Below are 144179 nucleotides of genomic sequence, written 5' to 3'. Positions count from 1 at the left end.
AAGAATCTGGTCTAAAATAATCATGGGTTAAGAAGAAAATGCCATAAAAATTAGAATTTATATAGGAAACCATGCAGTTATTTCATAATCATCTATGTGCAGGAGCAAATATAGTCCCAACTTTTGTAACTGGGCTACAGAGAGAACATGTACAGCACTTGGTAATACTTGGTAATAGGGGAGGTCTCCTATCAGGTAAAACCACACTGGCTCATGTAATATGGATTTCTTACTTCATCTCCTCTGACAGAGACAGAACCCTAGAATCTTGGTTGTATCAGTAAAATAATTCTGACATTTTTATGCATTATTAGATGCAATCAAAAATAGAAGATGGTTTATTTTTTGTCTCCTGATTTCCTAATTTCTTTTGGAATTCTGGTGAAAAATTAGCATCAGACAATAAAGCCTATATATTACAAAATATTGGACTTGATGACATTAGATATTTAACTTTTATGGGCTTATAGATTAATGAGTGCATAGATTTTTATTCCTCTGCTTCCAAGCAATAAGAGGTCAAATACTTTTACCAAATCAGTCTACACTGAATATGTAAAAAATAAGTATAAACTTATATGAGTTTAACCTTAGTGTTTATCTTATCCCTAAATATTTTTGTATAAATTCACATGAACATTTTGGCATACCACAGTTATAATGATTTACTGATTTCAGTGTCCTTCACTTCTGTTGTTTCATAATTTTATTAGTGTTAAACATTCAAAACTTCAAAAATACCAGATATATTTGTGAGTCTAAGTATGAGTTGTTGCAAGAGCAAATCAAAGGGATTGCTCTTATGTTAACTCAATGTACAATGTGAGAAAACAGATCAAATCAAGGACATAGGGTCTGATTCTAGTCTTACAAATTAGTTTATCAGCTGAAATCAGCATTATTGATGTAGTTCATTTCTATGTCTCTTCTGCAGATGACAGTGTTCTGTCTACAGTGAAAATTAAAGTTTCAAATGCATAATGTTTGTTCAGCTTTTCCACTCCCACTTTTTTAAAAGCTGGCTATAAAATTTGGGTAGACACGGCTTTCATTGTTGACTGAATAATATATATATATATTTTAAAAATCACTTGATTGAAGAGGTTTTTCAAGAGCATGTTTCCTTTTTTCCCTGTCAGAAATTATTGCCTGCCAAACTTTACCTGGCTGATAGTCACAGAAGTCTATAATAGTAGTTTGATCTCTAACGCATGACGCTTTACTCTGGTAGTATGCTTTAGCCCTACCTTCAGTGTCAGTCCTGATGATGAGTTTGCCACTGCATTTACAAGATTCTATCTGTAGAACTGCTACACTTTGACTCAGCTTTCAGGCTTTTCCCCGATTTTGAATGAGGGAAACTCAGATATTTATAATTTCCTTGTTCTTTTTCATGCCTAATACCTTTGTCTGTGGAATTCTCCTGTGATTTTTTTAAATTTTTTTTAATTTTTATTTTTTTGCAGAAGGTTAGAAAGAAATAATTCCCGTGGGTCTTTAATCCTATTTCTTGCTGCTATAGAGAATAGAGCATTTTTTATGTGCCTTTCAAGTGAATGGTTTACAGAAGGGAGAGCATAGATAGGTAGGTAACTCATTCATACGATTGATCAGGCTGTTCCATAGAGGGGAAAAAAAGACGACAATTATACTAATATATCCAAACATTACTTTATTGTATTTTTTATTTTGTTTAACCTCTATAAATTATTTATGTATCCTCTGGATCCAGAAAAACAAGGAAACAAACAAATAAACAAAAATCTTCAAATGCATACTTATATAAAATCTTTATCTCTTTGTCTGGAGAAAAAAAAAAAAAACACTCCCAAGAAGAAATGATAAATTCACTTTGTTTACCTGCAAATTCTCCACATACAAACATATGTAAATCTTTTTTTTTCCATCCGCAATTTTATGTCACTACATAAAGCTGGCATAATAAATAGAGTAGCATATTCATAAATGCTTGAATTACCTAGGCACCTTCCTGAAACTGCTTTATGCGGATCTACAGTAAAAATAGTGGTGTCATAAACCCTGTGAAAAAAAAAATCCACTGATTGTTAAACTCATTGTTTGAAAAAAATGCTCTCTTTTCTAACCTAATTGGAATCCTGGTGAACCACTGGAACCTTAAAGGCACAAACATTCAGCAGTAAATTTCAGCTGAATCTTTTAAAAAAATTTCTGCTTCTGTAGCAGGGTATTCCCAATCAGGTACTCATTTATTTAAAAAATAAAAATAAAAAAAAAATGGTGGAACTGGAAGGCTATTTTTCTCTCTTCTCTGTATTTAAAGCCTTCCGATAATATTTCTGTTTTGCCACTACTTAAATTTTATTGCATACATGGCGTCTGCTGGCAAGTTGCATTGAAACTGCGAGACACCAGAAGGGAAGCAGACCTTCTTTAGTGTCTGAAACCTAGCTCCAAATGCCTGTGCAAACATCCCATTGTACACACAGAGTCCCTGGTGAGAAACCCAGCACCAAGAGAGAGTCCTTCCCTCTGCAAGGTTTTGTGGGGAAATTTATGAGCCTGTCATTCTATCAGTTGAAAGGGTTTCCGTTTTTGGCCTAATGCTGTGAGTTTAATATCTGAAGTTTTGGAAGGGAAGTGATTTGTTTCATTTTGCTTAGGCCTTTATGTGGCTGAATAATATTTCAGTAATCCCCAGTATCCATAGTTACAGTACTTTCCCACTGACACAGCAACACTTCCTGATAAAATTTCCCCATAACTCAGCCAGCAAGTTTGTCTTAACTCCAGCTTCTGTTTCTCCAGTTAAAGCTAATTACACTTATACAAAACTGGGCTTTCCACTTCCTCTTTTTCTTGGGGTGCCCCTTTGCCAAGAAGATCTATATCTGCCAGGAAAAAAAAAATCCTGAAAGTTGGTGCCAATTAACAAAACAAATATGTTGTAACTTAATGAGTAACCAGCAGGCCAAACCTGGTCTTACTCAACAGAAAGGTGGTGTAGGAGTAAATTAAGGGCACCACTTATCCACTGGCAGAATGGGAGGGCATATTGTTTTACCAGGGAATGCATTCTGCTTTGTTTTACTGAGTAAGACCATGCACTTTCTCCCCTTCAGACCCTGTCCACAGTGCCTAATTAATTCACATCAATTTTGAAAGAATACATGATTATCTGTCCTAAGGCTAAGCAGTAGCATATTGAGTCACACACTAGAAGGCCTGGTTTGGGCACTGGCTCAGGATGGCAGGAGCCATGCCAACATAAGAAACTAAATTGGTTGCAGGGCAGGGGGTGGGGGGCTTGCCAACTAACTGCCTTGTCTCGTGGCACCATCTGCCAATTTGTAGACTGATGTTGGCATCAGATCTGAAAGAGCCACTTATCCACTTGTACAGCTACAGGCCACAAGAGTGAAAGGAGAAATGTTTAAAAATAAGGAGGAAGTTGACAAAAAAAGCACATCTCGTCTAGCACAATGCCTGTCAGGTTGTGGTCTACAATACTTTATCATCAGATAAGAGTCTTTCTTCAGAAATAAAGAAATGAATTTACGATTATCATATCTTTATTTCTCTGATTGCAATGAACTTATTGTTAAAACTCCCAGATCTAACAGATGTAAAGAGTTACCTATTTTGTACATATAATGGCACATACAATACTAAAATCCCTTAACTCTTCTACTGTGTGAGGTAGTTTCCAAAATCTAAAATGAATTCTTAGTGATACAATCTACTTCGTGTCTTTGGAAATAGTCAGATAAGTATAAATGCATTTTTAAAAGTTGCAAATTAATTTCAGAGCTACCTCAGATTTAACCTGGATAAGAACTGGACAGCTCATGAAGGACGTTGTATTCTTTGAAACCATTCCTTCTTTTATGGTATATATCAGTTCAGCATTATGTCAACAGGGTCCTATTAGCCTGCACATGACAAGAAATCCTTCATCTTTTCTCATCTAGATAGAAAATTGAACCGAAGATACTTAGATGTCTATTTATGTACAATAATCCATATCACAGGTTTAACTGAACCCTATGGTAGTGAGAGAACCATACATACTGACTTTAAATATAGGAGAATCTACTATTAAGCAGAAGAGGTACTCACAAAGTTTAGATGGTCCATTTATTTACAGGCATGGTTCTGATCGAGATTTCATCTACAAAGCTTTTAATAAATTTTGTTCTAGAAATCTTAGATACCATTTTTCCCTTTGTAGCCCATGTGGAAAAAAGTCAACAAAAGAGGGGAAACCACTAGAGTGAAAAGAGAGATGGTAGGAGTCCAGAACAATGTAACATCAGAGAAAACTTATTTGCTTGCAAATGTTTAGTGCAAAAGGTCAATATAAGTCCTGTTCAACTTTTTTGGAACACTGTGCAAGATGTATTCGTTCACATAAATGTAGTAGCTTGAGACTATATTTAAGGGCCACCTCTCTAATACTTTTCCCTGAAAAATAAATAAATAAATAACAACAACAACAAAGCAATTATGAAATCTAACCTGAAAGAGATGGAACATATTGCTTCCCCTTTCCTGAAAAAATACCATAGTTTTACATAATTATATTTCTTAGCTTTGATTACTAAAATGTCCTGGTGACTGTTGCACTCTCAGTAGGTAAGCTCCACTTCTCCCTTCCAGCGTGCACTTGCAGGACTGCTTAAGTAGCAGCTCCAGTCACATGAGGATCCCTCCAAGAAACAGGAAGACATCCTTTGTGTAGAGACAGTGTGTGTGTTCTGCACCAGTCCATGATGGGAAGCTATACATCTCATATTTCTAGTTGACACCTTACTCATAAATTGGCCCCTAGAGGCTCTTGGTAACTGTCTTAAATTAAAGCAGCCTAGAGCAAAGTGCCTGAGGCTGCTTCAGTTTCCACCCTAACTGATCTGATGCTAGGAGGGTCCTAACACTACAGAAAAACAAAACCACCTTTGTACAATTGCCACCCCGCAGTGAGTACTGAAATGAGCACTCAAAACTCAGTGAAGAATTTTGGAAAATAGATAAGACATAAGCATCCAGAGTGATGTTTATAGTCCATTTTGTGGTGGCATTATTTATGTATTTGTTTTATGATTGCTACATGATAATATAACTTGTAAAGCACAGAAACAGGTAAATACTTTGGACACTTGAGGTTCTACCGTCTGCACAGTTCACTTGTATTGTATTCTGTGTATGTTCTATCATGAGCAGATGTCAAGTATATTATTTATTAATTAGTAACATTTTTTTCTATGCTTTATGCTCTATTTTATCTGCACACATTTACTCTGCTGGTTAGAGCTTGTAGGCATCTGTAGGGTCCTGTAGGAGAACTGACATATTCTTCCCAGGGTGTTACATTAGACCTATTAAATTATTTTTAAAAGACGTTCAAAAATGGTATAGATCATGGTGGAAAAAAGACTGCAGTGTCTTTAATATTAAATGATATGGATTAATATTTAATGAAGTAAAAGATACATCTTGGTTTATGTTTCTACATACAAGAAAATGGGTGATGTTAATATGTACTGAGTTACCTAGAAAAAAGTCAAAGTGGTAAAAAGTACAACAGTACAGTGTGGTGAAATATTGTAACTTGTATCTATCAAGTACAGGAGACTTTGTTGCTAAATCTAGTAGAAAAAATAGATTATTTTATTATTAATAATAATAATAATAATAATTTTCAGATTTACACAAAAGGCTGAAGAACACAAAGAAACATCTCTGCATTTGGTTAGAAGTATCCGTCACTGAGGTGACAGGACCAAAACAATAATGCAATGTAGACCATTTATTTTAGAGAACATGAGAAAGTTATGTAGGTGAAAATTCTTACAATTAAGAGATAGGGAAGTTCTGTTATGTGATTATTTTGTTGAACAGTGTTCAGCAGGAAAATCTTATTGTCAAGATTTTTATCTCAACATTCAAAACACATGAAGCTAAAATCAGAAGAACAAATGGAAAGTCAGGTGGAAAACAGAAATGTGAAAACAAACAGGTTAGGGAATAATGAAAGTGAACGTGAACCAAGAAGACCAGAAGAAACTTAGTGTAAGCAGTTGCACCCTTCACACAGCTCTTTTGCATCTACCAATTGCAGCACATATGGTCCTTTAGCAGAGGGTCTCGGAACAGCGGGTTAGTTTACATACCATATGTATGCAATTGGTAGGCACAACGGGGTTGCGTTAAGGTTATTGCATCTGCCCTAATTCGGAATTCCCTTGTATTTTTAGGTTTATGTCGGACAGTAATGTTATTTTAACAGCTTTTGTGTTAAATTTCACATGTTTTTTTAAACAACATTATAGCTTCCTTTATTTTCTTTTTATTAATTTTGACTTTGTAATAAGGTCTCTGGAGACTTAAAATTGAAACACATTGTAGAATGATTGCTGTTAGAAGTTCCATACTCCCATGAATGATTATCAGCTAAACCCCGTGCTGTCTGGCTCGTGTATCTATTTAATCAAACCATTAGTATTTTGCATCTCCTGTATTTTCAGGATTTTCACACATTCCACAGATGTGTGCGATCTGTGGAATAATTACAGAAAAACTCTTGGAAATACTTTTTTTTTTTTTTTCTTCCCTCTGACTCTCTGTCAGAAATGGTTTGTCTATGAGAGTTCAGTAATATGAAAACATACAATTTTTATTGGACAGTGTGGTCACTGAGTACACCTACTTTGTGAATGGATACTTAAACCCTAACAGTCAATCTGGATAAGATATAAACCTTGCAAACAGGTTTGATATTTTACAATAACATCAAAAACTCCACCAGTACTATTACCTAAATTATTAATGACAAATGTTCTTATGCTATACTTAGGAAAAGGTACTTAAGAGATATGGACAACAGTAAAATGTATTTTTATGAAACATTCATAACATTGTGAAGGAATTTGCACTATTATTAATATTTTGTAATTCATGTAAGGGAAATTCAATGATCTGGAAAGAAGAGTAATGGTCTCCAAGGTATATACAAATTTTCTGCTAACACTATGTCTGTTGCTTCAGTTAATTTTGTTTTTATCTGCAGTATGTTATACACCACCACACACAGGAGACAGAGTGCACTAATATGAGGGCTGTAAGGTGAAGTATACTTCAGACAATAACTTGTAGCAGTTACTGGAACAGTTTAAGCATTGGTTTACCTCTAACTTCCTTGTGCCGGGATTAATAGTGTCTGGCAATTGCATCAATACAGTGAAAGCAACAGGAGAAAGCAAAAACATTCTCATAACATATTTCAAACATAGCTGAAACTCTTTTGTAAATGTCTTTTATGGTAGACAAACAGTGGAAAATTATTATCCTTACAATGAAAAGCTGTGGTTACTTCACCTTCCTTCCAAAGAGAGTGAATTCCTGCAAAGTTTGATGCAGACCAGTAGTTCAGTTTAGTTTTTAAAAGAGAAAAGAAAGAAACAATCAGTCAGTGAAATTCCATAACTTGTGATGACAGGCTAGAATGCTACTGGAGTCAGGAAAAGTGCAGGTGAAAAATACTATTGAGGACACACAACAGCAGACGTAAAAAGCAATGGAACTTTGCTGCTAATCAGGTCATCTGTTCTTCTGATATTGCGGTCTATGCAAAGGTCCCTTTCCTACAAAGCATACTTTCTCACATTCGTACGTAGAGGAAAGCAGGTAGAAGTTTGATTACTTAAATTATAGCTACACTTAACAGTGCATATAAGCATCACCTACAGATCTAGATATTTTATATTAATCCAGACATTACATAAATTTACATCAAAGGCAAAATGCAATTATCTAGGATGTAAGTTGTAATTTTCTGTAAAATCTGACAACAAAAGCCTACGTACGAGTGAGCTTTCTCTCTCTTACATAGGGTGAGAAAGCATTCCTAAGTGTGGGGAGAAAAAAATAAATCTCATAAAATCCACGAGGAGTATATTTTAAGGTTAAATGGAAGTATCTTTAGTGTGGAGAAGCAAAAAAATTCAAAAATTTTGACAACTTTATAGCTCAAAGACTTACACAGTAGTTCTGTAGAATACTGGATACACCAATGTTTAAACATACATCTGAAAGGCAACAAGTTTTGCGTATGATTTCATTCATCAGAAACAGCTCCTAAATTTACTAGCAGGAAAGGACTAAGTCAATTTGATTTTGTCTGTTAAAAGCATTTAAATTTGGAACTGCTCTGGAACAGATGATATTTCATATGGTAAAATGAACAATGAAGACTAAGGGAATAAGTGTTTTGAAACCTATTAGGCAGTAAACTTAAAACATGTTAATCTCATAAAATTGAGTTGGCTCTTCAAGTCCCTACCAAATACTGCATCTCTGAGATGTACTCTCCCTACATACCAGTCACTTGGTAACTTGTGAAATTCTACCTCATTTATTACCCACTTTGATCTACTGCAAAAGTCTTGAGATCTTCAACATATTAAAACAGGTTTGATCATTAGAGTAGAGGCTTTGAGACCTATTGCTACAAGAAATTAGTCCTGAATAGTGGAATAATAGACAGAAAAATCAAATAACTGGTGCCACGGTTTTGAAACAAGGCCTAGATCCTCTTGGAACTGCCATAGTATGGATAAGTCCTTGCCATGGCTGTCCCTTAGCATTATGTACTTAAGTGCATTGTAACCACAGAAGGTTACACAGGTAACAGCCATATATTGCAAAGAGAGGAACCTGAATGCATTCCTTTTAATTCAAAACTGATGTTCCTTACTCCAGAACTTTTTATCATCACAATTAGGAAGATTCTGTAGTTATAAATCACAGAATGGCTGTTGGAAGGCACCTCTGAAGATCATTTAGTTCAACCCCCTGCCAAGCAGGACCACCTAGAGCACATTGCGCAGGATGGCACCCAGACAGGTTTTTGAATATATCCAGAGAAGAAGACACACAAACTTTACAACCTGTTCCAGTGCTCTGTTACCCTCATGGTCATGAAGTTTTTCCTCATATTTAGATGGAACTTCCTGTGTTTCAGTCTGCGCCTGTTGCTTCTTATCCTGTCACCGGCCACTGCCATAAAGAATCTGGCCCCATCATTGTGATAATCTCCAAAGTCAAGAACATTCTGTTCTTATTGCTGCTTCTGATGAAGCTAAGTAGTTGCCAGGCGTAAGTCTTCAATATTATAAGTATTCAAAACTATTCTTTATTACCAAATTCATTGAAAAATTGTGATGTTCCTTCCAGATTACAAATTCTGTCTTATTTTACTTTATTTTACTTTATTTTATTTTATTTTATTTTATTTTATTTTATTTTATTTTATTTTATTTTATTTTATTTTATTTTATTTTATTTAAGTCTTCCTTTGTGCTACCCAAAGAAAGGAACACATTGATCCGGAATACTTTCATGCTAAGGAAATTTCATGATAGATTATTGATCTAGAAATTCTTTTCTTTAGAATCCTTTTATGATTTCTCCAGTATTTTATTTTTTTATTTTTTAAATGGCTTAGTCAGTCTCTTCAGAATTTGAGCAAGAAGTTGCTAAACTTTCTTGCAAATATGTTCTGAATATGTTCTGAGCTACAGAACACTGTAGATAACTGAAATAGTTTTCTTAAGCCATTAGTTTTTGTAGCATGGTCTAAAATTACTTCATGAAGTCTTTCAAATTAACTACTTTCAATATTTTTTAACCATCTCTTTGTGCAACTGTTTTTTAATTCTTCATAATTAACAAGATCTTTTTAGCCAGAGTGTAAAGGACACTCAGTGAGAAGTGTTTTCATTTACTCAAGATTAATTTTGCTAGCAATGTTTTTTCCTCCCTGCATTTGGAATATATACCAAGGTAAAAGTTTTTGCACAAGACCCTTCATATTAAGTAATATTAAATCACCAATTTGGTGGGCAAAGCAGAACAGAGGGCTTCTGTCTGCTACTGCAAATAAGCAGAGGTGAGAATCCCTGGTGGATGAGCTGGGAGAGGGGCCATGGGATTCATTTTTATTCACTCCAGTAATATTTTACAGGCTAGAAAATTTAGCTGGGCTAGGTCTGCACTCAAACATTTGGGTTCAAGTGGGAGTGAGTTGAGTTTGCCCCTCCACTTCGGCATGATGCCTTGCCACATGATCACTGGAGTGATTTTCAGCCAAGTCCTCATCCAGAGAAAGAATTCTGCTCAATCAAGAAAGTTCAGCATGTGCCTAAACTGAGCTGAACATAATGTGAGCTTAAATTCTTTCCTGATAAGGGGTCCCGATGGGAATTTGCAAGACAAAACTGGATAGTGGCAGCAGTTGTGAACAGTAAAATGAATACCCCAGGAGAGATGCAGACATATCTTTGGAGCTCATATTTTCTGTGCTAGAATATAGACATAGTCATCTATTTATTTTTTTTAAGATCTATTAAAACAATGTAAAACTGTTTCACTTAAAATGAGATCTTACACTCTAGATAAAAGATATCAGTGTCACACTGCCAAGCATTACCAGCCACTGCCAAGCATTAACAGCTTTCAGAAACCTGTGTTCACAGAGATGGCCCATGTTGGTTACTCCCTGGATACTGTAGTAAAAAGATCTGACCTGATTGCTTATCAAGTTTTACTTGCTCTTCATTGACCAATGGAGTGTATGTCAAAACTTCTCCACTCCTGAAGTGAACTCAAAGATAAACAATTTTTTGTTTGTGGATGCAATGACAACCACAACGTGGTACTGGCTTATCACCAAAGTGCCCAGGCACTATGGCATGATATCGTAATAATGATATTATTACAAAAAAGCTACATGACCAAAGGTCAGTCCTAGAAGAGGTACTACGTGGCTGCTAAGCTGCCATCACATTGCATGGTCTGGCAATAGGTTTATGGCTCCTGGATTTATCTCAAAGAAATCCTAAGCTGAAATTTCATGCAGTACAAAATATTCTACAGCTGCTGCATACATTGGACTTAGATACATTGTGCAACACAATACAACAATACAGTTAAAATACAGTTTAATCTATGTGTTCCATATATTTTACCTGCATTTTGTAGGTATGATGCATCCTGAATCAGTCTGCCAAATAGTTAGATATCTTAGACTATAAGACTAAGCACAGTGTGAATAGGCAAAAATTTATGGGAGGGAATAAAGGTCCTATAGTTACCTTGAAAAGCTTATACCTGTAACTGTACCCATGATAGGGGTAAAAGAGTTACACTTTCCTGGTGTGAACCATTGGGCAATGTCACATATTTCTTACAGCAACTGCAGATCTAACTGTCCACAATGCCTGCACATGTGTAAAACTCACAAAGAAACAAAGGTATATCTTTTGCTTTCTCAGGTATCTGTTATTGAAGAATGTCATTTATTAATTTCCCAAATAATTTGTTATCTTTCAGATTTGTTTTTTAAAATAGCCCATTTTAACTCACAGCTCTTACTTACATTTTAAGATTTACATTTTAAGTTCCTACTTTGGAGCTCTTTTTTTTTATTATTTTTATTTTTATTATTTTCCTGTTTAGAATTTTTGTCTTACTTCCCAGCACACATTTAGCTTTTGGCAGATTGAAAGGTGTCTCTGTCAGAAAACATCATCTGAGGGAACACAAGATACTTCACAGCACAAAAAAAAAAGGTGTGGTGGTGTGGTGGAGGAGAAGAAAAAACATCAGAAGCATTGCAAAAATACCTTATTGTTTTGTGTTCTACAGCTTTAAAACTTTTCAGCAGCTTTGAGCCATTAAAAAGTGTAACTTGCTGACAAATCTTTACATGGAATGTCAGCTTTGTGTGATTTGAAACAGCTGAGATAATAACTCCCAAAAGAGATTATAGTACTGAAAGTAATATAAGCATGTGTGTAGCAGTGCCTCTGTATTAAGGATATATTGGTGGAATAGCTAACCTTTTATTCTTATATACAAATGTAATTTGTATCTTTTTTCTACTCTTTTGCTTCCTGGAAAAGTTTGGAGAAAAACAGTTCCTTCTTAAGAGTTTTTTTGCTCCTACTATTTTTTTCCTTACCTGAATTGAAAATGTTGCTTTGGCACTGTCATCTCTTCTATTTTGACCCGGCTGCTATTGTAAAATGTGGTTTTAGTAAACAAAGATATTGTTTTCAAGGTAATGTGCTTTACTATAAAGAAAACAAGACAAATAAAAAGGTGGAATAGAAGTAGTGCTATGTTTTCTGAGAATGTTTTTTAAAGTTTGCCATGAGGTGTCAGCAGCTCTTTAATTTTCAGAAGCTTTTTCTGACATTGGGATCTCATAGCAGTTTACACAGCAACTTTCTCTTACTCTTTCAATAGGGTTGGAATATTTTCAGAAAATAAAGATTTCTATTTAAAAACTCCCTAGATGTTTCTATACAACTAACACAGATGAATTTGTCCATTTTTTACAAATACATCTATGCATTCAAATGAGACATTAAATAAATGCAAAATAAATGACTAATATTATACTTCTAACTTTATCTTAGTTTACCTTATATCTAGCATGTGCAATATATCTCTTAAGTTCACTGGTGTATCATTTCTGTGAAAATGTAAATGCCATAATATTATGAAACTCGGATAATCATCAAAGGTTGCTTGGAAATAAAATGCTTTAAAATTTTAGAAAACTTTGTGAGTTTTAAGGTTAGTATGTTAGATTTCTGTGCTAATACTGTATCATCAGATTTCCCCAGGTGGCAATGTGTATTAAGAAATGGATGCCTATGTCTGGAAATGCTGTTCCTGCCTGTTTTATTTTCCCAAGTTAATTTTTTTGATGAATACAATTTTAGTCTCAGGTTTAAGAATATCTTCACGAGTAAAGAAGAAATGGAGAAAGACCATGACAACTGTGTTTATTAATATAGTAGAATCTGGGGAAAGCTAAAACTCTAACCAGCCTTAAGAGATTGAATCAAAGCCTATATTCAGGTGAATGAGTTACCACTACCTAACACTGTATCATCACTGTATCTTGAATATATTGAAGTGGATGTTTACCCAGACTCTGGCTCTGGTAATCTGGTCTTGAAAACTACTATTCCAAAATGAAATTTTATTGCAGAATTGAATACATTTCTGCAACAAAACACTGCAAAATCATTGGAAAAGTAATAAAAATAACTATAATAATAAAAAATAATAATAAATCCTGCCATTTTGTTTTCAGATGTTAGGGCTTATCCTTTCTGCTAAACTGAGAGTGTCTCAGCAATAGACCTCGCACTGGTACTATTCCATTGATCTAGATGAAAAGTGAAAATGCTCTATAAGCTTGAACTCTTAACATTTAAGATAATCATTATAGGAGCAGTGACTCTTCATGGTAGTCTGGACCTGCACTCACACCTGGAGATTTCACTGTAAAGACTACAGAGAAACTAGTAGGGGTTAGCCTGACCACCAAGTTTTTATTCTGAATGACATCTGATGGGAGTCAAGACATGGAATGTGGACAGAAAATACTGAAGTATTTTTAATCATTTTTATTTATCTTGAACACATGAGACAAAGGAAGGTGTGAGAAGGATATGGCCTGAGCTGGCTATTTGGTATTACCATCTAACATGTGTGGAAAGTAATTTAAGATCAATAGGTCATGCTTCACTTTGAAGTTCAGATAGTGCCACATCTTTTTGAAGACATAATTCTGCAAAGTGCTGAGCACCCTGGCTGCAAGCCAGGAAAACACATAAACACATGTTTAACTCTAATCATAGGACTAGGCCCCTTGTGTTGAAGTTGACATGTGCTGAAGTGCTAGTCTGGATCAGTGCCAAAAGGTTCAGCATCCTTCAGGATTGATTCCTCAGCCAATAAACTAAAGGCTACAGCTTAACAGTAAGCCTTGGATTCTGTTTACATTTCCTGCTTGCATTTTAAAAATAAAACAGTGGTTGTTAAACACAAATAATCCTTGTTTCTTTGAGAAAATTGACATAGATGGAAGCACAAAAGTGCATTTTAATAGGCAATGAACAGGATACTCAGTTCATTTGGCTGCATACAAATTCCTAGTATCCCAAATAATTTTTAATGATCAGAATATTCAGGATATTTTAATGACACCAAATATTCAGGATCTGTTTATGTGGCAAACAGAATTCATGTCTTCTGGAAGTGCCTTCTGCAGTGGCTTCAAGTGGCAGCACTCTGTGCTGGGCTAGAAGGTCTTGGGCTGAAGTTCCACAACAGGACTTCAGCTCATTCTCACTGCTAAATGGGGGATGTTGCCATTCTAAATCAGCCAATTAGTTATCACAGCTTTCTTCTGATTTTGGCAGTGCATCAGGTAAAGCTAATGCAATTTTCCAAAAGTTGTGCTTTCTAATGGGCTAAAACTCATGTCTGCATAAAAAGAGTTTTGCATGGCTGTAAATACAGCTGCTTGTTTTGAGGTGAATAGTTACAAACTATTGAAGATTGTGGTGAAGGTAGAAGAAAATTCTGCAGATAACTGTGTAATATTAATCTCAGCTACAAGACTGGTGTTTTGTCTACAGATTCTCATCTTCCTTTCACCATCAAAAAAATGTTCTGCAAAAGGTTTTCTGAGGCCAGCACTGGGGCAAGGCAAAAATGAACATAGCTAATTGTCCAATTAAATCATAATTAATAAATGAATTGATATATTTACAGATCTTGTTGATTTCTGTATGGAATTTATAGAAGCTTGTCTTAAATTTGCTTTTGGTACTATGATTATAGGAAAACACTTTTTGAAAGGTTTTCTAAATAATTGGAAACTAACTCAAAGAAGATTAAACATAAAATGCAAATGTTATTGAAGCAATTCTTAAAGCTTAACAAATTTACCCAAATTCTCAAATTGTTTTATCTATTTATTTATTCTTTTTTTTTTTTTTTTTCTGGCACTGAATACACTGAAGTGCTAAGAGAAAAGCAATGCTAACTGACAGTAGGAAGTATCTAATTCCATGTAAAAATCTGTTCCTGCAAGATGTCTCTCTGTCAAACTCAATTTTACAAGCACAAAAGGATGACCTAGACCTTAAGACCATTAGGTATGTATCAGACAGAACCACAAGAACTTCCAGATGTTCCCGATCCAACTTTGTATGAACACGAGAATGAAGAGTTATTGCCGAAGTGGTAATACTTTTCTTTCTACTGTTTCCAAACATTATGAAAAGAATGATTGATTATTCTTGAATATTTTTTTCTTTCAAAAAACTTATGGAAGTGCTAGCCAAATACAGTAAAGCCATGTTGACTTTGGTTTGTTGATACTTAGCAAATGATAGCAAAAATAGGAAATACTGTTTTGTGTCTGAGACTTTAAATTCATACAAAAGTTCAGAATTTAGGGAAGCCATCTTTTAGGGTCTCAGTCTTCTTCTGTATAAGGTAAATTTGCTTTTCTAGCTTAATCTATTTCTGAAAGGGATTACAGGACTCTGCTACCCAACCATTTTGGCAGAAAGTGGTTGGAGTTGTAGATTTATAATGACCTTTCCAGGCGCACTTTTTGGACTGTAAATTCTTGACAGTTCCCTTAATATGAATTATTAGCACCTCATAATATTTGGGTGTCTCACTCCCAGGTTCTATTAGAGTAAAAATACTGAACAATAGTTTGTCTCAATTCACCCTAGAGTTCTAGAAAATACATTACCTTGCAGTTAAGTCAGAGGCATATCCTTAAGGAATATGCTAAGAACGGCCAGTACTTTTGTATCTTCTACCCTTTGTCCTATTCCTCCATGGCTGTGCCTGAAAAACACATGCTGTGTGTCCATGCTTGGAACATCTTTGCCGATACCAAGCTTCACTAGTAGAAGCACTTTCGGTGCTGATTTTTTTAATTTTTTTTTATTTATTTTTTAACAGGGAAGGAGAACAGACTGAATCAAAGATGGAATTTGTAAACTGATTCCAATTAACTTGATCTGATTGTGTGAGGGAAGTTATTTTAGAACATTTCCTTTATTTTTCTTAAAAGAGTAGCCCAAAAGGATCTTTTACAGGGATCTTTTTCATATTCTGTTTTTGTTTAGCTATCATCTGCTATCAAAGGTGTTCACACAGACCTGAACTATGAGTTGTGGCACTATGGTAAACTGTCTCCTTTGGAAGATTTTTAGAAGCCCTTCTTTGAAGGTTTGGCCTTTAGCCTATGAAGGTCAAAACACATTTGGTAGCTTATATTATTTGTCACCAGGGAGAGCCTAGGGTAAACCTAGAAGCACATTTCACTTCAGAATCCACATGATTAAAATTAAAATAGTATGTCTGGTATGTATACAGAAAAAAAAAGGGGGGAGAGGGGTGTTCCTTCTGTATCTTCAAGTAGATCCAGCAGGCAATTCATCATATCCAATATATGTGTGTATACGTGTATGCATATGTCTGTATATACAAAGTCTGGGCAAAACATCCATGAGGATAGATAAAATAATTAATATATTAGCCCAAGAGAATTTCTCCTATTTCTGTAAAATTAAACCATTATGCAATTGTCTTTGGACCTTGTGTAGTCAGCTTCATTGGAAAAGATGAATCAGGGATATTTTTTTCCAAGTTACGAAAAGTATGTTTGTCATAGGATATTGTTACAGAACCGGTAATATAATTTAGCACAAGTGTGCCTCAGATGCCCCTTTCATATAGGGTGAGCTTTAACTTTCAAATTTTATATTAAAAAAAAAAAATAGCCCAAAAGGATCATTCTTCATGAACTGGTCTATGACATATCAGACAGAGAAAATATTGCACAATAGTAATTTTTATCATCACTGTCACTTATCTACAAAACTGCTAGGACTGGTCTGAAAATATAACAGTCCTGTAAATCTTTGCATTTCAAAGCAGACAGAAGTTATGTAAACTTAGAACTAGGTTTTAACAGCCCAAGAGAATCTTGAGGTGAAAAAGAGTTGACCCAAATAGTTTGTATTCATTCTCTCCTCTGTCCAGGGAACTACTAAAAGGAAATGTTATGACCAGAGATTTCTTATATTCCATATGTATTATGTAGCTGCTGTGAGATGAAAAAATTCACAGCTCTAGATCAGTTCCACACCTCTACATATTGCAATGTAGAAGAAAGTGAGTAAGGGGGAACAAAATTCTTTTAGATCTGGTCTGTAGTATTTGTCATAAACTTTGCTCTGTTATTAATCTGTTGTGCAGTCTAAGCCAACCCCTCCTCTGTCTTGGTTCTATTTTTCCTTTGTCTTTTCTATACAGAATATAAACTTTTTAGGATTAGATTGACAGGCTACAGTTTGTTAATAGGTGTGCGAATGCTAGCCTTAGGACTTTGGGTGCAAGATAAAAAACATCACACATCACAGCTGCATGCTACAAAGGTACAGATGTGTTTATTTTCCAGAACAACCTTGCACTATCAGCCAGTACACTGGGCCTCTACACCTCAACTCTTTATCAGCTGCTGTACTTGTTGTCATATTATGGGTAAAGCTGTACCTTAAAAAGTAATGTCACATGATGTATTCTAGTTACTTTAATACGATTCTTTGTCCAAGCCCAATCTGGACCTTTACAGATGAATGATTACCAGCATGGATACCAAATAGGAACAATTTTCTCAGTGAGAACTCATGTAGCATCTTTGGAGTCCATTTTGTGCCTGGAATTTTTAGATGCTAATATAACAATTGCTTCTAGAGCAATATTGTCTCAGTGATGTTGAGTCAGTCCTTCTTCTCTTCTCTTCTCTTCTCTTCTCTTCTCTTCTCTTCTCTTCTCTTCTCTTCTCTTCTCTTCTCTTCTCTTCTCTGCTCTGCTCTGCTCTGCTCTGCTCTGCTCTGCTCTGCTCTGCTCTGCTCTGCTCTGCTCTGCTCTCCTCTCCTCTCCTCTCCTCTCCTCTCCTCTCCTCACTCCACTTCTTTCTCTTTATTTTTTCTTAAACGATGTAACAGAGACTCATCCCCCTTCCACTCCCACCCTCCCCTCTCTTCCTTCAAGGAAGGTGAATCACAATTACACCTCCAGGAAAGAGGTCTAGTGTTCACACTTCATCAAAGGAGGATCAAACAGTTTAAACTGTTCTTTTTTAAGTTAATAGTTTCCAGACTATCATTAGGCATTTCATATTTTTAATTGAGAAAAGTCATAGTACTGAAAATAAAAGCCATATCCAAAGATTACAGCTACTCTGGAGAAACAGTATAAAGTTCAAAAGTTTGGCCTTTGGTCAAAAAAAAAAAAGTCGACAACTTTTATTAGAAATTAAAAGCTTCTATAAAATGGAAATATTGGTAGGACATTTTTCTGAGCTTAATATAAGTTTTTGATGTTTCTCTTGTGCTCTAATTGCTCGTGTATGATATAATATTCAGAATGACACTTTTTATGTCAGCATAGCAAAGTTAAATCCAGATTGCCCAATCTGGATTTAACAAAGTGTTATACAGAGTTATAAATGCAAACAATTGTATGATAAATATTCACTGAGAAATGTATTCCTTTTATGTGTTCCTTCCATTTCTCAATGTTGCCAAGGTGACCATACAGAGATAAATCAGCTTAAAAAATAAATAATCATATCCCTGAATATTTCAAATTCAGAAATTCTACTGACTAACATTAGAACTGTCAGATTAGTACAAGTAATCATATTTGAAAGATCCTCCAGATTTTAGTTACATCTTTAAGGTTATAGCCTCACAAGAAGGCAATCCACTGAATTCTGTTTTTCTTCCCATAAATTGCAATGCAATTGCAATAGCTGTTGTAAGAAAGAAATTGTTCAGAAAAAGGAAATTCAAAATAAGGCTCAGAATTAGTGTGATGTCATACTATGATGTAGAACTTTGACCATCAGTCTTAAACTGATAAACTTAAATGTATGATTTTTATAAATGTTCACCTGACCATCAGCAACTGAACTACCTTCAAGAATTGGTTAGAAGTTCTTTGAAATACCTTTCCATTTTCCAAATTTCTGCAGAATGTTTCCTCAAAATACATAAATGAGTTGTGTCACTCCAAGGATGCTTCAGAGCTGAAAGTCTCAAGGTTTTCAAGTTCATCCCTCACTTACTGTACTACAAAAGCTGCAGCAAATACCTTATTTCACTCAATTAAAAGGATGACTTTCAGAGAGCATGTACAACTTCTAGAATTGGAACAGAGCTCTGGCACAAAAGTTATAAAATCATTTCCTAAAAGTATAAGATGCTTCCTAAAATTTTTATCAAAACAAACAAATAAATAAATAAATACATAAACAAACATACTGAAGAATCAGTGTTTTCTTTGTCAGATGCAAAAGGAGATGTTTCTCAAATCACACAACAATCACATGAATTTTAACTTTACGCTCTTTCAAAAATCTGGCTCTGTGACTCAGACCAGTCAGTGACTTGGAAATGGTAAATATTCCATATCTTTAGGCTTCATTCTTTTGGTGCTTTTCCAGCTTTTAAGTAACAATCCTGGTGCTTGGGCAGATTATTCAGAGCCAGATTAGACAAGTTCCTAGAGGAAACCATTTTATGCTTATATTTTAACACCATCATGGAAGGGGACAAGATTCCTATCTTCTCCAGGAAAACCTGATAGCTAATGCATTTACCTAGGAAGCAAAAGAGCAAAGTCCTCCTCAGACAAGACATGTCCTTTTTCCAGCGTTCAGAACAAAGCCTTATCAAGAATTTTGCATGCACACTGGGACTCAGCTACTCCCTCCTGTTCTTCTGCCCACCTCTGCTTTGCTGGACTGGATTCTGCACTCTTGGAAGGGATTACCATGACTGTTACCTTGTGTACCTGTGGCAGATTGTCATGCCAAAGAGAATGCAGGGTTAAAAAACTTGTGGGAAGCTAACTCTTCCTCAGCTTCTGGGAAAGAGGAATGGAGTATTTACTGTCTTGCTTTACAGTGGGACTAAATGCAGGAGTGTTTGTATGGGCACAGTCTCACATTCATGATACTTTTCTCCTTTGGGAATATCTTATGCTTACCATGAATTGGAAGAGCATTTCACATAAGGGAATAAAAAGAGATTTTGCACTTTTTTCCTGTAAGTGTACCTACATGTATATTTTGTTATCAGATTAGGGAAGCTCTTAAAATGAAATACTTTTTTTTTTTTTTTTCCCTACAAAATCAATTTTTCTCCATTTTACTAAGATAATAGGAAAGAAAACCTAGATTTTGAAGGGCAGGGTGAGAAAAACAGAGAACATGTCCATGGCAAGATGAAACAATATTGAAGAGATAATAAGAGAGGAAATGCAGAAAGGTAGAAAAAACAACAAGGTGCAAGGAAATATTGTTGAATAGATAAGATCACAAACTCAGGAACACAGCTACAGGCATCAATTTCCATTACAGGAAAGGACAAATGGTGAGATCACCTCAAATAGTAGATGGAGAAACATCCATTAATCACACACAGAGTCTAGTTCTCAGGTGGTGACATCTTTAAGTGCTACTAAACTGTTCTTAGCCAGAAAGAGATTAAACAGGTCAGATGTATTCTAGCAACTCAAAAATATACAAAGAAACAATATATGCAACAGTTTTTTTCCTCAAAACAAGGACTGTAAAATTCTTGCAATTTTTTAGGTAAATGGGTACTAGCCTGTAGATGGTCAGCATTGGAAAAATGCCACTGTATACCCCCCTAGTGCAGTTTAGAAGTGACCAAACTTTGTTTCAGCAGCCAAAATAGATTTCTAAGGCATGAGGTAATCATCTCACATATTGGATGTGACTTTCATCCACCCCAGTGACTGGATCAGTGCTGCCAGAAGCAGTTTGTAATGTGATGGAAGGCTGCTCTGAGGAATGATGGAGGGGAGGGTAAGAAGGGTGGAAAGGAATAGCCAGCTACAGCATAACAAATATTTTATAGCAAGAATTCACACTGAGAAGCCGCTGAAATAGCGTTCATTGAATGTCAGTGATTGAAATACTATTCTTATTGTACACACAAGCACCGATTCAGATAGGGCATAAGCAGGTGCAGCTTCATTGAAGTCAATAGTGCAGCACCCACTGGGCCTGAATTTAGCTCACAGTAGGACTTGCTGTGAAGTGTATTACACTAATGATAACTATGGCAACATACTGTTTTCTGCATGACCTAGATGCATTTGCCCCACATAGATGTTTTCACACCAAGATAGCGTTGTTTCTAAGTTTCTTACCAGGAAGTAGATGAAATTGAGAGAGACATTTTTAGGCTGTAGATGATGCCATTCTTTTTTTAACCCATTTGTTGAAGGATTGTACAGGGCTCACCTTTGTGATTTGTAGGCCTGCAAGGATTTTGGAAATAGGCTTCCTAAAGCTAGGTCCATATCTGAAGTTAACTTCTGAAGGCCTTCTGAAGTTAACTGCTATTTTCTATTCAGTCATTTTAATTCACCATACACAGTTCATAAAGACAGGTGGGGTTTTTTGTTTGTTTGTTTTTAGCAACTCTTACTCCATGGTGCTCAATTACTGACAACTAAATTACTCACTATTTCCTCAATAGAAGATATACAAGGAAACACCTCTTTCAAGCTTAAGAAAGATTTCCTCTGATAGGAACACTTTGGTATAACATTCTGGTTATCAAGTTAGACCATGCACTTACAGACTTGCTATCTCTATAAAGAAAAGTGCCATCTGTTTTTTAGTGTTTCACCTGGATGTAAGAGCATGCAAACTTCTTTATTTTTGTAAAGAATTATCAAGAACTATTTGTATTTCAGGGGAACTCAGATTTCAAAGGGTTGTAAATTTCTGTGCAAGCTTTACGAGGCTTCATCACTTGTTTAGTTTTTGTTTGTTTGTTTGTTTTAAGCTACATGATAAAGTTATTTGATGCATGTTGACTTTCCTATAAGCCTGCTTCTCTCCACCTTCTACAAAATAAGTTGTTCCATTATGCTTTCATATTTTCTCTCTATTCTTGTGATTAGAAAAATTGGATATTTAAAGTGTTTGTTTCCTAAAAGTGCAAATATACTATCAAAGTATTTATTGAGTATATCATGCTTGTCAAGGTAGTCCAGTTCCAAACTATGAAATAACGTTTTGAAATAATTTTATGAAAATCTTCTATTACCTACAGCATTAGAAAAAGCTGTGCATAGAGGAACTAATTCTGATTAAGTAAGTGTGAAAATAATTATATGAGAAGCAAATAACCTCAACAATGAAAATGACATCCCAAAGAATATGTTTTTTTTTTTTTTTAAATTCTGGTTAATTAAGCAATCTTTTGATTAGAATTGATTTAGACTACAACCAGGTTACAGAGTGGATTGAATCCATTGGATTTCTATTCCTCACTTCCTTGAATTCAGACTGTGGAGTTGGTGAATCCATTTGGATTTACTGGATCCTTGTTAATTCTTCTGTGTGTATTTTTAAATCACCTAAATAATGTCCACCTCTCCACAGAGCATGATTCAGAATTATAGGAGGAATCTACAATGAAAATCGTTTCAGGCACTGAATAGAAATAAGGGCCTCAAAGAAGGGCCTCACAGCTAAAAAGTGTTTTGAGGTGGATAGAAGGCAGGCTGAATGGCCAGGCCCACAGAATTGTGATCAGTGGATCAAAGTCTACTCTGTAGACCAGCAGCTAGCAATGTACCCCAGGAGTCAATATTGGGTCCAGTTCTGTTTAACATCTTTATTAATGATCTGGTTAATGGGGCATAGTGTGCCCTCAGCAAGTTCACAGAGGACATAAAGAGGGAAGAGCAGCTCATAAGTCAGAAGATCCTGCTCCATTCAGAGGGACATTAATAAGATAAAGAAATGGGCTGACAGGAATCTCATCAAGTTCAACAAGTGCAAAGTCCTGTACCTGAAGAGGAACAACCTCATGTACTAGTACATGCTGGGGGCCACCCACCTGGAATGCCTGGTTGTCCTGATGGATCTGTACCCTGAGCTGCATTAGCTCCCATCAGACTAAGTGAAGTGATCATTCCCCTCTACTAGGAACTGGCGAAGCTGCACGGGGTACTGTGCCCAGTTCCTGGCTCCTTAGTACAAGAGAGACATGGACATACTGGAAAGTGTCTAGTGCAAAGCCATTAAGATGATCAAAGGACTGGAGCATTTCTCCTATGAAGAAAGGCTGAGAAAGCTGGGACTGTTCAGCCTGGAGACGAGATGGCACAGGGGAATGTTACTAATATACATAAATTCTTTAAGGAATGGTGCTGAGAAGGTGGATCAAGGCTATTTTTCAGCAATGGCGAGTGCTAGGACAAGCGGTAGTAGGCACAAACTGAAACAAAAGACATTTAGATTAAAATTTGGGAAGCACTTTATTGTGACAGTGAATGAGCACTGGCACAGGTTGCCCAGAAAGGTTGCAGAGACTCCCTCCTTCAAGATATTCAAAAGTCTTCTGGACATGGTCATGGGCAACCTGCTCTAGGTGACCCTGCTTGAGCATGGGCATTGGACCAGATCACCTCTGGAGATCTTTGCCAATCTCAACTGTTCTGTGATTCTGTGAAAAGGGTGATATAAACTCTTACACTCAGTTCCAGTGCACAGCTAGTGCAATATAAAATGGGATCCATGATGGACCTAATTAAGAAGGCTACCTGTAGCGTATCCAATAGTTAAGGTGCAAAATGACATTTTCCTTACCTGCAGAATGAATTACCACAGCTAACAAGGGACCAGGCATTAGCTGAGCTGCACTATTTTCTGTGAAAATTATTAGCCTACAGCTGACCTAGCTAAGCTTAAGTCATCTTTCAATTTTATATTAGTATTTCTGAAAATTACATGGCCGAGAAAAGGTATGAACTGGTAGTATCCAATGCAGTGCTCTGATTACCTCCACACTTAAAGCCAAAATTAATTTCAATGTTTGAATGGCACTTTTGGTTCGAAACAAAAATCAATATTTAGGAATTTCCTGAAAAAAATGAAAATCTAGAAGTAAGACCAAAGCAAAATTTACCTGAAATTTTCCAAACAACTTTCAGACTTGAAATACTGAAAACTACACAGAAAGTTGTAGTAGAATAAGAGTTACAAAGCCATGGGTAAGGGACTGAATGTTCCAGGGCAAAAGATCACTGATGCAGTAGGATCTCACATCATGAGCAGTCATAGAAGAATTAAATAAGGGCAAAGAATATTTCCTTATGGTGCTGTAAACAAACTGGCCAATTGCTGCAGGCATTGAAGCATACCAGCTTCCTGGTATGACATGACTAAACTGAAAACCACAGTGAGAGCTACTCTCCTTACATTGCCTTGGTGTTCCTAGTGTAGTTGATTTGTTTCGTAGTGTTGGCAGTAGCAAGAATAAAAACGCTTATCTCAAACAGAGTACTTTTTTTTTTTTTTTTTTTTTTTTTCCCCTTTGGGTTTATTGCATTTTGTGTGCTTTTTTTTTCCTCTCACCATGTCAGGAAAAACTATTATGAGAGAGATAGATTTCTCTAATGAGCCTACAGGTAATGCAAAATTCATATGCCTCCACCTACAGCTGGGCAAAGCCTGATATGGTGCACAGATAAGAGAGAAGATTTTTCCCTGTTTTTTGGGGGAAGATCCCTGGTTACTACTGGACACCATGACCCACTTTTTCATTTTGAGGAAGAAGCGGATAGTTTCCATGGGAGAAGCTCAAGCATCAGATTTGCTCCTTGGAGCATTAATAAAAGGACTCAGTTAGCTTCATCTCATTATTTTACTATGAGTATTGACTTTGGCCTAGAGTCATGTATAGATAAAATGGTGCAAGGGCTTGTCCTAAGTGATTACTCAGAATTACAAATCATTTCACGTGTAACTGAACACTGCAGCCTAACTGGCACTCTTCCCCTTGCTTTTCCCATCTTCGGCCCTCCAGCATCCCCCACTCCCCCCTCCCCTGCCCCAATAACAGAATGAATCCAGCTTTGGTTAAATGGGCAATTTATCTTATTCACTGAATGCTGAATTTTAATTCACCGGCATGAGGAGGACATACATGTCTATCACACAAAGTTACACCAACAAAGATTTCAGTAAAATAGTTAATGGGTAGCCTGGTAACAGTGAGACAACAAGCAGCATGTAACTGTGTGTATGCCTTTTTTTAACAAAGTAAACTTTAATAGACAGGATTGGTTTTTGGTGTTATCAATTGGCTGATCACATCTGATCATGTAAAAGGTTATCCATTAAATGTGTGTGTTTTAAAAAGGAACGAGCAAGAAAGTGAGAAAGATAAATTTTAGTAGCGCTGGGATTCTAAAAGCCCATTATTTTTAAGAGTGCAGAGAGGATCAATAAAATAAAGAGACACATAAAAGCACAAGATACTCTTGGTACATCCAAATAAAATAAAATGGAAAGTGTAACATTCAATTCTTGGAGTACAAGGTGGGAGATAAAAGTCTGCTAGGGATATACCAGGTTTCCAGAGTGCATCTTCTATATGGTATTGCAGCAATTTCCCCCTGAGAAAGACCCCAGCATTTTGTCTAAGGTTTATTTCATATCTAGACTTTGTGAAGGAAGAAGAATCTTGAACTTTGAATAAGTACTGATGAGCAAGGATTTTATTTAATACATGTTCCTGCTTAGTCGCAAGCAAATTTGCATAAGGTCACAAAGCAGATTTTTCTCTCAGTTTAGTACAGCTCTAAACAGAATAAAAATGCTTTCTGACAGCCACATGTTATACAAAGTAATCAAAGGCCTGAAATTACTTGCTCACAAATTACCTGCTCACAAATTGAAGCCAGAGTTTGGTAATAAAAGAATCTTCATATTTTTTTATTTACTTATTATGTTAAGATGCTTTATGAAAATATATCTTTTATCTAACATATTTGATTGTTTATTTCCTATAATGATTATTTCTACATTAAAATATATTAAAATACCAAAAATGCATATGATTTGAGCAAAGCAGACCCTGTTTAATTTGTAAATATGATATCAATATCTCAACTGAATATACCATAATTTTACACTGGATTTCTGAAGAACTACCAGAATGTCCCAAATATAGTAAAAACCTTAAGGAATGTCAATGAAGCTCAAGTTAGAGTCTAATGTATTAATTGTAAATATTAACAATGTATAATGGATTTATAAAAATAATAATTGATTTGCTGAAGTGTATGTATTTCTTGGAACTGAAGTATCATATCATTTTTCCTCTTTGGCTGCATTTTGTACTTGAATGTTTGGGCTCTTCTAATGCACTTAGCTCTTTACACAGGAAGTAATTGTAATTTATTTTCAAAATTTGATCTGATGGGTGCTAATAAAATTTGACACTTCTAGCAGTTAGGAAAATAACTTAATAGAAATAATTCAAAATGTAGCTTTTCTGTATGAAGCATCAACATTTATTCAGCTCCCTTAACTGTGTTTAATCCTTTTGTGTGATCAGTTCTGTTGCTTGTGCCATGACTGAATATATAAGTCCCTGGAACCTCCTGAAAGACTTGCCTACCCTATCCTTTATGGAAATAATCTTAAGAGCTTTCTTGACAGAGCATGTCATGGAATACATCTGATTATTATAACTAGCTGAAGGTCCATTATGCAGTACTATATACTCAATAACCATTTGCCAATTGTTGTTACTCCACCTGTCAAATCATATTTCAGCAAACTACTAATTGTCTGTGAGATTTTGGTGGTGGTGTTCAAATGTTACCACTTCCTCAGTGACATCTGAAGGATTACAATTCCTAATTTGCAATATTAGCATAAAAAATAATCTATTTTCAACTAAATAAAGACACAGAGGAAAAGGTTAGGAGTAATTCCTGAATACTTATGGTCCTGATCTACAGCTTTCACAGCCATACTGCTGAGAAGTGTGGCTGTGCAGAGTAAAATGTTGTGAATGAAATGTACAAAGTCAGTTATCTTCTACTTTTTCAGTAAAGAATTCACATTGCAAGTCAAATGTGCTGGTTGGACATGACTGAAGAATTTAATAAACTCAGCAAGATTTTCCTGTGAATATTTTGATAGAACAAAAAATGTTAACTCTGTGCTTTGAAAAATGTTCATGTACACAATAGCTGCAGCTGAATTTTATATCAGGGTGTGCTTTTATATATTAAATCACCCAGGCTACTCTATTTTGGAAACACAAGCCTTAAATGTCCAAAGACTCAACAGCATCAAGGCTTGTTCAGGCTAGTAGAGTGATAACTGATTCATACCTCCAGTTCCCCAATATATTCCTTCAGAATGAGGATGTTCTCTCTTAAGGAGCAATACAACCTATAATCAATGAGATACTTAAGCAATTCATATAACTTAAGCAACTGAATGGTTGCTAGTTTAAGTAGATCATACAATGGACTTCATGATCCTTCTTGCCTATAAAACTGGCGAAGAGAAAAGGAGAGAAGAGGAGAGAAGACCACCAGAACACAATATCTGTAATGTCTAATCATTTATTTGGTAAACCTTTGGATATTTATAATTCTGTAATAGAAAAATATTCAAGGAAGAGTTGTATTTTTTTTCCAGCTTAAAATTGACAGATATAGTTTATTTATTTCAGGACCTGATATTTTAGAATAAAAGAGAATTTTATTTTTCCACATTTCAATAATGCTAATAAAATGAAGCACTGGAAAAAAGGCAGGAAGCAGGGAAAATAAGAAAATGTTTCAGAGAAGAGTATATTTAAAATGGAGTAAGGTTACACCAACCTGTGTATGAAACATAGAAAATTCCCAAAGGAAGTTTGTTTGTGCACCCTGTGCACAGGTGTCATGACAAAATTTATTCACATATGCTTGTCTTAGTGCACCTGAATTAGGGCAAAAGCTGTCGGGATACATCCAGTGAAAATAAGCTCATATCTGGAAAGACGACAACATCTGAAACAAAGTTGTGTTTTACCATTTCTATTAAACATTGTAGTAGAAGGCAGATTCTGACAAGTGGTGTTTTAGCATCTCTTAATGAAGGAGATCTGACACACTAACCATAGGCTGGCCCAGCCTGGCAGGAAGCAGTTGCACAGGGAGAATAGAAAATATGCTCTAAAGCATCCTTCAGAGCTTGCCAGCTGTTAAGCCCATTGAAAACAAGGTGTTCTGCTGGTAAAAGGCTTCTCTATCAAATCTCATTAATAAAATCTTATCTTTGTGTCCACTGTTTGAACTCAACGTGCTATACTCTGGTCTTTCCCTTTTAATACAAAAGACTGGAGAACAGTGGATGAGCTGGCCTCCACTGCTGTAAGAGGATGCATGTTGCAGTGACTTCTGCCTTCAGGGACTACACTGGGGAAAGACCTGGAAGAGACAAAAGTAAATGCTATTCATGCAACTCTATATGCACAGAGTTTTCAGGAAAGGAACTCTTTAAGCAGAACTGCAGCTTACTTTTGTCCTGTTTGGTGTCATAGTGTATCACTATCTCCAGAGTACTGCTCAGGGGTGCCGTCTCCTACCACTTCTCTGCTCTTTGCAAGCAACATTAGCCAAATGTAGGTAATTTTCATCTAAACCACTTTATGAGTAAATGTTATACTTCTGGGTCCTAATGTCCAGTGCCATGCTGAACCTAGTCATATATCAGTAGGTAAATAGACCTGCTTAGTTCTCCATGTTTCTCCATGTTTCTTTCATTTTCATAGCAAAAACAATTTAAAAGGTCATGGTGGAAGAGAAGCAAAAAAAAGCGCAGAAGTAAACTTCTAGCTGTGATTATGTTATTATTGCTACCAGCTACAGGAAAACAAAACAACAACAACAACAAAGAAAAACAAAAACATTATCTGCTAAAAGCTTAAATGAATAATGACTCTTAAAAGCTCCATTATATTTTCATGCATTTCTTTACTTTTCAGTGAATGGAACAAAATGGTAAGACCATGTAGGTGTAGTTAATTCTACTCCTGTAAGGGAGTTGTTGACTCCACTTAAATTATTCATTAAATGTAGAGGAAAGAAAGAGTAAACAAAATTGGTATGCTACTTGCTTTTAGCTTTGATAACCCCTCACATCTAATTACGATTAAAAGATTTCTCCATGTCTGTTGTCAAAATTGAAATAATGGATAATTTCTACTTCCTCTCTGGCCCTTTCAAGTATTTTGTGAAACTACAATAGGGTGATGAAGTTATGTCTCTGTCTGGGTGACTTTCCTGCAAATGAAGATGGATGGAGTTTTTCCATTTTAATTAGTAAGACCAGCTGCTCTCTAAAAGGGAGAGTGGGTTGGATTTTTGCAGGCCTTCCAAGCTAATGTATCATCAAAGTTTTAGTGATTGATTAAATAACTCACTGGACTAAGTTTCTCCAGAAAAGACATCATAGCAGTTTAATAGACATTATACAAATTAAAAAAGTTTTCTAGCCATTCATATATATTCGTACATATAAAAATAGAATGCAGCAAAAATATTTATTTTTGACCAGTTCTGAACATTTTTTAATGTTCTAATTGATCATCATATTAGCTTGTCTGATTCTTTCAGTAAAGAGATGATTTATTTAATTTAAAAGATACTTACACCATTGAAAGTGTGGTTGTTGTTCTTGCTATTCCTGTTCCATGACATCACTTTTTACTGATCATCAGATGGGTGATTTTGGTGGCTTTTGCTTTCAGTAATTTTCTCAAACACCTTGCTTTGTTTGGAGAGATACTGCTCTGTTTAACAGCAAGGTAAGGTTGCTACAAACACAAAACAGCTGACCCTTATCTTAAAAGAGCCTTTCTGAATCTTGATAGGTATCTACCTATCTATAGATCTCCATTAATTAAATGATATCTAGTTACATCTGAAATTTCTATGTTATGCCAGTACTAGACTGGCAAAATCTTTTAAACTGCTGTTTTCTAGAGGGTTCTCCTGTTTTGGTAAATATACAGAAAGTAGTTCTGTGCTCTATTTTAAAACTTAATGTTTTCTTGACTTATATCATAACCTCATAATTGAAAGTGTATAATGATTCTTAGAAATGGGTGGTCCATTCCTGTTAGATACCCAATGTGCAGGTGTCATAAATGGACATTTTATAGATGGATAATGTACTGTAGTCATAACTCTTTATTGCTGATGGTTATTGCACTAGATCATGACCCTTGGATATTGAGAGTCAGTTTTTAATATCACAACCATTTACAAAGGTTAATGGACTAGGTTTTGCAGTTTTTGACCTTTTGATGTTGAGGGTTAAGAGGTTATATTTGTGCACTAAACAGCTAGAAAATATCTGTTTATTTATCTTAGCTATAATAGACATCGCTACTGCTTCTAATCAAGAAGCCGAGAGCAATGTGACTTGCCAGAATTAAAGTTACTGGAGCTGCATCTTCTGAGGTACACTTAGTATGAGATTTTCAATTATTATGAATGAGAAAATCAAAGTTGATTAACATTCAACATCTCTTTTATTTCATTTACATGAAAGCAGTTGAAATTGAATTATGTTATTCAGAAAATATTTGAATACAATGCTACTCAGTATGGAATTATTTTGAGGATCATGATCAAGTTTATGGTTGGTTAGGTTACCTATGAAAGGCTTGCTCATGTAACATATACTAATCTAAAATAGCCACAGAAGGCTAATCAAAAAGGTAAGTATTCTAGTGTAAGTGTGTGAAATTTTCTGCTTCAGAAGCCATTTTGCCTATGCTATACAATGTCTGCAACATGAGGCAGCTATTTTAGTGTTTCTCCAACAATAAAACAAACATCAGGTCTGCAGTATCAAGAATAGTATGGACTACAAAGTTTAAAAGTTAGAATTTAACTTTTTTCCTTTTAGAAGTTCAAGTCTGTTTGGTTATTTAGAAAATTAAGGACAATGAGCAATTGAAAGACAAAAATCTCAAAAAGAAAAACAGGAGAGTCCAGTAATTATTCTGAAGCCAATACCTCAAAAGAGGAACTAATGTTAAATTTTGGAAATGTTGAAGGTCCCTGTTCATATTTAAACTAAACATACAAAAGTTGTGATTTAACTGTTTAAGGAGCCCATTTAATTAAATATGTCTAAGAAAAAGGAGAAGGCAGGGAAGCTGTGGCAAAAATAAGTGAGAACACTGAACAGCAAACAGCAAAAACAAAACAAGTTCTCTAAGTTCAAACTAAGCCTTATACTCTGATCAAGGTTTCTAAGCCGTCCTAGTCATCTTTTCATAAGTTAATTCAAAGACCTAGAGACTTGGATATTTCTGACTTTTTTAGTTAACACATCCTTCGCAGATTTCTGATCCCGTTTGTATTTTTTTTTGTTACTGTTTTGTTATTGCTGATTTATTTTTTTTTAATTATTATTAATATTATTTCTTTAAAATTGTTTTGACTACAGGATCACTCAGAAAGGCTCATAAGAAATTTGCCCATCTCTAACCTGTGAGTATCTGTAAAGAGTCTCAACTGCACTGGCATTTTTATCCCTGTTTATCGTTCTTACAGCTTTTATCCTCCCTTCCCCCTTTTCTTTACTGCCTCTTCCTTGCTACCACAGCAGTGTGGGTGGGAGTGCTGCATTTTGTTTGCTGAGCCTGTGAAGCTGAATGATTCCAATATAATCAAACTACACTTTTATAGTGTCACTTTATACCGTGCAGCCCAGGGTGCTGACAGAATAATAAAATTAGCAGCTCAGATAATGATGAGCAAGGCAGGTCAAACAAATAATCTTTTAGACCTGGAATTGAAACTGGAATGGTATCAGAGTTGCAAACAGCCAGAGGCAGTGATGAGAGAGATGATACAGTACTTAACCAAGCCCCAAGCATAGATATTTGGGGAGTGTTTTGGATGCACTGGAGGTGCATGGATGATACTGAGTGCTTCCTGCAGGCCAAGAGAAAGTCAAAGTGAATGGAATACAGCTAAAGTAGTGGTACTGACAAGTACTCAGCATCTGAAAGAATTGGGCTCTAATGCCCAACCTGAATTTTTATTTGTAATCTGTATTGTGTTTTTGAGGTACCTAGGGGCAAGAGTATTTCTACTCTACCTCATCTGTAGTTGATTATCTCATTTTACCTTCAGCTTGACTCCATTTACAATGAAAAAAATGAATCAGTTAACCAAACATTGCTGATGTGATGCTTATGTGGATTTCTTTAAAAGACTTTTTGGAGGTAAAATCCAACAGTGCATTTGCAGCTTGAGATCATGGAAATTTCCCATTTTTCAATCAGATAGTTTACAAATCTCTCACAGCATAAAACAAAACATTTCTTACATGAGGATCTAACCCCAATATATCAAGAATCTGCCCTATAGAAGCATGGGGGTTTCTTTAAGATTTACGGTGGTTAGGTACAGGTGCTTTTTGCTTATCAAATCGGTGACAGTCAGATCGATTAACTATGGTATATAGTACTTAAAGTGATGAAGAAAGACATTGGATGGTCAAATGATTAATGTTAAGCTATCCATTCTGATGTTCAAAATCCTAATTGTGTTTAGCTTTGATCTCCACCATCATTACTACCAATATAATTACAGGATCTCATCTAAATGAAATGGATAAAAAAAAATAATAAGAAAGACAAATCACGGTGTCCAGTTTTTCCTCAGAAAACTCCCTTTTATGCACACATAGAAAACACTTAAATTCATCATTCTTTTGGCTGTGTAAAGTATGCTCTTAAGAGATAATAACACTTCATTGCTTAAAGTTATGCATTTGTATTTCTTTCCATTTTCTATCCTTCCCTTTCTTGTCCATTGCTTACTCTTTTGTTTGTACAATGCTCTTTTATCCCGAGCAATATAACATTTTAGTTCTTGTAATAAATGCCTTCATGTGAGGCAGTTCAGCTAAGAGAATGTTATTAGACTGTGCTCTCAGGCAGTGCACCTTCACACGATCAATACAAATCTGAGGCTCTGTTCATTCCCTCTTTGCTTAAATTCCCTGCAAATGTGCAAGGGAAGCAGCAGAGGGTGTCATCAATCATGGGTTACTCTGACATATGCTGAAACCTGACCAATGCTGAGATGTTTTAATAAGGCATCCATTAAAACCCTCAAATAAATTGCAATTTGAAAACAGAACATAATACCAGCCAAGTTTTCCTCATCCATCTTGTGGCATGTCATGTAATGTAATTGCACTGTTAATTTATCCAAGAACTTTCTCTGTACATGGTTTCATTGGCATTGCCTAATTTCCCCGCAGAGTACTTGTGTGTATTTGCGTGCATGGAGGTGGGCAGATGTATGTGTTGTACATATATGTATATGTATCTGTTTCTGCTTTAGGGGCAAATTAATGGTTCTGTTTAGCATGGCATTAGTGAGAGAAACAATCAAGGATTTGAAATGTTTGACATTTTGTCAATGGCTCCTGAGCTTTCTGAAATTTCCTAACCAGTTTTGCCTGGAGCAGGCCCCCTCCTTTCCCTCCCTTCCCAGCTTGCCATTGGTTTATGCCCCTCAAGAGTGGGATCACTCAGAGCGCCTGTGGATCCCATCAATAAATATTGACAAAAGGGTTGAGGGACCATTTAAGATCACAAAGCAGTGGCAGTCAAAACAAGACAAGGCTGATTTCTGTTCCTGTGCTTAGGAGGCATGCATGAAGTTTTGACAAGGGTAAGGAAAGTGAGAAGGTGTAAATCAATAGGAGAGAAGGAAAAAAATGCTTCTGTAAAATAATGTTAAAGCAATTGCACATTTATTTTTTTTTAACATAACTATGGGTGGGAAGATACAGGCAGCAGCTTATATAAATTTCTTTGTCTCCCATGCATATATCTAAATGATGTTCCTCATGTATAGCCACATCAGTAGTTTCTTCACTTTTATTTATTTTTCTATAATCTTTCATTTCTTTTTGGTGTGGAAAAAAATAAAAAATAATAATAAAAAACATTAAAAAGCATAAACCACATCTGCCATGCGCATCCACTTTAAATCTGATCTTCTATTTTAGTTTTAATGCCAGTTATTATATATTATGATTTTATTTATTTCAAGCAGACAGTTTCCATTTTGGAATCAATAACTGCTATAAATAAATAAATAAGGTTTTTAGATTTTTTTCTGTATGCTTAAATAAAAACTAAACATCACATATTCATAAATAGCTTTTCAAACTAAATAAAACAGGATAATTACATTTAACTTCTACAGTTTGATACCACCTAGGACAATGCACCCCATTTCTAAAGAACTGGTCCTAAAGCCATTTTTTACTTTACTGACTTCAGTAATATTGCAGACATATGTGGACACGTTTTGTCGAGGGATAGAATTAAAGCCCTGTGTTTCTGAAACACTGAGCACCCCAGTTTCTGAATGCCACAGAAACTATAAGGCTAGTACTGATGATAACATCCCAAATGTGCAGTACAAGATTACTGCATACATAATGGATATTCCAGTCATTCTATTGTCAGCATCATAAATCTTTATGGAAGTACCTTAAAAATCGTTGGGAGGGAAAAAAAATAAAAATAAAAATAAAAAGTTTTAATTTCTCAAGCACTTGATTTTGTTTTTGTTTGTTTGTTTGTTTGTTTTGTTTTGTTTTATATTTTTGCACCAGAGTTCAGATATCAAACTGTATCATTTTTAACAAAAGGTGTAGGCAATAGCGGTGTCACAAAGGCTTCTTTCCATGCTGACATTCAAACAACTGAACAATACATGTTATACCCAGAGCATAAATTAATATTGGCTTCAGCCACAATCTCTCCCACAGCCAACATTCAGGAAACTGAGAATATACCTGTAGAAAAATATATGTACCTAGTTTTTCACTTTTTTTTCCATATTATTATTGTAAGCATACATTCAGATTAAGCAAACTAATTTTCAGAAGACTTTTCTCTCATGCAAATGGAAGTTTCATTTCTTTGTTTCTGTTTAATCAACCTGCAGATCAACATTGCAATTAGGTGAAGGATTTGGTAGGGTGCTTGATCAATTATGCAGTAATCATCCTTGAACTACTCCAATTTTGATATCAAAATAATGCAGCTGTAATCATCTTGTAATCACTTATCTCTTTCTACCTTTGATATTTCTATGACTGCAAATATTACAGATAAGACAAATTAATAGAGATCTATTAATAGTGACCTGTTTAGATGTGTATCACCTTTGATATATATAAAATTAATAAAATATTAATACACTGAGAACACTGAATTCAATGCCCTTAGTCTACTTTAAGGAAAATAAACAAATATGAGTCTTAAAATGATATCAAAAAAACATTAAATAGAAATGTGCTTGTTAAATTTAATTAAATGAAGTTTATGTGTCTGTTTCACACACACTAGGCATGATTCTCACATTCCCTAAGGACACTATGCATCACTTTGCTAGTGTAAAGGGAGCATAAATCATATTTACACTTACTTCATGGTTGCTTTATACTGCCAGAGTCATGTAAAACAGTACTAGTGTAAATGGAATTTGAAATAAAAGGAAATGCAACAGAATTCTGTAAGCACAGGTGAAGTACAAAAGCCACACTCATGTATTTTTGGTAATGAAATACAGCCATTATGAAAATCAATGGAAAGACTGTTTAGTTTCTTCCTTAGGAAACACTGGAATATTTAAAGGAAAAGGGCTTGACTGTGGAGTCCACTGTGGCCTGCCCCATTTAACCCTGGGATGTTTTTAAAAGGACTGATTTGTTTTACTTTTTGATTTCCTTTCTCTGAGCTCTTTCTTGAACAGATTTATAATTTGAGCATCTATTGCTGCCTTCAGCAATGTGTTCCATAATTCAGCTACCCTTTGTGTAATTAAATTCTGCCTGAATTGCTTATAGGCTTATATTGCTTGTAAGCTTCCTCCTTAATTTCAGTATGTGATCTCTTGTTTCTGCGTTACTAAAATTGTACTGAATGTACCAGGAATAACGTTGTTTGACTTCTAAAATACCTGTGTCTGAAATCACTCTGAAGCTTAAATAGATAGTCAGAAAAAATCTCTATAAACTTATATTTGAATTGAATATTTGATTCTTTGAATTTTCTAGTGTTCGTGTATTATGGCTGAAATCTATGGGGATAAAATCTGTGACACTATAAACAGTCCATTTAAAATAAGATAAAAATTTCAACCCTGCTTTGGCCATGTTTTCTGTATTTCCATAAATATTCCTTAATCCAAATATGGATGTGCCTGAATGTTTAAAATTCCAATTTGTGCTTTTAAACATTTTTTTTTCCTCATATGCTTTCCTAATGCTCTGATAGTTATGTGTCTCTTAAAGGAACAGACTTTCTCCTCCTCCTTCTCCTCCCCCCTTCACTTTGAAAACAGTCCCAGGAAAATATGCCAGTAAACCAACATGACCCCATACAGTGATATTTTCAAGAAAACCTCAGGAGAAAACCATTTAAATTTCATAGCATAAATCTGAGCTCTTGGCCAGCCTTCCGTTTGCAAGTCGCCTGCACAACTCTCATGCTAATTCTCTACCAAACCTCCAGTTTTATGAAAGCTATATTTTATCTCTTTGGTTATTTGCAGTCACATGAGAGTTGAAAAAGGAATATTAGCACCACTCACATTTTATAGTGGGAGTCACAGTACTTGGTTGACCCCTTTTTCAGGTCCTATTGAATTTTGTATACAAAGGAAATGAAAATGTTTTATATTTAATACAGCAGCATGTAACAAGAGGTTTAGTTATTACACATAGTGCTGCAATTTTCTGCCTTTTGTTTCAGTTCCCTGAACTGAAATTTCAAAGCACAATGTTTATGATTTTTTTTTATCTTGTGAGTTCAGACAGGAACAAGGAATACTACCATACTTCTCTGAGTGACTTCGAAATCAGAGAATACAAGCACTTTTGTGCACCTTTTGTCATTTGGCCCCAAACTTCAGTCAAAATACGTTGTAGATACTTTTTCAGTGCAGTCTTTTTATTGTAGTGGTATTCACAATTAGATAAAATAAGTAGTCTTAAATAGTCCTGCTCCCTGCACCTATCTGTTGTTCTCCACGCACCCTGAGAGGAATCTTAGCTTTGGCTAGTTCTGTGCCCTGAATCTTTTCATCTAATCTGTTGACCTGTATGTCTCTCCTGGTTAATACAAGCCTGAAAAAAAGGTAATCTCTTAGCAACAGAATTATACCAACTGTATAAAAAAGGTTAAATTCTACATACTATGGAAAGCAAATAAAGCATATATTCTAATAAGAAATTTAAGAGGGATGCCTCATAGTCAATATTATGATATAATTTAGATTTCTTAAAACTTCTTAATGTGAGATAAAAGAAAGCAAACACGGAATTTGAACTCCGTGATTTAGGCCAGTGGTTTCACTCAGGATTTCACTCAGAATATTTGACGGGCCAAATAACTGTCCAACCTGGAATAGATAGAAGGCTTAAGTAATCTGGGGGGAGAAAAAAATAAATACATGTATTGCCCTACATATTTATAGTTCAAACCAATGCAGTGATGTATGATGTAGTTATTTATTTCACCTTTAACTGAGAGAATAAAAAATCTTATCCCTGGGCATTTCATACAAAATATATTCATCCAAATATAGAAATGTTTAGATTTTGGACTGGATTATTATTCTGCTGATGAATGAAGATAAGAATTTAGGAGAGGTTAAAACACAGACCAAAGCCAAATACATGGTCAAGAGGACACTGAAAGCAAAAGTAAAAGTGAAGCTAAAACAAAGCACAGCTGAAAGAAACTTTGGTGCTTCTTGCAGATGCTGTGGCTATATGGAAACATCCCTAATTTAACACCCGCAGTTTAACTGAAGAAGCCCCACAGCCCCAACTATTTCACTGACTATGGGACCACATATCACAGCACTGGTGCTACCTGTGTGAATGGTTCCAATATCTTGTTCATCCCAATGAATGCAATCCTTATCTATACACTTGTTCACATCAGCTATGTACTCATGACCACTCTTCCTGTCTCACCCACTCCAAGATCTGCAGCCTTAGATCTCCTTGATGGGATTCATGATGAAATGATCAAATGATTCTGACATTTAGGAATGTCTTTTCTAATGGAAATTGCAATGACAGGTTTAGACTCCACATCTCAGTGTTTTGAGGGGATTGGAATCTGTAGTTTTGTTTCAGATCCATTTGAGGGAATTAATAATTTTATATATATATATCTATTGTTGGTGCATTTTGTTGTTGTTGTCGTCATCGTTGTTTTCTTTTGCAGCCTCTCAGATTAAGGCACTGCCACCGGAAGGAAACAGAATTTTTTGGTGATCAGCATTATTCCTTAGAAGTTCATAAACTTCCAGTGTATTTTAATAGGATCTACAAGAAAATGTAAGGATTGTTAGAATTTTAGAATAATGTTTGAAAGTCTCACTAAATCTATTTTCTCAGTGCTCAGTAGGAAAAAGGCACAGATGATGTAGATGTTGAAGAATTATTTACTTCCAGCAAGGGCAGAAGATTTCATCTTTCTGCCCATAATATCTTGCGTAAATAAGAGCAATCCACTGTTGAATATTTTCTTGTGAACTTTCAGCTGACAGAACTACTTCCAACGTGCACTGCTGAAGTTTCTGACAGGCAAGAACTGAGGCATAGGTAATATGAGCTTTAAAAAAATGGGAAGGGAGAGAATGCACTGAACTTTTAGGAAGAAAGAAGGAAGAAAACTTCCTGGAAAGCTGAGGTGATAAGGTAGTAGAATACTTCCCTTGACTATTTCTCTCATTTGTGGTGGGCTAAGCTGTCCATGCAGAGCTGCCCATCTATTTCACTACCATGCATGATAAAAATGTATACAGCACTTTTTAATCCAACGTACAGGACTGCTTTTGTTTGCTATAAACAGTCAGTTCTGTATCCAGGACTTTTCAGTGGCAATGCCTAACCTGTAACATAAAAATTGGATAAAAAAGGATCATAAAATATAAATATGAACCTATGTGAGCAGTATATCAGGTATGTAGCAGCATATTTACTTCAGATGATCATTCAGAATGTGAAAATACAGAAAACACATAGAGACTTAACTCTGTTAAGCTGAAATAAGCCTGATTTTCAGGCCTATTTTTCTTTTGTCTAGCAAATCTGAATTCTGGTGTTCCATGGGGATTGCTGTCACTTACCTTTTTCTTACACCTTTCAATATAGAGTCCATCTGCAATATCTGCTCAATATCTTGAGCAGATATTGCAGAAGAAGCTGAGTGCAGCACTAGGTAATATCTAAACTCCGAATACGTTGCACTGCTTTCTTGGTCAACAACATTCAGTATTGTTGCAGATGTACGGCAAAGTGAAAGATGCTTATTCTCAAAGATTTTAATTAGAAGATATATTATTTTTCTACAGTAATTTCTCATATAAAACAGTATCTCATATAGTGTGCAGTAATTTCTTCATCAAATTTAACATTTATTTTCAAAACCTTTGGAAAGGTATTCAACCGTAAAACAAAAGCTGCACAACATCATGTGCATCATTGAGTATCCACCTGAGTAAGATATTCACTGTTATTACTGGAGATTTATTTTGCCTTCAAATGTTCTGTATCTGTTGACACAACACTGGGTAAGCTTAGTTTTTTATGAAATTGTGTGTATATTTTTTTCTATACAACATATAAGTGACATTAAATTGCTAAAATAATGAAACAGTAGAAAAACATGCATAGACATTTTTCTTCCAGTTCACGTAAGTGAGTGGAAAAAAAAAAAAAGGAGGTATCTATCTGCCAAAAGCTGGTATGATCTTAGAATTCTGAGACTTGAAAATAGAATTTAGACACTGTATTCAAAATAAATCAGTGTCTATGATGATATCAAGTATACCAAGGAAACAGACATAAATATTTTGTCTGACACAACAGAGACAATTTGGAGACATATTAAAGAAAATAGAGATCACTTGTCCCAAAGGTTTTGTTGTAAACCTCATGTGCTGATAGAAAAAAGAAAATACAAGTACACTCACACAGATAAAACAAAACTTGTGAAGGAGACAGGCTTTAAACAGAGGACATTTTTCTATAAATGGTTGAGAAAAATCTTGTGCCAAAAATAGGAACCTTGTTTCCAATGGAAAGTAATGTAATTAATTCAAAACCTTAGAATAATTTTAAGTTACAATAAGGAGGCAGTAAGAGTTACAGTAAAAGTTTGGTAAATATTAGGGGCAGGATCAAAAGCTTTCTGAAGTTAAAGAGTAACTTTCCATTTATGTGGGTTTGGTGTATAAATATTTTGGTGGTTGAATAATATTTCTTTTAATTTTGTCAAATTGTCCTGAAGGAGTCTTCAAAAAATAATTTATTTAATTTGTACTGTTTATAGAAATGACAGAGTAAAAACACAAATGTATTCAAAGATTTGTGTGTTTTTAAAATACGTGATTAATATCCTTCCAGTGGGTTACTCAGCCCTATGGAGAAAAGAAAATAATAGTGTCATGAAAAAGCAGTAATTTGACACCTCTCTGAGAATAATACAAAGTAGGCTTCCCTGGATTTATTAAAGATTTTGCATATAGAAAGGCACATTAGAATTTCTTGTGTCCTTTGTCTCCTTCTGTTAGTCTAGTTTTGAATGAACAACCCAGAGGACAGGTTATGATATTCTGGTGAGGATAATTTCCAGTGGCACTGAATACCCACATCCAGCGATACATAAGCAAATATATGAAAAACTATAACGTAAATGTGTGTTAGAAGAAAACTCTTGATTTGCAAAGCATACTTTCTGGATTCAGTATAACCCGAGTAGAACAATTCTATTTTTTCTCATAGTTTATGAACTATTAGATATATTAAATTCTAAGTTTCTTGATATTTTTCCTACTATCAATCAGACTGTAACTGCTGGTTGAGTTAAATTGCATCATTTAAATAGACATATAAACCTTGATCTTCACCTTATGTCCTGGAGAACACTTTTTTTTTTTTTTTTTTTTTTTTACCTTTTCATAGTTGCACATTTTATTACCCCTACTATTCATATTTTATAAATAACTTTCAGAATTCATAAGGCCTGTATTAGGCTAAAATAGGAAGAGAAAGATACATGTTTACCTTAGTACAGTTTGCATCTGAGTAGGGAATAAAGACAGACAAAAGTCATGGAAAAGGCCTTTTCAGCTCTCAGTGTTATCCTGGAAATTCTAGAATAGTTCACTTTGTTAAAAGATGAGTACATATCTATTACAAATATAAGTAATAAGTCAGCCATTGACCATTCAAATTATTGTCAAATTTCCTGAATTTTACCTCAGCCACTCTACATTCCTACCTAATTTAAGTATAACAAAAGCTTCGTATTCTCTCTAAAACATTGCTGAAAAAAGGATATGGAGGAATACCCTGTATTACTCTGTATGTGGGGTACCTTTTCTACTTATCACCCATATCTGTTTAATTCATTTATGGTGACACTCATCTAACGATTTATGTATTGAAAGATACTTGGATGCCAAGGTGACATGAGAGCAATGCACCTATAAAAGAGAGTTCTTGAGCAGTCTAAGATAAAAGATAATGATGCTTTTAAAAATGTTTTTTTGTGAAATGAGGGAGAAGATTAAGGATGTGATTCTGTTGTGGAGACAGATTTGTAAGCCACCTGGCTTGGTTCTCTACATCAAGGAACCAAAAACTGTGATTAAATTTAATTGAGAAGCTCAGTAGCAATCTTGCATATAAGAAACTCTAAACGTTCAGTCTCAAAATGTGATGATAATCATGCAGAACCAGAGCCTTGCAGATCACAATGGTATTGTGTACTAAGAGGAAACATATAGGAGGAAGACAGTCCTTGGCCCAAAAGGATTTACTTTTTTTTTTTTTTTTTTTTTTTTTCTGAGAAGAAACATATTGTTACATACAGCCCAGCAGAAGAGTTCACAAAACCAATGGCAGATACTTCCGGTTCTCATAAACTCTGCCCTAAACAGGAGTCTAATGCACATGAAGTTTGTTCTTAAATTCAGAAGTCCCCAGAATAATCTTCAGGTGTATATCCCATACAGAAAAATTACATTATAATAATGTCTTAGACTCAGTATAAAAAAGAGGAATAAATAGGTTTTACATTTTTTGTGTAAATTTGTGTAAAATTTACAATATAAATATGACATAGGAAAAGACCTAAGAATATTATTTTTATGTGCTCCCCCCATACCACCACCACCCCACCCTCAGTAAATGTATTTTTCACTAGAAGGTCTATTTTTAGTAGCTGAGGTCACACTTAAGTAGTAACATCCAAATTAGCACCTACCATGGTTTAGAAATAAAGTAGAAATTTCAAGTGACATAGAAAATAGATAAATAATTAAATAATTAGACTGTTCAATGTAGTTCAAGCAAACCAGTTCCAAGGAAACAGGTTGTTTCACAACCTTTTGGGGAATTCTTTTCTCATTTTAAAAATTTCCATAGAAATTGTAATATATAAATGGGAAGTCTAACTAAATAATCTTAGATATGAGATAGAATAATAAGTGATGCAATTTAGTTCGATTTTCATATTAAAAATTGTAAGAAAAACTCCAATTACATTGAAAAGATATTCTTAAAAGTCCTGAAACTTATTGGACTAATACATCTAGACATTTTCTTCCAGGCTTCTGAATTGATTCAGTTCAGGGAAATGCAGTACAGTTAGCATTCAACTTTAATTGCAATGAGGTGACAACATACTGGGTAATGAGTTGTTTATGAGTTGTAGATGTGTTTACAATGAGTTGACAATGTGTTGGATAAAGTGTTCTTCTAAAGTTGTAGATCTATTTACAGTGAGCAGTGGGGGAATGTTCATTAGTTGTCGATTTGTTTGTTTACATTGTTTTCGATTTGCAATTGCTATAAAACAAATCGCAGGCTGATGAAGGATGATTGTTTGTGTGTTTTAATGATTTACTGTAGTAGCTTGTCTGAAAAAGTACTTAACTCCGCTTCATCTGTCAGCTTCCACTGCAAAAGCTCCCAGTCACAATAGTTTTATTAGCACAGCATGGGCCATTTGTAGGAACATTATGCATCTAAAAAATCTCAGTGCTTTCCTGTTCAGTCTGTTGTATTTTGCCTGGCTGAGCTGAACAGAATTCCTTCTGCCCTGTACAATTTTCTACCTTTATAGTATGTTCCAAGATATACATCTGAAGCTATATACACACAGTCCCTGCAAATTCTTTCCCTACTGTCTACTCAGTAACGTCACATGCTTAAAATTATAACCTTCTGCTATTTCTTACTGAAGCCGTCTACTCAAAACAAGCTTTTTTGTTTGGTCGTTTAGTTGTTGCTGGTGGTTTTTGTCTGTTTGTTTGTTTTAAATCTACCATCAAGTTATGCTGGGTTACATGACGTGAAGTAAAATAATTATGCACTGGATGATATTGGCTTCTTGGTTACGGAAACTCAACATTTTGCAGTGCTTTGACAGGGTATATTCATTACAACCTACTTTATTACTTCAGTTGTTGTATGTATAATATATTTTTCTTTGTTCCAAACAAAGATAAAATATAATTGTAATTGTTTTGTTCCCATGTTGGATTTTCCCAGTTACATTCCCTTTCGCCCAAAACTTGTGTGTTTCCCAACTTTTTTCCTTATTTTCAAAGAACATTATATTACATATTCCACACTCCCCCTTTATCATTCCTTGCTCCTTTATCATTCCTTCACTGTGCCCAATAGTAATTCCTTTAAAAAAAAGTAAATAATTAAATAAAATGAGGGTGGGGTGGAGATCATCATACAATGATTAGAATAGGATTTTTATTAAGCTATATTTGGGTTTTCCAGCTGTGTTTCTTCCAGAAAGAAGCACTGGACTTAAGGAGTAAGTGAGGCAGTTTCTAGATCTGGATTTGTAGAGAAAATAAGAAATAAGCAAACAAAAATTTATATTTGAGCCAGCAGCTCTGGACTGTATTGACATACATGTATATTTCAATCACAAACAGCTCACACTGAGGAAATCTCATTTTGAGGAAGACATACATCCTTTTTGGGGTTCAAATAGTAGCTTTACTTATTTTCATTGGCAATTTCCACCACAAGAGCCACACCAAATTAAAGCAAAGCACAATATTGGTGTAATTCAATATAATAATATCCAGAACGTACAGAGACCCCTTTGTTCCTGTATGGGGCAACAACAAATCAAAATGTGTGGGGGTGACAATGTGTTTCATTGGCACTTCAGCACTGCCTCTGATTGTCCACTGGAAAGGGATAGCAAGCTTTGTGTCTTTTCCAGCTGTGGAGACAAGAAAGTGTTGTGGAGTAGATTGAGAGGAGCTGTTAGCCTCAGAAGCAGGTAGGGAGTTTGAAAGTGCTCAAAAAGGTGGGAGAGAAAGCATGGGAAGGTCAAAGACTGGGACTAACAGAAAAATTGAAGTCTTTTTAACCTACCCCTTTCCTGTCTGCAAAAGCCTCACCTGCTTTCCCAGCTGCAGAAAATCTGTGCCAGTAAATATCAAGTGTAGGCACATACTCTAATGAACTAAATGATTATTGTTACTCATTTTGTTCTGACAGCAATGGGCCTAAGTCATGTATTATTGTCCCAGATGCATCTTATCCTTTAAGATTTCTGCTTTTTATATTAAATTATACAGAGACAGGTAAGTTGAGCTCATTATTTCAACATCATTAGATCTCTCTTGGGAAAATAATTTCTGAATTTCAGAAATATGTGAAGCCTACATCCTAATTTTTGCCAGACCAAAAAACATTTCTTTAAAAGCAAATAGCAGGCATTTCTTCATTTTTTAAGTAGAGGTTTTGACTAAATTTATACAACTTGTGTTTCTCCAAGTGTTCAAACATATTCTGTCCTCAAATACCTGTAAAAATCTCCCCAAATACCTGATAAAATTTTCTAATAAGTATCTGAGGTGTTGATTGCACTGCTATGCATAAAACCTACTCTAACCCAGACAGAGGAAATAACTTCTGGACCATGCTAAAAATGTGATTTTGAATGTCCTTAATAATATAAAAGCTAGTCCCAAAACCTGATGGCTAAAATGTCAGGCATATGATGAGCCTCTGAGATCTTAGACATATCTGAAAGATCTGAAAACTAGAAGTGTGTATATATACAATTTAAAAGCTATTAAATTCTCTTTATAGTATTTACTGGTGCTGTGAGTTTTTATCTTGCTTCCTTATTATGCCTTTATCATTAATTTACAATTAGCAATTCATTTGGAATTTATCTATCCTGAAATTTTCAATATCCTTTCCCATAGTGATCATGATGAAAGATAGAAACTGTCTCTATAGAGATGTGCTGGCTCTGTGGCCTCCCTGCTCCCATGAGAGCACAGTTCAGTCACATGGGAAGGGGAAAGCGAAGAACTGGCTAGTCTCTTCCCTAGCTCTACTCTAAGACCAGGAGTGAGCAAAAACCTAATCTATCTATCCTATGTTTTTATGTTGCTCAAGGTTTCTGACCATATCAGTGACAATGTCAGTATATCAGAGCTGGGGGATTGGCAACCTAAAAAGGCACAAGGGCAGCATGCCTACACAAGAACCTTCTGTGTGCTCTTCTATATGTCTGTTGACCCCATCTGGATTTATGATCTAAATCCTTTGCCTTTCTGAGGATGAAGAAAAAAGGAAGAGAGATCAGCAGAAAATCAAAAAGTAACTTCTTCCCCTGTGGAAACTTTCTTATGTGCTTCCGCAATTGGAGTTTTCTCTTTTCTGTGAATGACCTAAGTGTTCGGAATGTTGTCCATGTTAATGCAGTGTTAAGTCTTCCACTAAATGGAAAAACAAACAATGCTTCTATAACACCCTGAAACTGGAAAAAAACAACAACAACAACAAAAAACCTGCATATCATTTACTTTTTCATGATATTATCTAGCATGATCTTTCACAAGTATCACATCTAAAACTAGAATATATTATTTTATACATCTACATGTATATCATGTTATAGCATATTGTTTTTTAAAAAGTCCTATAAAAATATGCAATTTAATTCATTATCTATTTATTTATTAACACAATACTAATCTCTATCATGGTGAAAGTCCTTATCTTTTCAAATACATTTCATGTGAAGAGATATTAAATCTAATTACAGCAAATGGAAAATATTGCTGCAAAATCAGCTGCAAAGGCTAAGAAAGTGAAGGATAATTTTCTCTCAGTGGGAAGTACTTCAACATTGAAAGCTGTTGCTTTCATATTAGTAAATAGACAATCAATTAAGGAAGTAAAGCAGATTTTTATGACAGAATATTAGGGGAGAAATTTCTAAAGCATAAATGGGATGTACTCATAGAAATACCATAAATGAATAATCAAGGCTGTAGGTATGCAGCCATCCACATTTTGAAAGCATACACCAGGATGAATAACTTTCATATGTACAGTAAGTTCACAGCAGATGTCCACTGAGCCATAATTGTCCTTAGGTGGAATATGAGCTGTGTACATATTTATTTTCCATGTGCACAGGTAATGTTTTTATTTACTAATGTGCAATGCTAGAAAACTTTTTAATGATATTTGCAGATTGCCTGAGTCTAAAACTCACCTAGCAGCAAAGAAAACTCACCTAGCAGCAAAGAATACAGAAAAGGTAATACAGAAACTGGTGTTCATGTCATTTTCATAGCTTTTTACATATTCATGTTTCAAAAGGATTTCTTTCACAGAAGCTCAAGCTCATCTAACCAGACACTTTGTAAGCAAAAATGCATGAAATTTAAACCAGCTTTTCATATGGACTTTTTTTTTTTTTTTTTTTGAATGTGTGTAATAGCAATACAGCGATGGTAGATGCCTATAAATATATAATGTGATGGATTAGATTGTAATGCAGTCTGGATGCATAAGGAGGTGGTGTTTGCCCTTCAATGCAAATCCATTTTAATGTCAAAAGAGATCCAATGAATTACTAGTGCATTGTCCAGGTAATAAGTAAAACATTGCAGTTGTTTTTACTTTGCAAAAGAATCTGATCTTGCTCCAAACTATAACAGTTATGACAAAGAATAAAGGAAAGGAAAGGAAATAGTATGAAAAACAAAATATCAGGTTAGGGTTAGATTCTTGTTTTAAACCTGATTTTTAAATAAGAATTTTAAAGAAGTTGTTAAAGAAGCTTTTCCCTCTTCATGGTTTGTCAAAGAACATTGTAAAACCAACAACAACAACCTTACACCTTACACAGATATGCAGATTTGGGGTATGTCAACCTGAGAAAGTTGGGAAAATTAAACCAAAATAGCTGAAAGGTGTTAATGTAAAGCATGTTATATAAAGTGCTCTAAAGTTCTATGTGAATATCTCACTGAACAACAAAATGTTTTTGCAGCTTTCTAGCAATAAGACCACTTTGTTCCTCTGCAGGGCTCAAATGCATTTTACATTGTCTACATTCACATGCTTAGGCAACCCAGTTAAGCTTTGCTGAGAATCTGCTGGTAAGTGTATCACTAATTTAAACACTACATTAGAAATTATTACTTAACAGGAAAGGCAAGCAAGCAAACAGACAAACAAAAAAACATCATTACCAACAACAATAATAATCAACTGATTTTACTTCTGTGCAACCTATATATACTGTAAAACTATTAAAAATAAGAAACATAATTAAGAATCCTGCTATATTTCAATGAGCCTAAGAACATGTTAGTGGAAAGTCCAAGATAAAAAGGAACAGTTGGGTAAATCCAAGAGAATACACTGGAATAGTGCTTAAAATAAATGTGACGTGTAAAGGGTACAAACATAAATCTTCAAATAAGTCACTGATGCTTAAGTGCCTCCCATTGGGCATACTAGTACACACTGAAGTGTGTACCTGTTGGACACAAAGGATCTCCACAACATTCTGTTCTGCACAAATTGATATAAAATGTCCTTTCTTTTTGCTAGATATCACTGTCAGCTTGATTTTTCTTAAACTACTCAATTTAAGATAAAGCACTGTTCTGTTGTGATAATGCTTAACTAAGGGGACGTATTTTTAATTTTCTTAAAAATCCTTCTCCATAATATGATGGATCTTTTCAGCAATACTCATTGCTAAGATACCATGTGTATATGGATAACTCATTTTTTTCTGCATTTCTTCCTCAGACCATTCACCTATTTATGAAGATTTCCAGTGATGTAAGTAGGAAATGCTCTACCAAGATGTGCTGGGGAAAAGAATTCACATGAGTTCCACAGTGATATGCGAGAGAGTGATGTCCCTTGTCATATCTCCATAGAAAAACAATGTCCAAGGAATGTGATATAAATGACTCAGTATTCTTGATCCCAAACATTCTGCAAATAAAAGTTCCTGCTTTGTCATAGTTCCCCTAAATGGTTAAGAAGGAAAACATTTTAAAAAATGATGATAAAGCTTCTTAGCTGTTCAGCATTTTGGTTTTAGTTTCAAGGTTTTCTTGAAAAAAAAAAAAAAAGTGATAACTGTTCAGCACTTCATTTAGTTATTGAAAATCTTGGAGTGATTTTTTTTTTCCTCAACACAAAATCCTTCAAAATTCAAGCTGCATGTCAAGTATTACTTACTGTGAGTGTCAATAAGATATTTCCTTCTCTTTTCTAATTGGGTAACACAGCTAATTACTGTTGTCTGTGGAATCATGTTTGATTGGCAGCTTGAATGTAAATGGAAACCATAATTTCAGATGATATTGTATAAACATTTGGAGTAGGGATGTGCAAGCGGTGAAACATGAACCAAAGGAAATTTATAAGGTAGATAATAAAAGTTACCTGTGTTTCATGGCTATCTAATCTCTGATAATAATTCCTTATGGATTGGCAGGAAATATATATGAAAGTATATGGAAATATGGATTCCTGCCAAATACCCACAATACTTTCCAGAAATGCTTTTGGCACAGTATTCATCAGAAAAATCAGAAATGCACTGGAAATTACAAAAAACAAACAAACAACAACAACAATGACAAAAAAAATGAAAAAGACATGTCAACGTAAAAGAGTCTTTGGATACACTTTAAAGCACTTCTAGATTAAGTCTATAAAAAATTAAAGAGACATAATCCATAGTACAAAAGCATAAGAATGAAAAGATGCTAGAGCTAAGGTTAAGAATGTCTTAAAATGTTATATACAAATTAATTTCAGAAGTACTAGGATTATTCATAGAAAAGACCTGTATTAGGTCATGAATATAATATTTCAGTTTTCATAGTTTCACACCAGAATTGTCTCTCCAAGATTCCTTCATTTCTCTATCCTTTTTTTTTCTTAAACAAGAAAGAAAAGAACAGAGTGTGATACATGTCAACACCCAGTGTCAAAAGACAAGGTATTTGGAACTAGAGAGGGAGGAGGAGATTAAATCCTGATTTTTCCCCTCAAATTTTATCCAGGACATGAAAAACAACAATGCAGAAGACAATAGAAGGGATGAATATCTGCCTGAAACACTTATTAAGCAAACTTATATCTTTTTTTTTTTTAACCTAGTGCTTTACTAAGTTAACATGGAAATCGCTGCACTCCAGATGAATGAAGATGAAATGAAGACATTTGATGAATGTTCAGAATTGCCATTGACTCATATTAAGTAGTTCTGAACAATTCTAACATCTTCAACATGTGTCCAAGAAACAGTAAAAATGTTGAGATTCTTATTGGAATTTGAAAACTGTCCTGGTTATATACTGGTTATATGTTCTGTTGTTTCCACAAAAAATGCCTAGTTAATGCTCTTTTTAAAGTTTACTCTCAGTTTGGTTGCAAATAGTTTGTTTATGAAACTGACTTTTCTAAATCATGTATTTGAAGAGAAAAGTACATTTACCATTCAAATAACTTCAAAATATATTTTTACCTTAATAACATTTTTAAGTATCATAAAATGAAATATAATCACAATTCAAAAGAAAGTCTTGTTTTTGTTGAAGTTTTATTTTTCTAAGAGGAGAATATGGTTGTAAAATATTATGTAGGGTCTAACAGACATGGAAGTAGCAGTTTTCGGTAGTAATTGCTAATAGCTGAGAATAAATATTTTTGCTATTTTTCTTTTATTTATGCTTCTATATACTTCAAAATTCTGTTGGATTGTTACAAAGAATTGTTTTTCCAGAGCCAAGAGATTTTGCGCCTTGTATTTTGCTATATGTAGGGACACCCATGTTCTAGAATATCATGCATTGTCTCTTGAAAGACGTCATTATGGGAACAACAGCATCTAGCAGTAAATGATGTAAAGCATGGCAATTCAACTACTGAAGGCTGTTTGTTACTTTGAATTGCAATTGCAGTACTGAATGTTTTCCATTCGTGAAATTTTTGAGAAGCTGAGGTACTGCAGAATTGCATGATTTATCCCTTGTGCCCTCTTTCCCTTGAGTCTGGCTGAACAGTTCTATCATCTGAAATGACACCTTTGATTTATTCACAAAGTAGGCAGCTCTCACATTGAATTATTCTCTCAGGCCTGTAATGCTCGTTTGTGATTTGGTATAATTTGTATACATACACACACACAAAACTAAAACCAAACAAACGAATAAAACTGTAGTTGTCTTATGTGTAAATGATCAGTTGCCTTTGTAATAAATCTTGTTACATATATAAAATTGCAAGAACATATATAACTTTGATAGCTGTACATTAAAATTATTTTTTTTCACATATTACAAGTGCAGTTATATAAGGTGTACTTCTGAAAACACAAACCTTGACTTTATTATAATTCAATACAGTCGTACCACGCAGTCCTTTTTTAAAGTTTGTGTCATGTACTGTTTTTTCTTGGATAATTATTTTGCTACTGATAGGTTAATCTTTGTAAATTTAAGACACCACATAGCTCTAAGTTTTTCAGTTCAATGCATATTTTTGATGCAGCAATCTAGAGTGCAATGCTTGGAATTGAATTAAAATGTGAATATATGGAAAAAAAAAAAACAATCTGATTTATTAAAGAACAACTATTACATTACATAATGACTCAACTGAGCAACAGAAGTTAATGTGATATATCTACTAAGAAGTGAATCTGTTTTCCTGACTGGATGGAGACAGCTCAGCAGGAGGAGGAAACACATGGGAATAGCTTGCTAGCAACAGTCATCAGCAGCTGGTGCGCTACATCTATGGTGGCTATAGAAGAGATTCCTACTAGAATATGCAGAATAGAACCATGACTACCTAATCTGAAGAATACCTGCTGAGCATAGATATACAGGGATATCTCAGACCTAAAGAGCACTACCTTTTCTTTGAGGACTTTTCTCTGTAAAAGTCTTAAGCATATCACAGGCTTTATAGTTCTGCCCTGCTCTTCCATTCCCCAATGAGATGGGTGTCCAATTACCAGCACCATGTCTGGTCAGAGATTTGGATATTGCTGTGTGCCAATTAATTGTTTAAAAATGAAGCACTGAAAAGTAAATTAAATTCCAGCCTTTCACACTATTATAGTCACCTACAGGTCATAATTTTGCTGTTTTTGCAAAAAGCTTGTTACTGATTTATTAAGCATTAGAAAGAATGAAAGTACAAGAGAAAAATTTTTAATGTATTTATGTTTGAAAACAAACAAACAAAAAAAACACCCTTTGCTATATAAACAATACTTAACACATAGTTTGTATATTAGCTTGTGTTCGTATATAGTATATGCTCTCTGATCCAATCATAGCTGATGCTCATATCAGGAACAGATATATACTCAATATTAATGTTATACTTCTTTCCATGAACACTTTCTTATCTATATGGTAACTCAGAACTCTTCTTACCCACAATTAGTAATACAGATTCAACTGGAGTTGACTTTCTTTGTGATATAACAAAGGCCGTTTGGAGAGGCTAAGTGACATCATATTACTCAGCATAATAAATATCAACTGCAAGGTGAGTTCACTGGTACTGACACTACTATAAATAAAAGGTGGAAAATTTAGTGAACCTCTCAGTGTATGAAAAGGGAAATCTTTGGAATGAAAAGTTAGACCTTGTTACCTGGCAAGAAGACTCAGGGCTGATAAGTTTTACAGCTATGGGAATAAGCCAGTTGCATACTTACAGATTTATTAGCTGATAAACAGTAATCTTGAGCAATGTTGTCTACTAAAAGTAGACATGGAGAAATTAAATGAAGTTCAATAAGAGCAAGTACCGGGTCCTGCACCTGGGACGGGGAAACCCTGGCTGCACGTACAGACTGGGCGATGAGACGCTGGAGAGCAGCCTAGAAGAGAGGGATCTGGGGGTCATGGTAGACAGCAAGTTGAATATGAGCCGGCAGTGTGCCCTGGCAGCCAGGAGGGCCAACCGTGTCCTGGGGTGCATCAAGCACGGCATCGCTAGTAGGTCGAGGGAGGTGATTGTCCCGCTCTACTCTGCGCTGGTGCGGCCTCACCTCGAGTACTGTGTGCAGTTCTGGGCACCACAGTATAAAAAGGACATGAAACTGTTGGAGAGTGTCCAGAGGAGGGCTACGAAGATGGTGAAAGGCCTGGAGGGGAAGATGTACGAGGAACGGCTGAGGGCACTGGGCCTGTTCAGCCTGGAGAAGAGGAGGCTGAGGGGAGACCTCATCGCAGTCTACAACTTCCTCATAAGGGGGTGTCGAGAGGCAGGAGACCTTTTCTCCATTAACACCAATGACAGGACCCGCGGGAACGGGGTTAAACTGAGGCAGGGGAAGTTTAGGCTTGACATCAGGAGGGGGTTCTTCACAGAGAGGGTGGTTGCACACTGGAACAGGCTCCCCAGGGAAGTGGTCACTGCACCGAGCCTGTCTGAATTTAAGAAGAGATTGGACTGTGCACTTAGTCACATGGTCTGAACTTTTGGGTAGACCTGTGCGGTGTCAAGAGTTGGACTTGACGATCCTTAAGGGTCCCTTCCAACTCAGGATATTCTATGACCTTCTATGACCTAAATATCAGATAATTGAAACCTTTGTGTCTTGTTTAAAATATTCTACAGAAAAGAAATTAGAAGTTTAGTTAGTCTCAAATGCTTTATCTTACATTCCTTTATGTTTGCTTCTACTTCTTATTTAATCAAAAGAACTGGATTTTCTTTGTTGAGGATTTAATCCATGATAAAAGCAAAGAATACATTTGGAAACTATATTTGATTTTTCCTCTAGGAAGCTTCCAAGATCAGACATCCTCTGTACAAATTGCTGTATACAAGATATGACTTTTATATGACCGTGAGTTCTGCCTACCCCTGTTACCAAAAAGCATAATAATTAAAGATTTTATGTTTTGGAAACATGAAGACTTCAATTAGAAACCATGAAGTAAAACAATGCAAACATTTAGTTTATACGCGTATCTCTATTTGCAAACTCATAAACATTTGCAGTGAAAAGAAAAACAAAACTAATATTTCAATAATATTCTGCATATTATAAGGCAAGATTTGGCCTGCTGGATGGCTAATCTAGTGATTCGAGCTGTTTCTTGTTGAAGTGTATTTGCAAATATCAATCTGAAAATTAAATTCATTACATTGTATTTGATGACAACTCAGTTTTTCATTTAACTGTTCTATTAGGAAATTTACTTATTGGCATAGTCACAGGAGTTAACTTAAAGGAAGACAAAGCACATGTTTATGGTCTATAATTATCTAAATAGGACTTATATTGGAACATTATTTCAACTTGCAGACAAAAGCATAATGTCAAGTGGCTGAAGGTGGAAGGCAGGAAAGTGCAAACTGGAAATAAGATGTAATCTTAAATGATTAGAACAATTAACTACTGCAAAATTTTACCAAGGAAAACAATATTTTTTTCATAACTTGGAGTCTTTCAATCAAAATGGGTTCCCAAAAGATATTTTGTCATGCCTCTGTGGGTTAGTGTTTGCTACAGGAAAACTGAATGAAAATCTTTGGTCTAAAATGTTCTGTCTTAGAAGTCAGACAATATGATTAGAATGATACCTTTAAAGCACATTAGTGTATTTATTTGGCCTCCTGTAATTTGAACTGATGTTAACAGGATTTTTAGGTTGTTGTTTTAGGGTTTTTATTATTATAATTTATTTCTGTTTCTATTTTGTTGCACATTCCAGGTCTGAAAATGAATGCCACATTTGTGACATTGATGGAAGCAACATTCAAACACCATCATTTTCTTTGATGCAATCACTCAGACACCTTTCAGTAAGAGGTTTCCACCTTCTTCCTTGCTACTATATCAGACACAGGTAATTTGTAAATAACAGTGACTTGCTACAATACAGTTTGTCCTTATAACAAAAAAGAGACAGCTGACAAAAGGAGGAGGGAGAAAATTCTGCCCACTCAATGGAAGTTTGGGGATATGTCTATGTTAAATTATCATTTCAGTTTACCTTATGATTGTAACATTTATTGCAAATTAAAGCATTCATTTTGTAGCAGCATTTTGACACCTTAGTGAGGGAACCATAATAGTCTATGACAGAGCAATCGACAGCTTTCATTACTGAGTGGCTCTTCCTTACAAGAGGAATAATATTCAAATTGGTATAGTCATCAACTTTGAATAACTATGGAAGAAATTGTGGGGGAGGCAACGTCAAAGGTTTACAGCTGAAACCTGGACCTTTTCCTGCCCACTTCCAACTCTTAGCACATGATCCAGATGGGAAGACAGAAAATATGAAAAATATTCTTCCCTGTGCTAGGCAGGCCAACCAGCAGCAGAGGCAATAAGACCTAGCAAAGTGGCACAGAGGTTTACTTGTTTATTCAGACCAGTCTTAGGACTCCCAAATGCAGTGATGTCTAATCCAATAGGCTGTCCATCAAGAAAATACTGTTCTTAATAAAACCAGTGTTACTGCAAATATTCCTACTAAAGAAGGTAAGAAGTACTGAGGAAATGTGTTTGTTTGTTTGTTTGTTTGTTTCATCTGATACTTTGATTCATATTGCTGCTTCAATGACAGTAATAAGTTTTGTGTTTCTTTATAATTTCCATAGGCAAACAATTCTTTTAGCTACATTCATCACAGCACATTGCAGTGTAGTGTTTTGGAGAAGGGAATTTTTAAAAATAAAAAAGGCCAAGTACTGTGCAACATTCTGTGTTCTGCTTCTTGATATGGCTGGAAACCCCCATCCTAATTATGACTGGCACTTCATATAGTCAAGTATACATTTCACAGTGTCACAGAATCACAGAATGGCTGAGGTTGGAAGGTCATCTGAAGATCATCTAGTCCAACCCCCCTGCCAAGCAGGATCACCTAGAGCACATTGCACAGGATGGCATCCAGGCAGGTTTTGAATATCTCCAAAGAATGAGACTCCACAACCTCTCTAGGCAATTTGTTCTAACTTGTTCACTTGTGCATATCTGTACTATCCATTCTTTCTTAAAAAAATACTGTTACTTATGTAAAATAGCTATTCTAAAGAAACAAACAGTATATTGTGTAATACATCAAAGCTATTTTGAGTCATCACCTATACTGTTTGTTTATTTGTCAATTATATTTATTAATTAGGAACTTAGCATGTTATAAACAACAAAATGGTTGAAATGATCAGTTTTGAATATTAAATACATAACTCAGAAACAGATGGTGACTGTTGAAAATCATATATAAATAAAATATAAAATAACTTAGTAATTAGAAAACATTTCCATATAAATTCCTTTGCCAACATGCCAGCAAATCTGCCATGTATAGGCTTGCTTAGATTGACTTTTCTTTAAAAGACATTTATAATTGTATAGCACTAAGACTTAATGCTGACTTGTTCTACTTTCAGCTGAAGAAACTGCAAAAAGTCATCAAAGTCCATAGAAATCTTTCTGTCTCAGATGTATTAGGAAAAATCAGGGATTAGGGATTGTGCAGGTTGATGACATGAGAAACCAAGACTTAAATGTACAGTTCCTGAAGAAGCACTTTCTATAAAACAGGATATACCACAATGTAAAAAGACCACAAACATAGGTAAAATTTAGGCACTTATTAAGAGAAAATATATTTTATTTTTTACAAGCAAAAGATATGACCAGTGCTGTTGTGGTTGCAATAAAACACTCTCCATTGTTATTCTAAGTCAGACTCTTTCAGTGATATGGAGCCACTAGTTTTCAACTTCTTTGTCCTTCTGCATTTCTCTGCATTAATCTTTTCCCTGATGCAGCACCAGTGAAGTCATCAGAGTTTTGGCAGGGATATATTGAGCTCATTACCTTTGAAAACTGTGCTTTGACATTTTAAAACTTCATTTGCAAGGTATTATGTCTTTCTCAAGCTTCTTAGCAATATTTCCACTAACACCTGAATATACAAAAGAGTGTTTGGTGGTGGTGGTGGTAGTCTGTTTGATTGTTTGTTTGTTTTCCTGGGTAAAGAACAAGAAGAAAATGAAACTCTCCTCTTTGGATCAACAGTCCCCACCAAGAAATCAGCTAGATCATTCAAACCCACTCAGCCAGTTAGATCAATTAGCTGTTACAAACTAACATTTCCTTTTAAAAAGATAACTAGTTCTTTAATTCTGCAAATGCACTGGACACATATACCCAGAATGTAAAAATACAAAAATACATGAAAAGCAAGAAAATCATTTTAGAGTCACATACTTCCAGCTAAGTTCATGGTTGACTGATTTTTATTTTTTTCTACTATTAAAAGTGAAAAGACAACAGTGGGAAGTGGACAACAGTGGTTTGTTCTGAAAACTATCATATTTATCATATCACAAAACCCCTTTAGGATAAACAGGTAGGCTAGATTATTTCTGTATTGTACCTGAATCTTCTGATCAGTATAATAAGGGGCATAACTTGCATTTCTAGGTGTTCGACCTACATTTCACCCTCACATGTCACAAAGTATTTTTTTCTGCCATTATTCATTCTTTCTCTCCAGCAAAATGTACCAAATAACCCTAATAGTTCTACATTTCAAGATATATGCCAAATCAAAGAAAATACAAAGATGATCATGGGAAACAGAAAGCCTAACTTATGAGAGCACTCTTGAGCATAATTTTTGATGTTGAGAGGAACTACAATTGCTATCTATAAATACATCAGGGTGTACTAATCGTTACTAGGCAGTTTGTTGAATTTCTGAAGGGAGCTGGATAACGTATTCCCTTCAGGAGCTAAGTGCTCCACTCAGTGACTTTGGTGGTTTTTATTCTTACTGTCTGAACAAAAAGAGAAAGAGGAAGAAATCCTGCTAAAACTGGGAGCCACTTTTTAATACGACTGATGTCAGCAGCTTTTCTGGGTACTTCTAATTGGAATTCAAGACTCATTGTTTTCAGTTATTCCCTGAAAAAAAAAAAAGATACAATATAAGTACCTGAGGTACCTGAAAGAACTTACATGTAACTGTAAAACCTCTCTTTTCTATAATACCAATACGAATAAGAAAAAAAAAAACTTCACTGGCTGGCAGCAGTGTTGAATGCAGACTTTTGTTGTCATGATAGTTTCAGGTGGTGTCTTGGCCTCAACTTTGGTGGTGAAACCACTTGTTTCATGGGCTTTTTTTAGACTCCAAAAATCAGCTGCACACTTTGTAACACATTAACACTATTTGTGTTGCTTTAGTTTTGTTGTCCTTTAGCATTATCTGACTTGCTTCTTCCTCTGTAAATGAACAAAATTTTGAACAATGTTAACCAGTAGGTCATTGCTGAAAGAGTCATTGTTTTATGTTAGAGCATGAGTAAAATTCAAATAACAGACTGTATATTTCCTGAGCTGTTGCCTGTGAAGTGTGGTTATTGAGGGAGGTGTGGAGGTTACCAGTACAAGCAGCTGGTGTCAGGTGCAGGAGGAGCAAGAGATGCTCCATACTGTGGCATTGCCTTCCTGCTGGAATTTGCTCTGGCTGGGAGTTATAGTTAAACATCCCCAACAGGGTTTTAGTTGGAAGGATTTTTTGTGCCTTTACCATCATGACATTATGATATATTAAAAATATGCAGTGTGGTCCTCACTTGATACATTATTATTATTATTTGTACTACACCTTTGCCTTAACCCCTCCTTCTGCAATTAGGCCCCATTACAATAGGCACTTGTCCTGGTTTCAGATGATATAGTTAATTGTCTTCCTAGTAGCTGGCATGGTGCTGTGTTTTGGATTTGGGGTGAGAAAAATGCTGATAACACACACATATTTTAGTTGTTGCAGACAGCACTTTTCAGCTTCTCACACTACCCTGACAGTGAGGAGGGTGGAGGTGTACCAGGAGCTGGGAGAGGACAGAACCAGGACTGCTGACCCAGAATGGCCACAGAGATGTCCCATACCATGTGGCATCATGCTGAACAATAAAACTGGGGCTTGGCCAGGGAGGGTGGACTGCTGCTCTGTGTCTGTCTGGACATTAGTCAGCAGACGGTGACCAATTGCACTGTGTATCAATTGCTTTGTATTTTCTTTTGTTATTATTATTATTATTATTATTATGGTTATGGTTATGGTTATGGTTATGGTTATGGTTATTGATATTATCCCTTCAATTTCTGTCTTATTAAACCATCTTTATCTCAACCCATTAGTTTTTTTTTTTTTTTTTCCAAATTTTCTCCCAGTCCCACACTGTGTGGGGAGAAGTGAGTGAATGTGTGGTGGCTGCTGGATTAAACCAAGACAGAGCTGTACAAACACATAACTTAATGGACCTCAAACAAAGTTGAATAAAGAAAAACAAAAACACCCAAAAGGTGACCCTTACTGGTTCATTGTTCTTCGTCCTAGTGATTAGCTTTTCCACAGAGCCTTACAAATTTCACTGCGTTGCTAGTTTTAAGAACTTGTTCCAGGAGTCTTAATTCTCTGGTGAAATCTTTCCTTTGAATGATAACCTATAACACTTTGAAAAAGGTTAGTTTTAAGAACAAGTCTTGTAATTTGCAATGCTTTCTTTTTTCATGACACCTATTCAAATGTTTTTCTCTCTCATCAATCTAGGTTTTCCACCTAGCTCCTCTATTTGTTACCTGATAGTCAAGACAAGAGTGAAAATAGCTTCTTGGCTATGATGACAATAACAGACATGTAACATCTCAACCATATTGAATTGCATAAGTAGCCAAATAATGCATCCCTATCCAAGTAGTCTTAAATACTGCCAAAGATTTGATTTAAACATACTCAGGCCCATTTCTTCTTCTTTAGAAAGGTCTTTCTAAAACCAGCATTCCACATCCTGGTAATTTTTGGTTTGAAAAAATATATATTGCTGTGCAAATATTTTTCAAAAACTGCTTGACCAAAATGACTTGCAAGTAGGTTTAGGATTCACTTCACACATTCTGAAGCTATAACATTCTGACATATTAGTTCAGTCGGGTTGTGAATGGTTCACCAGTCTTCATTTTCCAGTGACTCAATGTTTATGGCATGTGCTCAATTGTTTTAAGGCATGACTAAAAAGTGTAAAACTGGTCTATGAAATCACTAGTCCAGAAAAAATTCTCTGCTCTGTTGAATTCAGTAAGCAGTATGTACATTCACTTTCTTTGTCTATTACTTTTTCCTTCTTTTTTTTTTTTTTTCAAACCTTTTGAGTGTTTCAGAATTGTAGGGTTAGAAGAAGTACTTAATCAGAAATACCAGCTTTATGTATGCAAACTTCATAGAACAGAAAATATTTTTTATTTTTACATGACAATATAGATTTCTGCAATAATAACAGCTTGCAAATCAGACTGCAAAGTTGTACCTACTTCCTCAAGAACACTGAGGGAGGGAGAAAGAGGGGAAAAACAAACCTTAAATGTATATTCAGCTTCCTGCAGTAAGGAAAATAAAAACAGAATGAAGCACTGTAATTTGGAATTTAGATGACAAAAATGACATTAAAAGACTGATTTCCTAGAATAACACTTGCAAATATGTCTTTTCTTCACAACCTTCTTCAACTGGTACATCAAGAAAATCCACTGAAATAAATCTTCAAAATAAAATCTCCCCTTTGGATGCTAATAGCTTTTTCAAATAATCTGTTTTTCTTAATTATGAGAGAGGCACAAAATTTAAGAAAATTGGCAGATGTTTATGGGCCTTTTAAAACTAATTATATTGACTGTATCCTATTGAATTGATTAATTGTATCCATTAGAATTCTCTTGTCTAGTATTCTGCCTCTGCTGAGACTTTCTGTAGAGGCAGTGGCTTTCCCTGATCATTTAGGTAACTTTTAAAGTAAGATCAAGTGAGGTGCAGAAAATTCCCTTTTTGATCTGATCCCCAGCTCTCCACAGTTGTGAGGAAGACATAACAATTCTAAAAACGTAAAAGTTGTATGAGTTAATTTTTTTTTTCTAAAAAAAAGATGCCTTTTGATTGTATTAAAAATGTAAAAATTGACTACATGGATAAATAGATTTTCTCCTTATGATGTTAAAAAAAAAAAAAAGGCAAATACATTTTCAGCTTTGGTAGAGGTAGAAAGTGTGATGTCTAGTTTTACACAGTTCTTCTAAGCAAGTATATATGCATGACTTGAAATGGTATCTAATATTCCACAGATGGCAATTACTTTCAGAGGAATGGCTAGGGACTTAATTAAAAGGCTGAGAGTTAGCAAACTAAAATGCTGGAGAAGCACATGAAAAATCTATACATTATGCAAGGGACTCTACAGAACATTTAAGAAGCTAAAAATGTCTCTTTAAAATTTGTTTTTATTTCTTCACAAAAAGTTAACTTTAAAATAAAGGTCATGTATGCTATGTTTAAAATTATATTTTAGCTAACTGAGACTGCTATACAACAAAGCAAAATATATTTGACTGCACAATATTGATTTTACATGAAAGCACATCAGTTAGTGAAATGCAAAAACCAATAAAGCATCACCCCTGGCTGGGATAGATATCTCTAGACACAATTTATTTTTACATTTAAACCAATTATTGGGCTTGTTGCATTTAAAAATGTGCACCATATATCCTTACAAGGACTTTTTTATTCAATCAAATCAATTACATTGATCTCCATATTCCATATTAAACACCAATCTTAAATTAAAGCTGACACTTTTGAAGGCCATGCTACAAGTTTCTAAGAAGAAATAAATTCTACAAGACTTTCTTTGTGTGTTTTTTATGCCCAAACATGAATACAAATATTGATTACATTTTAACAAACAATATGTAAGCTATTTCGAAGCTTATTTCTTCCTATTATTCGTTCAATAATATTATAAACTTACAGAAACACAATGCTCCCTGTGTTTCCTTCTGTTGCACTGGAATATGAAAATGTAACCTTCCAGTACATAAAGGGCCTAAGAGGGATTCTTTATTGGATAGTGTGGGACAAGGGTAATGACTTCAAACAAAGGCAGTAGATTTAAATCAGGTATTTGGAAGAAATTCTTTACTATGACTGTGTTGAGGCACTGGAACAAGTTGCCTGGAGAAATTGTGGATGCCCCATAACTGAAAGCGTTCATGGCCAGGCTGGATGGGGCTTTGTGCAACCTTGTCTAGTGGAAAGTGCCCCTGCCCATGGCAGATGGAATTAGATGATCTTTAATGTGCCTTCCAACCGAAATCATTCCATGATTCTATTATAATGCTTTTCATTAATAATGTGATAATAGTATAAAAAGATTTATTTATTTATTTATTTATTTATTTATTTATTTATTAAGAGAGGTCTTTAAAAAGAGATCAGCATAACTATTGATGAAGGACCTACAAGATCTACAAATGTTTTTCTATAAACGTTTTTACAGAGACAAGAATTGTTTCCTTTTAGAACATTACTCAAAAAAGTTTACATCTACCAAGTTGCAACCAAGCAACTGAAGTTGCTTTCATTCCCAAGTGGTGCCTACAAAGACAGGTAGCAGGAATGTTAACTCAGATAGGTCATTCATGTGGACCAGGCTATTGCGTATATAAGTAAATGATGCTAAGTATTCTCTTGGTAAAAACCTTAGACTACTGAAGGCATTGGCACAGCTCCAATTTTGTACAGAGGCTATTCTCCATCTATCCAGCTTGCCACATCACCATCTCTCTATCTGGTAGGGAAACTACTACTCTGCTTGGAAGACACTTCTTTTTTCCCTCTGGCTCATCAGTTTCTCAGCTTTTAAAACTCTGTTGACATTGTTTGTACTTTGTAACTTCTCTCTCCCAAGAGTTTTCAATTAGCTTTAGAGGTATTATTCAACTCTCTGAAGCTTTCTAGAGTTTACACATAGTTTGCATAAAAGTGAAATGGAAGAATCCAGACTTTAGAAATATTATCACACATTCAATATGCTCAACATCCTGTTAACACTTCTCCATCTCTTCATGTTTTTATATGCATACGTTGCAGTCAAATGAACAGCAAAAGAACCAAGGAGGGAATTTCTCAAATACTCCAAATAGCTGCACATCACTACAGATTATGACTGCTTGGATTTAGGGAACATTTTTTTGGCTGAGGAAACATTCCAATGGGATAGATTAATCTATGTAAACCACACAGCTCAGCTGAAACTGCTGTTCAGCATTCTAAATTGCCACCTTTGTCTTCTTTCAGCACAAAAATGTGCATTTCTTCCTATAATAAAGATATTTTATAATAGCAATAAGGCAACTCCAGGGTGTGCGGTTATCACGAGATAATCATACCCCGGAGGGATTGCAGATACTTGGCTGTGCCTCATAACACCCCATGTGTGTGTTTATCTCATGATAACCCTACTCTCTTTTGTATCTTATTGCCTAATTATCTTCAGCTAATGCAAAATACTAATTTTTTTGTCTGAAACAATATGTGCAAGAATGCATTGCTAACAATCACTGGAGGACGTTGACAAACAATGCTGTCACTACTTTATACTCTCTTCCAGTCAGAAATTTACATAAGAAACCAAATTTGGACATTTTTCCAAAACAGTTCAAATCCTTTTAGGCAATAGCAACTAGAATATTGAAAGCAGGACAGGTAAATATCTATCAAAAATTCTATGTATATTCTTACAATGATTTATATGGTTCTACTTACATATAACTCTGAACATCTTTATTCTGTATTTACACCTCTTTTGTATTTCTATTCTAGTACATAAAATAAAAATTTCTGATTGTTGCTTATAAACCCTAAAGTGACTCCATTTATAACACAGGACCACCCATCTGAAATTTATTTGAGGAGAATCATTTTTGTTGTTGATGTTGATGTGAATATAAGAATAGCTACATTTCGGATAACATTAGGAGATGCTCAGAGACAGTAGACTCTGGCCCTCACTAAAGCCAACAGAACTTTTCTTCATTGCAACTGAAACATAGTTCTAACACCAATTCAACCAATGATGAAATTTGATATATGAAATACTCAGAAATAATGTCCAACAACTCCTTCTCTGTTGGAAAAAAATAAAAGTCATAAAAATCACAGTCATTCACAAGCTATTGAAAATGCACAAACTAAAAATGTTTAAATTTTTTAACTGGTAGATATAATCTGCAATATAAATTGTGAATATTATAAAACACAGTAAAAGCTAACTTACCAAATCAAAATGGTACACGTAAGAGATGTGTTTTCTTCATTTCATAAAAACTGTATACATTCAGATGTGTTTGCTGATCATATGACCTGACATATTAAGATGGCATCAAGCTGCACCAAATGTAATAGATAAAATGTTACCAATATACATAAAGATGATTAACCTATCATCGTTATACAGATTTCCTCAATTTTCATTAATAATATGTAAATATTAAAATAGTAGGTAAAACGTGTTTTGCTTGTTTGTTTTTCTATAGGTATATGAACAGAACAGAAAAGGAAACCTTTGGAATATCTAAGAGTAACGATAAGACAAAAGCTTATGTTAAAAACAAACAAACCAAAAAAAAAAAAAACAGTAAATCAATTGTGAGAGAAATACATTACTTACAACGCTTAACACACATTAAAAATGTAGTCTTGGGAATTTGAAATGTAAGATTTTATGTGTGTAACATATGCATGTGTGTTTTATATGTATATATGTACAATAAATATTTGTTTTTTATCTTCTATTGTATAAGCTATCATTCTTATCTGTACTGCATACTCTGTTAAAAAAAAAAAAAAAAAAAAAAGTAGATCTGCAGGCTTTGGCCTCTTATCTCTGTTGTTGATAGCTATAGTTAATGAAATTGAGATTTTTAGAATATCTATTTATATGCACTGCTTTATGTAAAATGCTTTCATGTTTCCTGTCCTCCCACTCAACCAGCCCTTCTGTAAAGTACACATGTTTATCTCTCTTAACATTGCTTATGGATTTCATTTCTCAATCCTTTGATTATTTTAGATGGCCTTCTCTGAATTTTAGTTTCATGGTGCCAGTGAAAGAGAATTGCTTTAATACAGTTCTCTTCAGAAGTTGCTAGCCCTGCTGCTGTCTTGCCTGTGGCATTCCTGGCAGCACTTGATACTGTACATTATTCCTGGAAATGGAATCAAGGGGCAGATTCCCAATCAACATATACCAAAAGAATTATAAAAAAATACCATCAACACAGGATGATGCTGATATGCAAAAACCACACCAATCACAGCAGCTGCTGTTTTAGAACAAAGGTCTGAGCTCATAATTTGTTTATCTTAATAGAAAAAAGACCTGCTAACCTATAAAATTGTGGAAGGCAAGAAGAGGCTTAGAAGGAAAGCTACATACACTAAAATTAGGAGGATTTTCCCTTACAGTGGCCACAGTGCACTCATATTTTGAAGGAGAAAAATATGAAAAAAACATGAATGTGCTGATGTGAAGATGTCCTTCATAAATGATAGTTAGAAGGAACTTTACAAGTAAAGAATGGTCCATCAAACTATCCTCACCTTAAAGTCACTTCTTTTTTTTATTTCTTATGCCATTAAAATTCATGTTTTAGCTTTCAAAATGGATGTCAACTTGCCAGCAGTAACAGAAATTGCTGTGGATAGCCAGGAAGGAAGGAAGGAAGGAAGGAAGGAAGGAAGGAAGGAAGGAAGAAAAGAAAGCTTTGGGTGCTAGAACATGGTAGAAAATCTATCTGAAATCATCTTGATCTCTTGTCAACAGCGAAGAATTGAACTTCACCCCTTACCAACAATCAGACTACAGGATTGATCCTCCTCCACAGAAACAACATTCTTCTTACAGTATTAGCATCAGGTGTCAACTAACATTTAAATACAATTAAACACCAAGTTCCAAAGAAAATGCTTATCGTGAAAGGTTTATCATGTGTGTTATGGCAATAAATTTGTATAAAATAAAATATTTTGTATTTTACTTCAAGGACATTACAATGCATGTGTAGCTTTTCTGTAATTCTACTTCAACGTCAGCACAGATCTAACATGACTATTCCTCACCTACAATTTTGTGGGGAGCATATGATATAGTAAAGTCACTTAGAATAATATGTAATAAAGAATCCCCATTTTGACATGTCATTGACTATGGTCTTTCTTAATTCAGTAAAGTAATGGATACATTAAGTGCAATGACATATATTATGTCTGTGAACAAAAAAATCCTTATTGTTTTATGCTGAATTAAACCAAAGACTAATATTTCATACCAAAAGCTAAAAGAGAGCATTCTGAATTTTGGTTCCAGTTCTCTTGTTTTTGAATTTTGTAATATAAAACTATTAAACTGGTAAAAAAATAAATAGATAAATAACATAAAAAAATCTTAGCTAACTAATATGATTTTTTGTTCCATAAATTCAGACAATTACAAGATCTTATATTTCTTTGTTAAACACAGCCTAACTATGCATATTTGAGTGAAAAAAAACTTCTGTATTTTATGCTGACTCAGTGCTGCTAATGTGTGCAAAGCTCTCTAAGTCTTCTGGGCCAGTGGGTCAGCTAAGCCAGCACTCTGGCTAGTTTCAGAAGTGAATTTAAGATAAGAGGTAGACAAGAATTTATCCAGAGTGCAGACAGAAACAATTCCACTTTAAGCAATAAGTGTTCTGGTTGACCTTCAGAGATGTCATCTCACTCCCATGTCTTTTAGGAGAGCTGCAGCCGCATTCAAGAATTTTCAGGTTACAGAAGGTAGAATCTAGTCAACCTAGCAAATTTAATTGACTCAACACTTTTTGTGGATTTTAGACTTTTAAAATTTCCATTCCAAACTAAAAATAAAGCAGTTCTTACTTATTTTTCCAAAATAAAACTACTGTTAAACTCTTGCTTTGGGACTTAAGAGATTTTTTTAAAAGTCTCTGTAAATCTCTTTAATATTTTATGGGATTAATATATTGCCAGTCTAACTTGTTTGCAGTTTTTCAACTAGCAATTAAACATTTTTCTCACTTACATTTATTATAAATAGTTCACTAACTAAATCCAGTTCATTTTTGTCATGGAAAATCTTTATTGGTTCAAGGTTTTGTTTCTTAGGAATGTTTTCATTTGGAAAGCTAGTATTCTTAATTCTGTAAGTTAATCATTGAATTACAGGATAGTTGAAGTTAGAAGGTACTTTTGGAGGTCATCTTGTCCCAAACAAGTTGGCCCTGATCAAGCCCCTGATCAGGACAACTAGAGACGGTTTCCCAGGACCATGTCCAAACACCTTTAAGATGTCTGCAAGGAGGGAGACTTCAAAATTCCTCTGGGCAACCTGTTCCAGTGCTCAGTCACCCTTACAGAGAAAAAATGATTCCTGATGTTCAGACAGACCCTCCTGTGTTTCAGTTTGTGCCCATTGCCTGGGTGCTCCTTCTTCATTGCGCCCTCCCTTTAGATCTTATCAACAGACATTGCTAAGATCTTCTCTGAATCTTCTCATCTCCACACTGAACAGTCCCAGCTCTCTCAGCCTTTCCTCATAGAGGAGGTTCTACAGTCCCTTCATCATCTTTGTTACCTTGCACTGGATTCTCTCCGGTACCTCTCTCTTGTACTGGGGAGCCCAGAACTGGATGCAGTGCTCCAGCTGTGGCCTCACCAGTACTGAGCAGAAAGGAACACCTCCCTTGAGGTGCTGGCGGCTCTCCTCCTAATGCAGCCCCAAATACCACTGGTCTTTGCTACAAGGGCACATTGCTGCAACATGTTCAAATTTGTGTCCACCAGGACCTCCAGGTTCTTTTCTGTTAAGCTTCTTTCCTGCTCTATGGCCTCCAGCATGTACTGTTACATGGTTTTCTTATTACCAAATGTTTTGTAAACACAAAAATAACAAAAAGAATCACAATCCTTCCAACCCTACAGAGTAGCCAACTGTCACAAGAGAGGCAATATTGTCCTATGCTGTCATACAGAAATACATCTATGCTGTATACATTTGCACTTGTCTTTCTCATACTAATGCCTTTCTTTTGTTGTGTTTAGGAACAAACTTATTTTGCCCAGTGTCCTCTGAGTGACTGGTCTGATTGCATCTTATGTTTCATGTCATTTCTTCACAGGAACTAACAAAAGTCATATTAGCTGCTAATGAGCTAGCAATTATTTATTATTATTTTTTCATAAAAACATATTACAACATTTGAAAGATCTGAGTATTTTCATTTAAAAATACTGCATTGGCCACCACTGTAAATAAAAGTTTGTTTAAAATAATAAGGTTGGCTACAATAATTTCTTACTAAGGTCCTTAAAAATAGGAATCTCCAAATTTTAAGTCAGCTTAGCAGTAAGGACATATAAATATACATGTATATATACATGTATGTGTATATATATATATATATATATATATATATATATATATATATATATATATATATATATACACTTACATAAAGCTCATTCCAACTTGCCAGACATGGCTGGCATTCCAGTTTGTGTTTTCACCCTGAGTTCTACAGTACAGTTATGCTCCCTTTAGGAATGTTGCTTCAGCTTCAGGATGGCTGGGATTTTCTCCTATATTCTGTTACCTTCACATATATTTACTATGTTGGCCTTATTTCAGCAAAGCACTTAAGCATGTATGTAAATTCATTTCTTCCCAAAATACATTCAACTTTGTGCTTAACTTTAAACATATCCTTATGCTGTGTTTCATTCAGTGAAATATAAGTAGTTTCACTTTTGTTAGTGGCTTCCACTTTTGTGGAACCAAGATCAAGATAAGGTACTACTGGCCATGATGAAAGATTGAAATGATGGCCTTAACTCAGATTTAAGAAATGAAAGCCAACACTGTTTATGAAAGGAATGGTGGACTCCGCAGCCAAGTTATGTTCTGGACATTGTAATACCAATACTTTGCTTTTTACACCTGCAGGAAGAAAACTCAGACTGTTAAATAACTATTAATAAATTAAGAGTAAATTGAAGTTAGGGAACTAGCATCAAGAAATTCCATTCTGCACTGAAAGCAATAACTTTGGATAAAAGCTGGTCTTTTCTACTTGTATGGATTCCAATTCTGCCAATATTCTAAATCTTCAGGAGTTTGATTTATTCTTTTATTAATATTCATTATGAATACTTCCAGTGATATTTTCATACTACATTGTTATGAGAGCCAACCTGGAGATGGGATAAATTTTTCAGCAGTTGCATTGGCTTGGTACACAAATGCCCACATTTTTCATCACTGTTCATACTCATGCTTGAAAATATAGACTTGCTTACCTCCAGGGATTGCCAGACAGCTTCAATTCTTGTGAATGCATGATTTTCACAGCTGATATCCTGAAAACATCTGAGTTCATAGAAACTACAGGGCTCCTATGATTCCTTAAAGAGATACAGCAGAAACACATTCCTCTGAGTGAAAAATGACTCCCAGTGAGACAAATATGGTCTTAGAATAACAAAAGCAGCTTTGCAGGAAAAAAAAAAAAAAAAAATTCAACAAAACAAAAAATGCATCAGAGGCTTCTACGGTTACTTTAGAAACTGATTTTTACATTATTGAAAAAGACAATCAAATTTATTCAGCATAACACCACAACTTATAACTTTTTTGATAAGCAAATGAGAAACATACTTGACTGCTGCCCATCTGCACTCTGTTTGACTGGCCTTTGCTAACTGAAGAGTGGAACCAGATACTCAGATGAAAATACAAAATGGGAAGATCTACAATGGGGATGAAAAATAAATAAATAAATAAAAAAATAGGAAAACAGAATTTGTGTTCCAAATTAAACTGCAAAGGTAGGGGAAAATATTTTTAAAATATATGGGCATTTCTTTTAAGGCCTAGGATTCATGGAGCCAATAATATTGGAGAAATAACCTTAAGATATCATGCTGATTTTTTTTCTGTATTATTTGTTATTATCTGAAAAGAATTTCTAAATGTTGAAAAGGTTTCACTTCAGCATCTAGGAACAACCTCCTCTCCTTCCCTGGAACAAGTGCAACACATCTCAACTGTTCAGCTATAAATCTAGTTGGTCTTTCCCAGCATTTTTCAAAAAATTCTTCATAATTTCTTCTTCAATTTCTTAAAAAAAAAAAAAAAAAAAAAAAAAAGTTCTTGCTTCTTAATGTATAGCATTAAGAAATAGATCATTTCACAATTTATGTTTAAAGATTTCATCTGATTTTGCACATTAAAAAGTAATGCTTCCTTTTTTATCTAGCTATTGTTGTTGTATGACTTCATGTCATGTGGCTTAGATATGAGTATAGGATTATAGGTTTATATATGTGTATATATATATATATATATATATATGATTATAGGATTATAAAAAAAAGGAAGAACATTTCCAGGTAAAGTGAGATTTAAGACATGTCTATGTCAGAAAAAAAAATATTGAAAAGAAAAATACCTTGTCTGGCCAAGCCATTTGCATTCTTAATTTCCATGATTTTATTTCTTTGGTACAAGCTTTCAGAGGACTTTAGTAAATCAAAATATAAACAGTTACCTCTGAGATTACAAGGCATCAGAAAAAGAATGTGAAGAGTGTTCTAATCCCAGAGGAAAACCTTGTTTAAGTGATGAAATCCTTGCAGTGGAAATCTTGGAAATCTCAGTGAGTGGAATCTCTTCTTGTCAGAACTTTCAATAAAAGAGCAGCTGCAGATACTGAAAGCATTAAATAAAAATTACCAACAAGCTGTCTTACCTGTGTGCACTCAACAGAAAGGAAGGGCAAACATGAGCAGGTAGTCCTTGTACATCAGTCAAAATTCTGACAGCTACCATGTAACATTTGACAACACTGACATGTGCTGTACTCCCTAAGATATTCCTTTAACTGAACCATAAAAAGACAAATAAATTAGTAATAGTACTTCTCCTGTCAATGTCCTTTCTTGCAGACTTCTCATGCTGTTGATTAGCATTGTTTGAAGTGATTCATCAATATGTTTACTTCCTCAAGGAAGAAAAAAAAATGGAATACTGAATTATTTTATTATTTTTTAAAAAGCAGCAAAATATGGGGCACCTGATCCCTCATGATCACTTATTAATTTCTAGAAAAACAACAGACAAAAATCAGCATAATAATTCCCCACTAGTCAAGCTTTACAGATTAGATTTTGTTTCCATTCTGCACTACTATTGTAGAAGCTTTGTTAACTAAACCAGTAAAGAAATCAGATTACCTGTCAGATTTGTGCTTATTTTCATTGCAGAGTAATGTTTTTTAAGACAGTTTATTTTTTTTAGAAATAAAATACACTTGTCAGTGATTTTTTTTTTTTTTGGGGGGGTGGTGCTGGATTGAAGCATAATTGTGAAGAACTTCACAGATTCACAGACTCGCAAGGCTTTGAATGCTTTAATAAGCTTTAATAACTAGCCTCATCCAGAGCCTCCACACACATTTCAACTCAGGTATGGACCTTCAGTCCCTACTCCAGCTCACTGCTGGAGTCTTGTGTGGGCCTTACAGGGGCCAGCCCTCCAATGCCATGCCATGCCATGCCATACCATGTTGTGCCTATGCCTATCCCATCAAATCCAGCAGGGCCAGTAATGCCTGCGAGTGCCCTCATGGCAACAATCAGAGAAAAATAGATCTGTGAAAATTAGAGGAATATTTGCACAATTCTTTTAACACTAATTGACAGTTTAATTTTAATGTGAAATATTACTGAATAAGATGTATTGTGATTTTCAACTGCATTTAAGTCAAAGTCTGTGTTTAAAAAGAAAATGCCCTGAATGTATTGTTGCTTTCTCAGGGTGTCTGTAAGCAGACAGATGAAGTCTTTCATATAGATTGTAATATTTTAAAAAATGGTTAATTATGCAAAAGTTATGCATGGAGATTAAGTGATGCAGGCTTGGCTTTCAGCATAGAATATAGGGATTGCATGCTGGAATCACCATGTAGAGTATTATATCTACATGGCTTACAGATATCCATTTCTCACCTACTTTTTATATCTTTATATTATTCAATGGCTCTGGGCCAATGGAAAAAGCTCCAAAACCACAGTGAATCTCAGCCATTATCAAAGATATTGTGCTCACATTTCCTTGTTCTACTTGGCATCAAGCAGATACATTTTTTTTCTTCTTTTTCTTTACAGTGATCCAAGTTCTCCAAAATTTATTTATATGGCATTACAATTCTTTTACTTCTGCCACATATCCTGTTTTTGCTACATATACATCCAGTTTAATAATGATTCAAAACCAGATTTCTGCTCTCAGTTTTTCTGCTAATCTCTGGACTACATTAACATAATTGGACAAGCCAAAGAATCCTGAGTAGCCTGTTTTATACAGAAAAGAAAATATTCAATTTTATGATACCCTCTATTTTCATTCTGTAAATGTTCTTTATATGACTTACAGAATCAGCCTAAGGAATAGAAAATGTGATCACTGAGATTTGTATGCTACATACATGTAGATGCCCAACCACCAACGCAGTATTCTGCATCATTGCACTCCACCATTTAATTAGTGTATTCTCAAAACTCAAGTTTTTGTTCGTCATTCTGTATAGCATAATAAAGTGATAAAATGTTTAGTCTTTCCACTGGTTTGTGGAATGCTGATTATACATTTAGAGGGTTGTGCTACTATTTAGTAAGACATTAATTAAGCAAAGTTTTTCAATCATTGACTTTCTGAAATTTTTGCCCTTCCTACCTGGGATAAGACTTCATTCATTACCTTTACAGAAGCTGCATGAAGTCACATGGAAGCCACTGCAATTCTAGAATGTCATACTAATCATTGAAATCAGGAATATCACAACCAGAAATTATAGTTACCTTTTATAGTCTCATTTAGAGTGTATGTGCATGCTGCTGTGTTTTACATACCTCCTCTGTCACAGCCATATGTAGCTAAAATTTCTATGGCTAGAGCACAAAAACTACATAATTTATTCTTATTCATACTTGGTTGCTTATGCCTCTGCTAGATTTACCTTCCTGTTAGTATTTCATTGTTCCTTTTCACAGTGTAAAACAAGATGCAGCACATGTGCAGTACAAACCCAGGTTTTTCTGTGACTCACTGGGATCATTCATCTGGTCTCAGGAACAAGGAAGTGTTCCCCGATTTCCTAGTCATGATCATCCTGTGTGTCTAGCTCTTTTTCAGCCAACTTATAAGTGTTGCTCTGAGACTGCTACTTTATGAGTTTTTTAAAGTTTCCTGTGATTAACACTTGGTTAGCATAGTAATCAGAATGAACTTGAAGAGCAATCAAAGCACATTTACTTAGTAAACATGACAGTTTAAGAACTTTTAAAACTTGCTTTTCAGACTGCTCTGAACTGCTTTTACTAGGGGGCACTAGTCTTTTGCACAATCCTTGTCTTGCCCATATGATTTCTGAAGTTAATATATCAAAATCTAGCTCCAGGCTCACCGTACTTGAGGTCTCTTAAGCTTATGATGACTCTTCTGCTGAGTAGATCTCTCCTTCTAGTAGCCTGTGTCTCAGTCTTATTTTTTAGGGAACTTACTTTCTCTTCAGGTATGAAAGCATCTTATATTCTCATTACTTGTCAATTATTTGGGCATTGCTCTAAAATCTTACTTTCTTCAGGTTAGTGAACACTGAAGAAATTCTTTATTATGAATATAGATAACACCGAAATAATGATTAACTTTTCTTATCCTTTATGCTTCTAATAGTTTCATGCATGTTAGGATTGATAGAAAAGTCTAAATCTATTAATTTGTCATGGAAGTGTAGAAAAAAATCATAAATATCATTCAGATTATTCGTATGTTTTATGTCATTAACATATATAAATTAGAAAATTTTGAAAGTCATTTAGCTACTTATGCTAAGAAGTATCAATACATGAAGATTGCTTCTCATTTTAAAGTAATGTTGAGGGATTTTGCATACAAACTTAAGACCTGTATTTACAAGTTACTATTTTTGTCTTTACACATACCTAAATTTGCAACTGATATAAATAACAATAAACAAGTACATGAATACACATTTGTAAGAAATTCATTCAAATCTTCCTATTAAATGTGACATAAAAATTTCATAGTTGAAAATGGAAGGAAAAAAGAACAGATGCACAGCTGTAGCGACATGAGTAATCCATGTTCATGCCCTTGACCTTCACTTGCTGTTGGGGTTAATAAGCATACTTTTTATTCCAGACTTAGCAAAAGGGTATGATATATACTTTTGCTGAAAGAAACTCATGGGAAACCATGGAAAAAGCAGCTTGCTTTTAGACCTTTTCACTATCATATGCCCATCTTTGAACATCTTATTTGATAGATCTGTACACACACACACACACACACACACACATACACAAAATCCCCAACATATATATGGCCTTTAAAAGTGGTTGCTTTAAAAGGTTGGTTCTCCTTGGAGAATTCTTTCAACTTTTTGATAGTTGATCTAGGGTTTGAAAGATTTTTGAAGCTACTTTATTTAGCAATCAAGGCAATCATGATAATACTTTGTGAGTGCATGAGGGTGATGTATATGGTGCGATATGTGTGACCTTTTTTCATTGGTTAGAAAGAACAGGGTTTATATATCGTACTTGAAGCCATATCACAGGACTTTACATGTCACGTAAATGAAGCAAAAGACTATTCAAGACAGTGAGTCATTACTCTTTCCTAAATATTGGGTATGGTGTGGACTCAAAGAATAAAAGGAAGTACTCATCAAAGATGAAATATAATTTCTGTTCCTTTGCCAGACAGATAATGCAGCTGTAAAAACTCTTGGCCAGATAGCAGCTGTAAAGAATATAATGTGTAATAATAAGTCAGTAATATTTACTTTAGAAAGTGAATTTATGGTTGGGTATTAAGTAGAAGTGGTGTTCTCTTCAACTCCTGAATATGATGACAATTCCAGAAAAGAATTACAACCAAAGGAAAATAGATTAAACATTTCACTTATGAGGAAATAGTAATTTTTAATGCCACTAACAAACAAACAAAGAAATTATTTGAGAGAGGAGAAAAAATTAAAATCAGAAACACTAGACACACCAGTTGCTTTTATATAATATGCGATTTTGTTCCTCATTTTTCTAAAGATCAGGCTCAGGAAACTGCTTGAAAACCATTTCCAGTCAAAGGCTCTTTTATCTCTTTTATGAAGTTCTGTTTTATTTTATGAAGCACTGTTATTTACCTAACAAAATTGAACATTGGAGATTAATTACTTGTGAAGTACATATGATGGCCCTGAGGTTTCATTGGGTGGCATTAGAGGTTACCTACTGTATCATAAAAGTGGTGTAAATTTAATTAAAACACAGCTATTTCATAGGACCAGTTCCATGCTAGTGGAGCTCTAGCTGTTTATGACTCTTATAAAGAGCTCATGAACTCACAACAGAAAGATAGCAAAAATTCTGTCATTTATACTCTGCTTAACCAATTCACCCATAAGGTGTCCGTTGACATTGGTAACCAAGAAAGAAGTTTGGTTCTGATAATCCAGTTTTACCCCCAGACTAAAAACAGACTTCGATTCATTTCTGTTCTAAAAATGTCCGTGTTTGGGAGAAGAATTCAGGATGGTCTTGGAAATAAGGCTTCTACTAGCAGATCTTTATGCGATTGCTTGTGGGTATGCAGGTATTTTTTGTTTTGGTTTGTTTTGGTTTCATTTGGTTTGTGTTTTTTTTTTTTTTTTGATACTTTCAAAATTGAATGAGGATGTGTTCCTATTCAAGCTTCCATTTTTTAATTTTAAAAATGTATAAAACTTCTCTAGTCTTTTTGGAATAGTTTTAAGGTAGAGGGTCGGTTAACTAGTTTTCTGTTCAAATGTGTCTTTATTAGAAAAGCTTATTTACAGCTGAAAATAAAGGACATTCAATCTTGTTCTGAAGGTCCTGGACCTCTAAAGTATACCACCATCTTTCTCTGAGTTTAGGAAAGACAAGTCAAAATAGACCTCCTCCACTATCATCTCTCTAATAATCACAGAATCACAGAATCACAGAATTTCTAGGTTGGAAGAGACCTCAAGATCATCGAGTCCAACCTCTGACTTAACGCTAACAGTCCCCACTAAACCATATCCCTAAGCTCTACATCTAAACGTCTTTTAAAGACTTCCAGGGATGGTGACTCCACCACTTCCCTGGGCAGCCTGTTCCAGTGTCTAACAACCCTTTCAGTAAAGAAGTTCTTCCTAACATCTAACCTAAAACTCCCCTGGGGCAACTTAAGCCCATTCCCCCTCGTCCTGTCACCAGGCACGTGGGAGAACAGGCCAACCCCCACCTCACTACAGCCTCCTTTATGAAGGATATGGAAATATATGGATATGACCTCCTACTGGGAAAGGAATAATAATATTTTTTTTTCTATTTATTCAACAATTTAAAAGAAGATGTAGTTCTTTATTCTGTCATTCTCCAGTGCTAGAATAATACCATTCCGCATCAGTGTGGACCTGTCATCTTTCCAAGTGCTACAATTTATCTCCCCTTTACAATCCTTTGCACTTGTTGCTCATCATAAAGAGAGAGAGAGAAATCGAGTACAAAATTTTAATTTCAGTACTCTGGGACTTTTCATGTGGCCCAGGGTTTCCCCTGAGAGCAAGCACACTTGAGATGTTAAAGTTTTGGCCTTTATTTTGTTCTGGGTTCAAGAGGTCATTCCAAAGTCTGAATCCTGGCAATTCCATTTAAATTTTAACAGTAAGAATGTTACTGGGCTTTGCCCAGAATAAAATATTGTTTTCTTGTTAAGCACTGTGATATCTGTAGTTGCCTCAGTAACCATAATAATATTTAGCACTTTTTTAAGGGACATTCCCATACATTCTATGCATTAATTAAGCATCAAACACATCTGTATCACTTTATCATTTACAGATGAAGAGCATGGAGAAGTGAGGCCTAAATACTCTCCCCTCTTAACTATTAATGCAATTGCTGAAGTTATAAACATAGGCATTTGTTACAGAGAGTGGAGCAGACTGCACTGTACCAGAAGGTGATTCAGTCCTTAACAGGTCTGAGCTGAATTACGTGCTTCAACAGCCAGTCAGGATAAAACTGGGCACTAAAGACAAGGTCACTTAACTATACTTTTATTCTCAAGGCACTACAGTTGCTACGCTGCTAATCTAAGAGCTGACTTTTGGACAATTCTAATTGCTTTCCTTTTTCTGCCACAGATCATTCATGGATGAAGGGAATGCAAATATGGATGGGACAGTCCAATAAAAGCTGATGCTTCTAATCTGAAGTCAAGACATATTTTAATGGTAGCCTCCCAAACCACAAATTTGAAGAATCTAAAATGACAATACATCTGGTAAGGAAAAGGAAATCCCCCTCTGCACCTAAAACTAATACCTAAGCAGCAAAAATAATTTTTAAAAGGCCTTTTAATTATTCTCCATAGTAACCTTTTCTTTTAGGATCACCATATGTACCCCATTACCCGGTGATCTCACTTTAAATTTGTATGGCACATTAGGGCCTTATTGTTCTGGATTGCAAAGGGATGCATTAAAATGCCACATATTTTGCTATTTATGTTTCCTTGGCAATTAAAAAACAGAAAAAAAAAGAAGAAAAAAAAACACCATGTCATTAACAGTGATTACTCCTAAGGTCACCTTTTCATTTTAAGAAACAGAATAAAAGCCTTAGAAAGGTAATAAAATGCAGTGCAGAATTGTCACTGGGCAGAAGTTTGGGAAGAGGAAGCTGAAAAAATGCAAGCTTGCTTTCTGCTGACATCATGATATGAATTAAATGATCACTCTGTTGCTAAGGCAATACCACGAACACTGTCTTCTGTTTGTCATTAAGTTCCTTCATCTCCCACTTAAGTTGCAATTATAGGCTTTAATACCTGATGTTAGCTGGGATTTTGGTCAATCTATGCAACACCAATATTTGATGATAAGGTCCTTGGGTTAATTAGTTGGAAATCTTTCCTGGAAGTTCCAGCTAATCAAATTTGTACATGCAATTCAGTGAGTATATTGCCACAGTAAGTTTTAGAACAGATGTCTGATGTTAGAGAAGCCTCTTTACAGTAGAATTTAAACCTCCCTTGCTCTATAATGACATAGGTTATTAAAACACACTTTTTTGGGGTGACCTAATTCAAGCATTCCATCACAAACAAACGAAGTAGCCACCCTTCCACTGATGAGTTTTTCTGACCCCTAAATGTAACTCTGATTAAAGCACAGGGTTACATGCTTTTATCCATGAAGAACTGATAAAATTAAACTCTTTGCTGAGAAATTAGCTTTAAGCACTTGTTAATAAAGGCAAATAGGATTTTATACACCAACATGTACACTTTGTAAATTGGCCTTCTCTTTTATTGCCTTTTCCAGTAGGTAAAGTAGACAGTTATAATCATCACCCTGGTATTACTGTTTAATTAATTGTTAAGAATTTTTAGTGATGGGAAGCATTGGAGTTGGCCCATGGGCTCTTACTAACCTAGTTGTTTGTATCCTAGGTCAGCTATGATTCCTGTCAGCCCTGCCAGACATTCATTAAACATAGCCTCAGTCTTTCTTTGGGAGAAGAGTGCAGTTTCTGGGTTCTGGATGCTGCTACTAAATGAAAGACTCACTGTGCACCTGGAAGTAGCATCAATACTGAAAGGTCAGTCACAATTGTCATCTAAAGCCTGCCTTTCAAACTGTTTTCTGAAGGCGTTCTTCCTTCAGTTGATCTGCATTGCTAGCAAACCTAGAAAGGAATTGTCATCCTCACTTTGCCACAATAGAAAAAATGTTTTCCAAATGGAAAAGCTGATTCACAAAACTGAAAAACTATTTGAAAATGAATTTAAAGTTCTAAAATTTTCATAGAATCATAGAATATCCGGAGTTGGAAGGGACTCACAAGGATCATCAAGTCCAATTCCTGGCACCACACAGGTCTACCTAAAAATTCAGACCATGTGACTAGGTACAGAGTCCAAACGTTTCTTAAACGCCAACAGACTTGGAGCAGTGACTAATTCCCTGGGGGACCGGTTCCAGTGTGCAACAACCCTCTCAGTGAAGAACATCTTTCTGATGTCTAGCCTAAGCCTCCCCTGCCTCAACTTGACCCCATTCCTACAAGTCCTACCTATCACTGGTGACTAAAGGGAATAGCTCAGCACCTTCCCCTTCACTCCCCTTTGTGAGGAAGCTGTAGGCCAAAATGAGGTCACCCCTCAGCCTCCTCTTCCCCAGGCTGAACAGGCCCAGTGCCCTCAGCCGCGCATCATATGTCTTCCCTTCTAGGCTCTTCACCATCTTTGTAGCCCTCCTCTGGACACTCTCCAACAGTTTTACGTCCTTTTGTACTATGGTGCCCAGAACTGCACACAGTACTCAAGGTGAGGCTGTACCAGTGCAGAGTAGAGAGGGAAAATCACTTCCCTCAACCGACTAGTGATGCTGTGCTTGATGCACCCCAGGATACGGTTGGCCTTCCTGGCTGCCAGGGCACACTGCTGGCTCATATTCAACTTGCTGTCAACCACAATCCCCAGATCCCTCTCTGCAGGGCTGCTCTGCACTATCTTGTCACCCGGTCTGTACGTAAAGCCAGGGCTGCCCCGTCCCAGGTTCAGGACCTGGCACATGCTCTTTTTGAACTTCAGGTGGCTGGTGACTGCCCAGCTCTCCGATCTGTCCATATCTCTCTGCAGGGCCTTTCAACAGAGGGCCTTTCAACTTTCAAGTCCACAACTCCTCCAAGCTTAGTGTCATCATCAAATATGCTCAAAACACTTTCTAGTCCTACATCCAAATTGCTTACAAAAACATTGAAGAGGGCTGGCCCTAAAATGGAACTTTGGGGGATTATATATATATTTTTATATATAATATATATTATATATATAATAAATATATATATATATATTATTAACAATAGCAGGAGAATTGTCAGATTGTATTATTTTTTTCTTTCTCATACTTTATATCTTTGCTATCACCTTTCTTTGTTGAAAAAAAAAATATAGAAAATTCTAAAAGTAATAATTTTCTTGACTTCAGACAAGAAGCAAAGCTGTAAAACTCCAGTTCACCTAATGGATCTTTCTCGATACAATCACATATGAGATTTATCTCTGATTGTAACTATCACTGAATAGCTTTTGACCTTTCCTTCTTTCCCAACACAATGCCCAAATTGGATGGAGAAAGGAAGTAGGGAAAAAAAAGCTTTTTTTTTTTTTTTTTTTTCCCCAAGTCCTGCAACTAAGCACTTTTTCTCCTTTTAATAATACTTACACTACACCAGGTAAATCTCAGTTGAGAGCAAACTGTAGTTCTAAGAAATTCATCCATTGCACCTGAAAGATCCCAGGAAACTCAGTGAGGAAAAAAAAAATGTGATGAAAAAAATAATCTTATATCATTCTTTTATCAGATATTCTACTGTGTTCTTGCTCCCCTCATAGATCTCTGAATCACCTTATGGTAGTTTCTTGTTTCTATAAGTGGTGGGCTAGATGAGAGTGTTAGGAGAGTTTTATCTGATAGTATTTCCAGTGGAGTTTCCACTGGAAATTATTGAGGAGTTTCCAAATGTGCATTTCTAGTTACTCAGTGTCTGTACTACTAAACAAAACCAGTCAGGAAACGTTCTTTGACCCTGAGGCTAAGAGAAAGATTCCAGCTTGCATTTACATGGCTAAACTACAGTGTAAATTTACCCTCCGAACTGGAAAAGACCCATCAAAACAGCCTACTGGGGATGGACAGTTGCACATTCTATTCCCCAAAGCAAGATCTGCTATTGCCTGGGAGAGCACTACCTCTCATAGAAAAGTAAGGTAGCATGCCAGTGTGGGGGTTAATACTTGAACAGGGACAAATGAACTATGATACACAGACATAAGACACCACTGCATTTTATCTACTAGTGGGCATGGGCACTAAGGCTATTTGAACAATGAAAAAAAAAAACCACTAAGTGCAAATATCTGAATAAGATAGCTTGCTTGCTTGCTTTTTCCTTCCTTCCTTCCTTCCTTCCTTCCTTCCTTCCTTCCTTCCTTCCTTCCTTCCTTCCTTCCTTCCTTCCTTCCTTCCTTCCTTCCTTCCTTCCTTCCTTCCTTCCTTCCTTTCTTCCTTCCTTCCTTCCTTCTTCCTTCCTTCCTTCCTTCCTTCCTTCCTTCCTTCCTTCCTTCCTTCCTTCCTTCCTTCCTTCCTTCCTTCCTTCCTTCCTTCCTTCCTTCCTTCCTTCCTTTCTTCCTTCCTTCCTTCCTTCCTTCCTTCCTTCCTTCCTTCCTTCCTTCCTTCCTTCCTTCCTTCCTTCCTTCCTTCCTTCCTTCCTTCCTTTGCACAGGTGGCACACAGAATGCATGTGGTTGCACACTGTACCTTAAATTAGCAGAGCAGATTGCAACTAAACATCTTGTGCTTGAGATGCATGTAAGACACTGTCATCTTGTTTAATTCTTCCATAAAGTTTTGCATAGATAATTGTAAAAAAGTTCCAGGTTAAAAATATTTATTCTGTATACTTTTACTCTTTCTACAAGCTGGCTTTTCTTCTGGCTTAGCTTTTTAACAACTCCTTGTAAAAACAGCAATGTAATGCTCAGTAGTCATTCAAAATGCCCACTGGCAAGAAGTGTCGCTTTCTAACATCAGATTTACATTAGACTTGAAAATTGGTTTGAGGGTGTCTTTATTTGTTTTGGGCTTTGTCTGCTTTGTTTTATGGAGAGGCAATATTACCAGTTTGTAGTATAAATTAATAGAGAAGATTTTCAGAATCCAGACAGCATTCTCTTTTTTGACAAAAGAGAAAAATGCCACTGAGCAGAGAGAATGAATACCAACCTTTTCCAAGTACCTAGCTCTAGGTCCCAAAACATAAAAATTCTGTTCTCTTTATACCTTTTGTTAGTTCGAAAATATGTATATAAAAAAAGGGTGGTTTTGGATCTTATTGTAATTCTACCCACTAACTCAGACACAATAAAAATTCATTGTTGAGCCATACACCTACCTACAGTGCATTGTATCACAATAAATACATAAACATAAATAAGACTGCAAGATCATTATGCATGTTATCTATTTAGTGTTTTCTGAAAATAATGCAGTTTAATATGAGCAAAACACTCTTGGGCAATAATGCATAATGGAGGCTATATCTGACATCAACAATTGTATCTGATGCACACACCCAAAAGCAAACAAGCCAAATAACATGTAGCTCATTTGCAAAACCCTCAGAAGGCGATGATTGTCTTCTCTGATGTCTTCCCTTATGCTTTCAGGGAAATTAATTGGATGTTCCTATATTCTGAGCAAGCAACAGAGAAATAAATTCACTAAGAAAAATATTGCTGAACAGATATACAAAATGTATATGATGTACATGAGGTACATGATGGTTATATCCATGTGCACTAGTAAGAACAAAAATATTTTTTTAATCTTTCAGTAAAATTTTGACTTTTTGTTTACTACTTACTCTTGATTTCCGTTAACCCAGGCATTATCTGTATAGTTTGTTATATAACATAAGTTATTTTTATGTTACATACTTGGCTATCACTTTCAATACCAACTTCCCTAAACGTTTTTTTTGCAGGATGATCCAATAAATTATAAGCAGGCTCTTTGACAAAGATGAATTTTACAACTTTAAGAAAAGGAAAAGGATGAAGTTTAAACTTTTTAAATTTTTTAACTCTTTTCTTCTTCTGCCTTCAGTGATCAAACTTTAGGCATTTATGGACTGAAATGGGGTATATGAGTAGAAGATAATACATCTCCAAACTTAGCCTCTGGAAACTCTTGAGTACAATATAGTCTCATCAAAAAGCTTTGTAAACATCAAAAACTTGATTCTTCCAGGGCATGACTTTTTTTTTTTTTTTTCACTTTTTAATGACGACTTTTTGAAAACCCAAGTCAGTGCAGAGAGAAAATTAATACTAATTAATAACTGTCCAGATCAAAAGTAATTTAAAGGGCATTGTATAGCCTCTAAATATATGTGTTCTTGAGGCCTAACAACCCTAATGATAACCCTGAGACTTAGTTGTGTTTAAGACTAATGCATTTGCATTTACAGATTCTCCAAAAAGCAAAGCTGAAAACACTAAGTTGGAAACATCAGGTGAATAAGTGAATGTTAGTAATATCCAGTATTTCATCTCTACCTAGAAAACCTTTACCATGTCTGGCACTACCACTGTCACAAATTTGTAATCCTTAACAGCACTGAAAATAAATTATCAAATATAATTTGCATTATTCTGAGATTTAAGGGAAGAAAAAAAAACCAACACACTGCAGAATGGAGAAGTTGATCTACGAGCATGCTTTCAGAAGGTTTTTATGTACTCAATAAGGTAGGTGTAAATTTTCTGTAGGAAATGATTTGGATCTTCAATTTTTTTAGTTGTGGGAAGGTATGAAATTTTTAGACTCTGAGTTTTCAATTTCTGGTTGTTTTTATTCTTTTCACTACCTTTCTTTTTTGCACATTTGTTATTAATTAAGTTTAACAGAATATTTAAAAACATGTCTTGATAAAACAAATATTTTGTTGAAATTGGAAGGTGATCAATATCAATGAATCCAAAATCTCCTGAAATAATGCAAAAGTTTTGAAACACTCTACTTCAAGATTTTCATATGCTTAATTTTCCACTTCAAAACAAATTTTAACTTTGAAATTTAAAACAGTCTAACAGATTATTACAATAAATATTTTGTAGAACTTTCTGGAACTTCTCTCTTTCTCTCTCTTTCTTCTTCCCCATCTTTCTCTTTCTGTTTTGCTTTCTTTTTTACTTTCTTTTCTTACTTTTCTTAATTTTTTATTTTTTTTCCTACTCAAAGTATTTCATGACTATTCCTGAGTTTCATTAAACGACCATAGAAGACATAAAGACCTGGGGAATCTGCTTCCAGCTCTCCAAATAATATCTCACACAAAGCTCTGTTGGTAGTCAAGGATGGCTTAGTAATGTTCTAATAATCACATGAACAATTATTTTCTCTATCCAGTACAATTAATCTAAGCATTTTGAACATATATATGTGGGAAAAAAAATCCAGAGCAAAACCTTCTTATTTGCATATGTATGTAAAATTTATATGATATATGAAATTTTTCTGTTTATCTGGATGAAGAACGACCATTCACCATACTTGTTCTTAAGTCTTGTAGGCTATGCATGAGAAAAGATGTGTGATTAAGGTGCATTAAGCCATCTTCTCCCTTCCCCAATGTTACTAATTCAAGTTAGTCAAGAAGCACACAGTGCATCTCTTATTTTTCTGTCCATGGTACAGATTATCTGTATAGCACCTGTGTGCAAATTTCTGCGTATGTATATATATCTGCTGATATACATCCACATAATATGTGCCTTGCAATTCATAAATTATTACTAAATAGCAGTTCAGATTTACCAATACATTCCAGCTGTTCTGTATTGCTCTACCCAATGTAAACCAGGTGTATGTAGGTCTCATCTGGGTGATTCAGATGGATTTACAGTTATTTTGACTTGGTGATACCACACAAATCAGTTCACATGTATTGATGAGACTTGGCCAATGCCTTCTTTGAAATTGCCCCAAATTTATTAGAAAATACAACCTTTCAACATTATTTTATTTTTAAGATCCACCTTAAAAAATCAGAATATGAAGTGATAAGGTCATATTAGTGAAGATAGTCAGTAAAGGTTAACCTTTTCAATAGTACATCTGTAAGAAGTTAAAGTACACTGCAGCAATTAAACTCATGAATATAGGTCAGCACTCTATGTCTCCATGTCTAGTTTAATCTAGTCTACAAAAAGGACATCTTTTAAACATTACATTTTTTTGCAATGCAAAATCACTGCAGATCTAAAAGTCAAAATATCTGAAAAAGGGACTAAATCCATTTTGCTAGTAAAACAAACTTCATCAGAGACAACTTTGTAAATGAGCTGTAGCTTATAAACATATTTCTGCCTGTTCCTGAAAAGGATCTTCATAAGATCAGAGGCCTATTAGAAAGCAGAAATGTTCAACATCTGTTCCAGTGTTGCATGAAGGCAAGACAAAGATAAATTAATACCATATGTGGATGAATATGATTCAAAAATCCAGATTTGTTGGAATTTCCCAAAATAGGTTTCCATGTTTGTAAAGTAAATAAGATCAAAAATAAAAGACTTTTTAAATTTTTATCTTAAAAAATAAAAATAAATAAAAGAAACCCTTCAATCAAAAATTAAAAAGTATGGTTTATATATAATATAAAATACCTACCACATTCAAGGAAATGAACTAGTGTGTAACGTAAAAGACATCACGTAAAAATGTATCTAGGTTGAATGATGTCTTAGAAGAATAAAGACAAAGTAACATAAGAATATTGCTGTTTGCCTTTGGCATTTATATTGTTGTCTAGTTTTGAGAGGCCGTAACATTTCAAAAAAACTCTTCTGTCAGGAAAGGTTATGCCCTAGGCTATGGCCTGCAAATTTTTCTTTTCTTTTGCAGTGTGATCTGTATTTGAGTACGCCCATAAAGAAACAGACAAATCACATATCATGGGCCTATGCTTTTGTTATATTTCATGAGCAATCAATTTGCAGGATATTAATGAAGCAAGATGATGGTGTACAAATTAGTTCTAGCTTCATACTGCAATAGATATTGTCCCTTTTTAACTGGATGTGATGTTTTGTAGATCACTATCCTTGTAGCTTCACATTATGTTCTGTTGTTGTTCTTCCCTCAAGATACTTCAAGGATACATCAGCAATATATTCTTTCCTAGCTATGAGCTTTTCTCAAATTATGTAGCTATTTATTGCCCCTATATTCTGACAGAGGTCAGAATTTGCTCCAAGATATTTGTGTTGCAGATTCTACAGTTAATACAGGAGTGGCATTCTCTTTCAGTGACAAAGGATGTTCAGACCTATTTTGTGGCTGATACAGCAGCATGAATATTCACTGGCATTGACCGTAATTTTGAACATAATGCGTATTTGCTGTCTAGGGTTGCTCTAAGACACGGGAAGAGAGTTTAGTAAAAACATCACAGTAGGCTGTAACTCTGCCTTATCTGTGGCTTGAAAAATCACTACTGGAGAAAAACAAAAAAAAACTCCTCATATTTTATTGTGTTTTGCTGAAAAGATCATTCACTCCAATTTCTTTCAGCTAGGGAAAATAAACAATCCAACTGAAAATGTTTATAAAATAGAGCAGTAACTAAGCTATGACCAAATTAAGGGCAAGCCTGAGATGTTCTGAGAAGTTTAATTGATTTTGAAATTTGATGAGATTTTGGTCAAGGAATTCTGGTTAAGAGCATTTGGCTCTTAAACAGGCACAACTAATGAATAAGTATCCTCTTGTACAGCTGCCTATATATATATATATTTGTTGTTGTCTACCTGTAAAGTATTTTAAAAGACTCCCTGCATAAATCAGGAAGAATGAGAAAAGTGGACAAAATTGTACTTTACATGCAAAGTACAACATCAAGATATGTATAACATTTACTGATAGATCATACCAAGGATTTTTGAAATATACCAAGATTTGTGAATATGTCTTCAAAGTACATTTATTTACTTATTTATTTAATTTTTCAGCAGTGTTGCTTGTGGACCAGGGAAGAATGAGGATCATTGCTCTAGACAGTACAATAAGACTTCTGTAGGGCTAGTCCAAGCCTCTTCATCAGAAATATGGCTAATACACATTGCTAAAAATGCTAATACATTTCTACCATTTATCTAAAATCCTATTATCTTTAAAGCAAAAGACCTAGGGGGGGGAAATAAAATAAAATAAAATAAAATAAAATAAAAAATAAAAAAGAATCAGTAAAGTCAACTAGATTTCAGTTATGTTTGCAGTATAGGATTTGGGGGAGGGATGAGGTATAAAATTTAAATGTTTCCTTCCTGCCACTATAAATGTGTTTGATCCATTCAGATATTTGTCCTGAAGATTCAGCATATTAACTATTAAGTGAACCTAGAGACTTGTGTAATAATTGTGGAGAAAAAAAGGTTAGGACTGGGTGAGTGGAAGAGAAGCCTCCAGTGTCTACTTTATATCAATGTGCAGCAATAGGTGTGAATCTGGAATTACTTACATACATGTAACTGAGCGTGTTATATGATCCTTTTTCTTGAGCCCTTGATTAAATGAACCGTTCTCCAAGGTTTAAAGAAACTCTGGGGAGAAAAAAAGTTGTCTTTCTTCTAACTTCATTGAAAAAAAAATCAGCTACTGAGAGAAATAATACACAATTTTATAGTAAACATTTATTCTGAAATTATTTTTAAAATCATCAAAACAGGACATTGATCTTTTATCTATAGGTGTTAGGTGACTTGAATTTCTAGTAGTGTAGAATGTAATTGCAAACAGCCTCTAGAGTCAGAGCCTAAAGTCAGACTGGACCTTCGACAAAAATTCACATTTGCTTTACTATTAATACATAGACTTTCAATGAATTCTTAAACTCTCAGTTCAAGGTGGAAGTGCTCCTTATACTATCCTCTTCATCAGAAAAGTGTTCATATGCAGAGTAGTCAAACATGGTTTTCTGACTTTTGGAAACAAAATGGAAAACCCAACTTTCTCCAGTAATACTTTATTTTTATTTTTCAACTTTGGAGATGTGGAAATCTCACAGGCGGTCTCCTGAATTTTTGAGGCTGCCTAGGTTTCTTTTGTGTGTGTGTGTGTATACCTGTACAGTATTTTTAAAAACTCTCTACACAAGTCAGGAAGAATGAAAAAGGTGGACAAAATTGAACTTTACATGCAAAGTAAAACATACATTGTTTTTTTTTTTTTGTCATTATTTATTGACATGTATAATATCTATTGATAGGATTCTTATCAGCATGTAGTGGAATTCAGAATAGAAAATCTTGAGGAACAGCAACAGAACTTCACATTATCCACTTTCAATACTCTGGAAGGCTGTATGGGTTTTGTTGAATTTAAGTTTCATATGTAAATCTTGATATATTTATTTTTTTTCTCCCTGAGATACTTCCCCCCCAAAAAAAAAAAAAATAATCATCTGATTTTAAAATATTAAATTTTCATCATCAATTTGAAGAAGTAAAATTTAGAAGTCAATAGCAAAATACTAAAATCATGATGATTGTTTAAATGTGTATTTTAAGTGTACTGTTGATAAATTCCCAATGTCACAACTGACATCAGCATGAAAAATTTGCCCCTCTACCATACACACACAAAAGCAGGACATATGGCAGTGTGATTTGTGTGAGCAGCTGGATGCCACTGCGAATGCTTGCTTCTAGCAGGCTTCACATCTGCAGCCTTCAAACTTTATCTGTTGGCATGATCTCTGAGAGCAAAACAGTTGCTTTTCCATTTTAGAACAGGCTATGACTGGTAGAGTTTGCATCATTGTAACATTGCTTTCAAAGGTGTATTCTTTTATATAAGGACTTAGTCCTTACTTATGGATAAACCCACATTCTTAGTCCTTGCTCCAGTTTCTTCCTTGGTTTGTGTTTCATTATACTCTTGCAACTTTGATATAGGTAATAAGTCCTGGAAAGACTGAAGATGGAAAAAGAAAACTCAAATCTCTTCTATTCCTTAGTGTTACATTAACAGCAGAAAAAAATATATATATAGCAGGAAAACTATCACTTTTACAACAACCATAAAATATTGTGAGAAAAAAAAAAAGACCAAGTGCTCACTAACAAGTGATTCTCCTAGTATATAATCATGTACTCAGTATATAAACATTGACTACCCTCTAGTAATAAAAACACTGAAGCAATCAAGAAATTAATTTCAATGACTTCTCATTTCAGTGAGGACAAAAGCCTTGGCCTTCTGCTGGGCAAAACAGAAGCACTGGATATCATGATGCTTTTATGATACCCGAGTGTCAAAACATATGCTGGTAGATCACCTTTATCCATAATTAAATAGCTGCAATAGCACCTAATCTCACTGTACAGAGGGCAGCCATTAATGCCTAACCTTCATTATCCAGAATAACTCTCTTCTTTTGTGACAGAGTCTATATTTGACAACCCATTTGCCTGAGTTCCATTCATTCTCTCACAGCTAGCATTCAAGTCACAATACTTGAAGCTGAGTTGACTTTCATGAATGATCTATATATGGTTTGAATTCCTGCCAAAGATAATACATCTACTGAGAAAAGGAAGAAAAAAAAAAAAAAAAAAAAAAAAGCTTTATGGGAAGAGCAGACTCTTTTCCCATAAATGATGAATCAATCCATTATATTTGTGATAATCAATGTCATGGATCCTCTTCATGTCAGGGTAAAAAAAAAAAAAAAAAAAAAAAAAAAAAAAAAAAAAACTTGGTAAAGAGGCAAATCATTATTAATTCATTCATTGCAATAACATTAATCATGATGAGCTAATGTGATATTAATGTGGCTATAATATGTACTTCCATAGGAATTTCACTGTAATATAGGAATTAACTAATGTACCATAGTTTGAAAGACTGACGTAAATTGATAAATAACACTGAAAAGCTTTTTACATAGGGGTAGGGATGAATCTACTGACATGTTACCTTCTGGAGGATACAAGAGGGTGCCCACATCCTAATCCCATGCCCACACTTGCAGGTATGCTTACATATGCTTTGCATTTTCCATGACTTATTGCCTACAGCAACAGCCAGCTTTTCAACATTGTGGTCCTGTTCCAGGAAATATTGATGTGGGAGATTAGTAGTTCTCGGAATGAAATCAAAGCTCTGATGATGCTTTCTGGGGTCTAGGAGGAGCTTGGGAACACTCATTCTTGCACACGGACAGGACTTCTTCAGAGATATATTTCCAATGGGAATCTTCAAAATTGTCTTCTGCCACATTCTTGTCTTTCCTCACGTACCACGCTTTCTTGTGTCTCTTCTGTTTTGTAACTGCCTGGTTTAGAATAATGAGTCTTGGATGCAGACAGTTGTCTTAATTTTGTATATCGGGGCAAGCCATATATATCTATAAATCTAAATATATATCCAATATATCCAATAAATCTAATAATAATAATAATAATAATAATAATAATAATAATAATAATAATAATAATAATTCATTACTACCTACACAACTCCATTTTTTTTCATTTATTTTACAGTAGAGAAAACAGAGTATTCACCCAGTGGATTGCACCCCTAATCTCACCTAACATTTATATTTAACAGAAAGATGTAAAATTACAAAATGAGGGTGATAATCCCACATTGAACAGCAAATTGGAATAATCAACTTCCACTAATTTCTTTCAATCCACATTTTCATGAGTGTATGATTCAAGCTACCAGTAGGAAAAAAAAAAAAAAAAAAAAAAAAGAAACCAGTTCCTGGATTAATCTACTTGGTTTTTTTTCTTGGAAATATTACCTGCATATTACCACACACACTAAATGTATTTAGGGTATACTTAGCATTCTTCCAAGCAAGAAATACTGCTCTTATACCGGAAACATTCTATAGTTCATTAAAACAGACAAACGAAACTTCTTTAATTTTGTGTCTTTAATACAAATTTAATTTTCCAGAGATATCCACTATAAAAATATTTCAGTGTTAGAATTTAATTTATTTCTGTAACTGCATTTGGAAGCTCAAAATGAGTAAGCTTTCCTTTCTAAGTATACCATATTTATGCCTCATTGGATAAACAATTTTCAGTGCACAACAATCCTCTTGCTTTTAGTAGGATATGCTGCATGTTTGGTTCTGCAGTTTCTTAGTTTATTTGCATAGTCACCTTACATATAGAAAGGATCAATGCTGAACCATTTTTTTTTTGAAGAATATTAATATTTATTTTCTGTAGCAATGCCAGCTGTTGTAGACTTTAAATGGAAATATTTTCACAGGAAACTACTAAAATTATATTTAGCATGAACTTCCAACGTTGTTCCTAACAAATTGTTGCTCCCTTCAAAGCATCAGAAAGGCACTTTGGTTCTCTTGGGTAATGAAATGAAAATTGTTCACAGAATGGGCAGGGTTGAAAGGACCTCTGAAGATCATCTAGTCCAACCCTCCTGCCGAGCAGGATCACCTAGATCACCATCCAGGTGGGTTTTGAATATCTCCAGAGAAAGAGACTCTACAACATCTCTGGGCAACCTGTCCCAGTGCTATGTCACCCTCACAGCAAAGAAGTGCCCCCTCTTATTGAGATGGAACATCCTGTGCTTCAGTTTGTGCCCGTTGCCACTCATCCTGTCGCTGGGCACAACTGAAAAGAGTTCCATCCCCTCAGATATTTATACACATTAATGAGGTATCATTAATTATTAATGATTAATAATAATTCAAAAATATGAATAATTCAAAATTTATTGAATTTTTTTAAAATGAGAAATCTTTTAGAAATTCTTTCTGTCCTTCTGTACTTCAGGAGCGTTTTTCAAGCCTTCAGATGTTTTTCTACTCTTTAAATACCAGTTATATACATAAAAATTCAACAGGTTCTGGTTAAGGTGGGAGGGCAACGGAGAAACAATATTTCCAGAAACTCCCAAGGCTGAAAATAATTAATACAGTTTGGAGCCACTGATGTTATTTGTATCCACCCATGTAGACTATTATGAGAAATTCTTCTTATTACATAATTAATCAGCAGAGCCATTCAGCACCTACAAGACTCCTGTACCCTAGCTGTCTATCCTAAAAATGGGTTACCAACACTTCCTGACTTTCAACTTCCATCTATCTTGCTAGATGACTGGTAACTTTCAGAGAAAGCTCGTATTTGTATAGTGCTTTATACAATACAACATAAGTCATCATTGAAGCCTTTACTGAGATTGTAAAAAATGGTCATAAGAAATTGTTTCAGAGGGCTGTTTTTCAGTGGACAAACTAGAAAGATGAATATTTGTGTTAAAACCACAGACATAATCATTGTATAATCTGGATTATCAAAGAAATACCACAATATTCGATATTATAGAAAAGAAAAAGACTATTGAAGGTACTTTTATTTTTTTAAAAAAAGGTATATGATCATGAGGGATTTTGTCTGAAAATCATGACTTAACTGCAGTTTTCTCCAAGTATCTGCATGGCATTGTAGAAACAGAGAAAATTGTACATCTGAAGGTAAAGGCACAGTGGACATGGGGCAAAATTTGGCTGTAGTCTTAACTATTTTTTCAACTTCACATCACTTCTTTATGCCTGAAATATTAATTTAAGAATATTTTAATGTATTCTATGACAATAAAAAAAAAAATGTTACATATTAATTAGGGGTTATTTAAATTTATAGAATTAGCTTGAATTAAATCATCAATATTATAATATTAATTTTATTCCTGTTCTTTTTTAAAACTATGGCAGGCATTTCAAGATAATAAAACTATGGACCACTTATTTTCTTTTGTCTCAACTTTTGTAATTTCAAGTCTTTTAACAATAGCCTTGGTTTTCAATCAGGTTCTGATACAATGGCTGAAATAGAAAAGAGGAAACGGAGACCAGAGTGAACATCATCAACTGTTATTCTAATAATAAATCACATGCATCTTATATCTTAACCATGTCTTGAATTTTCTTAGCAAATGGATTGTGAATTTAGTATATGTTGTACTATAAATTCTTTTTGAGAAAGCAAACCAAAATGTAACATTCCTGAAAACAGTCAGTAAGCCTCCAAATCTCTTGATGATACCCAGAAACATGGTGTTTCTTGTTTTGTTTTGTTTTTAGAAATGGAAAAATAATTATAAAACATATTGTGCTAATAAATCAAAAAAGGCGCTTGAAATAATCTCATAAAATGTTACGGCTTAAATAATGCCCTTCATCAGTATTCTTTGTTTAACATTTTATGTTTATTGATAAATGAAGATGCATTTAAATAATTCAAACAAAACATTAGCTGCAAGCAAGGAATTAATAATTGATAGGACTGGAAGGGCTTTTTTTCACTTGGGAAATAGATAATATTAGCTTAATGTGGGGTTGTAGGAACAGAGGAAATGTAATGGATCTGCCTGCTTTAAACTGATGATGGTTATTGTGGTCTGAAAGTTGCTACAAAGGCAAAAGCAGGACAGCTTTGTAACTGCAATAGATTTCACTCATAGGAGCTGACAATGCAAATTGTGGTTTGATATGCCAGATTTATACATGGGAGGGGATTTAATAAACTTAACATACACTAAAAGAATAAAACCAAAAAATGCTGTTAAACTTAAGTCTGAGAATTTTAAAAGGACAAAAACGCAAGTAATATGGCATCTTAAAATATTTGGATTTTTTTCTAGTCTCTTCTTGTTATGAATATTGTCAACATTAGCTTTCTTTAATATAATATTGCTAAGAATACTGTAACACAGAAGCCAATGCATTCTAGAGACTCCTCAGAGGTAGACTATTTAGTTCAGAAACATTCATCATAAAGAAACCCAACTACTCCAGCTGCATATTTTAACTCGTCAGCTTCTTCTGCAGGTATGTAAAGAAATAGCTTTTTCAAATCTTCTGTAAGAAGGGAGGTTTCTGTTGGTGATCCTCAAGTTGTATATGGTGACAGCAAAAAATATGGAACTATTCAGTTCTGCAACTCCAATATCCCTTAATTTTTGGAGGTACTAGATTCATAGTGCTCCGAAGGAAAGTCTACTAAATGATATTTTCATTTCTGTATGGTATCACTTATGAATCTATAGTCCAGATGCTCACTGGAGTCCTCTCTAGTAACAATAAATTTGCATTTGTACATATAACCAACATTTGTCTTTAGTAGTTTGGAAGGCAGGATAAAATTTGAATACTGTAGCATAAGTCTATTATAATTTCATAATTTCATATAATTATTTGTCCAATAGCTTAAGATTATAAATCACATATTTTACTGTGTGATTAGAAAGTTCATGTTCTTCTACTTAAAGATATTTCAGAAACTCATAAGAAAGGATACTCGACACTGTAACCTGATCTGAAAAAACAATAGCATTTTGCAGGTTTTAAAATGAAGTTCAAGAGATCATAGCCTTATTGCACTTGACCCCAGCTACTGGAAATCACACTGTCACAGATATCGGTGGGGGGTTACTTAAGGGTAGTGCTAGAATAGCGCCAAACACTTTTAATAAAAACATCAAATAGAATCACTCTTCATTACTTAAATTGGTTGTACCTTGTGTCATCACTTCTGAAAAACAAGTGTGCCATATTACTGAAAATGAACAGTTGTGTTTTCTACCTATTTTCCACAGGGGTAAATGGTTACAAAGGGAGCAAGGCAGTGAAGAATCAAGTTCTGTATCTCTAGCTGTGTGTGCCAAGTTCATACCTGAGTATCTCCCAGAATGGGTTTTCTTAGGCAGACAGATTGTAAGCCGGCACAAAATTGATTTCAGAAATGCAAATGGGAGAAAGCAGCTTTGTTTTCCAGCCATTGCAACACTCGACATGACATTTAGATAGACTTGCTTGCATTGACAGTAGGCACATATGTCTACTATTTTGTTTTAAAATATATGTATTGCTTTTAATAACACCATTACAGCTGTTCACAAAATGACACCTCTAGACAGAAGCACTACAATGAAAAGAGAGTATCAACAGAAGGACTGTATCTGCATGTAACTCTTACAGTTGCCAAGAAATGAAGATATAACATATGGTCACTTTGTAAAGGTGAGCTGAACAAAAAACAAGCAGCAACCTAGCCAATTTTTGTCATTTGAATTCTCCTGTTCAAAACCCAATTTAGTTTCATACGACTCTTGCTAATTTGAATGATATATTTATTAAAATATGAAACAGCCAGCCCTGCAACTGGGAAAACAATTTAAAAATAAATTCTTGGAATGGTACATTGCCAATTTTTTACTTGTCTAGAGCTATCCTTTAAAAATTAATGCATGATTTTGCAGCAGAAGAATCAAATGCTATTAACAGCTTGCTAGTGTGAAGAGAGGAAGTTGTAACTTATATTAAATATCCCACTGTTGATATGTCTATGAATGTCTTGCCTTGATTTATCTGTTTATTGAACTGCTTTCAAAGGGCCACTCCTCATAGGGATGCATGGGGGAATGTTAACATCAAACCTAAGTCTCTTTGATAATCTTCCTGGACATTACATAGAAAATGACACTATTTAGGAAAAAAAAAAAAAAAAAGTGATAAACTTATAAATGTTTAGTTTCCCACTGTAAAACTTCATAGAGTCTTCATAGGTCTATGTGTGGACTCTGGACAAGCTGCTGTGTTAGGGCAACATTATTGTTAGGGCGACATTATTGCCCTAACAGCCTACAAAAATTCAGAGGTGCATGGATTTGTTTCAGCACCTGAGAAGAAAACAAACAAACAAACAACAAAATAAACAGAAAACAACAACAAAGACAGAACCTTGATATAATTCTCTTTATTGATAATGAACATATACATCTCTGACTTCTTGTGTGCCTGAGGAAAGCAATGGAAAGGAAGCTGTTTTTTTTTGTTGTTGTTGTTGTTGTTTGTTGTTTGTTTTTTTTTATAGCACTATATCCCAAGATATTTTTTCCTTTCTTCTATGTTATTTCAGATCTTTTTGCCAGAACCTTTTACAGCCTCTTTTGCGCAGATATTTTTTTTTTCAATATTTCCTCTCTCATTCTCTAATTTTCAGCCTCTCACTTGTCCACAATGACAGAAACTTTTACAAATAATAACCTTCACTTATGTATGTTATCTCTGGGTTTATGAAGTATGCCTATGCTTAGAATAGAAGACACTACTTTTCCAACTCACTTGTTCAAAGGTCTTAACACTTATTTAAACTATCTCACATGGAGAAGTTAGTTATTTGCTTTATTTCCAATACATTTCAGTTCTGACCTTATCAAGGGTATTTATAATGTGGGTATTTATAATATATTGCAAGATTGTTTAATCCAGCTGAGTTAGGACTTTCCTTAGCACTCTTAATTGTCCAGCACAGCCTGCAAAAAGAACTCTTGTCTTCACTGCACCTGAATTCTCACTTACTGGTTACTGTAACCCAGAAGGCTGAATGATAAAACAAGTAATAGTGCAAAAGTAGAAAAGAAAATAAAGGAAGGGAAGAAGACAGTGCTTATAATTTTTCATCAGGGTTGATTCTTCTGATTTATCTGTTATATATTATATGATTTACCTGTTGTGTCCTCTGCAAAGGATTTTTTCCCAATGGATACTAGAAGGACTGAGGAAGCATTTAGGCCCATGTTGTCACAAAGAATTGGAGGAGCCGTGCATCCCAGATCTCCAACAATACTGTTTCACCTAGTACTGTCTGTGCAAGTAACCCAGGCTGAAATGTTAATTTATCACATTAAACTGGAAAGAAAACTCTTGGGCAGGAAAAATAATTCTCACCACAGCTCTGACAAAGTCCTGATGAAAGGTGGAAGCCCTGAAAGAGAGAAAAGTACTGTCTGCATCTCAGAGCAGCCACAATGATCAATTCCAGGAAAAATCCAATGGTTGTGTCAGGGTTGCTGCCCTAACCACTGTGACTATTTCAGACTCCAGAGTAAATGGTTGTGTAAAGCTCCAGGTTATTGCACCAGCTCTTGGTCAGAGCAAGAACAAGATTTGTTTGGACTGCTAACATTTGCATCTGGGTCAACAGGACAGAGCAGTGTGAGGGCTGAGAAGAAAAATCAGCACTCACTGACTAGGGCAATGCTCAGCTACATCCATCTAAGAAGCATCTTTTAGTTTAGGACAGATGTTATGGGAGTATCAAATAAAATATCCATCAGTGCAATTTTTTCGGTTGATCTAGTGGTCGCCACATGGTCAGCCATTTCTGCAGAGGAAATCAAGTAACACACTGACTTCCCTACCAAAAATACAAAGAGTTCACTGAGACCCTATGTTTTAAGACCTTCCTTCAATTTATTCCACTGTTTTTCATACCTATAAGTTGAAGCAGTGTGGTAGTTCCACTCGAGTGGGCAGCTGAACTCCACCACAACCGCTCTCTCACTCCCCCTCCTCAAAGAGGAACAGGGAGAAAATACGATGAAAAGGGCTTAAAGGTTGAGATAAGGACAAGGAGATCACGCAGTAATTACTGTAACGGGCAAAACAGACTCAGCAGAGGGAGACGGTAAGCTTTATTGCTTATTACTAACAAGCTAGAGAAGTGAGAAACAAAGGAAAGAAACCAAAAGCACCTTCTCCCCCATCCACCCTCTTCTACCTCCTTCCTCTCCCCCCCCCCGCCTCCAAGCGGCGCAGGGGAATGGGGGAATGGGGGTTATGGTCAGTCTACAGCACTTCTTCTCTGCCGCTCCTTCTCAGTCACCCTCGTCCCCTGTGCTGTGGGGTCCCTCCCACAGGATGCAGTCCTTGATGAACTAATCTGGCGTGGGCTTCCCACAGGCAGCAGCTCTTCCAGAACTGCTCCAGATATGGGTCCGTACCACAGGAGAAAACTGCTCCAACCTACGTCCCCCATGGGCAGCAGCTCCTGACAGGTCACCTGCTCCTGCGTGGTCTCCTCTCCACAGGCTACAGGTCCAGCTCAGAACCTGCTCCGGCAGGGGTCTTCCACAGGCGGCAGCCTCCGTCAGTGCAGGGCCACCTGCTCCACTGTGGTCTCCTCCACGGGCTGCAGCGTGGAACCCTGCTCCACCGTGGTACTCCATGGGCTGCAGGGGGACATCCTGCTTCACCATGGTCCTCACCACAGGCCGCAGGGGACTTCTGCTCCAGCACCTGGAGCACCTCTCCCCCTCCTTCTTCACTGACCTTAGCACCTGCAAGGCTGTTCCTCACTCCTCTCACTCTTCCAGCTGCTGTGTGGTGCAGCGTTTTTTTCCTGTCTTAAATATGCTCTCACAGAGGCGCAAAACAACATCGCTTATTGGCTCAGCTCTGGTCAGCAGTGGGGCCCTTACCAAACACAGGGCAGCTTCTAGATCCTTCTCACAGAAGCCACCCCTATGGTCCCCTGCTACCAAAACCTTGCCACGTAAACCCACTACAAGCAGTTTGCATTTGCATGGGTAAGTTCCATATATTAAAGTGAATGAGCGATACCATCAGTCTATTTTCTAAGAATGTAAATTTGGATTTCATTGCACAATCATTGTATGCATAGCTCATGTTCAACCACAGTAACACCACTTTCCAACCCATTCACCTAAGTACAGTCACTGAAGTCAATTTACATCTGGTAATTAGTGGGGATTATAAGTGAGCCTTTTCTCTATATTTTTAACAAGAAAAATATCTTATGTAATGTAACTCCACATATTGATCCTTTTTTGATCAAGGGGAAAAGACTTTGCAGAGACATCAAATAATCAGGAAAAGAGGTGAGTGAATGTCTCCATACAGTTTTGCTAAAACAGTCCTTTGTGCATCAGATTATGTTTGAATCATTTCAGTGCCTTAAGATATTGACAAATAATAGCAATTTCAATTCAAGTTTAAAAAAAATAATAATATTGAGAGTTGTGACCTCAGTTCAAGAAAAGCTGGATAAAAAATGTATTACCTCAAGTAATTCTGGGGTTAAAACATTATATGAGAAAAAGATGACAAATTTTAGTAGGTATAAATTTATGTAGAATAACAGAAAATACTTTCCTAGCTTTACATAGACTGTGGAATAATTTCTAAAGCAAAATGGTAAAAGTCAGGAACTTTTAGAGTAAACCTGAATAAAACAAAGAAAGATTTCCTATGGTTCTGAACCATCTTCTTGCTGCATTTTGTGTGTGTGTGTGTTTTGTTTTGGTTTTGGTTTTGTGCTACAAATATCCTTTTGGTCAACCAAATTATACCAGGGTTATGCAGCTTAAAGTAAGGTATTTTATGGTAACTTTACACAGTAGTAGTCTTACTCTCATTTATATTCTTTTTCTCTCTTTCTTTTGTTGTTGGTGGTGGATTTTGTTTTGCCTTTTTTTAAACAGTTTGAAGTTTTGTTTCAGTTCTAGAAAACTGAAATGTTATAAAATGCATTGAATATGAATTTTAGAAAAGAAAATGTTGAAAGGGATTTTTGATAAGGACAACATTGGAATGGCACATTTTGATTTCATGTTTCAAAATTATTTTCTATTTTTGCGAGTCAGTATAAACTTAATCAAATAAAACTCAGTAGGGATTCAGAAAAACTCAGGATTTCAACCAAATCTGAACATCTCATTTTGAAAATTCAGGACTGATACTTTTTTTCTTAGAATTTAGATATAAAGATACTTTGAGTTCCATTCTTTATCATCTATCTAATTCAGGGCTCAACCCTGAACTTGTAAAACTTCCCAGAAAACAAGATAAACAGTTCCTCTTCTACTTACTGGAAACATACTTAATTCTTCTGCTTCACGAGGTGCTGTTTCTTTTGTACCAGCATCAATGTATTCAAGTAGCTTTCCAAGACACTCACTGTAACTTCCTGATTCTGAAAAAAATGTTCTGTTTCTCTGGTCTGCCTCCTTTCCAGCACTGAATAATGATAAACAGATTTTACAAAAATCTCTTCAATGATGTTTAAATTCAGAAGCAACTTTCAGAGAGATAAGGTATCGCTTTTTGCCAAACATGTTACTCTAGTTTTATATCCTACATCTTGATTTGATGCAATGTTTATAACAACACATTTTATGTATAATGCCATGAAGTGATGACAATCTGCTCTACTGTCATGGTGTGATGTTGAATTAATAGGAAACAAGGTGAGGGCAGAGCAGGCAATCATTGTATGTGTTAAATTCATGATTAACCATTGGGTTCTTAATAAACTCTTACTCTACAAAACAGACTGCCAAATATTTTTTTCACTTCTACAATATTTTGTCAAGATATATGACCTTGAAAGTCACCTTTAAAGTTATGGTAATATTTCATGCAACTAAGATTAATGCAGCTTCTATGAACTTCAGTGAGAACACACCTGATACGTAAAACAATCACTAATGGAGACGGGAATCCTGTAAAAATTTGTATATGGTGAAGAATGTTGCAACTTAATTTCTCCCAATTTAATTAAATTTAGTGCATAATATTCATTAATTATGCTAGAATGTTTTTCCTTAAATAGAAAAATTGGTGCATACCATTTTCATCACAGTTTGTGAAATGTGTGTGGCAGATTACTACTGAACTCAAAAGCACTTGCTCAGTTTCAAGATTATCAGCTGCTTCCAGCAAAATTATAGGTTGTCTGGCTTGCTGCACTATGTCAATAAGAATGTCATACATGCCCTCCGTGCAGAGAAGACTCATGACATAACTAACAGTTTCATCAACAGAGAAATGGCTAGCAGGACAAGAGAGGTGATTGTCCCCCTCTACTCTGTCCTTGTGAGGTCCCACATAGAGTACTGCATCCAGGTCTGGAGCTACCAGTGCAAGGATGTTGATCTGTTACAGCAGGTCAAGAGGAGGGCCACAAAGATGATCAAAGGGCTGGAGCACCTCTGCTGTGAAGAAAGGCTGGGAGAGCTGGGGCTGTTCAGCCTGGAGAAGAGAAGGATCTGTGGAGACCTCATTGAGGCCTTTCAATACTTAAAGGGGACTTATAAAAAAAGAATGACTCTGCTCAATTAGATTGTGACAGGATGATGGGGGAATGGCTTTAAACTAAAAGAGGAGAGATTTAGATTAGAGATTAGGAGGAAATTCTTCACTCAGAGGGTGGTGGGGCACTGGAACAGGTTGTCCAGAGAGGTTGTGGAGGCCCCATCTCAAGGTGTTCAAGACCAGGTTAGATTAGGCCCTGAGCAACTTAATCCAGTGGGTGGCATTCCTGCCTATGGCAGGGGGGGGTTGGAACTAGATGATCTTTGAGGTCCCTTCCAACCCAAGCCATTCTATGATTCTACAAGCTGGGCAGTCCTTAATTCTCAGTGCAACTACTTAGACCTTTGCAGCTGTAGTAAGAAAGGTAATCATCAGCCATTCTTGCTTACAGACTCTACATTATCTAAAAAACTCAGGTTGATGTTCAGTATTTGTTGATATGAGAATTGTTTCCATAATAAGAGAAATGTCAAAATGCAGTACCATAGTACTCTGCGTTATGTAAGGGAACACAACAAACAAAAAGATTCTTGCTCCATCAAGCTTATGTTCCAGCTATGAACAAAAGACAGCGAGTACAAATAATTAGAAACACTGGTTGTTTAACAGTTAACCATTCCAAGAACAACAACTTCACTTTTCTTATTTTTTTTTAGACATCATAGTCAAATAGGTTTAAAGGGCATGCTGATAGTAGGCATTGAAATAATTTCACAGATATTACTTCCATAGTCAAGCACGTAGAATAACACAAGAAAAAAGAAATAAGGCAGCTACTTCAAGTTTAGCTAAATAAAAAATGCGTTGAAGAAATGCTTATATATCAACAATAATTGATGATAAGGTAGGGATGGACCATAGAAAGCCTAAAGAAAGAGAGAAAAAAAAAGTCTTCTCTGTCCACATCACCATGCTCAACAGAGAAAAAGGTTGGGCAGGGCTATTTTATACAGTACCAAGAAAATCTTGCCTATCTATTGCACCTGAACTTGATTAGAAGACTGATTAGGTAGTAGTGAGTGAAAGCACATACAAAAAGATAAAGTAATAGTTAACCAGATGCTTGATGCATGGTTGAAATCCATCTTTGAGCAGACCATCACAGGTCTGGATTATCAATGGTAACACAGTTTAATGATGCTACAGGCTTTCACTTTTATGTGTTTTGCAGGTGTCTGTGCCATAGTTTCCGTATTTGCATCACTTCTCTGTTTATAGTCTTTGTTAACCAGCTTTAGAAATACAATAGCTAGAAAATATATATTTATTCCCAAGATATTCCAAGATATATTTATTCTCAAATCTTTCAAGACTGTCTGTTAGCCATAGCCATGTCTTATTGCAATACTAAGAAAACTAAATCTAGCCTCATTGCTGCTGTTGTGGACTAAAGTTGATCAAATAATTATCGTGCCCCCTCAGAAATAAGTTCAGCTGTATCCATGCCACTCCGAAAGAAAAGCTGACAGTTATAAGCAGAAGCCTACGGGTTACAAAACACCTGATAAAAGTCATATTTTTTTCTGTAGAACTAAAGGATTTTTTTTACACTTATTTTTATAAAGCATCTATACATCTCTATAGATGTAATTTTCATACTCTCCAAGACAGCATTATTAGACTTGAGCTGCAACAGGAAGCTTAGACTACTGCTTAACAACTACCCAAAAGCTTTATTTGTTCATTTTTAGTTCAGGCTCTAAATTATACTGAATAGTAGAACTTCCTCTAATGTAATAAGATGCACACTTAGCAGACCATGCCAGCCAGAAATAGCAGTTATTGTAAATTAAATATACCTGATTTCATTCTGATGTTCATTTAATCTAAGGTTACTAGTTCTGGTATAAACCAAACAGTCTATTTTGCAAACAAGATAAATATTTTCATCAAAATCTATCTCAAATTCATCCCTTTTATTATATAGTAGCATCAACTGCTACTTAATTACAAGTGAAAAATAGAAAACAGGAAGAAAATGTTAAGAAAATTACAGTCTCTGTGATCCTCTCACTCCCACAGCCTGTCTCTGTCTGCCTTTCCACCTTCCAGCTCCCATTCTTTTTAATATTAAGAATATATTTATGTGCAAGAGAAAGCCACAAGAGTAAAAAAATGCTATCTGAGAAAATAAAGAACAATTAATGAAGAAATAAAAAATATCTACTATGGAATGCCTGTTATTTGCCCTTAAGTGATATATTAGGTACAGGAAACCACATTACAATTTGATGTATGTGTCAATTTAAGAATGATTCTTGGATTGTGGAGGTAGCTTGTGTGTCATATGATGTAAGTACTTTTATTGAGTAGGTAAGTATGTAATAGCTAAAAGCCTCATAAATCAGCTAAATGGTCTCCCAATTTATAGAGAATATTTGATCGGAGAACATTACCGTCTGGTGAGCCACTGAGAAAAAGAGAAGACATGAAGAGTGACAGAGATGGATATATTGGATAATTTTTTGGGATATATAGTATCTGGGGTTGGATCTCCATTGCATCCATCTTTTGTACTCATTATCATCTGTGCAGGTGTAACATACTACCAAATTAAAGTTTTCTACTCTCTTATTTTAACACTTTTTATAGCTGCTTCTCATTGGGGGTAGAATCATACAGAATGAAACACATCTGAGTGTTTTAATACAGAAGTTCTTATTTAAAGAACAGTTAACAAATCACTATATGTTTAAGGACTGTGTGAATTACATAAAATAGACCAAAGTAGTCTAGATGGTGTTTTCAGCATTAGACGTTATTAAATTGAAGTATACTTTTTTCTAATTGCAACCACAAATGAAGAATGTTCAGTCTATATCTTTATGGGATCAATGAAGAACTTTGAAAAAATGTATATATAAGTTCATATATAACTATATATATAAACTATATTTATAAATGAAATAATACCATATGAATCTATTTTGATTCTCCTTTACAGGAATCTTTATGTATTACTTAATGAGTACATTAAAAATATTTCACATTTAACAGCATTTGTCAGTAGTATAATAATCAGTACTCTATGATGAGTCTGTGTATTGACTGAAGCTGAACTTTTGAACCTGTTGCAACATAAGAAAGCAAAGAAGTATTATTTATTTGCCATATTGTAGTTATAAAATTAAATAACTTCTATTTGCTGTAGTTACTCAAGAAGAGCTGTTGAACATGTCCCTGATTGCTAAATGGACACTTCAACACATTTTTGAAATTTTGATTTGTGAAGGCTCTGATGCTCTGAGGCATTGCTTGTTGGATTGTTCGCCTATTCATATTTTATACAGCTGAATACCTTCCACTTTAAGTCACATCAGAGGCCTTTAAAAGCCTTATTTCACTCCAAGCCATTTTTCATTTGTAAAGTATGGAAATGGGAACAGTATAAAGTTTCTTTTCCTTTTCCTTTCTGGGCCACACAGCTGGTGTGTAAGGCATAATTCCCCAGAAAAATAAGCTACTGGAAGATTTATTGCCCAGGTGAAATGTTCAAAATTTCTCCTAATATATGAATTAAAAGCAATTGTCTTTGCATGTATAATCCTTTCTGGATATTCTGGTCTGCAGGTTTGGACTGTCTCACTGATTTTTTTCTGGGCTAAGAGCAAAAGATTCTCTAACAAGAGCCATGGGGACACACCACTGCCTTATTAAAAAAAGCATTGCCTCAAGTACCTTATGTTTGAATGCCAGTGCACAAAATGTCTATTAGCACAAAACCAATGTAAAAAAAAAAAAAAAAACAGTAAAAATAAAAAATAATAAAAAAGAAGTAGCTGGTTTGATATAAGCCTATGAACATAAGAGGAAAAGGTGCTCATCCTAACAGATGTGCAAGAATGGAACCACCCTTTCTTCCTGAACCAACTCTTCAGTGATACAAACTGCTACTCATTTGTTTTCTGGTGCAAAGACCATACAGCATCTACCCCAGCTGTAGGCTAGGCTTGCTTGAGCACTAGCAGGTGCAGCAGTAGTACAGACAGTGCTGCAGAATGCTTCTGTATTCCTCTACAAGCTCTGTCTCTAGGAAGGTACATAGCTTAGTCTTATAGGTTAGATCTAAACTGATAAAGTTACAGTCTACATCCTTCCCCAAGCTGTATAATTGTATAATCCCCCACAAGGGCTCTCTATGCCATCCCCCTTGTGTTTCCTTATCATATGTATTGGTTTTGAATGACACTTAAGTTCAATCTGTATTGCCATATGATCTACTTAGTAACATCTATAAAACACTAACATGGTTAGTAATTCCTGTTGAAGAATGGTCCTGTTCAGTTATCCTAATAATTCCTCTTTGACCTTAACCTCTGTAGAAAATAGATGAGGTCTTAATTCTAGCTTTACTTCTTCAGATTATAACCCAACTCTTAAAATTCAAGTTTCCCTAAGTTTTTTATTTTAAAATACACCTTCCTAAAACCTCTACCTTTTGCAGCCATGTTTTGATAGACAGCCAACCCAACCTGCCATCTTTTTTTTTTTTTTTTTTCCCAAGAATATGCCTTCACTTGCTGAACTATATGCACACTGAATACTATAAAAATTAAAGTATGACTTCTAAAATTTAAGGCTAAGATGTCTAAAGTTTTTAGAATCGGAAAATAAAAGGACAAACCCAGGCCTAATCCTATAAACTTGCTGTCAATTTCAAGACCAAAATCAAAATGAAATTTCCATTAAAATTGAATACAAATAGCAGGATATCATAATAAAAAAATATAAATCCTACAGGTCATGCTACTGCTGGTCATTTTTTTTAATGTAGTCATGAACGTAATCATGAATTTATGCAGTCTGTAAAGCAGAAATCTTCAGGTATTCTTTGGCAAAAAATGCAAAACACTGAAATGTAGGCTAAGATAACTACAACTGTCACAGAGACACCAGCTGCAGAAACTGCTAGTGCAATCTTTCTAATCTAGAAATGAGCTTAATCATAGTATAGATGTTTTGTCATCAGCCTGCTGTCAAGATAAATAATCTTTCTCTACCATATCTACATGACAAATGTCAGTCAAAGCAAGGCAGAATCCTCTGAAGTAGAATTGTAAGATAAAAAATTTACATATTTGAGAAAGGATTAAGTCAAATATCAAATGAAACTGTGTGGCATTCTACTGAAAACCAGCTAATTTTTTCTAAGTGATACTCTTGGTCAGTCCTATACAATGGAGGAACCTAAAGTTCTAGAAGTGATTATAAGATTGGGAAATATAAAAGAAAATATTATTTTTAAGGCAAAATGTTGGCTATTTGTTCTTACATTTCTGCCTTAGTTATGCTTATGTGTCCTCTTCCAGCTTCTAGTGAAACCAATGAGAGCTGGAAAAAGCTGTAACAGAATCAGATTTGTGCCTGTAGTTTCTTTTCTTTCTGATATAAGAAGAATAGGTATATGATCTTGAACATGTGAGAGGGAAAGAACTACTGCTCCAGAAAAAATCTATGGGGATATGCAAAAAGGAAGTTATGCATCTATAACCATATAACCACAAGTTGTACCTTTGAAAATACCTGTTTCTCAGCCTAACAAGACAATATTGTTAAACTGTAAGTACAGATACCTTTTCACTGAGCTGATCATGTGCAAAGATCTATTATTTTTTTCACTAATACTAATTTGATACTACTTTGCTTATCCTTAGGAGAATATTAGTATGTTTTCCCTATTACTAGTACTTGCTAAATATTCAGTACTATTAAAGATAGATTTTTAGAAAGTAATTTTTAGCAACTCAACACTTAATAAATTGAAGAGGATGCTTCAGGACAGTTCACTGTGGTAACTTCAAGAGCAACAGAATACTTAGCATACCACAAAGATGCTGTGGTATTTTATTTCTTCCTCAGTTCATCTCAGACATAACATTTTGCTTTGGACAGTTTTTCTCTTTGAATACAAAATTCTTCAGATAACAAAGAAAAGTATGTGTACTTTAAAATATGTGTATATTTTTCATATTGCTATGACTGCGGCCCAATCTACAATAAGTTTGACTTAAAAGTACTAAACATATTTCATATTTCATATTTCAATCCTAACCATATTTCACAAACCTGCCAACGGAAAAGATCTTTGCCAGTAAATCCATTGATGCAAATTAGGATAAGTGCTTGTGCAAAGGTTTACATTTTTCAAAAAGAAACAATTGATTTCTCTAATCTTCTCACAGAGACATTCATCATTAATGTATTCTGACGTACCATCTGCTTTTGTGGATAAAACCATCTTGCAATTCTGTTCATATTTTACAGAAGTAATATTACTAGACTTTTAGATTATACATGGATAGGAAAATAGTATTTCAGCTATAGCAGATACAACTATGTCGGAAATGTAACACTTACACTGTTCCATGCCAGAATTAACAGCTGAAGATATAAGTAAAACTTTATGAAGGGATCAATTTTTTTTCGATAACTGTTAAAGTTATCAAAAGTTTGGTAAAGAAAGGCTGATCAGCTCCATAGAGATAAGATTGATTGGCACTTACAATTCTAAATAATATTGTTTGCTTTAAGTTTTTGTTTCCAAATACAGGGTTACTGATCACAAGTCATCTAGTTGCTGAAGATCTTAACTACTCATAAGATTTCCTCCAACTGTAAACTAATTGATGCACACCTGTTTTCCTTAGGTAAGTAAAATGTCTTTCTATATTATGCTGACATTCCTATATTTGCTTTTGAGGAAGTGAAAGATCACAAAATATTGAAGGCAAAATCTGGTTGTGATTCGTTGTAGATCAGTATTATACTGGTGGATTTATCAACAAAATCAACAAAAATTCTTTGTGACTTTTAACACCATTTCAGCTTTTCAGGTTTCAAAAGACAATATTTTACTTAAAAACAAACAAACAAACAAAAAATATTCAAAGACGTGTATGTAAGGAATTTTGGGGAGTTGAAGGTTGGTTGTTAGCACAACACACTTTTCATTCTTCTTTTAAGATAAATCTTACACAGGGAGAATAAAGGTACAACACTGCATGCTACCAGTGCCTTCAGGGAAAGCTAGGGCAACTAGTGGTGTGCATGTATATGCCATTACTCAATGTGTAAGAATTTCCATATGTAAATGAACTGTGAGATTTTAGGATTGATTGTTGCGCTGAGGCACTGTTTTCTATTCAGATTTTTCAACCAGTGGCACTACATTTACTGACGAAAGAATTTTGGCAATCATTGAAAATTTAATTTGAAAAGAATTATTGGGTAATAATAATAATAAACAGAATTATTTAACATTCTAACAGTTCTGGCAGGAATTTCTTTTTTTTTTTTTTTTTTTTTGGACCTCAATATTCATGCTACTCAAACTCCGGGGGAAGTATGGATTACCATCAAAACTGAATTTGATCCACAACTGCAAAACTGTGATCTTTATTCTGGAAATTGTCTGATGGTAGTAACTTTTTGTATTCTGAAAATATCACATATTGCTCATTGCAGGCCACATAATGTATACTTAGATGGCCAGGTATAATTATTTTCAGATTTGATAGCAGACTATTAAAGAAAAAAAAATATCCTTTCAGTTTTTTTAAATGATTATTATTTTTAAAAGAAAGAAAAGTGAGAATGCAAGAATGCAAATTATTTCTGGAGAATGTACACTTTGAACCAGTTTCTAAAATTGCAGTCTCAGTAATCAGAAGTGTAACATCTATAACTGCATAGATAAACTCTTACGTCTTAGTAATTGTTTAGTATACCCAATTGCAGAACTTGAGCCTGTAAATCTTGCACCTACAGCACCTTAGAGCTGTTAATGAAGTTATGGTTGTGTTAGACTCTAAGCAACTTATCTGCCAATTCCATCATGTTTCTGCTTTATTGCTCAACTGCACTAAACTATAAATGTTATCACTACCTATATATTTTTAAAATATCTGTATGTAGTAAAATAATAGAATTACTAGTTTTCTTATTGCCTGTACTAACAATACTTGGCTGTCCTATGTTATTATACTCCTTTCCAGCTCTGCCATCTACTCTGTAGTTCAGATTAATGAAAATGACAATTGACTTGAGTCCTCAATTTTTCCTTCAGCCAGACTACAGGGAAAAACAGTTCTTCAAAATAGGAAGAAAAAAAAGTAACAGGAAAAAACATGAAAATATTCAGACCTATTATGAAATGAGCAAACGGAATTAAAATCATGCATATGTCTCACCTACAAATAAAATATCTTTTTTCTTTTATTTTCTTCAATGTACACCACAGATAGGCCAAGCAATGTACTTCTCTGAAAAGGAGAGCCCTGTAGAGTCCTTTTGACATATGATGATTCATGTGTAAAATCAAGCGGTAAAAGCCAGTCTATGCCTACCAACACAGAAAGTCAATGACAGTTCCCCACCAGAGGGCAGATAATCTGGTGCTCTGGTTTATAGGGCTCAGTACTGGGGCCAGTCCTATTTAATATCTTTATCAATGATCTGGATGAAGGGATCAAGTGCACCCTCAGTAAGTTCGCAGATGACACCAAGTTAGGTGCATGTGTCGATCTGCTCGAGGGTAGAAAGGCTCTGCAGGAGGATCTGGATAGGTTGGACCGATGGGCTGAGGTCAACTGTATGAAGTTCAACAAGGCCAAGTGCCGGGTCCTGCACCTGGGGAGCAATAACCCCAAGCAAAGCTACAGGCTGGGAGATGAGTGGTTGGAAAGCTGCTAGGCAGAGAAGGACCTGGGAGTATTGGTGGATAGTTGGCTGAATATGAGCCAGCAGTGTGCTCAGGTGGCCAAGAAGGCCAATTGCATCCTGGCTTGCATAACAAGCAGTGTGGCCAGCAGGTCTAGGGAAGTGCTTGTCCCCCTGTACTTGGCTCTGGTGAGGCCGCACATCGAGTACTATTTTGTGTCCCTTGCTACAAGAAGGACATGGAGGTGCTAGAAAGAGTGCAGAGAAGGGTGATGAAGCTGGTGAGGGTTCTGGAGAACAAGTCCTACGAGGAGCAGCTGTGGGAGCTTGGTTTGTTCAACCTGGAGAAAAGGAGGCTCAGGGGTGACCTTATCGCTCTTTATAAGTACATTAAAGGAGGCTGTAGTGAGGTGGGGGTTGGTCTATTCTCCCACATGCCTGGTGACAGGACGAGGGGGAATGGGCTCAAGTTGCACCAGGGGTGTTTTAGGATGGATATTAGGAAGAACTTCTTTACTGAGAGGGTTGTGAGGCATTGGAATGGGCTGCCCAGGGAAGTGGTGGAGTCACCATCCCTGGAGGACTTTAAAAGACGTTTAGATGTTGAACTTAGCGATATGGTTTAGTGGAGGACTTGTTAGTGTTATGTCAGAGGTTGGACTTGATGATCTTGAGGTCTCTTCCAACCTAGACAATTTCTGTGATTCTGTCATAATGCCTGAAATGTTCACAATACCAATAAAAATCCCTTCTTTGTATGTTGGTTGATGCCATTTCTTAATGGGCCTTTTGGTTTTCTTCATCCAATGCTGAGTCTTTTAGGCAATTCCAGATTCTCAGAAAGTTAGAGAAACATAATCTCAACGTAGGTTGACTTCCTCAAAGAATGTAATCCTCTGAGGACCCATGCTGACAAGACTGTGAGCTTTGACTATAATTTAAGCATATACTGCTTTGACAGTTCTGGGAGTGGGAGTGGGGGAAGGAACACAACTTATTTCATAAGATTTAGAGTAGAAATAAGTGCTTAATTTCTAAAAGTTATTTTGTTACCCTCCTTATTGGCTGGCATTGGTTTCCACAAAATAGTTTTATCTTTTTTACTCTGATTGTACAGCAAATAACAATACATTAACACTGATATATTAGCATGCTCAGTAATGATTTACGATGTTTATAATACAGCTATGTAATAATTATGTTGTGACACTACTACATTTTTTCTTACACTGCACTTGAATTACCAGTTTGGAGCCCAGTCTTACAAATGCAGGCATAGTTACAATTCTTTGCGCACTAGCAGTTATTTTTAAGTAGCTGCTCTTTAACCTATACAATCAACAGCATTCACAGGATGAGTTTCTTAATTTGTTTTTTCATATGGTCACACTGAAAAGGGTTTTCTCACTTTGCTTATAGTTAAGAATTAATAATATAAAGAATTTGTACAGTCACCCTTATTCATACTGAATTTTATATAGAAGCTAACAGCCACTTTAACCATTCTGCTTCCCCTGTGTCAAGGTCTAAGAGCAGCCAATACAGAATCACACAATATCCTGCGTTGGAAGGAACCCACAAGGATCATCGAGTCTAGCTCCCAGCTCCACATAGGACCACCCCAAAACCAAACCATATGTCAGAGCGTTGTCCAAACACTTCCTGAAATCCTGAAATCTAGAGTTTTGCCCTCCAAGCTTCAGGTTCCAGCACTTGTTCTTGTTAAACTTGGTGATTGCCCAGCCCCGTAGTTTGTCAAGATCTCTCTGCATGGTATCTCCACCCTTGAGGAAGTCAACAGCTCTTAATTTAGTACCATCTGCAAATTTAGAATGCATTTGAGTCTTACAGATAGACCATTTACCAAAACATTGAAGAGAACTGGCCACAGAATGTAGCCCTGGAGAATTTTTGACTAGTCTTGAATTTGCTTGGGTATTCTTAATATAACCTCTGTGATGTGCATGCAGCAGGAAGGGAGGTGGTGGCCCAGCAAACAGAATGCAGGGTAGGGAGCACCCATGCACTACTGCTTTGCCCAGGGCCCTAATGACCAAAAGGCACATTTCCAAATACAACAAATGTGTGAGCATGGCCAAATGTTTTGGCTTTCTAAATACTGCAAAATTTTTACATATTAAAAAAAATGAAATGATTTTTCTGCTTATATTCTCAATGTATTTGACAGTTCAAGATTTTGAGACCCTAATCAGTTCAGCCATAAATATATTTATTTAGAATAAGATTTTTGATGGGTTAAATTTTATCAACATGAGATGTTAAAGAAAAAGGTTTTAATTCCTGTTTTTCTGGACTTGTATCACAGCCAGTGCTTCTCCTGTATATTTTACAGGTGCCCCTTGATGTTAACTGTTTTTCAAGGAGAGGACAATGCCTTTTTTCATGGTGGAGCTTGCCAAGCCATTTGCTCTGTTCTTGTGACAGAGGCAGCATGGCTCCCACCATACCTGCAGTGTGAATTTTACAGTATTTACCTCTGTCATTCACTGACTAGTTCCATTCAATATCAGTTCTATGCAATGGCCAGTCAGTCCAAACTGGTCACATTGCCTCTGCTCTGGATCCGTTTCCTGATGTACATCCAAAGGAAAATTCTGAAGTCAAACAACTCACTGAAACAACCTTCTTTTTAGTGGGAAGAGGACAAAACTTGGCCATCATCATGTATACATTCAGACTTCAAATACTGTTACGGGTGCTTTATGAAGCTGACAGTTTGAAATGAAATGATGTGTAAAACTCTAAATTTCTTCTACAGTGATGTTATCTGTGAGGTCACGAATGTGATTATCAGGAAAACCAGTGCATCCCGTACCTTCTTCTGAAGATGAGTGAGTCCCTTCATTTTCCACAATGTTTTTCCATCTTCAGCAGGAAATTTTAATTTCTACCACTCCTAAGCAGTGGCCATTTGAAGCTCACAACTGGGTTGCAAGCCCACAGGTGTCCTGCACAATTTGAGCTTTCTGCATGAGCAGCCTGAATGACATCTGGTAAATATAATACTGTGCAATAATCAGACATAGGGCAGATTTCCTGCATCCTAATCACTACTGTTAAGAATTTAGATTAAGTGCTGAAGAGCAACGATTTTAACTCATACCAATCTGTTAGTTGTTTATACCTTTTAATTTCAGGCAAATTTTCAGTCTCACTGTTTTTTTGGCCTTGGTGACATATTTACGGTGAGTTCTGCAGTGCGATTATATGTTAAATGGGAAGGGTATTTTTAGCAACAGATTTTTAATTGCTTCTTCCCACTTCTGAACAATGTTGTTTTCATCTGTTGTGAAACAGAGACCCTCAAACTGTCTTCTCCATACACAACTTGATTAAAACATTTTTTTTTTCAAAAATAAAAAAGCCCAAATCTCACCACTCTTTCATACAAGTATTTTCCATTTACAAATTCTATTTGTTGTCTTAATTGTCTCTAAGTTTTCTGAAGTCACAGAAATCATTTGACCCACAAAAACATTTTAGATATAAGAAAAAAAAACATAATTTATAAATAAAAGTGTATATAATGGTATTTACACAATTTCACATTATTCACTACCACTTCTCTCACATATCCAGTATGTGCTTGCTGAGTACCATTGCACATTGAAGTGAAGTCTTCATTGAGTTGTTTACAGTGATGCTGAGGTTCATTTCAGTGATGCTGGTTCAGTGATGCTGGTTCAGTGATGAGGTTCATTTTCAGTGATGCTGGGGTTCATTTCCTGAGCTGATATGATTAATTCAGAAGCATGTGAGTGGTATGAGCACTTAAAGTGTCTCCCTTCTGTGTTAGATGTTCTTTATGTTATCACTGCTGATTTTCATCTATCACTGTGTTTTCTGTTCATTAATATATATATTATTCAAAAAATCATTTTTCTTGATTAAAGTTGTCATTTGCTTCTCTTTTTCCTGGTCTCTTAACATAACATTTGCATCTCGTCCCATGACTATTTTGTTTTAGCAGCTTATAGTAAGAGACCTTGTCAGATGCCTTTTAAAAGACTAAATATATTATACCAGATGATTTTCTCTTCTTCATTCAAAGAAAGTGAACAGATTGATCCTCTGTTGTTAGAAAACATACTGGTTTAGCCATTCTTGTTAGATGATCTTCCAGGTGTTTTATTATTCTGAAGTTTAATTTCAACATCTTTACCAGACACAGTTTTAAGTTTTAATCCTCTGCAATTTCCCAAATCAATATCTAAAATATTTCAAAAACATATGAGTATGTTATATGCTGTTGTGTATGTTATATCATTTGTTATAAGAGCTAATTTATTACCCAGAATCAATTCAGAATTACCTGAGTAACCCTGAGAAGGAGCTGCTGATATTAATAGCCTCTGATTTCACTGGAAACCTCCTGTGAGTATCTGATCACCAGTATCTGAGACACCGGCAACTCCTCTATATGCATATTCCCATGACTGAACTACACTCAGTAATATTTTGTTCTAGACTCACTCATCATTCTGTAACATGTCCAGTGATATCAAAATATTACTTGACAGACAGAAGTCAAAAAAGATGCTTGACTTAAAAGGTTCACTCAGAGAGTAAGGTAAGTGGCAAATAAGTGGCAAGCGGCAAGATATATATAAGTGGCAATTTTTTTGCCCTTAGGTAGCATCTGCTTCTTAATCTTATGCAGTCAATTTTGTAAAATTTAAGTATAAGACAATGTTCAAAGCTGGACAGCAATAGACTAAGGAAAAGTCTTTCCTTTCTTTTCTCTTCACTGACACTGATCTTTACTGTGTGCTCATTTGAGAGAAAACTTGGTTTAGAACTGTATTTACATTTGTTAAGCAAGAGGGCTTATGAATGTAGGGAACATATGGAGAGGCTGGCAGGCATGGATTCCCTGGTGTGGTGGTTAGATTCTTTGCTCTGAAAAGGCAAGCTTTTAAAATTCATTTGAAAACTATAAAATACACAACTAGTATGCCAAGTAGGTCTGTATTTAGAGAAGAATTATAATTGTGAAAAGGAATCAAATATTTTAACATTTAATGCAAGTTTAGGCTTTAAAAAATTACTTTTAAGTCTATATGCTAGTTAAAGATTAAAAGCTTAATTAATTTTCAACTGTGTCACACAATGAATGCATCGAACTTAAGAAGTTACTTTATTTTATGTGTTGTTTTTCTTTTTCTTGTTTCTATGTTTTGTTTTTGTTTGTTTGTTTGTTTTAGCACCTGGGCTCTGCTTTATTAGTTTACCTTTACTTATTTATCATTTATTGTAGTAGCTACTATTTGACATCCTGAAAAATATTCCAATTCCATAGTGAAAGCAATTTACTTCCTCTAGAAGTTTTTCATTTGCAAGATGTTTTTCAGTTAGCCTGAGCTTGATCTACAGTCCATCAAAGGTGATGGGAATATTTTTATCACATTACATTGGACTTTAGCTCATGCATTGGAAACACGTGAGACTAACTTCTAGCTCCTGAACCCTGACCATATTTAGATCGTCACTGCTATTTAAATAGAATATATACTTAAGCACTTGATGAATTGCAGACCGTAGTAGTGTATAGATTTCTTTATCAATGTAATATTTACAATGACAGCTAAATATTTTTTCACTGGACTTGCCTAATACTGCAACTATTTCAACTATTTGAAAACAAAAACAAAAACAAAAAAAGTTGAGATTATGCTCTCTCTTAAACTTGGATTTATGTTGGATTATTCTGAATGTATTCATCACATTTATATGTAGGTGCAGGTATAAAATATTTCAGACACTCCCAGTACAAATAAACTCACAGTAAAAAATAAAACTAAATGTATATTGCAAGGAAAATAGATTGTTTTCTAAAGCTTGGTCTTTTGATGTATTAACTTTGTGTATTCCAAGACTTAAAGAAACATGATATCCTAAGCATAGGCACATTTATGAACTTTTACAAGAAAAATGAAGCACATGAAATCATTAGTCATTTGGATATATTTCTGCATGAGACCAGATGAATCCAGTTTTCATGGAAGCATAAGGAGAAGCACATCACCTGGAGAAGTACAATATCTAATGCTAGAGTTTCTACTCAGGGAGTAATCATGAAGAAACTGCTTTATTTCACTATAGCCATAACTCACAATGGAAGTACTAGGCTGCATAGAATGGCAGAATCACTATCCCAATAGGGCAAAGAGTTCCTTCAAGACTATTTATGGGATAGTAGGTAGATTCTGATGTTTCTGCTGTTCAGTTGGTTACTGTGAAATAACCCAGAACTGGACAAACTCTGATATACCCGGTATATTTATTTATCTTGTCCTTTATACTTTCATAATTATCCAAGTGACAACTGTGCCGGAAATGTCTGAAATACTGCATGAAGTACATCTATTGGTAAGTACATCACAGCAAAAATAAAATTACTACAATGAAGAAGAGAAAAAATAGGACAGGGGAATTGAAGAAAAAAAAAAAAAAAAGAAAAGGTGGTGGTGGTGGGAGATAGACAATTGCAAAACTTCCTAACTGGAAGAACAAACAGTAAAAGACATGGCAAAGAACTGAAATAGTGGAAAAATACAGGAGGAAAAAACAAACAAACAAACAAACAAAACGGCACCACACGAGAGCAGAATGAGAATGTATTTTTATCTGGTCTTTTGCGGCTTTGCAATATGTAGTAAACTGATGAATTTCCCTGAGAATGCATCATATAATATGGGATAATAGGTTTCACAAATTCTTTTGTCTATCTCTCTCTTTAGTCATAGTTTCCCCCATAGTTTCATGTAAATATGTAGTTTATGTATCTTTTATAGAATGAATTTAATATATATATTATTTAAGTAGTGAAAGGATAATCATAGAAAAGGTTCATCTTCAAAAATGTACTATCCATAAGATTTAATTTTTCTACATTAAATTTTTCTTTAGCACTCCAGAAAACCAACATACCTTTTCCCCTCACCTCCACTCCCCTCCCCTTCTGTCCTCTTCTCTCCATTTTCTATTCTATTCTATTCTATTCTATTCTATTCTATTCTATTCTATTCTATTCTATTCTATTCTATTCTATTCATCTTCAACATCTTTTAAACAACTTTAGTATCTAACTGCCTTCTAAAAATGCATTAACTGATGTTGCTAGCATCTGTCATGTGTAGTTCATTTTCTCTCTCATCTTCTCTGCAGGGACAGGATGAGAAAGAAAATGAACCACACATTGTGTGTGCAATGTAGTGTTATATGCATATGCATTATGATAGAGTCTTTAATTACATGCTCTCATCTTGTTTTCCCACAGGACCCCTGCCTCATTCAGTACATGGGACAGACACATGGGAGAGATTACATAGAGTAAAAGAGTACATAGGCAACCACCAATTTAGCAGTTCCTGACTTTTTTTTTGTGTGTGTGTGTGTGTATTTATTTTTTTTAATCTAACGTACATGTCGTGCTTTTAACTGTATCTTTACATGTCTTTTTCTTCTTCCTCTTCATATGTTGATGATATTTTCTGTAGAAAGAATAGCAATATAAGGTAGTATTCAGAAGACAATTCAATGCAACTAAGCTATTAATTAAAACAGAAGACCATAATTATTCTCCAAACATCAGTACACCTTTACTACTCTACTCGTACATAATCCGAAAGCCGAACTTTTGGTTTCCTAAATAAAAAAACAGAGGATGTTTTCTCCTATCTAACCTACTCTGCCTGAAAATTGGAGGATCCATTTGTGAAGGTGGAGAAATTGGGAATATTGCTAGTAGAGAGAGTTTGGAAGAGATATTCATGTTTCCGTATGGCTTGAACATTAACTGCACCCATAATACCCCTGTAATCAGTTTCTTTAACAAATAACCAGCACAACTAACAAAAACAAACAAACAAACAAACAAAAACAGTTATTCCACAGTTATTCTGTTATTCCTAATCAATGAGTGATTTATTTTATTTTTCCTTAAAATACATGGAAGTACATGTATAAGGTAAAAACTGCAGAACAAAAATACAGATCATACATTTTTTTCCTTATTTTGTGTATCAGCTTGTTTCCAATTTTTTTTAAGCAAAATATTCTACAGCAGGCAACTATTTTGTCTTTTTGAAATACCTTCAGAAACAGTTTAGATTGACTGAAATAAACGTTTGTGTAAATGAAATCAGACAGTTTTCTTTTTATGAAGTAATATTATGGTACTAAAACTTTCTATCTCTTGATAGAAACCCTTTTAGTTTCATGAATCCTAGTGCCAATTTCTTAAGATAAAAGTTTCCTCTCTGCTGCTGTGTGTGGTAGTTTCATACAAAAATGGGCATGGATGCTGGCTTGCCTGTGTGTTTTGCAAGTAGTTTCCTACAGTAGTAGATTAACTCCATCTGTTAGTCCACAGGCAAGGCAATTTGAATTTTGCCTGTGAAATATGAACCCAGGCTGAAGAGGGAGTCTGAACCCCAATCTTTTTTTAACTTCAGATCATCTGAACATATATAAATGCATTCTAGTATGGAAAACAGCCCTGTTAAATTAAATCAATTTCAGACCAAACTTGGAAGTGCTTGAAGAGCTTTAAAGCTTTTAACCTTGAATCTTATTGTAGTTAGAATGTTTTTTTGTTTGTTTGGGGATATTTTTATTGCTGGTGGGTGGGTGAGGAAGGTATCCAGATTTTTCTCTTCAGCTATGGATCTTTGATCTCTCTCTCTTCTATTGCAGACTCTGCTTTTTCCAGCTACAGTTTGTGTGTGTACCTCTCTGTGGACAATGGACAAAGGTTACATTCGCATTTGCACTGGAAGATTGTATGTCCACAACAGGCCATAAAAGGCCACACATCACTGCTTGTTCATCTCTATTTCCAGGTCTCTGGGAGATATATGCCTACTACCTGTATCACATACCTGTTGTGATGCCAAAAATGTCCGTCTGGAATGTCCATTCCAGAATGTTTGGATGCTCTGCCAAAAAGTGTCAAAGCAAGTATTACACATCTGCTAATGAACATTTTCAGATCAGTTATGTGATGTGTGATGGGATTTATCTCTTGCTGAGTCATTCCCCTCTAAATGTTCTTATAAGCGTTATAAGCACTTATAAGCAGATTTTGAGATACATACCATAAACATAGCTCTTACAGGAAAAATGTATTTCACAGGTCCAACGCCAAGAATTTCTGATATCCAAGAAACAGTTTTAAAGAATGTTAATGATGCTGTGAAGATCTCATTCCTCTGTTACAGAGTAAAGCTCCATGCCTGTTTGATGATCATTTGTCTGAGATTAATGAAAAGGAATTTGGGTTAACTGAGAAGAGAACAGAGAAGCTCTTTCTGCCTTTTGATGTGGTGTACATTGTGTGGAGAAGGGCAGAGGGAGGAAGCTTTACTCTCCAGCCCTCTTTTTCATTCCCTGAAGCTGTTAGGGATTTTCTATTTCTGTCACCACTGTTATCAACATGAACATACACATATCAGCACTCTGACAAAAAATACAGAGACATGCATACTACCTGCCAGTCCTACAATCTTCCTGTCCAGTCTAATAATTATGAGGTATTCCAAAGAAATACCTGGATTTAAAAGCTGGTATATCATCCTGTATTATCTCTTGCTGCAGGGTATGAGTTTACAGTACTGTAATGCCATAGTTTTTGATACTTTATTACTTGCATTCATTTTGGCTTATTTCAAATACGATGTGTCAGTAGTGTGCTTACATTGCAGTTTTTATTGAAAGAGCAATGAACCACAATTCCACAATTGATAGCCATAACTGTTAGTGCATAGACTTATTCTGAGTTTCTTTGCTTTCCTCTTTTCTTTAAAAAAAATCTTCTCTCCTGCTTTTGGTGAATTACAGTACATCTTCATATACAGAGTTAGAAATCATTTTGCTAATCAAATTATTCACCTACATATACCTCGTAAGTATAGGGGAAAACATACTGTACTCTCTAGCATAACACTTTACTTTCAAGAAAATAAAACCTATTTCTATTATACTCCTATTCTACTATTCAAGGGTCTCTTTTATTTTAAGACAACATAGACTTTCAGATAAAAAGTTAACATTTAAAAACTGTTCATCTTCTGGATAATTCCATAGGTTCACAACATTTACAAATATAATTTGCTGTTCATTAGCAAGTTATAAAATACCTTCCTATCACTTTTCAGTCACATGGTTCTAGTCACTTCTTTGAATCTAACATGTTGCAGTTGACATGCATAAGCTAAGGTTGTACACATCTTATCATTTAAGTAATTTCTGAAATCAGCACAACATGATGTTGTTTCTCAGTCCAGATATCTTTGAAATTAAAAAATAGCTTGTGTAGCATATTTCATCCACAGGTCTCAGAACACACAAATACAGTATAGTACAGCATAGCAACTATACTATACTGCAAAGTGATATTTTATATATATATATATATATATATATATATATATATATATATACACTCTATATACTAAACATATTATATACTAGTAAATAGCAATATATATATACTCTATATACTAAATTTATTATATACTAGTAAATAACAACCAAAGATAAAATTACAGACCCAAACTATAGTATGATCTTAATGTAGAGTGCTATAGATTTAGTTAAATCTCTGAAGGTCTAGTTTTCTCTAGAGTATCTGAAAGTAGAATAAGCCTCTTTATTAGTCTTAGATACATAGTGCCCATTAATGTGCTTGCTATGTCATGGGTTGCAAACATTTTTATCTTAGTTGTTTGTTTTCTAGTATATTTGGCAATGAATCTCAAGTATATTTGGCAACAAAAACACACTATTTTGCAGATCAGCAAATATTCTCCACAGTTAAGTTGTATTGCTTCATCAACAAAGAATGCAGCATGATTAAAGGAGGATATGAAATTTCAGTCTCTTAAGTTCACAGCTTGACTGGTATTCAACCCACTCAACAAAGAATGCAGCAGTACATTCAAACTACTGTATTTTCCATTTAGATCACAATGATATTTAATCCAAACTATGAAACATGGAATTGGACCAGCAAAGCATGTAGTTTGACTCCTATGTTAAAGAAACTAAAGAGTATGTCCAAAATCTGTGCCCCAGCACTAGTAACATACATGTTGACCAGTAAGTATGACTAAAAAATAAAATAAAATAAAATAAAATAAAATAAAATAAAATAAAATAAAATAAAATAAAATAAAATAAAATAAAATAAAATAAAATAAAATAAAATAAACAAGAACTAAGGGACTTCGGGATCAGGAATATGCTCAGTCGGATCACCAGCAATCACCACATTAACTGGTATTTTACCAGTGACCTGGATGTACATTGAAATCTTAAATATTGTAAAAAAATGTTGAACTAGATTGAACTCTTACAGCTATAACTTGACTTATGGAAAAAGGCTGAGAGAGATAGGTTTGCTCAGTCTTAGGAAAAGAGGGTAGAGAGGAAGTATTATTTCTGCCTTCAGTTACCTAATGGGAAGCTATAGAGAAGACAAACCTGACTTAGTCTGTACACTTGGAAGTGCAAAGAATCACAGTCACAGAATTTCTAGGTTGGAAGAGATCATCGATTCCAACCTCTGACCTAACACTAACAGTCCTCCACTAAACCATATCCCTAAGCTCTACATCTAAACGTCTTTTAAAGACCTCCAGGGATGGTGACTCCACCACTTCCCTGGACAACAGGAAACAGATACAAGGTGCAACGCGTTCTGTTTAGATATTACAAAAAGAAGTTCTGTTTAGATATTAAGGGGGGAAAAAATCACGAGAATAGAAGAGGTAGTTCAAATTATTCTGTTGGTTTTGTTTGTTTGTTTTTGATTGTTTCTTTCTTAATATATATTTATATAATTTTATAAAAATAATTTATAAAATTTATAGAAGTTTATATAATTGGTCTGTGGTTTTGATTTAGTGATTTGGATCACTAAATATTGATCCACAAAGATGTGTCATTAAACATTTACTGACAGGAGTCTATTCATTTCTGGACAATTTAGCCAGAGAATGAATATTCTTTCCTCAGACAGAATGAATATTCTTTCCTCTTTCCCCTGCTTTTGCAGGATATTCATGAAAGTTCATGAAGGAAGAGTAGCTCCTCAGCTTGTAATTTCATCTTCATGTTATTTTTTTCACAAGAAAGCAGAACTCTTTACCAGGTAAGTGCAATGATAGCACTTAGAGTAACGGCTTTAAACTAAAGGGTATATTTATATATTTATTTAGGGTATATTTAGATTAGAAATAGGGAAGAAATTCTTTACTATGAGGATGGTGAAGCACTGGAACAGGCTGCCCAGAGAAGCTGTGGATGCCCCAGCCCTGGAAGTGTTCAAGGCCAGGCTGGATATGGCTTTGAGCAACCTACTGAGCAAACTACTGGGAGGTGTCCCTGCCCATGTCCGTGGCATTATAAGGGTTTAAGGTCCCTTCCAACTCAAAACACTCCATGATTCTATGACCTTGGAATGTATTTATCCAGATGCAGTAAAGCTCACTTTCTGCTATTTTTAACATCATAATTACATAAAGCAGTCATCCTTTAAGCCGTGTCTGTTTCTATCCAGGGTAGGTCATGTCTCTATGTTTGAAATATTTACTAACTCTTCCTCATAATTTTACATAGAAAATTATCTCTGTATTGGTAGTTAAGATATACAAGTGAAAAACTGTTCAACATTGGTGGTTGTTTTAAAGACGTTAATCATCTCTGTATGTATATCTAGGACCCAATCATGTACTTAAGGTGTGTTTCAAAGCCCAAGGTAGTAAAGAGAACTTTTATTGTTGATTTTATTGGAAGAAGAATCAGACCTCTAGGGATGAGTTTGAACCAACTAAATGAAGAAAGAGAAGCTTTTCTTTGCTCCCTCAAACTATGCTATAATAAAACTCCTAGATCACTTGGTATAATACAAAAGTAGACAGGTAAGAAATTTTAGGTTTCCGAATTCATTATGAAGCTTCTCTTTCTAAAATACTTCTCTTTCTGCTTACAGTAATACTTGAAACATTTGCCTTTCCCTTTTATCCAAACAAATGAGGTAAGGGAGTACACTCAGCACTCCATGATTTTGACACAAATACTTTGAAAATTTCTTGTTTTCCATTTTCAAATATTTTCTCTGACATGTTAAGTGATTAATTGAGTGACATTAACTACACAAGCATTTAACAGCTGAAAATTTACCAAGAGAAGCACTGGATCTAAAAAAAGAGATTTAAAAAACAAGTTAGAAAGTAAGATAAGAGCTTTAAGTACCTTCACACACATGGCTGTTAAATCTGTTCCTACAACCAACAGATCTTTCCTAGCTCACCTTTCCATTTTTTTTTCTTATTTGCTAGTATAATACAGCAGTGCTCTTTGCTATTATTATTATTATCATCATCATCCATGGCAGTTCACTTGTATTGATGAAAATATATATAATACAACTCTAGCAAGGACATCATTCATAAAATGTTCACAACAGCTGAAACTCAATGACACTTGGTTTCAAGTTACAAATATTTTAAAAAGACTAGCTTATTCATGGCATGAAAATAATTTAAGCTCACAAACAATACTTGTATGTGAATAATAACAATAACCAAACGAGAAGTTTTTCATATACATAAGTATTTGAAGGACAAAGCCTTCTAGAATCATAGTAAGAGCAGAGTATAGTTCATGCATTAAAACTGAAGAAAGGGCATATTTTTCTTTTCCTAATCAACTCTCTCATGACTGCATCTTATCTAACATTTTTCACTGCATGCCGATGAAAAGATGTGCAAACTGTGCAGGAGTTTACTTCCTTATCTTAGAGCCTGCTGTCATCAAAGGCTATGCTGTGCCAGGAATATTGCTATCCAGTGCATAGCATGCATGGTAACGTGAGTTCATGAGTAATATCACTGATGTACAAAATATGAACACTATTTTTTTAGACATAAATTCTAATTAGATTCTCTCACAGTCTGTCCCCTCTGCATTCCAAAGATTTCCAGCACGACCTCTATGCCTAGGAGTCTTACTGAAGTGGAACTTCTTTATTTGTTGTTAAATAATTATATAGTTTAAGATTCATGCTATGTTATGTGTGAATGCCTCATAGTGCCTTGGTTTATATATACAACATGGTGATGGGACCTGGCATTGTACTCAGCAACTAAGAAAGATTTCAGCAGTACAGTAAAGCAAGACCTCTTATAAAACATAAGATTTTACAAATTTTGCAAGTGATTTACTACTGGTAACCTGCCAATTATAACAAAGCATGCTGTGACCACAGTCTGACAAATGGAAACAAATTGAGGCAGATAAGAATGCACAGTTACCTTGGATTTGATATTTTTAGAAAGGAGCTAAATTCCAAGTTCCAAGCTTTCCTCAACTTTCCTAATATATTCTGAGGAGTAGTACAGTACTGAAGAATGATATGTTAGGCTTCAAATGAACCACCTCTAAGGAGTACAAGACCAGGTTGTGGTCTTAAACATGAGATGCTATCTACACTTAGAGTGTGTTAATCATTAATTTTAATGGAGTTGCATATACGCATTAAGTTGCATATACACATAAATATAGGCCCCCCTCCCCTTCACTTTCTCATTTTTGTAACACAGTAAATGCCTATCCATATGGTATTTTTTAATGTAATACAGATTTGATTGTCTCTGTTTATTTATCTAGATCTCCTAAAACATATCTTAAAAGCAAACACATCCGAATAGATTTGTTAAAAAGAAAACTCACTACTAATTCTAAGCATACATTGAAGGAATGCTTTCTAGTAATTATTTATAAACTGAACTACACATATTTTACATAGTGAAACATTGCTTGATACGATTCCTAATTTTATAAGCATTTCATTTGCATTTTAGAAAGTCCCATACTCAGCTCTAAAAATAAATACTTTTTACCCTTCAAGTTTACTCTAAATTGCCATTTTGGATTACCATACTTCATAAAAGGCAGGGAGCAAAAAAAGCCTTAGTAATATACATATCATCTTTCTTTGATAAATTGCTCAAATAGGATGACAGATAGGATGTGTCATCAAGATGAAATACCACATGTCATTAATTATACATGGTTCAAGTTCTAAAATTTAATCAGAAACAGTTTCAATCTCATGTCTTGGTCTGTTATCACAAGAGAATACTTCTTAGGTGCACATGCATGTTTCTTATGCTTCTAAAGACGTACTTCACATGTTGTCTACACTGTGACAATTTTTGTGGTTATTCAATGGCAATCAATTCTCTTTCATAGTACAGTAAAAAAAAAAAAAAAAAAGGAAAGTGTAAGAGATCCTTCTGAAACAGGTTGCTGCTGCTGGAGATCACAGCATGAGCTATTTAACACAGAAATAAACAATAATAAGACCATCATTCTCATAATAGACATAAAACTGTCACCTTTAGCACTGGGGATCACCAAGACCCTTGTAAAGAAAACACAGTTAGTGTATTTTTAGTGTAAACTTCCAGATGAAATTTTTTAGTGTAAACTTCCAGATGAAATTAGGGTCAGAATTCATATATATAGCTTTCCTTTCAAATCAAAATCAATCAAAAATTTTCCAAAATTCTATTGAAACTACACCCTGATACATGTATGTTTATGAGTTACACTCTCTGAGGACCAATTGGTGTACAAAGAGGATGCTAGCCCTACCAAAGAAATTTACTGATACTTGTCCTACCAAAGGCATGTAAATACAGGACTCCAGGAGTACTACGGGGTTAACAGAGAGTGTTATCAGGTTAGGTGCAAAATACCTTACCATGTTTTCTGTGTGTAAATTACAGTCTGTAAGCAAACTACTTCTCTTCTTTAAACTAGTTTAATTTCTGTCTGATTCAGTAACCTTTATTGAGATTAATGGGTTCTGTCTAATCTCCTAAAGACAACACCAGAGAAAACAAAACTGCACAATGTCTAAGAGGATGTGCTGAAATATAAAGGCTGAGTACTGAATTGCACACACCTCTCTCAGTCTTCATTGATGATCATGGACAAAGGTGACTGCTTCCTAGGAGTTGTGCTGCTGTCAGGGTGTAAAGAAAAGATGCTGTACAGTCATTTTTTTGCAAACATAAAGCCTCCCAAGACTGACTTGTCTCATGGAGTCTGTTACAAAACTTTTTTGAAACCACAGTTTTCATTATAGACTCCTAAATACTGGAGAAAACACACATTCAGGCATTATTACCAAATACAGATTCAGGCATGAGCAAAAGTACTCATGCTTAACAGACATAGCTGTGCTTTATTAAGAAATTTAGAAAATTTAAAATATATGAGGAAAAATAAAGACAATGAAGATGAACACATTAACAATATAAGCCCATCAGAACCATCACAGTTCAAGACAGAAAAGAAAAAAAAAGACTGCTTATGGACAAACTACTGAACTGAAATAATCATCAGAGGATCATTCAGAAAACTTTCCTTCTGGGAAACAGGTGAAGTCAGCTGGCAGAAAAATAGGTTTGATGATGCCAAAGGTTTGATGCCTGCAAACCTTTGGCATCAACTAACATATTAAGAATACAAGTGCAACAATATATATGTGCAATAAGGGAAACCACACTGACAACTACTGACACTAGTAGAACATCTGAACAAATAATAGCTGAATGACATGAAAAATACTAGTTTTGAAAAGGTGTGGCACCACAGAGTTATTCTTACAAATGCCCCACAACCAACACTGTTTGGATTCCTGGTTTTCTACTCTAATAATTTCAGCTCCTCATTTCATTGCAACACCAGTACAAAAAAACACTTATTTATGTCACATATCTCTGCTTTGGTTTCTATTTAAGTGGCTGAGATGGATAAAAACCACTAGTTAAGGAAAATGCTTCCAAGTTACATTCTCACTTCTTTGATTTTTAACGAAATTTTGAGTCAAAATACACTGAAAACCTCAAATAAAGACTGAGTGCCCAATCCAGCTAGTTCCTAGCTAACAAGAAGAGTCAGAATAACCACAACATATATCCTCCAAGTTAAAAAAAAAAAAAAGTGACTATGAATGTGACAAGCAATTGGAAAACAGCAGGGTGGCTTCAACACAAAAAAAAAAAATAATGAGAAAGTGATTGGAAGTAGAGAAATCTCAAAGGGCGTGTTATTAGTTAAGATAATATACAATTAAAGATAAGATACAATTAAACAGTTTATGGAGAAAGTGGACTTTCAGCCATAGAGTACAGAAAACTGCCCAGGGGGGTTGTGGATGCTCCATATTTGGAGGCATTCAAAGCCAGGTTTGATGTGACCGGGCAACCTGCTCTAGGGAGGTTGAAACTAGATGATCTTTAAAGTCCTTTTCAAACCAGACCATTCTATGATTCTATGATTCTATGATTCTATCAAAACAGATAATGGATAATCTGAGATTGGGTTGGGGAAGAAAGAAAAAACGGGAGGTACAAAATAAATACATGGAGAGTGATAGAGGTGTTCAGAAAGAAACAGTTAACTGATGAGACAAGCTCATTCAGTTAGGTAGATGGTGAAAGTGACAGGCAGTGCATACTGCTGTAAATTTTTTTCTAAGTTTAACAGGCAATTTTGATTAACATCAGTTTGATATGGTGAATTTCTATAGTACGACAATATTTTCATTAACTACAATGGCTTTATATTTTAAGAACTGGTGTTCAGAGTGATGCTATGAAGTTGACAAAACAGTTTTATTATGTGAGGGTTTTTTATAATTTAATGTGTACAATATTATTTTGATGGATGCTTAAATTAATAAAGTAATAAATCCAACCCAATAAATCCACTTTTTTTTTTGGGGGGGGGGGAGGGAGGGGGATAATAACATTTTAAGTGGCAGTCTCACATATGTTTTAAAACACTGTTGTGATCAATCTTATGTATGAATATACACTATTTAACATTATATAAACTATTTAGTACTTACAATCACTATTTTTAGAAGAAAACTGAAGGGATACTGAAATAGACTATAATGAAACTGAATACTCAGTGAAAACTAGCAGTGCTTTGCTTCTTGATTTACAAGTTTTGGTACAGGACTGTAAATGCTAGACATCTGTATTATTTCCATTTCCCAAGCAGTAACTAAAATTGTTGATGAAGTTGAACTTCACATTCACTTTACATTTCCCAAAGCAGTGAAACTCTGCCAGTTTCTGAATTTTAGCCAGATGTGATATGTGGCTTGCCCCCAGGATCTGCTGGATTTCTCACTCACTGATTTAATGCAGCCAATAACCTATTACTCTTGTGTCTTTGAAGAATCCAACTTGTTCCAGTCCAGAACTAAGACCGCAACTGAATGGTTTACTGCTTGCATTTATCTTTATGCTATCCCATATTCAGAGAGAGTTGTGGAGAAGAATGCCATCTCTCCTTATTTAAGGTACAAGAGAAAGACAAAAAGTGACAGTAATTTACAAACCTATTTTCTAAAATGGCAAATAAATGGTGGGTAAGAACACACTTGGTACACAACCTCATTCACAACTAAAATATTCTCATGTACTGTTCACTATTCTGCCACAATTCAACAGCAAAAGGTCTTATTCTTTCTACTTAAAAGTACCCTGCAGTTCTGGTTACAGAGTAACCAAAGCATTCAGTGTTTCCTAAGGGCTTTAAGGATATGGGAAGAACAGTGTGTTACAGCTTCAAAAAAAAAAAAAAAAAAAAAAAAAAAAAAAAAAAAAAAATTGTCTCCTTTTTAAGTGTTGCAGTGGTAACATTACTGACATGATACTGAATAAGTACAGAACATTTCTGATAACAAATAACCTCTTTCCTGACAGTACTGATAAGTCATAGTAAGAGCTGACCTGAACTGATGCTCACACATTGCATTAAGAGTTTTTGTGCCGTAACACCTGAGGACAGTAGTCAGAGAAAAGGACTTTGCTGTGCTAGACATTGTTCTAGCATAGAACAAATGTGTACAAAGAACTTTTCCAGACTTTGATCCCTTTTGCCCCAAGAAAATTCCTTATATGAGATAAGAAGAGATAACAATATTAACAATATTATAACAAAAATAACAAAATTAACAATATTATAACCATATAACAAGGTTAGATGAGATAACCTGAGATAACAAATCAGTGCAATTATACTGCAACTCTCATTAGCATATAAGATTTGATTTTTAGAATGATCCAGAACCCTAAAATGGAGTAAATGAAAGTGGAATACATGAGAAAATGAAGCCTCTCAATGCATAAAAATCCTACCGGCATTTAAAAATGCAGATCCACACTATACATAACAGTTTAAATACATGTTACTATCAGCATTGTCTCTAAGGTCATATCTATTGCAGCCTACCAAGACTTTTTAATGTGCGTCAGGCAGTTATAGCGCAAAGTTGATACTACAGGGAGGCACAAGGTGGTAGTTCTGTGGCTGGATGTTAACCTTCTGAGCCCTTCTATGAGAGGCAGTAGAAATTGGTTAGACTGATCCTATGCCAGACAAACATTAATCCAAACTGGGAGATGGGTTGGCTTGGAAAAAAACTGGCAAGTTTTTAAAGTGTTGCTAGATGAGTGCCAAGAGACTGAAAAGGAAAGAAAAAGTAATTGAACTCACGTCTACCGTCTGCTCAATAGAGAGGCTCAGTAAGACATTGTTCTGTCTGCTGAAGGTAAGCTTCCTTCATCATCCTTCCCTGCATCATTCTTCATTACCCAGTAACAAAAACTTCTCCCAGAAAATGAAAGACTTAGGAAGTCCAGGAGATATGCTGATGACAACACAGAGGAGGTTGGAGGGGTCAGACTCAGTCAAATCTCATCAACAGCATCCTCTGTCCTCATAGCTACAATTTTCCCTCTTTCTTCCCAATACCATTCTAAAATCAGACCATAGACATTCTACTTTTTAGTTTCCATGCTTTAGTTTTGTATTAGTAATTATAAGCTCTTTGTAGCAAATTATAAGCTCTTTGATTCTGTTATATAAAACATGCCATGTGTTAGAGAAAATAGTCAAAAAGGGAGGGAAGACACCATAGCAAAATAAGTCAGACTTGCTCACCTTTGTGCACTTCAAGAAAGACTTGCACTGGAAACAACAGAAAAGCATACATTAATCTGTAAACCTCTCTCACTATGAGGTCTAAAAAAGCAATATATTCTGCCTCAAAATAACGTTATACAAGGTCTAAAATAAATATATTTGGTAGCTTAGCAACCACAAATATTTATATATACATAAGTCTGGTCTGTCAAAATATCAAGGAAATTGTATACCATGAAAACATTTTATAGACAGACAAAATTAGTCTTGTTGTGCAGGGTTGCCATAATTACCCTTCATGGTAGAGTGGAAGTGTATTTAGGTAACTGGCAGTAAGCACTTAAGTGCCTGATCGTCTTAAGCAAAAACAAGTTGTGCAGAAAGAAGATGTACTTCAGTTGATGTTGCCTGTGCCAATAACCTTTTGCTAACGCATAAACATAGACTTTGCCGGACAGAAAGTCCTGGATCATCTAATGGAAAGCCTGTTCTGACTTGATAGAAGAGATGAGAACTTGACTGAGAATCAGGTAGTCACAAACACTGCTATTTCTGGTAGATGGTGATTGGCCAAGATTTAATCATAGAAAATGTTTCAAAATCAGTCTTTGTCTTAATTTGCATCAGAAATAAACTTTTATCCTGAAGCATTTTGTATGCTAGCATGCACTGGACTATTTATGTCCCTTGGCATAAATAGCTTTAATTAGCCAAGGATATGATTCTAGGCTGTTACCTTAGTAATCAATAACTTTAGAAATAGTTAAATGGTTAAAAGTAAGGAAGTAAATATTCAGTAAATGTAGTGATGGGTAAGAAGCAGGGTAGAATATATAAGACCTGAACTTGCCTTTTCAAGTGGAAGAAATTTAGATGAAGTTGGTGATTACAAACTGACAATATTATTATTCCAGAGGACAGAATTGGGACACAAAATGCAAGGATTTCAGAATAAAGGTGAAAATATCCACAGCTCCCATCTTCAGTACTCTCCTTTCAAAGGCAGAAGGCCTATGCACTTAGCTGAATTTGACTGATTTATCTAAATGGTAAGTAACATATATTCTTCCTTCATATACTGGACAACTAGGGCGCAAGCTGGAGTGCAGCCCCACAGAAAGATATCTGAGAGGTCCATCTGACAGCAAGCTGACAGCAATGTGCCCTGGCTGCCAGGAAGGGCAACCATATACAGGGGCACATCAGGCACAGCATTGCTAGCAGGCTGAGGGAAGGGATTGTCCTGCTCTGCTCTGGGCTGGTGTGGCCTCACCTCAACTACTGGGTGCAGTTTGGGGTGCCACGATGTAAGAAGGACATAAAACTATTAGAGAGTGTCCAAAGGAGGGCTATGAAGATGGTGAAGGGTCTATCAGGGGAGACATGTGAGGAGTGGCTGAAGTCACTTGGTTTGTTCAGCCCAGAGAGGAGGAGACTGAGGGTAGGCCTCATGGTGGCCTACACCTTCCTCACAAGGAAAGGGGAAGCACTGACCTGTTCTCAGTGACCAGTGATAGCACCCAAGGGAACAGGGCTTTGACAGGGAAGGTTCAGGCTGGTTATTAGAAAAAACTTCTTCACCAAAAGGGTATTTGAGCACTGGAACAGGCCCCCCGGGGAAGTGGTCACAGCACCGAGCCTGCTGGATTTCAGGAAGTGTTTAGACAATGCTCTGATACATGGTTTGGTTTTGGGGTGGTCCTGTTCAGACCCTTCAGTTCGACTTGATTTTTTTTGTTGGCCCCTTCCAAATGTGTTGTTCTATGACTCTGTGATTATGGTCTGAATCAGCAAGATGCACCTTCATGGTGCTAGGAAATGAAAACACGTGTTTGTTTGTTTGTTTGTTTGTTTTTCATGAAGGTTTGCCTTCATGATAGTCATGAATATAGGCTACCTGTGTTGCCTGACACACAATTTATACTTGCCTGAATTATATATACAAATCTTAGAACTTTGTTAAAGTTTTTAGTAAAGACTAAGCCTAATTACTCTTTCCAGAAATTATTTTCTGAAAGATAAATTTCTCATTTGGAGTTTGGGGTATTTGGACTTTTTTTTTTTTTTTAATTTATATTTTTTCCATTCTGGCTTTTACTAGCTTTAGAATGCTGCCATTCACAAAACTGGGAAATTATCACAACAATCTAAATTTTCACATAGTGAAAATATTTATTGCCCCCATGCACAAAATATTTTGTCATTTGTTCAAAATCTCATTTAAATGAGAAATATGATCAACATTTAATCATTTCTTTAGAAAATAATATTTAGACATGCCAAATTTTCAGTGAACTTATTCATACTGATTCTAATAAGCTGAACAACTTGTTTTGGCTGCTGCTATTTTTTTCCATATGGAAGTGCTTCTACTAGCTTTCTTCCAGATTATGTGGTTGAGAGGAGGATGTGGAGAAAAGTCCTGTGTTGTTTTTTGTGGCACAAATTCATTTTGGGGGCTGAAACATGCAATATAAATTGCTTTCAGTAAGCCTGAATCCCTAGGGTGTGTTTTGGCACTGTGACAGAAAAATCTTTACCTTAACAATCAGCGTCTAAATTCACAAAGTACCTAACAGATTTAAGAATGCACCCACTTTACACCAAGCATATATCTGCACAGACAGCATGCATTTTTACTGCACTAAAGCTGTTTCTTCAGTGTTGTGCACAAAGACAAGGTTAGGAAGGAAGACATTGGTGACAGAGTTAAGACATCACACAAATCAGTAAAATGAGAAGAAAATTTGAGGGAGTGAAGAGTAGGATAAAATTACTATCAAATAAAAGTTTATTTTCCAACTTACTAAATCATGACCAAATATATATATATATATATATTTTTTTTTATTTTATTTTTATATATATATATATATATTTGGTCATGATTTAGTAAGTTGGAAAATAAACTTTTATTTGATATATATATATCTATATATTGTGACAAATAAAAATATTACTACGAAAAATACATAGAGTGCAATTTCATAGGCAGCACTTAAGTTCTTCTAAGATTCAGCTACCAACTTACCATCCCATGGATTCAAATATATGTTTTTGCAACCCCTTTTGTGCCAGATCAGTGATCTGATTGGCTGAAAATAGGTCATTTATTTTATTAAATTATTTTTTGGCAGCTAAGGAATGGCCACACAAGCAGCAGCACGAGCAAAAGGAGGTAGATATTACTATATGCACAGCTCAGATGGGGGAAGATTGGGTTCCATTTGGCAAAAGCACCAGAACTAGTTTGACCTCCTTGTATGACTTCAGCTGTAGAAAAGAAAAAAATGGTCAAAGGATTCAAATGAAAGTAACATCAGAGATGAGAACCATGTGCTTTCCAGATATATTTATACTTGGATAGTTGGGCGGAGATATTTTTCATGAATTCAGATTTTATATTGTACAGGAACTTTAAATCACCAATTCTAATTGGAGTCAGGGGCCTGTTTATTTGATCCATCCCTAGCAACCAATGCATTGAGCCAAAAGTCCTTAAGAGAAGATTACATAGAGCTGGATATGCACTCAGCTGTTAACTTGAATGAGCACCATGCTCTCGTCTTTGCTCTGACCATCTATCCAACACACTGGTATCCCCTTCACTCAGACCCAGCATATGGTGGAGAAGTTAGGTCGGAAAAAGTACACTAAGAAAACTGTATTGTAGAACAAAGAGTTTTCTGAGGCCTGTATGACAAATGCACAAACATCAGAAGAAGAAATTGAAACTCAAGTTGATAAGGCAAAATATATAAAATTTGCTTCCATAGTCATCCTGGAATACAAGATTTCCTTGTCACCTCCTCAGTTTCTTTAGATTTTGGATTATCAACTATCACTCTATGGGGAGCAGAGTAAGCATAACTAAATGAAGAATGAGACAATCTTAAAAAGGCCAGTCCTAGAAAGAGCAAATTTAATAAAGCCTGATGGAACAAAGGTCTATAAGGAAAAGAACACTTTCTGGATAAATGCAGCACAACTGGTGTTAAATTTAGCACTAATTTCTGACACATAAATGAAAAATTACTTGTGGAAGCAAATAAAAGAATGAAGTAATGAAGTTCAAATAATCTCCTACATGTCTCAAGTTATCTAAATAGATTATTTTTAAAAAGGTATAGAATCATCCAGGTTACACTATATAAGTGTTTTAATACAATGAATACAAAAATGAAACCATTTTCAAGAACTGAAACAGACCTCTTAAAAGTTTATGTGCACTGTGCCACAAAATGGAATATAAAGGAAATAGGGGAAATTAATAACAGACACAAAAGCCAGTCTACTGAAGGAATAAACTTTTACAGGCATCGAGAAAAAAGAAAGACAATAAATAAATAAATAAAACCCACCTTGCTAAAAAATAATTCTTTAAAGTGTTTTTCTTGTGCAGCAAATTAAATTATACTTAACTGAACAGCATTCATATCTGTACACAGAATAGAAATAGATCTGGAACTAACAGTGGTAGAAGCGCAAAAGCTTCAAAGACTACTAGCAATATCTCAATCACTTCAATTCAAGCAAAAGCCTATCTGAATTATTTTGAGTTACTTTGGGATCTGTAACACTGAGCGGGAATCTTTTGAAGAACTGCCATGTTTACAAATATCTTACGTGTGGGAGACAGCGGGATTTGGCCAACCTCTTTTCAGTGGTTTGTGGGGATAGGACAAGGGGCAATCACCACAAAATGGATCACAGGAAGTTCCACACCAACATGCAAAAGAATTTCTTCACGGTGAGGGTGACAGAGAACTGGAACAGGCTGCCCAGGGAGGTTTGGCAGAGGGTTTGGACCGGATGATCTCTTGAGGTCTCTTCCAACTCCTACAATTCTGTGATTCTGCCTCTCGTGACAATTTCAGACTTTTGCCAGCTGAAAACACTGGGAAGGTTTCTCAAATATTTTCATCCTGGACCTGGACTCTGAACCTAGGAAGGTCAATGGAAAAAGCTCTTTTAGTGATTTGATTGGGAGGAGCTGTAGTAAGCACTGTAGTAAGCACGTTAGAGAATCCTACTCATTGTGAGAATTACTTTAAGACATTTCAGCACTCTTTATACCCTCAGCCATTTCTCTTCAGGTTTGAGTAATTTTCCAGATACAGATATAAAGGGCCACAAGACTTTCCATTTGCTCTAAAAGCTTTTAAAATTTCCACAAGCTTATATTAACTTTTTAAAGTCAGTATATGGAAAATTCTTCAAATTCCTTAACCCTAGGAGATCCTAAAGATCATTATATAAATCTTTTTTTCGGTTTAGTTTGTTGGTGGTTTTGTTTGGTTGGTTCATTGCTTGCTTGGGTGTTGTTTTTTGGCTTAGAAAGTGAAATCAAAGTTTAAATACCTGCACTATTTTCCCCTTTGTTTCTCTTTGAGGTCAAAATTAAATTGGTTTACTGCACACATGCAGTAAAGTATATCTACTAGAACCCACAAGTAAATGGATTATTTAGGTACAAAATAATCAATTGTTCAATATCATAATCAAATATAAGCTCCTGGAACCATTTCTTTGTGAAAATAAATTGTTTCCTTTCAAAACTTTTCATTCAGTAAGACATGATGAATTCCATGTATGGAACTTGGCAAATGCTTAAGTATCACATGTCATTTTATGGCGTAGGTCTCACTTTCCTAAAGCAGGATGTCAGAAGCAGCTTAGGCTGCATGAGCTGAGCTGTCTGTAACTATCATACAGAAGCAGATTCAGACAGAATATGCACAGCTGAACCAGTACCATATTTCCAGCCCAGCAGAGTTGTGGCTGAACTCCAAAGGGGCAAATAGCATCAAAGCATTTTACAAGCAGAGTGAGGTGAATGATAATTATCTTCAACAGTGATATCTAACATTGTAGTCCAGGAGGTTGCTCAGTCCCTACAAGCAGCTGGCATCAGCAAAGCCCAAGAAACATTTCAGTTGGTGGTTCTTCCTGTTGGTTATTTTGGAATGAGTTGTGCTACTGACAGATTATATCAGTGGTACCCTGCTGTGGCTCAGCCCCAGTAGGCAGCTAAGCACCAGAGACCTGCTTGCTCAGTCCCCTACAGTAGGATGGGGGAGCGAATTGGAAGAGTGTAAGTGAGAAAACTCGTGGGTTGAGATAAGTACAGTTTGATAGATAAAGCAAAAGCAGTGCATGAAAAAAAAAAAAAAAAAAAAAAAGTAAAATAAAGAATTCATTCAGTGCTTTCCACCATCGGCAGGCAGGGGTTCAGCCATTTCCAGGAAAGCAGGGCTCCATTATATGTTACAATGACTGGTCTGCGATGGAACACCACCTTCTATTCTTCTTGGTGTTTCCTCAGTTGTTTCTCCACATTCACTCAACCTCTCTCTCCATTGCTTTTCTATTCTTTTCCAAATATGTTTTTACGAAGGTGCCAGAAACTTGTGTAACAGGCTCAAATATGGCCTGCAGTGGGATTGCTGTGAAACTGTCTGGAGATGGCTTTGTCAAGCACGGGGCAACCCCTGACATGAGGCCATCCCAGCAGCTCCTGTTTGATGGTTTCCCTTTGTCCATATATATACAGGAAAAATGAATTCTGTTCAACACATCTGACCCCTCTCAGTAACTTGACAGTCAAGAATAGCCATCATTTCCAAATGCAATAGTGATGTACACATGGAAAGTTCATCTACAAGTCATAGTATTCCTGTAGAGAAAGATCCAATCCATATGACACACATAACTATATTTTTGCATATCTTTAAGTTGTCATAATGGCAATAAGAAACAATTTTCTCTGAAGTTTCTGAGGCTTCCCTGCAACATTAGTATAATGCTGTAAAACTGACTGGTTTTACTGTTGGCATTATCATAAACAATGCCTAGTCTCGGAGCATTTGTAGTGGGTTTACATGGCAAGGTTTTGGTAGCAGGGGACCATAGGGGTGGCTTCTGTGAGAAGGATCTAGAAGCTGCCCTGTGTTTGGTAAGGGCCCCACTGCTGACCAGAGCTGAGCCAATAAGCGATGTTGTTTTGCGCCTCTGTGAGAGCATATTTAAGACAGGAAAAAAACGCTGCACCACACAGCAGCTGGAAGAGTGAGAGGAGTGAGGAACAGCCTTGCAGGTGCTAAGGTCAGTGAAGAAGGAGGGGGAGAGGTGCTCCAGGTGCTGGAGCAGAAGTCCCCTGCGGCCTGTGGTGAGGACCATGGTGAAGCAGGATGTCCCCCTGCAGCCCATGGAGTACCACGGTGGAGCAGGGTTCCACGCTGCAGCCCGTGGAGGAGACCACAGTGGAGCAGGTGGCTCTGCACTGACGGAGGCTGCCGCCTGTGGAAGACCCCTGCCGGAGCAGGTTCTGAGCTGGACCTGTAGCCTGTGGAGAGGAGACCACGCAGGAGCAGGTGACCTGTCAGGAGCTGCTGCCCATGGGGGACGTAGGTTGGAGCAGTTTTCCCCTGTGGTACGGACCCATATCTGGAGCAGTTCTGGAAGAGCTGCTGCCTGTGGGAAGCCCACGCCAGATTAGTTCATCAAGGACTGCATCCTGTGGGAGGGACCCCACAGCACAGGGGACGAGGGTGACTGAGAAGGAGCGGCAGAGAAGAAGTGCTGTAGACTGACCATAACCCCCATTCCCCCATTCCCCTGCGCCGCTTGGAGGCGGGGGGGGGGGAGAGGAAGGAGGTGGAAGAGGGTGGATGGGGGAGAAGGTGCTTTTGGTTTCTTTCCTTTGTTTCTCACTTCTCTAGCTTGTTAGTAATAAGCAATAAAGCTTACCGTCTCCCTCTGCCGAGTCTGTTTTGCTCGTTACAATAATTACTGCGTGATCTCCTTGTCCTTATCTCAACCTTTAAGCCCTTTTCTCCCTGTTCCTCTTTGAGGAGGGGGAGTGAGAGAGCGGTTGTGGTGGAGTTCAGCTGCCCACTCGAGTGGAACCACCACAGCATTCAACATTTGAATTAGGAACTTATTTGTGTGGAAAAGAATGTTATGAGTTGATGGAGAAAGCCTTCTAAGCAACCCTGTTTTTAACAAGTGTTGGATTATGCTTTTCCAAACCTCTGGATTTAGAGATTCTGACATCACTAAAACTCTCTCTGTAACATCTCAGGCAATAGGTCATGATTATTTAAGTATATGTCTACTGGGTTGCTATGTCCTGAGCATATTTTTATCTTAAACCTTATTTTTTAAAGGAATATACTTTTACTGTAACATGGGTAAGTGTTACTAAAAATCGTCTTGTGTAGTAATTACTAGTCCCATTCAAAGACACAATACAGCTTCTTGATTCAAAGTAAGGCTTAGAAATGCTCCAGTCTGCATTTTCCTTCGTTTCTGAATTTTCTAGGAAATCAGAGTATGTTTTATAGTCTTCCTGCTGAACACAATGATACAGCAATTTTTGTGTTATTGCCAGAAATAGGTTCCTCTGAGAATAGTTTTTGTAGTCTGTAGACATTCCTGTCTGATATGGTCATAAATAAGAAAGTCTACTTTATACAAATAAGGAAGAATTCCCTTTCATTGTTGACTGTGTTATTTAAAATACATGGAAGGATTATTATTCAAAAATCCTATTTCTATGCTGATCACATTCTCAAACACATACAATTTAAGCCACAATTACATTTAATATGCAGACACAGTCACAGTTTAATATAAGTGCACAGCTCGGCAGGGGAAAAGAGAACACACCATTTATCAATAGTTGGTGTTTACTATTGAGACAGTTATACAAATTGTTATATGACATTATACCAGTACTGTATATATCGTCTTCCAAATTAGAAAAAATGCAGTTGATAATATGAACAGAAAAAAATACTGACTTATATAGATGTCCCATTTAGGAGAAAAGACACAATACAAAGAATAGGCTTACGGTCATTTTAGAACCAAAACTAACTGGGACCAGTTATGATCTTTATCAGTGTTCTTTTTTGACCACAGGAAAGTTGCAAAAGGCAACATTACCTAGTGAGTTTTGACTATTCGACTTATGCTTCCTGATACTCTCAGGCTTAATATTATAGTACTGCTAGAAAACCAAGTCACTGAGAAGTATCTCAGCTACTGAAATGCTCCAAATCAATCAGTTTTGAGAGTACATGCTTCAGATCATTATCATGTGAGCAGTATCCTTTTTTCCTGTTTGTCAACATCATCCCCTTGTTTATAAGCTCATTGGAGAGGACATATTTCTCACTGTATATTTTGGACAGTTATTGTCACAGTGGCACCCTGACCTTACTTAGGATCTCTGTTTTCTTCAGTATGATTTATTACAAATAGCAATTAGAGCAATAACTGAAACACTTTGAAGTTCCATTCAAGACTTAAAGACAAATAGGCACTTTCAGTTGGATTAGTAATGTGGGGTTTGATCAATTAAAAATTACTCTACAAAATCCATCTGGAGGGTAAAATAAATTGGTTCCACATTTGTCCTGTCAAATAATGTTGCCATAGACATTGTCATATGAAGAACAGTCCACACTTGTGTTAATGTCTGATTTTGCATAGGGCACCACTGGTTAGTCTTGGTGATGATAAGAGAACTGACTTTACACTAGGAGATCCTTAATGTAAGATGCTTGTGAGCTCTGAACCAAATAAAGGTACTCAAAAATGAGTGCCATTGTATGAAGTTAAAACCTAGGATTCCTTTAAAATTGCCTTTCAAAATTTTTTTTCTTTTTTATTAATTCAATAATAAATTAATTCATGCTTAGGTTATTTATTTAACATTATTTAATTATTTAACATTAATTAATTCATATTAAGGTATTATATCATCTCTAAAAATGTCAATAAAATCCGAATTAGTCTCAAGAAATATATACGCTATCAAAAACTTCCTATGAATCTCAGCATCTGCTGACTTTATCCAAATATGCTTTGTAGGAAAAAATGTTACAGAGAAGAGGATAAGTATAAAAATGTTACAGTCTGTTGATCCATACATACATGTACACTAAACCTAGTAGGCATGGGACCTAATTTTGTCTTATGGGATTTTGTACCACTGGCTTCGGTGAGAACAACACTGTATTATCATGAAGATCAGCATAGATCATTGTATAGATTATCTTGATTGACTAATCACTTTAGCAATAATTTTAAAAGAAACATTTTGGAGCAGGGAAAATTCAGAGGCATTTTACCATGACAAACATCTGCAGAGAGAAATTCCTTCTGTGTTACATATGTGTTGTGTCAGTAAAGTACAGTAATTTGTAAAAGCCTCCAATTTGGTTCCTTTTAAAATAGTAACTACAGTAACTACAGAAGAAGCCAATGTTTGTTTTTCAGCTACCTCTATTGCAAATAAAGATTCTCTGAAGCATGATCAAATGTCCTTAAGAAGTTTACAAATTCATTTGGCAAAGCATACATGCTAAAGTAAAATAATATTTTTCCCTATGAAAGATGTGCAAGTGTTGCCTGTGAAAGAACCTGACTCCTAACACAGATGTCTTCTATAAGCTACGTCTGATAAAAGTTTACCATTGCAGTTCATTTACAATATTCATCTCAGCATTTTAAATCTGTGTTTCTCAAGCAACCTTCTACAGAGGGTTTTACTATGATAGCTCATCAAAACCAAAAAAAAAAAAAAAAAAAAAAAAAAGAGCTAAATGCATGTTATGGTTTGTCTGTATGACTCCAGCTCAAATAAAATGTCACTGTAGATTGTACAAATCACTGTGAACAAATACAGTCTTCAAGCCTGGTGTAAAACATCCTCAGATAAGACTCTAAGACTATCAAATGCAGCTCTGGGACACGCTTTTGTCCCCTTCATCTTTAAGCTCATAGCTCAATCCAATTATCCACAATTTAGCCACTGCCAGCGATTTGTGTACACTTGTGTTGCAGAGGAGGATTTTTTTGTATGACTCAAGTGTAAAACTTTGGCTTACAAGCCAAAAAAACCTTCAAACGAAACCCATGAAATGAAATAGTAAAAGCATGAGATATAACTCTATGATGCAAAAACTAACAAAACAAACAAGAAAAAAAATCACCAGTTTCTAATCACATATATTAACTTTCACCCAAATTAAAACTTTTCAAAAATTAAATCTTCAAAACACAATTTGCTTATTTTATCAGTAAAAAAAAAAAAGGATCACACTGTGACACACTAAAATCTGCCCACTCTGAGTACCTCAAGGCTGTTTAAAGACTTACATTACAGTAGACAGATCAAGTGGCTTTAACTTGGCACTGAATACAGCAAGAAACATGACCATAAGACCAAAGGATGGAAAAAGGAGGCTTCGACCACAATTCACAGTTATAAAATCTCAGCACACATCAAATACAAATTGAATGTTTTCGGTTCCAGTGATCTGGTCATATGGGGTTAAGAGTTTGTTTCTGTACTAATCAATTTGAGTGTCTAACTTTAAACAACCCCCAATAAAACCACAGTATTTTATTGGAAAGAGGAAAAATTAGTAGCCATGTTTATTTACGTTAATTCTGTTCAGTGTGTTCTGTAGTGAAATGATACTCAATACTCATCCCTGATATTAATTTCCCATTGCAAAATTAATGGACCCATAATCCACCATTCTACCCAACAAGCAAACATAACACATGTACATCCTTCATGCTAAGGATAAAATGTAGTACATTCAACCCAAATTCAACCTAAATGTTCATATTGTTCCCCCAGCTGAGTGCCTCCAATCCACTTGCTACACATTTACTATTTCTAAGTTACCATTGTAAAATGATTTCATGCGTTATCAAGTGGAGTATGGTTATGCATATTTGCCAGCTCTCAGATATGGAGTACAAATGGTAATTATAACCATTCTACATGATACATCCTCCCAGTGCTTCAGATTCAGTGAATTAACCTTAAATGCAAGGCAGATTTAAAGATGAACAATTTACTTAGATAAAGGAAAACAGAAAATATAATTAATCATTTGCCTATCCTTCAACCCCAGTTTACAAAACCATGGTACAACTTTATTGAGCTCAAAATTGAAGGGTGACAAGGTTAATACATAGCTTTAGACCTCATGGTTTCATTAGCAAACACATTACAGACTGCAAAGCAGAACTGACAGTAATACTAGACCCAAACAAAGTAAATAATTACTGGCTTGGCAAATGAGGAAGCACTTGCAGAGTTTGTTTACATTTGGTTTTTGGAAAATTCATGTTGGCAACAAGTCAAATACAGTTTGACTAGTAACTGTGACAATTACTCACAGATGCAGCTGGAAGAACAACAAAAGAATGGATTTATGGTTCTTTTCTCCCCTGCATTTTTCCCCTTTGTTGCCTTTTTTCTTGTACTGTTTCTGCTATCCTTCTACTTTTTTTCTTTATTTTTTTTTCTTTACCATTTTGGATCAATAACAAACTTGTAGCCACAAAGATAAGTGTGTGTTCATGGCAGATGGGACTTGGAATGTATAAAAATCTCATGTTGCATTTTGTCTTTTGGCCATATATTGGCAAAGACACAGATGTGTTCAAGCTGCACTCATAAAAGCCTTGCTCCCTGACAAAATGTATGAGTTCTCTCAATTCTTGTCAGTCTGTACTGGATTTTCAAGAGAAATACATTGCTTCCATGCTGGTGCACTGTTAACAAACTTTATAAAATGCCAGGGGTATAGAATTCTGGCTAACCTCAATTCCATTTATGCAATTCATTGTTTGGCTGTATAGGTGAGCTTGAACATATTGCTTGGCTTCATAAGGTTTCCAATGAAACTGGGAAATAATTCAACATCATGTAGTAAATCTAGAAAAAAATGTGAAATTGAAAATTCCCTTTCCCATGTTCTACACAGAATGCAATTACTCTAAACACTAATTATATTCAACTTCTTAACATGCAATAGTATCAGAGCATAAAGAATCAGTAAGAATCAAGAACTAGTAAAGGATTCTTACATAAAATTAAACAACTATATAACATAATCAACTAATTGTACACAAAAGATTAATAAGATAAACTCAAGAAAAGTTCACAAGCAGAAAACAACAGTAATTGTTAAGAGTTCGCTTTCAGTCAAAGTGAGCTGAAAGAGTTCAATCAGTTCTTGTCAGATCAGATCCTTTCATTAAGTGCATTTCACATAGGAATATCAAGATTCCTATTTTCATCTAAGGAAACTAACTTTATTTTCCCTACCTCAATGAAACACCAAACTGAAACCTGAATAACCCATGCTTCTGAACACCAGTAACAACACTGAAGTAATTTGGACTAAGCATACAGGGCATAAACAGAAACTTTACTTATCACTTATGTACTTCAGTTATTGTCCAGTTAAAGACAACTTATTTTTACAGTATGCTAATGCCACTACCTTTCTATTAAGCTGAAAATAATGGAAATACAAACTTTGTTAAATTACTTTCTTGCATTTCACAGAGCAACTATAAAAGAACATAATAGTTTTCAGTACTTATTACATCCATCTCAGGAAAACAAAATGAGAAGGAGCAGTCCTCTCGAGAGTGATCAGACAAGGGATACTAGGAATATATACGTCTTCAAAACTCTGGGTAGATGAGATTTTCTCAGCTTGCTGACATTCACTGATTAAAGACCAGAAAGGGCTGTGTGTACTGTCTTTCGAAGTTACAGATGGATTAACATCTGAATATTGCATAAGATACTGTCCTGGGAGCAAGTTATGGGCTTATTTTTCTTTAACTGTTCCATTATTCTCTATACAAGACAGAGCATGTAGGAGCAGAGACAAAACATCTGTGGAAAGCTGCAATTTATGAGCATTCTCAATTGAAATAAATGAAGCTATTCAGAAAAATTGAGTATTGTTAATTGATAACATTATCATTTAGCTTTCCACTAAAATTTTCCACTAAAATGTTGGAAGACCATGAGAGAGAAAAAAAAAATAAATGTTTAGAGGACTAAAGTTCTCAATAGCTACAGAAAAAAAAAAAAAAAAGAAAGAAAAAAAAAAAAAAGTATATTTTTAAATAAGAATTTAACGAGGCAAAAATCCATAGAAAGAAAAAACAATGAGAAAACGGCATTGTTGAAAAGTACTTGCAGACTGTATATGAACAGAGTGCAATATTGATTACGGTATATTCTGATCAATATACAGATATTTCAATGCTTTAAATGCAGTGGCTTTGAAGGCCTAGGGGGAACATTGTTCCACTGAGTGCGAAGGTTAGATACCTATGCTCTAAAAACTGTTGTGATGGGATACAGTCTAACTATCATGGAAAACTAGATCCTCACACAGAATGCCAAAAATGCTAAATAAAATGAAGGCAAACTACACTGCCAGAAAGGTGTTGTTTGATTGACTTTAACACAATATTTGAGTAAACACCATAATGTCATTTTAACAGTATTGCATTTGTCACCTTGATATGGGAAATGTCCAGCAAATTTAGTGCTGCAAATGTTACCGAACAGTGAACATTAGTGAACTACAAGCAAATTTGAATTTCTTTGCTGAGAAACATCGTCATTAAACTCAGTGCATTTCATCAAATATTTCTCCTTACCTTTAGTCCAAAGCCAGTCCATTTTGTTTGGACCTCAGAAAATTTCCCATACTACAGGCACTTTTTTGAGAAATAGTTGGCTGAGAATTACTCTAAAGCACCTCTAGAACTCACAGGGCTCTGCTGATGACCAGTGAAGATATGTGCACAGAATAAGTGACTGTAACTCAGTGAGTGACAGCTGCATCAGCTCTACTTTTTCCCTTCTCCAGAGTAGGAAAGTGTCTTGAAATAACACCTTCTAAATCTGAACAGTTCTTCAAACAATGTCTGCCATGACCTGACTTATCTTTGATTCTATGCAACTGCCTCTCCAGTTTTGAAGGGCGCCTTAGAATTTGGCAGAAGAGTGATGTCAGTTTTCACAACCAATGTCAATTCCAGTTCATGCATTTGCAACTGCTCTATTCTCTGCAGACCAAAACCTGTTTGATCTCAGTCTTTGCCATCTGCTATCTCATGACTAAAACAGAAAAATTGTTTCCCAAATTCATGTAATCATTGTCTACATTAATATAGGTCTAAGTTGGTAAGTCCCAAGAGCATTTTAATCCTTTCACATATCTGAAGTTGTCCTCTATTGTTTGATATATAAAAAAGATTTTGTTGCTTATTCTTTTAACACTAATTTTATTGCAAGAAAGTGAAAAATAAAATGTCTTGATAGAAAAAAAAAGCTGTAGAGCTTTAGCTGCACTACAGATAAGCTGACCAGGGTTTAAAACAGTCATCAGCATCACCTCTGTATTACTTTGTGCTATATGCAGTGCAGACTTTGTTTGTTGAATTCAATGTTAACTACAGATGCTAAACATCTCTTAGTATCAGGCATATACAAAATAAATCTTCTGAACAAGTTATATGTACAAATAAATACATGAGATACAAATCCAAGATTGTCTTAATAATCTGAAATGTGTTCCAAAAATCCTTTCCAGTAATAAATCCCAGCTAATGGTAATAAAAATACTAGTGTGCACGTCACAAAGTGTTTAAAAGTCAACACAATCCTTCATTTCTTATAACAGTTGTTAGTCTTTTTCCAAAACAGGAAAATATTTGCAAGAGTGCTTTAGAGTAAATATAAGCTATTTCTGTGTTCATTGATAATTGTGACAGTATGATATGCAGTTATTCAGGAGAGGCATCTGATTTTGTAGCCTTACCTTGAGATGAAAAATAAATACACTTTTCAGAAGATCCAAATTCAAACAAGCTCAAACTGGAAAAATATAAAGATT

The 144179-nt window shown here is 35.2% G+C and overlaps 1 long non-coding RNA gene across 3 annotated transcripts; it reads right to left on the bottom strand.

Moving 5' to 3' along the window:
• Positions 1-52876: 52876 nt before the first annotated feature.
• Positions 52877-128555, bottom strand: LOC137857623 (uncharacterized). Of its 3 annotated transcripts, XR_011097189.1 has the most exons (6): positions 128455-128549; positions 69675-69835; positions 68425-68529; positions 63347-63456; positions 57255-57458; positions 52877-57137 (listed from the first exon to the last, which is right to left on the bottom strand). It is a non-coding gene; the product is annotated as an uncharacterized lncRNA (long non-coding RNA). The 3 variants fall into 3 exon arrangements; XR_011097187.1 differs by lacking the exons at positions 52877-57137; positions 57255-57458; positions 63347-63456; positions 68425-68529; positions 69675-69835 and adding exons at positions 96417-115910; positions 117300-117356; positions 117516-117672 and having other exon boundaries at positions 128455-128555; XR_011097188.1 differs by lacking the exons at positions 52877-57137; positions 57255-57458; positions 63347-63456; positions 68425-68529; positions 69675-69835 and adding exons at positions 96417-115910; positions 117300-117356.
• Positions 128556-144179: the final 15624 nt, after the last annotated feature.

This window comes from Anas acuta, chromosome 5, assembly GCF_963932015.1.
Source record: "Anas acuta chromosome 5, bAnaAcu1.1, whole genome shotgun sequence".
NCBI lineage: Eukaryota > Metazoa > Chordata > Aves > Anseriformes > Anatidae > Anas > Anas acuta.
The sequence above is the reverse complement of the archived record's forward strand: the minus strand, read 5'-3'. Positions and strand labels throughout refer to the sequence as shown.